The sequence below is a fragment of the Lathamus discolor genome, chromosome 1, assembly GCF_037157495.1.
Source record: "Lathamus discolor isolate bLatDis1 chromosome 1, bLatDis1.hap1, whole genome shotgun sequence".
NCBI lineage: Eukaryota > Metazoa > Chordata > Aves > Psittaciformes > Psittacidae > Lathamus > Lathamus discolor.
This window is the reverse complement of record NC_088884.1, coordinates 160,202,485-160,346,663: the sequence shown is the minus strand read 5'-3', so window position 1 is coordinate 160,346,663 and position 144,179 is coordinate 160,202,485. Positions and strand designations below refer to the sequence as shown.

At 40.5% G+C, this 144,179-nt stretch overlaps 1 long non-coding RNA gene across 2 annotated transcripts; it reads right to left on the bottom strand.

Annotated features, from left to right (window-relative positions):
* Nucleotides 1–49,558: 49,558 nt before the first annotated feature.
* On the bottom strand, nt 49,559–110,198 carry LOC136007440 (uncharacterized). 2 transcript variants are annotated; one of them, XR_010609710.1, is made up of 5 exons: nt 109,906–110,198; nt 96,774–96,888; nt 69,784–69,852; nt 68,915–69,114; nt 49,559–49,781 (listed from the first exon to the last, which is right to left on the bottom strand). It is a non-coding gene; the product is annotated as an uncharacterized LOC136007440 (long non-coding RNA). The 2 variants fall into 2 exon arrangements; XR_010609711.1 differs by having other exon boundaries at nt 49,559–49,744.
* Nucleotides 110,199–144,179: the final 33,981 nt, after the last annotated feature.

Genomic DNA, 144,179 nt, shown 5'->3' with positions numbered 1-144,179 from the left:
GGAACAGAAAAAAAACACTCTGACAGCTGTAACCAGAATTTAGAATACTTGTAAAAACCTTCCCATCTACTGAAGTGCTGAATCAGTCCCTCCCTTCCCAGCTTCAAGGGGTAAGCATGCCCAGCAATTACAGCAGGGTCTCTACATGTTTCTGGACAATCTAGCCGGGGATGTAAGGTTGCAAGCAGCCTCCTGACCTGCTGAGATACATCTATATGTATTGTTGGTGCTATAAAGCACACTACCTTGCATAAGCATGTTGAGCTCTTCCTTAAAATCAAGCTCTGTTTGTCATTCCTATTATTTCATTTTTAAACCAGGTCCAGAACTTCCTTCCTCTATCTGTTGGAAACCTTTTACTAAAGACTGCAGTGTACTACAGTCCTAACAGGTCCTAACATGCACCTTCAGTTTAAATAACCTTCTCCTGCTGAAAGAATAAAGAATGATGCTGCAAACAGGTTATAGTTTTAGGATGCTGGTCTGGGATAAAGTTTTAAAGGACAGTTTGAGGAAAGTTGTTGGGTTGTAAAATCCACATCATTTGCCATAACCTACTCTTAGTGGGTAAAGCTGTAATATCAGCTATACAAAAATTGATGAAAAACTGACTCCCTGTCTGAAGTTCCATTGTATAAGGACACACAAAGACACATGGTCACGTATATATATATATATATATATATATATATATATATGAGACTAATATAATGTATATAGATGAGACCAAGACTACACATATAGATGATTCTTTGCAAACAGTGGCAAACAGGTGGGGGAATGGAATGTCGGATTTTATCTGGGGGTTGAATTCACCTCTCAGGTATCTCAGGAATTTAATAGAAGGTTCATAATCAATAAAATACTTCGAAAATTTGGTACAAATTAGTATTAACAATATAGGTATTGTGAGAAGGGAAGACAGGTTACAAAGACATCAGGTAAATAAGCTACCTGCAGCAACAAGCACTACAGAATCTTCTGGGACTGAAATTCCCCGGCTAAACATGGACAGTATCACCTTAGGGCTATATTAGCAACAGGATTATGGCAGTGACAGTGAAAGGCTTAGTGAGATTAGAAGGATAGAGCAGACAGAAAACTCAGTGCCTTGCTGACCCCTTCAGGTAGTAAATTGAAGCCTTGAAACATGAAATTTAGAATCATAGAGAAACTGTCCTGTTAATGCTGATTTGTAGGTGCCATAAATATACTGAAAGCAATTCACAGATTCCAAGTTTCCAAGCTTGGAAAGGACTGCTGTGCTAAAGCAGTCTGGCCCCTTGTCTCTCTGAAATCCAGCATGTCTTGCAAGAACAAACCGAATGCTCATATTTGACAATATAATCCTGTCTGAAGGGATCCCAGCAATTCTGAGACCAGAATCTCAGTGAGCTTTTCCAGAGTTCAGTCTCAGAACTGTATTCTTTTTATCCCCTACTGATAAATAACTGGATATTTGGGATTTCTTGTGTCCCAAACCTTTGTTTTTTATTGTTACTTAATCTGTAAACCTGAACAGATGAAATCTGTTCTTGTCTTTATTCATTAGCAGACCCACTTTCTACAAACAGATACCAGCCTTCAATGATAAAGTCATTTCTCAGTTAACATTTCAGAGAGGTGATCTTTGCACCTATGCATCAAAAGGTTTACTGTCACAGTCCTTCAGCATTTATGGAACATCCCCTCTAATGCAGGCTGAGACCTTTATGCAGCATTACTGCCTGCAGTACTACACCTAAAAGAAAGATCACTTCCATGTGTGGATTTCGGTATTTTTTATATATCTCAGGACTAGGCTAACATTTTACTTCTCTCTTTAAATAACTTGTAGTTCATACTGAGAGATTTTTCCACCACAGTCCATAAGCTTTTCTCCAAATTAATGGGGTTGAAAGGTGCCGTTATAGGGGTCATGTGTATGGCTGGTGTCAGAGCAGGGAAATCAATAAATTCTTTTCATATATCTGTTATGGGATCAGACCACTGGTTCTGTCAGAACTGACAAGTCTGTGTCTTCCTTTGTGGAGTTTATTTTAGCTAGGGTTTTTCCCTCCATGGATTTTTGTCCCAAAGGGCACAGACATATTGCTGCTTCTATTACAGCTTATAAAAATCAAAATAAATAAATCATAGGCCTCATTCGTCTTTAATTTCTGTTCTTTTGTCATTTACAGTCATTAGTGACATGATGGATGGAATCACTGTTGGAAAATGGCAGGGAAAACTTCTACTTCTGTTTAGCTGCTTGGATACCTCATTAAACTCAAGAGAATTGCAACAAAACTGATTTCTTGATGAGAAAACTTTTTTATGCAGTAGGGATTTTTTTAAACTTGCATGTGTAAAATACCCTTAAATCCAGCTCAGATTTTATGGATGAAACCAGAAAGAGGCCTTCCTGAGATTTCAAAAGCCCAGAGTGAAAACTGCACAGACAGGAGACTTGCACTTGCACCTCTTACATCTCTGATGCATAACGTACCATCATGACATAGAAGAAACAAGACTTTGAACTGATTTGAACTTTGGAAGGGCAAAGATAAAGAGAGAGGCATTCCTAACAGTCTTGTTTTCATTCCCATGCAAAAGAAGGGGGGAAAAAAGGGTTAGAACTTTCTTACTGTGCTGGAAAAGAAATTGCTAGTGACTTTGACTCAAGAAGCAGGTAGCCCTCAGGGACAACTTCCTGAGCAAGTCCTCCTGACATAGTGACAGGGCTGCACAAACTTTATTAATCCTGTCTTGTGAATTCAGGGCTACTAAAGTTAATAGACACTGTTTTACAAGATATGCTTTGCATCTGCACAAGTCTGCATGCACAAGTATGTGAGGGAGAAAGAAAAACAAGAATCCTCTACCTCAAGGAATGTAGCAATAGGACAAGGGGTGATGGGTTGAAACTGAAACAGGGGAAGCTCAGGTTAGATATAAGGAGGAAGTTCTTTATTGTGAGGGTGGTGAGGCATTGGCACAGGATGCCCAAACAAGTGGTGAATGCTCCATCCCTGGCAGTGTTCAAGGCTAGGTTGGACAGAGCCTTGGGTGACATGGTTTAGTGTGAGGTGTCCCTGCCCATGGCAGGAGATTGGAACTGGATGATGTTAAATTCCTTTCCAACCCAAACCACTCTATGACTCTATGAAGAAAGTAGTCCTGATTTCCACCCCCTGCAACTTTGTAATCTCTGGAATTTATAAGAAAAAAAAACTGAAAGAAACCTTTTAACCAATAAATAATACTGGATAAATGCCACATGGTAATTTGCAGTCAATGCCTAATGTTCAAAATCCATCAGGAGGAAAGGTTGTTTCAACAAACTAATTTTTCAAGTTCATCAATGTGAATAAACAAGTTACTACTGCTTTCTGTCAGGGTAAATACAAACCTGTCAAAACAACACAATCTTTTCTTGATGGTAAATAATGAAAGTAAAATGATAAACTGGCTAAAGCTTGATAGACTTCCCCAGAATTTTTCCCTGAGAAAGTTAAAGGAATGGAAAAAATACAGCTAAAATGTAATTCTCCAATTGTGCTGTGGGCTAGGAGTGATGGAGACATCAAAATAAGATCTTACTGAACAGCCTGACAGTACCAGAATGTGTGCCTTGATGTCTGTGACACCTCTTGGTCTGATTTCTGTCACAAAGGCTACATACAAACTGGATGCGACAGAGGAGATTTTAAATGTGAAACTTGCATTATAGCAGCAAGGGTAAGGATGGAAATGCCATGATGGATGTTTTAATGCAGTTTAAACCAGGTCTGAGAAAAAGCAGTGGTTAATATGGATCTTCATTGGGCATTGAAGATGCAACAGAATGCATAAGGTGCTGCTACAGAGCTTAAAAAGTGGCAAAAAGCCAGTAGTTCTGCTTTGTACTCTTTGATGGGTTATGTTTGCATGTTTTACATTTCTTAGGCATTGGCAGTGATCTGTGCAAGACACATGTTTCACCATGAAAATGAAAATATCAGCTATTTCAAACTTTTATCAGCTGTCCCAGCAGCTTGTAAAAGAGATCAGACATGCAGCTTGCTGGCGGTGTTGCATGCTGATGAGAGAGAAGGGGGCCTACAAGGATGCTGGAGAGGGACTCTTCATCAGGGACTGTGGAGAGGGACTCTTCATCAGGCACTGTATCAATAGGACAAGGGTGATGGGTTTAAACTTAACAGGATAAATTCAGGTTAGATATAAGGAAGAGGTTCTTTATTGTGAGGGTGCTGAGGCGCTGGCACAGGGTGCCCAGAGAAGCTGTGGCTGCCCCATCCCTGGCAGTGTTCAAGGCCAGGTTGGACACAGGGGCTTGGGGCAAACTGCTCTAGTGGAAGGTGTCCCTGCTCATGGCAGGGGGTTGGGACTGGATGATCTTAGGGTCCTTTCCAACCCTGATTATTCTACGACTCTCTGATTCCCTGTCCAGTTTCTGCAAGATGAACAGCTGAATCTGTGTTTGTTTTCTCATTTTTGTCAGCACATTATTCCATGCTATCCAGGGGTTTCGCTTCTCATAAGAACACAAACACGTGCACACAGATGTTTGCATTCATGTGCCTGTGTGTGTTTGCATCTGTGGCATCTTTCTTTTTTGAGATTCTCGGATTAATATTCTTCCATTTTCCAACACACAATGGCATTTTAATTTTAAAATTGGCAAATTAACAGAAAGAGAAAGGGATTAAATAATAAAAAATAAACACTTGAATTAAATAATAGAAGGATTGAACACTTGAAGTAAATCAGATCCCTTCAACGTTACTCCAAATGTCCCCTGTAATGTTGATATAGTCACTTTTTGCAGTACCCATTCCATCCTTCCTACTCCCAGCATAGAATCATAGAATGGTTAGTGTTGGAAAGGACCTTAAGATCACGCAGTTCCAACCCCCTGCCATGGGCATGGATGCCTCACACTAGACCATGTCACCCAAGGCTCTGTCCAGCATGGCCTTGAACACTGCCAGAGATGGAGCATTTACCACTTTGGGCAACCTGTGCCAGTGCCTCACCACCCTCACAGTAAAGAGCTTCTTCAACTAGATCAGGTTGCACTATCAGTTCCAGTTATATCCAGATCATGTTCATATCTCTTCTCACTGATTCTTATTTTTCATCCTGGTGATGTAATCAGAAGCTGGTTTTTAGACCCAGATCTAGAATGGATTATGCCTATTGTTAAGTCTCAAAATTAAGTAGCCTCCTGTGGTATACCATTTCTGAGACTGCCTCTGAGAAAACCTGTGAGAATCAAAAGCACAGCCATTCAAAACTGATATTTTTCCAGGCAAAATTTAGCATTGTTCAATAAATTATACTAGCACTTAGTTTTTAGCTTTTTAAGATGATTGTTTTCTATTGCTTTTTTAGATGAGTGGTCAGTAACTAGAAATTATCCTTATTTGTTAAAAAAAGCTCCTTTGTGCTGGAGAGATCTCTTTACCCCAGCATGAACAGGCAATTCAGATTGTTCAGAGTAGCATTAATACACTCGCTTGTGGATTAAGTGGCTCTTGTAAAGTTTCAGATTGAATTAGTTTTTAAAGAGGAGATCAGGATGCAGATTAAGAAGTTTCTGAAGTAAGAGAAATAAGCTGAAATTTCAACCTATGGAAATACAGCACAAAAATATGGTTGATTTGCAATCTGAATCCAAATTAAAATACATAACTGCAGTTCCCTGAATTGCAAATACAAACTTCTTCCATTTTACCGGGCATTTATGAGATAGAAGAATATATTGAAGGTGCTGCAAAATAGAGCTCAGGTAATTTAAGTGATAAGCCCCAGACATAAATGCAAGGAACTGATTTCTGTGGTGTTTTGGAAGATGTAGTTCATCTTCTTCACAGCACACCAAAATTACAGTTTGTTTCTCCTCTGCATCTTTGGATGTGATGCTGCATTGTTACTTCCATGACTGGGATTAAAAGAAAAACCCAAAACCGAAACCCAACAACACGTACCTCTTAAGAAAATAGTACCATTTCATTGCTGTTAAATACTTTTTCCTTTATTAGGGCAAAAACCTTAGCAAAATGATTATAAAGCCCTAGTTCTTATCGGTACATTGGCTTTGTGCTCATTACGTGCTGATTTATACTTCAAATCCTATTCTAGTATTTCCTGATATCAGCTCACCTCTTTCAGTAAACAAAAAAGGAAGTGAAATTAACATTTTTAGCATTGATTACTATCACTAGCAAATAATAGACCCAGCTCAGGCACAGAGTTAGAGGCAAATTTTGTCCCAGAGAATTTGCCATCTGTTCAGGCAAGTCTGGCAAAACAAAGGAGGAATGGGGCACTGATCTCCTGGTTTTATAAGGAAAACAGATGAGGGTAAAAGAAGCTCGGAGAAGACAAACAGGGCAAAGAAAGGAGCTGAACTGTCTTCCAGAATCAGAATTTAAAATATTCTCTCTGCCTGTCTTAGCATTTATGAGGAGGCTGTAGGGAGCATTTATGAAAACAAGTCTGAATAAATATGAGGGTAAAATGTTTCCTAATCTAACTGCTGCAGGGGCGCATGCTGCCAGTGCTAAAAGGGAAACTAAAGTCCCCATTATTCCTTTCTACTCCTTTCTACACACTCCCGGTGTTTGCCTATCTGGAAGGATTACTGAGGTATCTAAGCAGTGAAATAGATTTTAAATATTAAATAGATTTTACATACAACTTCTTCCTTTACACTCACAGAACTACTTCTTAGATCTCGGAGAACTTCAAGGATATGGGGATGTAAAGCATATAAAGTGGAGGGAATGCAGGCTCTGGGGATGTCCAAGACAACTCCTGACTTCACTCTAGGCAGAGACCTGCGGAAATACCAGTCTCCTTCCCTAGTTCTACTGTATCTCCCAAAGAAACCTTGGGGTACTGAAGGAATTGCAGTACCCTGAACGCTTATCATGCTCTTGCTGGTCAGTTCGGCTGCCTCTGAGACACAGCTGAATGTGTCAAAACTCTACCCTTTTGCTTTTCAACTCCTATTCCCACAGCAGATGCTGGCCCCCATCCCTCATTTCTAGTTAACAGGGTGCCACTTTGCATGACATGTCGGGCAGTCTCAGCTCATCTCCAAAAGCAACTGTTTTCAGTCATAACTTACTGAATTATGTTATATATTTATATACAACATATATAACCATTTATATGTTTATGGTTATATCTATAACTGCTTATATATTTCTTTCTTTCATCTCCACTCAGGAGCTACTCGTCAGTAGAATTAATGACACTGTTGAGATTTGTCTGAATTAGATCGGTCTCACTTTGCTGATGATGTGAACAGTTTGTTACAAGGATATAAATGACAAGGGTTGAAATCTGGGGTTAAAGGTAGAATGGTTGAAGGAGAAGAAAGTTTGGAATAGATTTTACCTATGGTTGTAAGCAAATCTCAGCTAGGAGAGGCTTAACTAAGTTTCAGAATGTGATGGGACTGACAGATGTGACCATTAGCTTTCCAAAACAATCTAACAAATCTGGACACTGGCTGCAGATTAGCAAGCACAGTATTTCCCCTTACTAGAAGGAAGAAAAAGGAATTCAACAAGCATAGCCCAATTAAGCTGACCTCAGTAATCCGTTAAGGATGTAGAACATATTTTCAAGTGAAAAATTAATAAAAGACATGAAGCTAAATGGATTATGGGATAAAATAAAACATGAATTTACCGACTGTAGACTAAGCCAAACTAACTCAGTGTGCTTTGAGTCTTGTAACAGAAATTATTTTCAGCAGACAGGCAGTGCTCAGGCTTTCATCTCTTTGGACTTGAGGAAAGCATTTCATGTAATAAGCCTCATGGAGAATTTTTACAGAAAGAGAGTAAGATGGGATTGCTAAAAAGCTGTCAAGTCCATAAGATTCTCTTAATAAGCATATGGAAATGGATCATGTGATACAAAATCACATCAGCGTCTGTAGCTCTCCATCAGGGACTGTAGTGATAGGGCAAGGGGGAGTGGGTTCAAACTTAAACAGGGGAAGTTCAGGTTAGATATAAGGAAGTCCTTTACTGTGAGGGTGGTGAATGTGGTAAATGCTCTGTCCCTGGCAGTGTTCAAGGCCAGGCTGGGCAGAGCCTTGGGTGACATGGTCTAGTTTGGGGTGTCCCTGCCCATGGCAGGGGGTTGGAACTGGGTGATCTTAAGGTCCTTTGCAACCCAAACCATTCTAGGAGTCTATGATTCTAAAAGCTTCCTATCTGGATGCTCAGATGCGTTTCCTGAGGATCATCGTTGGGACTAATTTTACTTGATATTTTCATCAGTGACCCTGGCACAAAAAGTAAGGAATTGATCACTTGGTTTGGCTTCAAGTAAGGAAGCACTGTCAATAAAATGAGGAGAAAAATGTCAGACAGGAAGTAACTGGGATAACAGGAATGAAAAAAAGTGCAATGGTGCAAAGTGCCAAGACACGTATATCTACTAAGAAAAAATGCTGCTATATCCTTTTATTAATGGGAAATGATAGAAGATGAGAAAGAACAGGAAGCTATAAAAAAGCTAAAATAATCCTAGATTTCTACTTTTTTTACTGTTGAGATGAGGAATTATTAATTTTGCTCTACATGACTGTGGTGAAGTGTTAATAAGCACACAACATACGGTTCTGGTCAAGTTGTTGGTAAAAGGAAGCACAAAGATAACAAAGGAGCAAGAAAAGGATAACTGGGAATGGAAGACTTACTGCGCAACATAAAATGGAGAAATACTTTCTTGTCATGCCAATGTCTTAACCAAAATGAAGATGGAGAGGGGTACATGATTGCCATTTGCAGGTGATCTATGAGGACAGACAGGAAGTGACACATAGGAAAAAAGTGAAGGTAAATGACCGAAATAAATTCAGTCTAGAGATTAAGAAAATGCTTCTGATAATCCAAAGTGAGATCATGAGATGGTTTTGCAGAAGCAGTGGGAGGATTTACACACTGTAAATCAATGATTGATAACGCCATGTCAGGGGTTATGTGACACACAAAACTGTTATAGCAAAGAACTGGATTCAGTCCTGAAAACATAAGAAAGCTAATCAGTAGGAAACAAACCGGCAAACAGAACAAGTTTTCAGCTATTTAGTCCACCCCTTAGTCTCAGTCACTATTATGCAGTGATGGTTTCAGTGTGCCTCATCTCAGCAACAGAGAAACTATTGCAAGGTTATGAGGAACACAAACAAAATGTGTCCCAGATCCTCAGGAAAAGTACAATCTCACTTTGGGAAGAAAACTTTAGGGAACTAGGAGGGAAGGCGAGGGAATCTTTCTCTTTGAAACACAAACCTGAGTTAGGCTGGTAAACACAATGCCAGGGTTGGCCCTAGGTATGGACAGAGAAGGTGTCAGTGCAACAAAATCTCCATAGCCATTTCACCTGCATCAGAGGCATGTTAGTCACTGCTTCCGTGGCTGCAAAAATAGGGTGAGGGGAGAAGGCAAAAAAATCCAGTTAAAGCCTGATGAGAACCCTTGAGACGTCTCCACTAGTACTCAACAGAGCAAGTGCTTCCCACTACTGCCCTGTCCTTTGAAAGGGATGCTAACATCCTTGCAGGAAGGGAAGCTCAGTGCTATGTCTGGGGGTGAGGGACTCCGCAGGGTTTATGACTATTCAGACCATTACCTTTTCTCTTTTCACTCTGCAATGTCTATTCTGCTATACTCACTCCTTCAGCTGAATTGGGCACATTTCACTTTAGGATCCAGTGAAGGACAGAACAGGCCATGTTTAAGTCTTTTATGATGCCTTCTGAAAGCACAGGCTCTGATTTCTTGAACAAGAGTTTAAATGGAAAAAGACCAATCGAATTTAAGTTGAATCCCCTCATAGGAAACGAGCTTATTATTCCTGCTATTTTTTCTCAGTATCATTTTGTTTAAAATAAAATCCATATATAAGAAAACAGCCAAATCCCAAAATAAACAGCCCTGTGAAAATGCTTCCCTGACATATTTAACATCTCTCTAATATTATTTTTCATAATTGTTTCAGAACGAAAATGTCTAACATAACAACCTGCAAATGGTTCATGCATATTCATGCCTTCCATGTGTTAACTGCTGGGGAATGTTCTCAGACTGCTTCATATTAGAAATTGTTACTTATTTACCGTGCCAGTTGGTGACTCTGAGGTAGCATATGTGAAATGAATTTGCAGTTTCTATTACAGCGGGTTGAAATCTTCCAGCAAAACACTTTTTCAGTTAAAACAGAAAAAAGGTTAAAAGGAGACCTCAGAGCAGCTTCTAGTATCTGAAATGGGCTACAAGGATGCTGGGGAGGGACTCTTCATCAGGGCCTGTAGTGATAGGATAAGGGGTGATGGGTTGAAACTGAAACAGAGGAAGCTCAGGTTAGATATAAGGAAGAAGTTCTTTACTGTGAGGGTGGTGAGGCAGTGGCACAGGGTGCCCAAATAAGTGGTAAATGCTCTATCCTTGATAGTGTTCAAGGCCAGATCGGACAGAGCCTTGGGTGATATGGTCTAGTGTGAGGTGCTCCTGCCTACGGCAGGGGAATGGAACTGAATGATCTTAAGGTCCTTTCCAATCCAAACCACTCTGATTCTATGAAATATGGAATCACCCCTACCCAGTCAGGAGGGTAATGCTTTGTCAAAAAGTATTTGTTCAGATGATCTGACCAAACATGGATAGGATTTTATGAGAAGCGTTTTCCAAATATCCAGATGATCACATGCGTTATTTCTGGGCGCTCCAGAACAGCTCCACCATGGGAGTTGTTCCCACATGGCTCTCATCTGGCAAAATCTTATTGCGGGATGCTTTCCAGAACCAGGGTCTCGGTAAAGACTGTGAGAATGAAGACCTTGGGCCCACTGCAGGAGAGGATCTGGTTTGAGACCATCTTAAAAACCTGAATGTGCACAAGTCCATGGGACCTGACCAAGGCCAGGTTGGACGAAGCCTTGGGTGAGATGTTTTAGTGTGAGGTGTCCCTGCCCATGGCAGGGGAGTTGGAACTGGATGATTTTGAGGTCCTTTCCAACCCTAAGCATTCTATGATTCTATGATTCTACTGTCAGGGCAGGCAGCTCATGCTCAGCTCTGAAACAGCCACCTCTGCACTGATGTTTCCAACAACCCTGCTGTGGAACAAGAAATTCAGATGTTTGGGAAATACCTCTCTTACCACAGGTCCCCTCCAGCAACAGCTTCCTGACATTGGTCTGTAGCTTGAATCCCAAAACTTCCGAAGTCTGCGTTACTGAACTGACAGCCAGGACCTTGCATCCCTAGCTTCCAATGTGTCAAGATGTCCCCAGATCCTCCTCACATAAAACATGATATGCCACACTAATAATGACATATACATATTATGAGACAAAACAAAGGGGATGTTTTTCAACCAGGAATAAAAATATTTTGCCTCAGCTTTATTGTATTTATTTTGTTCTCAAATAGTTACAAATCCTTAAAATTTTTCAAAAACAGACTCTGAAATTTTAAAACAAAAACATAAGAAGGCTTCTGGCATGTTTTTAGGAGGCTGAAAATGTGAAATATGAAATCACAAAGGATCAGACCCCTTGGTTCCTACTTTGTCTGTGTAGTGTATAACTGAATTCATGGCAGGAAAGGCAGATTAGTTTGAGGATCCAAACCCTTCGAAAACAATGGAAAAGCTTACATGTTATGAATAAAGACCTCAATTAGCAGAGATGATATTGCATATATATGTGGACACGGGCAAAGACCAACTGAACACAGATTTAATGGGATGGACTATGGAGTAGATGGTGTTTAAAGTACCTCCTGTGCAGTTTCTGAATGTGCTGTCTCTCTTGCTGGGCAGAATATTCAGCACATAAAATTGAACTTTCTCTCCCTTTTTGTTCATGTATTGCAGGTCACCTTTCCACTCATGGGGAGAACTGAAACTTTCTTCTTTTCTCCATCCATGTTCCATCGCTCATACTGTACATTTAGAGAGGAGGGAGCAGACATGTCAGACACAGAAAATGAGAGACAGTACAAAGAGAAATAGGCCCCTGAAGGAAAGAAAGAGGTTCTGAAAGCAGAAACAGAAGGAGTGAGAGAGATAATGGACCCTAAAATAGAAATAAATCAACAGAGAATCAAGTCACTTGAAACAGAAGATGAAAGATTTTCCTAAAGAGGAAAAGAGAGCAATGGACATCTGGTCATCACAAGAACCTACAAGCTTCCAAGAATTTTAATATCATATTGTTATTTCAGCCACAAGATGAAAATTCATCTGTATCATTAATGGATATCTCACTAATCAGCCATTTCAACTCTAATGTTTAACACAGATACAAGATTAGCAGTCGATCTCCTCCATCTTCTCAGCCATACAGTGCTCTACCTGCTTGGGAAAAGAGAAAGAAGTAATGAATATGAAATGCATAAAGATCTAGTAATCAGTTGATAGTGAGAGAAGGTCCTGGTTAGAAAAATATTAGCTTTAGAGTGTAAAACTGTCTTAGCACAGCATTTCATATTCAGATATTCTGCAGTCCACTATACTTTCATCTATGGTAGATTGCAAGGTTTCCCATAAAATGAAGGGGAGCAGTTTGGGACTAAATGAAGTAATACTCCAAATCAGCTGAATGGGTCAGCTAAAGCAGCTGGAAGTGAGAAGAATAAGGGAAGAATATCTATGCAATCAAACAGATATTCTTTTATCAGATATCTAAGATCATCTGTTATTTAACCATTCTCAGAGCTGAGGCTTGAAGGTGCGGTATGCATTGGGCGAGTCCAATTTCATCAGAGAATCATGGCATAGTTTGAGTTGGAAGGGACCTTAAAGCTCATCTAGCTCCAGGTTGTTCCAAGCCCTGTGCAGCCTGGCCTCGAACACTGCCAGGGATGGGGCAGCCACAGCTTCTCTGAGCACCCTGTGCCAGCGCCTCAGCACCCTCACAATAAAGAACCTCTTCCTTATATCTAATATCAATCTCCCATCTGTCAGGTTAAAGCCATTTGCCCTTGTCCAGTCCCTACATGCCCTTGTCAAAAGTCCATCTCCAGATTTCTTGTATCCCCTTCAGGCACTGGGAGCTGCTCTAAGGTCTCCCTGGAGCCTTCTCTTGTCCAGGCTGAACAAACCCAGCTCTCCCAGCCTGTCCCTCGGCCTGCTGCTATGCTCCTTTTGATGCAACCTACTATACAGTTGCTTTCTTTGTTCGAAACCTATTTAATCTAAAAAGACTGTCCCCAATGTTTGTCAGGTCTCTGAGACAGATAGACATGTTTCTCCCTGTCCTTCTACCATGGTTTTTCATTTAGCATTAACTATTCCCTGGTTGGGTTTTATTGCACCTACCTACACCATTTACTTATGTAGCTACTTCTAAAACAAGCAGAGGATGGGGAGGGGAAATGACCAGGTTATTCTTAAATATAGAACATTACTTGTCTGCAGGAGATGAGCATTTCAAACAGCTCACACAGGGCATCGAAGTTCACCTGCATTCAGAATAAGCTCTCTTGTTCTTGCACTGGTGTCCAGTTGAGAATACCCATGCTCAGCCTCCTCATGTGAACACTTAGTTTAGAAAACTAAGGGAACAATCATGAGTTTAGGAAAACTAATTTATTTTATGGCTTAATGCATAGAAATGTTTCCTGAGAGGAGTTAAAACTCTGTTCAAGTTTGTACTGTAATGAATATGCAAGTATTCATCTCTGCTTTCAGACAGGTGATGGAAGATTTACTGTTCTAGCACAGCCAAAAGCCTGATCAGTAGGGTGCCTGTTTGAAATGTGAAAGACCTGTGCTGCAATCATGGCTATAATGCAAGCAGAGCATGGATTGCCTATATCCCAGTTAACTGCCTGAATACTGTATATTCAGGCATGTATATATGTATATATGTGAATATCTGTAAAATATTTTCTTTACTATTATTACACTTACATGTGAGCTGTCTGTGACTTATCCTGTCCCTGGGCCCTTCTTATCACTCATATTCAGGTAAGGCTTTTCTGCTGCATACTATGAGGATTTGTGCTGTTTGGGAGCACCTGGAACTAACCTGACCTATGATTTAGTTTAATTTTGTTTAATTTTAGGTGACATTAAAAATGAGAAGGCTTGCTAAATGACAGCTGACAGAAAATACATCAGCTATGAGTCTATGATTCTATGAAACTCAGCACCTGGAGGATAAAGATGTGTCATTAGGAAATGCTGCGCAAAGAAGCAGATGCAGGAGAAAAACTGGACCTGAATCTTTTGAGGGTTTTTTTTTTAACCCAATCTTCCTTCTTTAGAAAGCATCTTCACATTCTGCATGTTACAACACAAAATTCATTCTTGGCAGAGGTTGGGAACTGTAGACAGTCAACAGTTACTGAAATAACCCACATGGTAGGGGTTGGAACTGGATAACCTAAAGGTCCTTTCCAGTCCTAGCTAGTCTATGATTCTAGACTAGCTGAAATAATGGCTCAAGCAATGATTGGCAGCACTGATACACAATTCTAGGTAAATCCATCTGTGTCTCTACTAAAAGCCAACAATCAGCAGACTGAAAATCATGGAAATAATGAAAGAATTAACTTTGAAACAGAAGTGGAATTTTTGGTTGGGTTTTATTATTATTTATTTACCAATGCTGGCAAATTCCTGAATGTCCTTGAAAGAACAAAAGCCTGGACTTCATATTCTCCCACATGTTACATGCTAGGCTTTGGTAGAACAAGGAGGAGAGAGAACAAAGTTCACTTTCAATCTGTTTTTTATTCATAATGTTCAGATTGAAGAAAGACTTGGCCAACTTGGCTATGATGGGCTGTTAAATGGATTGGCCTAGGGCAAGAAAATGAAACTAAGTATACTGTAAAAGTTTAGGGAATTTGGATCAGGGACTATTCCATCTGTTTAACTGCAGGACAGACACGATGTGGTTGATGTATGATGGAAATGCTTTTTATCACTATGGTGTTAATGACATAATGAAGGTCTTCTAAGAGTATAAATGTGGTGTCTTATAAATCTTCTTCTATACATTTTCCTTCATTTATCAAATATTAAGGAGATTTTCACCTTCTGTTCTAGAAATCGCTGCAGAACTACTACATTGATTTAGGAGGGCTTTTAGCTGCTCTGATGTCTATTATATTTTACCATATTAGTGAGCAGGGTTTATTTCATCACATATTCTGTTTAAAAGCTTTCAATATTGATAAAATCTGGGACGATAGCTAGGTAATAATTTTCCTTATTTTAATAGGGCTATTTCAGAGAGCAAACTGTAAGGAAAGACTTGTACTAGGCTTATACTTAACAACCAGTTTAAACCTTTTGAAGATACACCTCCTGGTAATCTATTTATCAGACACATGTGAGGGAAGACCCATATCCCCACATCCTTCAAAACTTATAGAATCACAGGATGGTTTGGGTTGGAAAGGACTTTACAATCATCCAGTTCCAACCCCCTGCCATAGGCAGGGAAACCTCAAACTAGACCAGGTCACCCAAGTCTCTGTCCAATCTTCTCTTGAACACTGCCAGGGATGGAGCATTTACCACTTCTTTGGGCAACCTGTTCCAGAGCCTCATCACCCTCAGAGATGTAGGGCATCTCAAGAGCACTGGAAAGGTCTGTCTGGGGAAGTGAACTGAGCCCAAAGGTGGGATTTTATTCCAAGTTAGGAACAACACATAAATGTTTACAAATAGACTGGGTTTCTAATCTCTCATTACAGTTGGTAGAGACCTTGTAGGAGCAGAGAATCCTTAGTCTGGAGTCTAAGGAGCTGTTCAGGTACATGTTAACTCAGGCTAAGCTAAACATCTTGACGACTTCATTAATTTTACTCCTTAAATCCCACTGACAACAAAAGGAACTTAGACATCCACCTTTCAATGAAGGTACTGTCATTTAAGTGACTACAGTCTCAAATCGAATGCCAGCCACAACATCTCACAGGTATGAACTATGGTATGAAGCAAGGTATGAACTATTTAAGCAGCAGTGTAGGTGACAAACAAAAGTTCTCATTATGAGGTCTACAGAATTCGGACCAACATACTTTCAGTGCCTTTGCTGTTTAATCTGCGTTGTTCTCTACAAGCATTGATATAAGAGGGCACCCAAATAGCCACAGATTAAGGATGAAAATGTCATTTAGATTAAATGGCATTGACATGCTTTGTACAATTGACTGAATTACGGCATGTCCCCCTTCCAGGCAAAAGTGGATCAACTGCTTGTCCTCAGAAAGACTGATCTTCTGACTCTGAGGTATCATAATGTGTGTTCTTGCTTCACCTAAGTCTCAACCAGAACATTTTGTCTTGTACTATATAACAAAGATGGTATTTTTTCATGTTTCCCCTTTCCAAGATTAAAATGGATATGGATGCAAACCTTGCTTAGCCAGCAGACACTGACATTTTGAACAATACAGCTTTAGAACTGAGATAAAGCCTACCTGAGGAGAAAGAAATACTGTAGGTTGCAAAAGATGTTTTGTGTTGTTTTTCACACAAGAAGGGCATAAGAAAGGAAATGGAGAATAAAATGTTACATGACTTTGTTTCTCTCCTTATGCATATGACCTCCCTTTTCCTTCAGGCAATGTGAAGACCTCCTGTTTATATGTGAAGGCCTCTTCTCTATGACTCCTAAACTTGATACTATCAAAATTACAGCTCTTCTCATCCTATAAGAATCTCACTGAACATAAATAAACAACATGTCAGGTTACACTGGGAAAAACAAAGAAAAAAACAGCCAAATACTCCCCCCAAAACACCCACAAAGCACTTTCAGGTCACTTCTTGTACTCCACAGAGCAAGACAATAAATTATTTACAAACCACTCAGAAACTTGCATCAGGAACTTAAGTGGATGTCACAGCTAAAAGAAATACAAAATAAAAAGAGATTGAGTCTTCTAGTATAGAAGCAGACCCAAAGTGGTGATACTGTCCAGCTGAATCATGGAAAGAACAGAGAAAAGAGAAGAAAACAGGAAATCCGTGAATGTCTAGAGCCATAAAAGGTTCTAGATTCTTAGTAAATAGAGCCTAAGCACAACTCTGGCACTTAAAACTTTAAGAACATTATTCTAGATTCTGAAATTTTTCAAGCACACGGTATCATTCCTAGAAAAGCACCCTAGAATTGCCTGCATCTATTCCCAGATTTCAGTAAATCTAAATTTTCTGAATGAAATCAAATCCATGGGAATTCTTGACTTCGTCATTGTAACGGTCGACATTTTAGAGATACAGTCAGAGAGAGAAAGAGCTTTCCCTTATAGGTAATGTTCTCCTAGTCAGAGCACTCCTCTGAGACAGGCAAGAGGAAGTTCAATACCCTTCCCAGCCACAGGGAGTTTCAACACAAACTACTTCCAGGAATATCCCGATCTTAAGGAACTCTCTTTTTCTGTTCAGATGGAAAACACAAGATACGCAGTACTGCAGAGAGCACAGCATGCAAGCCTATGCACAGAAAGCAGATTTAGATTAAAGAGTGTTAAACAAAAATCCACTTCAACTTAATAATGCACAGTCATTGCTTTAAAACAGTTTTTAAGCCATACTTTTTATTGTCTTTCAGAAGTATCTGTTACTGTGTACATGCAAAGGAAATAGTGCAGAAAATACAAGAAAAGTCATCCTTACAAAAGCCATTCCATTTCTGACTAGTTTTCTACCAACTACTCAGTGGAGCAAAGGCTAAGTTCTGTTCCCAGACCTGACATTTTCTACAATGGCCTTTTTTCAGCCAAAATCCAGCAGCTGTATTTATCACTGAAAAATCAGAGCATGGGTCAGACACTGTAATCATGCAGCTGTGCTAATGATCCTGCTGCATACAAATGGTTATGGGTAATGTATTAATGAGACGCTATGGGTTTGTGATAAGAAGTTAGATGAGATTGTTCAAATCAAATCATAGCAAAAAAAAACCTTGTCAATTCATTCACATCTTTCCAAGCTTCAAATATTTTCCTGCAACTCATTTCCCTATTGAGTTTTTGAAGCCTTCACATATCAATCCTTCCTGCAAATATCAAATCCTTCCTACAAATAGAAACCATTTGATTTTCTCACCTTAGTCTCATTGAGACCACTGTCAGACATGTAGCCCAAAAGGACTGAGGCCCCCAAAACAGACATATGAAAATAATGGAAAAGTTCTTTTCATAGTATTACTAGTAGAGTGGAAAGGAGGCAAATTGCAGTGCAGAGAGAAGTTCTGCTGTGATTTTCAGTTGAGTTTTGCAGATTGGGTTCATACGCTCTGGGAAAGCTTCATACATAGTTACACTTTTGAAAGATTATCTGAAATGAGCATGGGTATCTAAGGTTTGGTCCCTAGTGCTAATTGAGATGACACAAGACCAGTCTTTCAGTTCTTGTGTCTCAGCACACTGGAGCAATTTCACATGCAGGCCACAGGAGCGTGAACCTTCATTAACTGTGTCCTGACCCGCTAATGTACTTCACTGACGTCAGTTTGAAAAGGCAAAGATGACACCATTAAGACTGGCTTTCTTCAAAGAGATTACACATTGCAGAGCAGAGCACAGGGGTTAAGTGAACTAGCAAATTTGTCACCCAGAGATGCCTCGTTCTTGCTCTGGTTATCATGGGTAAACATGTTCTGCACGATGAGTAAGAGGAGGAAGACTGAAGTCAATAAAGCACTCTCTCTTTAGCAAATGCCAATGGGTCTCACATTCAATTTGTTCAAGTTTGCTGATTTATTAATTGTTTCCTTTAGTGAGGATAAGACACTACCAAAAAACCCAGTACAAACGCTGAATGATGGCTCCTGGGTAAAAGCAACTGGCATGTAACAAGTGGCTAAATACTCACTTTCCATAATGAATAATTTAGGGAAGAAGTCTCCTCATGATTCTCAGGCGGGGCAAAAGTCCTGGGTTACAATTTCTATGCTTCAAGGCATTTAAATAGGATACACTAGTAAGGCTCTATCTACAGAAAGATGGGAGGGTATGCTGGCCTGGGGCAAGAAATGAAGTTCATTTTCTTCCAAGGGTTTTTTGCACACACAGGGATATGCATTCAGCTTTTACCTCTAAGACCATAATTTTCCTGCAAACCCTTTTCCTAATTTATTTTTTATTGAAAAGCTGGAAAATTGCTAGGTAATTGGGCACCAGAATATAGGCTGTTATTTTAAGAGGCTCAAGTATAAGACAGTGATTGTGGGAATTCTGACTGATGTGCCACATCAATAATATGGGTAGGACAGAGCGTAAGGAGGTGACAGAGATAAGCAAACGTCACTGTAGAGAGAAGAGATTTCAAATAACGTCCTATAATTACTTCATGGGATTGGAGGATTTTGGAGCAAAGGATAGGAAAAGCACTCCAAGCTAGTAAAAATAAATTAAAAGTAAGAACATGTGTTATCTTCTCAGTGAACCCAAGTACCTACTGGGAGAAGGAGAGTAGAGTTATTAGCATTATTTGTTCATCATTATCACTTACGGGGAGGTACATCAATGTATGTCTATATATTTAGGCCCCGTGGTTTTAGTGCTTGAAAACAGCTGCAAAACACAACTGAGTTTCCTAACAGACCCCAGGAAAAGATGAGCTCCTGACAGTAGAATGAGCTGCTTCTAAGAGGAGTTCAAAGAGGCAGTCATTAAGAAAACTGTCAGTTCTAAATTTTTTTCACTGTTTCTTTCTTCTTTGTCATCTGCTATGAATTGGTCTCCGGTGGCTTTGCCATTTTGATTTAAGCTGGACTCATGCATAAGTTCTTCACAGTACTCCCATGGCAAGACCTTCTGCCCATTCAGGAATGGGTAAGAAATACTAAATCATTCCAGGATCTATGTGTTTTATCAAGGTGTTTTCTTTCTAGAAAGATTACAGCACATAAAGAAATCAATCAAATGTGATGGTACATATCACTGAAGTCAGTGATTGAAGTGGAAAAAACACTGGAGAGGGCATGTGTCTTTAATTCACAAATATCAGAAGGAAGAAGTCACCACCTTGAGATTAGACTGGTCTCAAGATACCTCAGTTCAATGATGTTTACTTGCATGGACTTTCAGGCAATGGTACCCAGACTACAGCTGGTCATGACTTAAGTCATACTTCCAGTCAGTAGAGCTTAAGTCCTAATCTAATTATTAAACACCTTCAGGAATGCAGTTCTTAGCCTCCCTTTGTCTCCAATGAGACTAGTGCATTATTAATCTGTCCCATTATGAGAAAGGAGCCTTAAGCAGCAAACTAGAGCAGCAAAAGGACAAAGCTCAAGAGCCCCTTTGTTTTGGGATGTTCACACCTAAAAGTTCATCCTAATGTTCTCAATTTACCACATTAAAACTGTGAGTTAATCCAAATGTGCCCAAATTTAGACATCTTCCATTCCTATTTATAATTTGCATTTTAGAAAAAGGCAACAAAATATGACAAAAAAAAGCAATCATAACAAATAACTACACATCTAACTTTGATTTTAGATGACATTAATTCCACTCTTAGTAACATACCTCCTCATGTTTGCTGTGATTTACATAAGTGTCAATCATTAGGCTGGTTATTATCTATCACATCAACAAAGCAGATGCTGAAGACTCATTTATTACTCAGAATTAAGTTCCTGAGGGTCTTACATTATAAGTGCTCTTACAGCCACCAAACAAAGTAAGTTACTGACCAGAACAGGACTCAGTTAAAATCCATTGTTACAGGCTACTGTAAAGATTGATTCCACCCAGAAAGCTGTTTCCTCACAGTTTTGAAGCAGCTTAATACAGGGTTTAGAGATCACACTTAAATTCTCCTAATAAGGATGAACAGTGAAGTGAGAAAGCAAAATCATCCCGTAACAGTTTCATGAGAAGGGTCTGTTAAGAAGCAAAAAAGTTTTGCAGATGTTTTCCTCAGCCCCTCATGCATTTCTAATGCAACAAGCTGAAAAGGGCTGATAATCACGAAACTGCAGTAAATGTGCCATGAGATAAGTCAAATAGCTTTCAGAAATTCTAATAAATTCTTTACATAATGCATTAGCATATTCTGCCCTGTGGATCTCATTTTTACCTATTAGAGGTCTTGTCTGAGATCAGACAAAAGAACTTTTCTGGTCTCCTGGCATGCTGAGTGGAATTCATTATTAAACATTGTGCTAGGTTAATCTGATTTGAGCAAAAATAAGCCTAAAGATGCAGGGGATCCTTTTATTGCGATAACATTTTCTGAGTTAAATGAGATAACTGAAAGAAAACGCCCATCAGAAGAAAACAGAAGCTTGTGGTTAATTATTTTTACTGTTCTCCCCAAAATTCCTCCTCACAAAGAAAGAAGCACAGATTTGGTTGGCTGAACTGTCCAAGTGACAGCACTGAACTATGTAGTATGCAATGCCCAATACATTTCTTCACCTTCCTTAAGGAAATTCAGAAGTCTTAAGGAGCTCTTTTCAGAGCAGACCTTTGAAGCTCTTGGTAAGGATTCTCAGGCAGAAGAATGTTCATAAGAATTAATATGTCTTTGTTCCGAATGCTCAAGGATACTGCTCTTACAGCTGTCTGCGATTTAGAGCCTTGTATTAAGGGGACCAGCTAAGCTATACAGCTCCCAGTGCTGCAATCACTGCTCAGACCTTCAGTTTGTGAAATATTTTGGAACACTTATTATAAGATAGATTCCAGACCCACTGAAATTTGACTTTTTCCTCCAGCCTCCTAACTCCATCATCAACCTAAATTATGGAGTTTAGGTAAAGAGGGTGCAAGCTAAATCCAAAATCAGCTACCCACATTCAAACTGACCAGATGCATATTTCCCTAGGGAGACACACAGGCTTGCATTTACATGGTACTTAGAAATCTTATTACAGGGAAAAGAAGGGTGGACTTCCCTTAATGCTTTGGAACCAAAATCTTGCAAGATTATGTGACCAAAGTCCTATAAAGGAAATGGTGTCTAAAGTTCTCTTTTCAGCACCAGTGTTTAAGTCTCACGCTGCTGTTGTCACTCTTATCCAGAAGTCAGGGCCACAATGGCATATAAAAATGGTTCTTCATTGGGAAGCTGCTGGAAAGACCTTAAAGATGAGGAGATAGACTATTTGAGAACAGTGATAGTGCTCACGGGCTCATCTGTGGGATTTCTACCCTACTAAGTGCAAACTTGAAGATCTCTCCGATGGCAATTTATGCTCCAAACCTCACGCTCGATTTAACTGAATTTTCTCCCCTGTGAGACTTAAAATCTTGCTAGATTGGCTTCACTGTAAGTATTACAGACAGAGCTCCATGCTTTGCTCTATGACTTTGTCCCTTTTCCAAGTGCCACTTGAAGTTCTCTTATATTCTTGGGTCAGGGAGGTGACATCCTGACTTAATTCCATGCAAGGCTGTCTGCACGAAAGGGTAGCTCTGTGTATTAGCTTTGAAGATGGAGAGGAAGATCTCACATTCAGGAACGATTGACAAACAGGACTTGAATTCTTTACTATGGCACAGAGGGAACAAAATTCAGGCATTAAAGCCTGCTAGCTAGTTCTCTTCATAGTACAAAAGGTCAGTTTTCCAAATGCTTAAACTGTACCCTCAGGCTTTCAGGATTATGTGCTGTGTTGTTATTAAGCAAAATCTCATTGCATTAAGCAGCAGCCACTGCTTTCAAAAAGGCAGAGACATTCATTCTGCCAGGCACAGTGTGGCTGTTGAGAACACAACAAACCAAGAACGCCTTATCACATAAACAGAACTGCATCTGAAAGTGAAGTCTGTAATTAAAATTGACATTTCTCTGCCTCCTGCTTCCACTGACAGCCACCTCACTGAGGTCTGATGGGGTTTGCAGAATTGCCAAGCCCTTAGGTTAATTCTGTGCATGAGGAACAGTGAGAACAAATTATTGCTGTAGAGTGGAATTCTGAAAACTTAACTGAAAAGGTGGACTTCTCCCCCAAAATAAAAGTATAGAAAAGCGTGCCAAAGGCATCCTTCAGTGTGGGTAACTGGTCAGAGAATGCCCTAAGCCTCAGCTTAATGTTAACTGGAATATCAGAGGCTTCACCAAAGGCAAAGTCAAAGGGAGGATCTACGATGGGGGTCATGTACTATTCAGCACTGAGTTGTAAATAAACATTTCATTGCAGGGCATATCAGCAGCTCTGCTCAGTATAACAGTACATCCAGGCAGCCATAAGTGAACAAGCTATCATGGTTTAGCATAGCAATTTACCAGATTTGTTCAAGCTTAGCAACTGCAGCATCTAGATGTTGAGGTTTCCTTGCAGGTCACCTCCATCCTCTTTCCACAGCAGTTGTCAGATGTTTTTCTAACTCCACAGACAAGGGACGGACAGATTTTACTTTATATTTACAATGGGATAGCATGCCCAGAATATCAGTGCCACATCTGAGAAGAAGCAACTTGATCATCTGTGATAGTCTGTTTAGAACCTGATTTGGACGCAGCAATACTATTGCAGAGCTAGTTGCAAGCATAACCCCACAAAGTGCAGACACTGTCTCCTCTGCACCAACTGTTTAATTCTGCAGATCTGTTCCCACTGCAGCACTTGCTTATTTACAGACAACCTCAGTCTCAAGCAGAGAGATTTCATCTCCTGTGTGTTCCTGACTGCACTCACAGCACAAAGCAGAGTCATCCACAGAGGATACAACTGGACACTGGCAGCAGCATTCCCAGACCTGCTCGCTACTCGAGATGTTGTGTCCTGGGTACCGACCTGAAAGCATTCCAAGTCTGACAAACTAAAGGGATTTTTATTCTATTAGCAAAGACTTTGTACCTGCAGGGGACCTTTCAGTTTACAATCACACCCTCTCTCCTTATGTAAGCTGCATGTCTCTAGGTACTGTGAATATTGTTATCTCCAGGCTGAGCCTGATAAATTCATATTCATTTGCATGTCTCTTTGCCTGAGCCAGTTCTTTTTAACTAAAAACTATCAGCAAACCCAGGAACTTCTACTAATCCCATCTCTGTGGGACCACTGAAACCCTATGATGTGTGTCTATAAGATGTATTGTACACCTGGCCAAGGCAATTCAAAGCGATTCTGATTCACTAAAGTAAGACCTCCTGCTGGACCTGCTCTGTTCCATTAGCTGGGGTCTGCAAATGACCTCTTCCTTAAAGGTGACCTCCCAAAAGAGCAAGATAATCCTGTAAGCCTGCTTAGGTCTCCTACAGACACTCCTTTTGACAGCATGCCACACAGCCAAGTGGGCACAGCCTGTGTCCCACTCCTTATCCCAGTTGGGATAATCCTAAACCCTGCTCCTCTGTAGTGTGTCTGCTTGTGCTCCAGCCCAGCCTGTTCCTAGTTCTGGATCCTCCAGTGAAGGTCCCAGCTTTTTTCTTTGTTTTAACTGTGGTTGTTATTCACCAAATTAAGGTCTTATTGATCATTCTCTTTTCCTCTCCCCATCTACCTTCCATAGATCAGACCTCTAAACAGATCTTAATGGCTAGAGACCAACTGGTTCTTAAGTCTCTCTGAACTTTCTCCTGCCTCTTTCTTTTTCACCTCCTCCTCACTTAGTGACTACTGCTCTAGCTCTAAGTGTCATGTAAACTACACTGAGCTCATGGTTGAGCTGTGCATCACATCTCCACATCCCACAGTATCACTAATACATTGTCTTAGCCTTACACAAAGATTTTCCTTCTAGGAAGCTCAGCATTAGTAACAAAGATAACAGGCAAGTCAGTGTCTCTAACATTTGTCGATTCTTATTAGATATTGCAGACACACACACTGAATTTTAGCCTCAATAAGCCCAGGATCAACTTAATCAAAGTTCAGCACAATCTCAAGGCTCAGCTGTTTTTTTGATTCTGCCAGTCAGTGAAATCCTTCTACATTTGGTGTTCTCAGCTCCTTGCTCAGTCCCATAAGTAAAAGGCATCCTTCAGCTATAACTTAGTACCTTGCTGTCTTTACCAGCCTGATGCTCAGGGCCACTTTAGGAGCTGCCTCCTGCTCTTTCCTAGGATACATATTTATGTGTCCCAAGCTCTGGCTACCCACACACTCGGCCAACTAAACACCTTACATGTTGTGACTCCCTCTTCCTCTTCCTCAGCTCTACCTAACCTCAGCCCTCACCTACTCCTGACCATATAGCTTCAGCTTTCAGCCATTTGTGCCTCTAGCACTTGTCAGACCTTTTCCTGAACTAAAGTAACTTAATAAAAAGGCAGAAAAATATCGAGTATTTATCTAAGCTTTTATTTCTCCAGGCTTTTATTTCTCCATTTCAGTGAGGTATACTAGTGCACAGAGAAGTCTCTTCAGTGGGCTCGGTGGGAGAGCAGGTGAGGAGGGGGACAAGGAAGATGGGAGCATGCAGTAAGACCTTGCCTTCTGGAAATAAGGACAGCTTCAATTTGTCTCACCATGTCTCAATAAACCATGGGTTTAGGCTCAGTCTGTCCTTGACAGTACAAAGGAAGCAGCAGAGGTGAAGAGCCAGGACCAGGGGAGGGGAGAAAGGAGCCAGTCTTCATGCTGGCACATGGTTTGCAAAGCACAGCTCAGAGGTACAAAAATGGCTGGGCAGAGTGAAACAAATCTCTTTTGTCATACCCGAGCTATCCGTACAGTGTTTCTGGCTCCCTGATTTACACAGCAGTCTCTGAACATGCTCTCACCTCATTTTTTTGGTTTTGGTTCACCTCTTGACTGCATGATTCCCTTTGGTCCAAATACTTCTTGCTTAGACCTACCAGCACTTACAGCAGGACAATCACAGCATTTTCTTGCTTAATTCCAGCCACAGCTTCAGTTAATGTACTTAATTTCAGCTGGGTCCTAGCCAGACAGTCCGTTTACCCCCAGCAACGAATGTCACCACTTCTGAATGGGTCCCAAGCAGGGTTTGAATGTGGCACCCTGGGAGCTAATGTACCACCTCAGTTAAGATACCCTCAACTATATATTCAACTTGAAACATAGTGGGATCCAGCCACCAAAGGGAACAGAGACCCCTAATCTCTGAGCGCAATTAGTCCTCCTGTGCCTCATGGGTACTTTAGAAAGTGCATCATCTTTCTCATATCTATTTTCTCATCCACCCAAAATATTATTTACCTTTCCCTGCTGAGTTTCCTGCCACTTTATTTTCTGTTAGCCTTTTTAATGATGGACTTTACTTTTCCTCTGTTTCCCTTCAAAGTGATTCACAATGGGTTCTTAGAGCACTTCACTATAAGAGATGTCAGACAGTGGCTTTTTTCTCTAAAACTGCCTTAAGACTTGGAACTCTGTCCAAAGCAGGTAAATATTCTACAGGGAAGTGAGTTTCCTCGTATTCTGTATTCTGACTCACACAGAAATTGTATGACATGCTGTATTTTAAAGCAAGCTTTTTCTCCCTCCTGCTGTGATATAAGAAGCTGTTTTGTGAACCTCGTTGCTTACACTGAAAAGATCAGGGCAAAGAAAAAAGTGAAGAAGCAAGTTTCCTGGCTGCAGCATCAGTCCTCCAGTAAAATGAGTTTTCAACTAAAAATACCTGTGATATTTTGAACTAGGAGGAGGACTCTGTGTGTGAAGAAAGCTTGAAATCACTATTCTCACCTCTTCTGCTAGGTGTTTGCTGCTCAGTAGAGATTTCTTATATGAGATCATCACCATGGTACTTCTAACACCCTGGCCAGCAGAGACTGTGAGGTTAATACTCAAAAAGAGCACATTTTTTTCTGTAATATCTACCCTGCAACTATTTAAGGTGTCCCTCAAAGAATTAGGGGATGGTGCTGTGTGGCACAGTTGCCTACATTGTTAGGGGAGATCTGATGTCCCCAGGAATACCTTCCAAATTTCTTGTGTCAGAGGAAGATGGGTCATGATGTATTTTTGGTAAATACAGAGCTATGAGACTCTGGACCTGTTGGAGCAAGCCCAGGGGAGGTCACAAAGATGATCAGAGGGCTAGAGCACCTCTCCTATGAAGACAGGCTGAGAGAGCTGGGCTGGTTCTGCCTGGAGAAGAGAAGGCTCCTTAAGGGGAGACCTTAGAGCAGCTCCAGTGTCTAAAGAGGCTACAAGAAACCTGGAGAGAGGGCCTGTAGGGACAGGCCAAGGGGAATGGCTTTAACCTGCCCGAGGGGAGACTGAGATGAGCTCTTAGGCAGAAGCTCTTCCCTGTGAGGGTGCTGAGGCGCTGGCACAGGGTGCCCAGAGAAGCTGTGGCTGCCCCATCCCTGGCAGTGCTCAAGGCCAGGTTGGACACAGGGGCTTGGAGCAAGCTGCTCCAGTGGAAGGGGTCCCTGCCCATGGCAGGGGGTTGGAACTGGGTGAGCTTTAAGGTCCCTTCCATCACAAAACACTCTATGATTCTATGATACATCTGTATACTTCTTCCTTCCTCTAACAAGGAACAACAGCAGAGGCTTCAATATTTGCTGTCTTCCTCTGTGACAAAGTTTCTGTGCCATCCTTAAGCTGGATCTGGGCTTAGTCAGCTTGTGAGTCCACAAAGACAAGAGGGAGCAGAAGGGGTGAAAGGAAGCAAATCCCTCTGCCTCAAAACTTGCACAAGCATTCATCAGCACATTGCTGCAAAACAGAACAAATGAGAGCGTCATGTTCTTTTGAAACACCAGTTTCAGGGGTTTTGAACTGACTCAGACAAACATTTTCCTCAGGGACATCTTTGATTTCTGCATTGTTCCCCTGATCACACAGTGTGTTGCCAGAATGAGATTTTTCACTGTTTGTCTTCTTTTCTCTTATCGGGCACAGTATTTAGGCAGAAAATCTGTCAGAAAGGGATGGCTGCATATAAATGTTATTCTTAGTAAGGCTTCTGATATTATAGCTCAGCATGTTTGGAATATTGATCGTAGCACTTCAATTTGCAATTAAAATGATCATTTCTTTTTCCACTGATTTTTGGACTAATGTTATGCAAAATACAGCCTAGGATTGACATAAGGGCAATAAAAATTGCACAGAAAAATCTGTACTGAGCTAATTGTTAAGCATATGGTCTTATGCCATGGAAGAGAGCAGGCAAGATGAACCAAGAAGTGAATGGGGACACTAAGTATCAGTTCTTCTTGTCTTAATTTCCCCCATAATCTCTTTTTGGTTTTCCACGTTAAAGATGATCAGCATCTACATTAGCCAACAGTGATGAAGAGAACTGCTGACTTCAGGATAGTGAAAATTAAGGTGAAGGGAGTTAAAAGTAGGATTCTGGAGCATCATTTTTATGACACACCAACAAAAATAAGGATGCTAACTTCAAAGAGATCACTTGCCATACTGGAATGATTAGGGGTATGATATGATCATCATTAATGCTTTTTTAGCTGGTTAAAAGTTGGATTTATGCATGGTTCTCTTCAGGCTATTAACTGGAATGTTTTCTTAATGTCTACAAATTTATTCTTTTGCAACCAAAGATCTTAGGTGCACAGAACAATTTTATCTATTGCTATAAAGCATAAATCAAACTCACAGTCAGTGCAGTTTATTTTTCACTACTACATTCTACCAAATGTTCTTCATCCTTGGCCAAACAAATCGATGCGACAAGGGGTGGTGGGTTCAAACTTAAACAAGGGAAGTTCATGTTAGATATAAGGAAGAAGTTATTTACTGTGAGGGTGGTGAGGCTCTGGAACAGGTTGCCCAGAGAATCGTAGAATCATAGAATAGTTAGGGTTAGAAAGGACCTTAAGATCATCTAGTTCCAACCCCCCTGCCATGGGCAGGGGCACCTCACACTAAACCATGTCACCCAAGGCTCTGTCCAACCTGGCCTTGAACACTGCCAGGGATCGAGCGTTCACAACTTCCCTGGGCAACCCATCCCAGTGCCTCACCACCCTCACAGGAAAGAATTTCCTCCTTATATCCAATCTAAACTTCCCCTGTTTGTTTTAACCCATTACCCCTTGTCCTGTCACTACAGTCCCTGATAAAGAGACCCTCCCCAGCATCCCTGTAGGCCCCCTTCAAATACTGGAAGCTGCTATGAGGTCTCCACGCAGCCTTCTCTTCTCCAGGCTGAACAACCCCAACTTTCTCAGCCTATCTTCATATGGGAGCTGCTCCAGTAGCCTGATCATCCTCGTGGCCTCCTCTGGACTTGTTCCAACAGTTCCATGTTCTTTTAAGTGGTAAATGCTTCATCCCTGGCAGTGTTCAAGGGCAGCTTAAACAAAGCCTTGGGTGACATAGTCTGCTGTGAGGTGTCCCTGCCCATGGCAGGGGGTTGGGACTGAATGCTCTTAAGGTCCTTTCTAGCCCGAACCATTCTATGATTCTATGAAATCTGAAAAAGCAACACTTTCTGACTTTAATACTCAGTGACGACACATATCACTGATCAATGTGCTCCACTTTTCTCCAGTCAATATCTGAGTTATAGATCACTCTTTAAGAACCTTTTCATCATTCTTCACAAAATAAGTTTTTCTCAGATTGTCTTCCCCATTCTACTCCTTAGTTTCTTTAGTCCATCACATCATTAGCCAATAGTCTTATTTACTGCACTGATCCACACATCAGTCTTTTAGTACCCCTCAAAACTGCTTATCTCTGTCCCTCTATTTTGCCTTTTTAATATTGATTTTGGCACCTGCATCGATAATTGATTTTCCCCATTTTGTGTAGGAAAGGATATTTGAAATGTTCTTCACTGAAATGTCATCTGATTTTTTAGTCTGATCAAATAAAGCTAATTAATAAATGACTCTGTATTACTACTGAAACATGACTGTATGCTTATACTTGGTCAACATTTAATTTGACTCAGTAACAAGCATTTTTAGTCTTTGTTTTCTTCTATTTTCTTAAAAACCCCAAACCTTACAATTGTCAAATATAGCCAATGGTTCCTTATCAAGCAGAAAGGAAAAAACCAGAACACCTCTTTTTAAAAAAAAACTTCTATATTTTTATAATGACTAAAATAGTACATGAGAATTAATTATGACGATATGTTGCCTTCAATATTTTCCAGTACCTTTCATTAACAGGAGACCTCATTATGTTATTTAGATTATCACAGTGTACACTGGAAGCGCATTTACTCATTATTGATGTTCAAGTCCTAGCTGTCAAATGACTGGAATTTCATTACGTTCTTCATTTTTCTTAACTACCTTAATCTTGTGTTTAGCTCCATTGTTCCCCCAAGTGATCTCACTGTGGGAAGCATCAAGGAACATGAGAACACCACCAGAATGATCTCCTATGAACTTTAATTGATCCTACGTTTTGACAGCACAAACCTTCACCAATAAAAACACTAATTATCAGTCTTGCATTGTAGGGGGCCTGAATGAAGTTGGGAGCATGAATGAGTGGCAGGGGGAAGTGCCAGTAAAGTAAATAACTGGATAAACTTAAATCATTCCCTATTGTCTAAGTCTTTATCTTGGACCAAAAACTACTGATGGAAACCAACTTCTACCTGCCAGGTCTGTCAAGATTATAATATGGGATAGAGTGCAATCATTTAATGATTTAAATTTAGTTTACTGAAGCCAAAACCATCTGGTACAAAAGACACTTTGGCAGAGTGAGTAGAGTGAGAATACTGTTCTTGTTGCTGTTATGGTCTGATAACAAAGGAAAAATACACATCCAAAGCCATTAAAAAATCATTTGCAGTCTATCTCACAACCAAGTTAGAATAATAAGAAGCAGAGCACTAATTATAATTGTATGGAGTTTCCCAACAGAGACATTGCAAACCAATTGCCACTTGTCTGTTCTCAAATATTTTCAGCATGCAAATAATCTGTAAATGCATTCATTTGTGGCATCTTTTCATTTATGTGACAATATTATTACTTTTCTGTTTTCCCTGGCAATTGTTTTATTGCCATCTGGGAGTGATTAGTGAAACACTTCAGAGAAAGTAAGAACATCTCTGAATCTGCCCCTGATTTTAGGTCTGGGTTAAAATGGACTCTTAATAAAAGAAAATCATGCATTTTTGGAAGATGGGTGATCTTAAGATGCTCATTTAACAGCTAGGAATGGAACAGAAAATGAGATAAGACCACACACATACACAGAGAATACAACAGTATTAGAACTGGATGCAATATTCCATTTTCATTTTCAGCTGTGCTGTTTAAAAAGGTAAGCTGTGCTATTTAAAAAGGTAAATCTACTTCTTGCATGCTTCTGTTTTTACAGAGCCAAGGATTTTTCATGGTACTTTTTTGCCACACCATTCAAGACATCTTATTCATAGAATGATTTGGGTTAGAAAGGAACTTAAGATCATCCAGTTTCAACCCCCTGCCATGGGCAGGGACACCTCACACTAGACCATGTCACCCAAGGCTCTGTCCAACCTGGCCTTGAACACTGCCAGGGATGGAGCATTTACCACTTCTTTGGGCAACCTGTTCCAATGCCTCCTCACCCTTACAGTAAAGAACTTCATCTCCTAAGCTACTCATTAATCTGCCTGACCTCCTGAAAACAGTCCCCCACTAAGGCAGTATCCTTTTCATTCCTCCTTCCGAATGACATGGCTTTGCATTGGTATTAAAACTCATTTTCTTTGAACAGGCACCTCTTCTGAGGTGTCTGAAGGCTATGTCACTTTGCCACCCACATAACTCATTATCAAATCACTGATGAAAAAACTTGCATTCTGTCAAGCTAATAACCACTCTTCATTATAATCCCAGACAAACACTCCAACAATAAAAATTACACTTCTTCTTTAGCTATTCATTAATTAGTTGGCAAACATGATCTCTATCAAGAGTTTCAAATGCTAAGGAGAACACAGAGCACTGAGTCTGAAGAGCAGCAGAAGCCCAATACATCTATGCGATATCTCTCTGGAAAGCTGATTCCATCTCAAAAGCTGAGCAATGACTAACATGAAAACATTATTGCTTGTACAGAGGTGACAGCAAGTGTCAGTCATTTCCTCACATACCTGTCCTGATTCCTTTAGACTCTGCAGTGTTTCAGCTCCTCTAAGACTTACTTTGTTTCATTCTTTCTCAGTATTATTTGATAGGATACTGAGAAAGAATGAAACAAATACTCTTAGAAGAGTTTTCTAAGTCTTGAAGCTGGAAAACTTCTACGACCTAACCTGAACAGATGTGATTAGCAGAGAATACAGAGGAAATGAGATAGAACTAAGGAAAGAAGAGTACAATATGACCTTACATGGTTTAGTGGCCCTTACTGACATGATTTAGTGGTGGACTTGGCAGCCCTGGAGTAAAGGTTGGACTTGATGATCTTAGACATCTTTTACAACCTAAGTGATTCTATGAGGAGAGGAGAATCAAGCGGAAAAACACAGGGACAGAAAATGTAAGATAGAATTTGTCAACATTGGACCTGACAACATGCATGTTAATCTTTCTTGAGGCTAATCTTGCTCTTCATCTTGCACTGAGCTCCTCCCATCCCCTTGTTTTCAAGGAAAAGCTTGCCCAAGAATGCTGGGATAATCTGTAGCAGTTCAAGAATCCATTCATCTCTGTATTCTCCTGCAGCTGAGGTGGCCTTCCCACCCACCAACATGTTATGGCCTGCATCTTGAGTACTTGGATCTAAATCACTTGATTTGGACCATTAGCCCCACTGAAAGCAGGCATATGTGTGACAACTCATAAGCCTAAATTATTCACTGCATTTTGTAGGTTGGGCTCTGCCGTGGAAGAAGGACTAAATGGATGATGTATAGACTGCTGATTTCATAACTGGTCCTTTAACAGAATTTAAATCAAATCAATAATGAGACAAAAATGCAATAGAAAAAACAATAAACCAACCCCCTCCTGGTGCAAACTCTTTTACATCAGTGATTTAATATTATTTTTATAATTCATCTCTAGAAAGAATAAAAGAACACAACTGCAAGGTAATGTCAGCCTGATTCGTATGACTGAAAATAATAACAGCATAAATGAAGTAAAATAAACTGTGCAATAATGAAGCTGAAAGGTCATCCATATTCTATATCTCACAAAAGTTCATGCATCCCCCATCACTCAATAATGATAAATATCTGTATACGGATGTGTGAGAGATGAGAAAGACAAGCAAAATGTTATCCTGTTTTGCTTTTTCTCTTTACTAAAAATAGTTGTCTTGAATATTGTCAGATGAAAATAACAATTTGCATAAGGGCATCATAAAGCATATGGTTTGCAGATAAGATTTGCTTTTAGAATTCTAATAAAGCATGTGTTACTTTATGGTACGATTATAGAGGGAGACAAATGAATATGTTCTACATTTCGGTACAAATTTATCCAACAAGAATTAACTTTGCTGCACTCTTTTACCTTTTTCTAAAATAGAAATTACTCCATTTCCAGGCATGAATAAACAAACAACTTTTATATATTTGGAGGTAGTTAAAAAAGGGATAAATTAGGCCCTCCAATTATAGAGCTGAAAACATTTTCTTCATGTGATGAATATACAAGGATGCAAAATACCTGTGTGAGCAAATAAACATTACCTGTGTTCAATTAAACCATTGCTTCCTTCATGTTTTAATTACATAATTAATGTGATAAATTAAACTGTTTCGCAGAGAACCATTCAGTCTAAGCTTAGAATTGGTATCAATGTACTCTGCTATTTGTGTACAAAAAGTAATTTGGATCATGAAATTACCTCCAAGGTACTTCCCTATTTTCACTTCCATTTTAAAGAAAAGAAACTTTAGATGATAAAGTGTAAGTTTTATAAAGCTGTGCTTTATGGCAGTGGAATAAAAAGAAGAGTCAAAACTTTTTTAGCATATCTGACCCATTCATTTTCCTCATAAACTTTGGGTTAATGCACAAAGGGGATCTGAATAGAGAGGGACCCTTCAACAGGGACTGTAGTGATATGACAAGGGGTAATGGGCATAAACTTAAACAGGGGAAGTTCCGGTTAGATATAAGGAAGAAGTCCTTTACTGTGAGGGTGAGGCACTGGACCAGGCTTCTCAAAGAACTGGTAAATGCTCTTCCCCTGGTGGTGCTCAAGGCCAGGTTGGACAGAGCCTTGGGTGACGTGGTTTAGTGTGAGATGTCCCTGCAAATAGCAGGGGATTGGAACTGGATGATCATAGAATCATAGAATAGTTAGGGTTGGAAAGAACCTTAAGATCATCCAGTTCCAACCCCCCTGCCATGGGCAGAGACACCTCACACTAAACCATGTCACCCAAGGCTCTGTCCAACCTGGCCTTGAACACTGCCAGGGATGGAGCATTCACAACTTCCTTGGGCAACCCGTTCCAGTGCCTCACCACCCTCACAGGAAAGAACTTCCTCGTTATATCTAATCTAAACTTCCCCTGTTTAAGTTTTAACCCATTACCCCATGTCTTATCACTACAGTCTCTGATGAAGAGTCCCTCCCCAGCATCCCTATAGGCCCCCTTCAGACACTGGAAGGCTACTATGAGGTCTCCACGCAGCCTTCTCTTCTCCAGGCTGAACAGCCCCAACTTCCTCAGCCTATCTTCATACGGGAGGTGCTCCAGTCCCCTGATCATCCTCGTGGCCTCCTCTGGACTTGTTCCAACAGTTCCATGTCCTTTTTATGTTGAGGACACCAGAACTGCACACAGTACTCTAGGTGAGGTCTCACGAGAGCAGAGTAGAGGGGCAGGATCACCTCCTTCGACCTGCTGGTCACGTTCCTTTTGATGCAGCCGAGGATACGGTTGGCTTTCTGGGCTGCGAGCGCACACTCTGCTGGCTCATGTTCATTTTCTCCTTGACCAGCACCCCCAAGTCCTTCTCCTCAGGGCCGCTCTGAATCTCTTCTTTGCCCAGTCTGTAGCTGTGCCTGGGATTGCTCCGACCCAGGTGTAGGACCTTGCACTTGTCATGGTTGAACTTCATAAGGCTGGTATCAGCCCACCTCACAAGCACATTGAGGTCCCTCTGGATGTCATCCCTTCCCTCCAGTGTATCAACTGGACCACATAGCTTGGTGTCAACAGCAAACTTGCTGAGGGCGCACTCAATCCCACTGTCCATGTCAGCGACAAAGATGTTGAACAAGACCAGTCCCAACACCGATCCCTGAGGGACACCACTCGTTACTGGTCTCCAGCTGGAAGACAAATATGCTTTGTTGGTTTTTTTTATGATCCAGCTGGATTGTAAAGTCCTTACCAATCCAAATCATTGTATGATTTTATGATTCTGAGAATATGATATCCTAACAGTGCTGAATCCCATCCTTTTCCATATACAGCTCCATTTAGCATCACTGAGTATGTGTCGTCATCAAGGGCATCAAAAGTATTTGCCTGCAGGATTCTTTGCCATATACTTCGGCACACAATGTGCTCTGGTGTTTCAACTTATTTCTGTGTCATTCCGCTAAACTGTGAAACTCACTGCTTCTGGAGGAGAGCCTGATGGAGAAAGTTAGACATATCCATGCAAGAAAAATTCATTCAGGACCAAGCTGCAGGCTTTTGAAAGCTGGGAGAATGCACAAAGGAAAAGCTGTTGCGTGCTCCTTTTTCTTTAATCTGCCCAGATTTCTGCATCTGACTCTTAGAGAAAGGGTGTTACTCCCAGTTGGGAGATACATAGCACACTTTTAGCTCCAACAGAGAGAGAATTACAAGCCTGACTCTCAGGGCAGATACATTATTTAACACAACAAGCATAGGCTTTGGGCAACAAAAATCAATCACAGTCATCTGAAAGATTATCCTACTTGATTGAAAGTCCCCTCAGACAGACCTGGTCTCTCTCTGGGCTTCAGAACCTCAGCAAATGTAAAGCTTCTGCTTTATTTATGAAGTTTATTGCTGGTATGAACATTAACTGTTTGTTAGACATCCATCTGGAAATTCATTTCTGCTAATGTTCCACTTCTTTGCTCAGAAATAAGGTGTTATTAGTAGTATCTGCTAAATGTATGGTTGGCCAAAAGACGAGATCACAAGTCAATATCTTATTGTACACTTGAAGATGGGCTTCTGGTCTGACTTATCATCATAGCTATTTTGACGTTCTTACAAGGGTCTCATGTGAAGCCACGTTCTGTTATGCTGTCAATGAAGAATAATTCTTTGCTCTTGTCTAAACTGTGTTTCTGTCTGGGACCATGTCACTGCCTTGACTTAGGGTAAGAATGAACTGTGGTGCAGGTTACAGGACTCTAGACCTGGCAGACATTAATGCTTCTACTAACATCTTTTGGTCCACAAGATCTTATTGTCTCATACATCAGATCCTTTTGCCAGTCTGCAGTGAAGGAAGGAGAGGTGGTAAAACAGAGGACTGCACATGTCCTTATCCTTACTCTCCTTATTGGCAGATGAGGATAAAATAGGAAAGAAAATCCTAGTAAGTACAGCAACAGTAAGCTGAAGAATGTGCTTTCCCCAGCTTATCACAACTATGAATCACATTTGTCCATCTCACATTTCCTGCCATTTAACAGAATATATGAAAATCCCAGGGCGGATTTTCATATATGACAAGGCTCAGCTGGATGGGTGCAGATATGACATATGGATGCTGACAGAGCAGGTACAGCTGCAGAAGGGGCAAGGGGCTGAATAAAGCTATGCATGAGTATGCTACAGGATCATTCACACTCCTGGAGTACCAGCTGTTGATCCCTCCCACCCAGTGAAATTACCACCTTATGCGTTGTGTCCCAGATGTTAGATTACAACAAGTCACAGTTTCTGGAATCTCAGGAGGAAGCACCACCCCAGATGTTCATTAGGACTAAACAAATATTCAGTTATTTTGATTGCATTTGAAAATACAGTGATTCATACAGAGTCTCAGTACTGCACAAAATAGTAGCTAAAGGGCTCTTCCTACTTAGTGTGGCAGTAAGATGGGACAATACCAATGCTGTTTCTGCTAATAAAACTGAACCCAGATGAAATATGGAATGAGAAAGATGCAGTGAGGCATTAAAAGTTTTTACTGGCTCTCTGGTGCATTTGGTAAACCAATGCAATCTGTTTTAAAGCCAAGGAGCTGTCTCCGTGCAGCACTTCCCAAAACCATCACAGATAACATTTCAACAATTTGCAATGAATTATTAACTTTACACAACAAAACATGGGAAAGAAATGCAGGGCAGGGGGGAAACAAACAACCATTATCAAGAGCAAAAGTTGCAGAATCTTTTGAGACGTTGAAGTCTCGGTTCCTCTGAAGCTAAGTGCGCATTAAGGACAGGTTGGTAGATTCCATTAACCATGAAGTTAGGGTGAATTCATAGAAGACTCACTTTTTTAGGGAAAGGTAAAGGTACCAAAGAGGTGGACAGCAGTCTGTCCCTATCTGCAGCAGACTTGCAAGCTGAAGAGATTACTAAAGGCCTCTAAAGTAGCAGTACATATAATCTTAGAAGGTTTAGGGAAAAAAAGTGCCATTTCAGAGACTGTCAGTGTAAGTAAGTCAAATGAAACACCTGAAATGGTTACAGGAGTACCAGAGGTCTGCTGAAAGAAAGAAAAAAATAGACAAAATACACATTCTCTGTTGCTAGAAACACATTTGCCTTCATAAATAGGAGGAATAAACTAAGGTTGGACAGAGTCTTGGGAGATACGGTCTAGTGTGACGCGTCCCTGCCCAAGGCAGGGGGTTGGAACTAGACAATCTTAAGGTCCTTTCCAACTCAAACCATTCTATGATTCTATGTAAGAGTAGAAGAGAAGCTTCACTCCATATTCAAACTTTAAATGTCCCGACAAAATTTAACACAGTCTGATGTTGTATTTTTAACTCATGGCTCAAGACCATCTTGGCAAGTATTTTTTGGGTGCTAAAACATTTTCCTTCCTCATAGGATAGTTCACCGATGATAACCTTATGAAAGTACACATCACTCTCTCATAATGCCTCCAGCACCACCAAAGCTTTGTCTAAATAACCCAAAGTTAGGACAAATAGGATTTTAGTAACACCATTTCTTTTAACTCTGAAGCAGCACAAATATATGAAAATATTGAAGTAGTTCTTTCAGAATTCTTAAGCCTAGTTGGAATAACCAGTTAGGCTCGTTTAACCTTATTCATATCCTTCAGCTGCTGCAGTACTTTCAATGGTAGTTGAACGCAGTGTGGGGTACTCATGCTCTCTGCCTTCAAGCATCTAGCCTCAATGGCTGAATGGGTTTCTGAAAGCTTAACTGACTGTATATACTACTCCTAATTCTGTAGCCAAGGTTAGGTACCTCAAGTTAGTCAATGTGATCCACTTTATTGTTCCTCAAAGAGTGCCATAAATGTACTTATGTCAAGCACTTTGTGCACATAATGTAAGGGTTTTCTTTCCATGTGCGTGTTTTTGATCCTTCAGTTAAGAGCATTTCTTTTATTTCTTTTCTATTCAGCTATTACCAGGCAAGAAGAAATACTTTACACTGACTGAAAGCTTTTTATTTGCATTCCTGTGTAACCCTCTCTTTTATCAATTTGTCATTTTGCTGATATGCCTCTCAAGCACTACAGCATTTATTAGAGTCCTTATCAGAAAGCTCTCAGATTACTTTGTTGTCATGACAAACTGAGTTTTGCTATGCCCAGCTTGATGGATGGGCTGGACATTTCTACACTCTTCTGGAAGCCAGATCCTCCTATTTTTGACACTTACAGTCCTTCCTTGGTGTGTAAAGTCAAGGCCAAGCATGAGTACATTAAAAGAAACAGTGACTTCAATGTCATCAAAGAAAACCCCCAAGCTCCCAGAACTGAAATATGAACCACTGAAAATAGATCTAAACCTGGGATTTTTTAAACATCTCATCAGCCTGTTTATGGCAAGATAAATAACTCCTAAATTTAACCACCCAATAGCTTGATATTTCTTCCCTCCAAAGCAAGACACATCTCATACTAACACATGCATCGAAGACTCTAGAGAGAACCCAAAGAGCTTAAATTTCAGGCCAAGGCTTAGCTTCATCCTGATAAATGTAAAAACAATGCCTGAGGAATTCACCTTGAACTCCCTTTAAATTCCATGAAGATTTTATTAGCACACTCAATAAAATCAAGCAAGTAACTCACCTCATCCTCAGTCAGACACATGCTTTTATTTGATCAGATGAATCTCACCCCAGACTCTACATGGAAGGTTCAGCTACACTGATTCTTGAATGGAATGATGCAAGAAGCAAGGACCTGTCTACATCATGTTTTTCTTCATATATCTGCCTGTGACAGAACAACTCTTAATAGTTTGCTCTGGCATCTACACTGCAAAGACAGCAGTCCATGGAGGAATAAACATTATCTTCCTCCCTCCACTTTTCAAAGGAGCTTAAAGAATACCTTAAGCTCTTCTTTTGTAGAAATGGAAACTTTTCATTCTCCTTCTTATTCTCAATCAAGTATTTTGTAGCTCAGAGAAAGAAAACATCTGAGTGGTTCTGCTTTTCTTATCTTGGTGAGAGGCACCATGTTAGGAATATCTGGATATGAGCAGTGATGCTACGTTCTTTTTAAGTTATCTTAATCGCTCTGAGGTTCTTTTTGTACCTCTGTAAAGCTGCAAACTGATGGGTATGTACCGGATTTATGCCTCTGCCAGCATTTCATTGGTTTAGGAGCTATTCAGATCATAAGCCTATACATTTAAATTACAAAGCAGTTGGGCCAAATTCTATAAAAGACAGGTCATAAAAAGAATTCTTTGCTTCAGGGTAGCTATTGCTGTCTGTAAAGTTATAGCCAGTGTTGGACAGGCGTCAGTATCTACTTTCAATTTCCACTCAAGTCCCTGTAACGCTGCTCTGCAGATGCTAAAAGAAGCAGTCAGCAAATACAAGCTGACTTGCAGCTGTCATTGTATGATGGCTCCCTTTTCTAGAAGTGATTCTGACAAGCTGGACAAAATGATTCCATTTCTGCTGGATCCATTTGCAGAATTCAAGTCTGAAAAAGCACAGCAAAGCTTTGTGGGGAAAAGTGATTCAAGTAGAAACCTGTCCCAAAAAGTCTGTGACTGTCAGCTACATAATAAAAGATACCATACATAAGAAACAACGTGAATAATTATGATACCTCAGTTGTGTCCATAACCCCACACCATTTCTGGACACACATGTCCCTGTTTTAAGAGAAGGGGTTCATAACAACTGTTTTTCAAGCTACAGTAGTTTTTCATTCAAACTAAAATAATCAGATGCTGCTATCAAAAATTGGCAAGCCTATGCTCAAGCTTATGCCAAAATACTGTTATAATAAATGTAGAGTATCTCGTATTCCTCTCTCTCTTCACTGTTTCCTCTGTTTAGCTCACTTGTTCTTTGGGACCAGGTTCCGATATTTACCATGTTTATATGAGTGATACTTAGCAAATAAATGTAACGAGCACAGTAACATATTGAATAACTACTGCTCAATAACAGCATCTGTTATATTATTTAATGTAAAATACGAAAGCTTTCCCTGATGTACTGAACATTACCCAACTTTTGTCTCTTGTGTATGTTTTTATACATTAACCATGAAGCTTTATACACGTGATTTTTCCCCATGTGACATGTTCACTCTTGACTTGCTTAAACCTGAAAGATGCTGTGTTTCTAAAATATAGATTAAAAGCATGTAGCTTTCCTTGTATTATTTACAAAATCATTAGTATCTGAAGATATAGAAATGACCTTACAAGTGATCAATGAAGAATGCAGCTACATGCACATAGTTTATCCATCCTGTATACTAAGAAAAACAACCCCCCTGGCACATAACACTTTCAACTTTAAGTAATTCAACTCTCCTTTAAACTATGGTAAACAACACAGAGGTTTATTTACAGATATTATTAAGCGTAAACCATTTGAATAGCACGATTTCTGATAAGCATCAAGCTCATTGATTTAGTCTTACAGATAAACATCAGTGCAGCTAATGGATTACCCATTACTGAAATATGGAGGCACTCTGTGTTTACTGATGAGCTGAGTCCATTAATCCTAAACAAATTACAGTGGATCAAATGCATAGAGATAATTACTCATGCTACAATATATTTATAGCATATAGAAAAAGCTCATGATGACAGTCCTTAGTGACTATTACTAAACACATTTCTAATTTAGGTTAGAAAACTTATGGGGGTCAAATCAATATAGAGGAATTATTGCAGATATATTTGCATCATTACCAGATAATATTATTTACAATTTGAGCTATGGTTGCAACCAAGGGACTCTGACAGGATGTCACAATTCTGGGCAATAGATGAATGTGCAGGATGCAGTCTCAGGAGTTTACCAATGAATATCATAAAACTTGAAAACATTTCTTTTCAGTCCCCATAAGAATCAGGAATTCCTGTTAAAGTACAAAGGATGCTGCAATTATTCTAAATTAGAGCTCATTTTCAGTAAGAAAAGTAGTACTCATCACTAAAATTGTTTCTATTGTCAGTAACGACAATACTTGCATGGCTGCTTTGAGCCTCAAAGTGCTTTATAAACATTAGGTTATAAACCTCCTAACACATCACAAGATTACTTTTAGGCAGGTGAACATGTTTTTTACTCATTACTTATGGATATACAGAAATTCATAAGTTTGTGTAGGAGGAAATCATTACAAAAATTACAATCAAAAAAAGTGATTATTAACCCTACATTAACCATCACATATAACCTCACAACATCAGGACACAACTGTATTACAGTGAGAGAAGTGAGATTTGAATATGCAGCCCATCAACTGCTCTGTACTAACAGGCAGCTTTCTGAGAAAGAGTTTGTGTGTTAGAAGGCTTTTCTGGTTGAGTTTGGTTGTGGTCTTGATTTTCTCTACTACATGACTTGATCTAGCAAGGTTTATTACTTCTTCTTACAGTATGGTTCTATAAGAAATTAAAAGGTCTTTTTACTTCAAAATTCTATTAATGAGAAATGTTAAGTTTGCATTAGATTTATGAAAAAGACTGAAATCAGACAGAAACTCAAAGTCGTTTTTTGAGATACCATTAACCTACGTTATATTGGCTAATTTAAACTAATACATGTAGCTATTGGTTAAAAATTCCTAAGAAGGTATAAATATTTTCAAGAAATGATTTTCCTTGAGTTTTCTCTTAAAATGCACAGCAAAATCTAATACAAGAGATGCAGGAAAGCAATTACATTTCATTTGGCACATAACAAATTAAATGGCTTTGGGTTCTTTTGGCCTTAACTTTCATTTATGCAAACTGTCTGCCACTGAAGAATGATTTTGAAAGACCACATTGATCATCTTGTGATCTGGCTAGGAAGCTGTTTGTAAAAAAGTCTGAGAAAGCAAATAGTTAGCAAAAGCAATTTTTTACCTTACTGAAGTCCTATTTTTCATAAGGAAAATGTTTGAAGATATATGGCATCCTTACTTTCACTGCATCGGAACAGGGAATGAAGCACAGTAAGCCTCCTGATGCTCAAAAAGAGGAATATATTTGAGGGAGAAATATACCTTCTTTGCTATATGTTGGTACAAGAAAGAGTTAAGAAGGTCCCTTCCAACCAAAATCATTCAATGACGACTCCTTAGGACTTCAGCAACACATTGCTTTCTCAGTGTTAATTGAGAAATTTCACAAGTTCCATCTCTCTGTTCTGTTAAGGAAATCTATTGCTGACTTGGCAAGCCAAACCTGACTGTTGAAAGGTCAGGACAGATTAACTAATATGCATCTTGATTTAACAGAGATGCTGAGGATTTACATGTAAAGGGATATAAAAGGTACCATTTGCTCTGAGCAAATGACTAATGATGCCAGCTTGCCATATGCTCCACGTGGAAAGCTGAATGTTCCCATTACCTTTCCTTACCAGTGACAAACTATGATATCACTCTGCGCAAAGCCTTATGCCATACCTAACATACAGTTGCTTGTTTGGATGTTGGATTTAGTTTCTTGTCCCCTTTTCTGCTCAGTAGTTAAAGTACCTTTATTCACAGGCAATACTGAGCTTGTAAGACATAGAATGCAAAAGGGAGGGGTTTAGATATGTAACATATATCCAATGATTTCAGATTTCCCAAGCAAATTGCAAGAAATAGGGAAGTAAAATCACTTTAAAAACTTGGTCTTGTAATGAACATGCACTGGATTTAGTAAATTAATTTAACTGGAAAAATGTGTGAAAACACTGTTTATTTGAAAGTGGCAATAAAGTTTTTCTGAAGTAAAACTTTCTGCTTTATAGATGCTGAAACAAAACTTTTCACTTTAGAAAGGCTGAAATGTTTTGCATTAACATTTCCAAAATGAGCCTTCTGAGTTCCCAGTTTACTGTGGGATTTTTTCATTTAAAGTAGATGCCTGATTTTATTTCCTTATGGAAGTTATGGGAGTTCAAGTAAGAAGCTAAAGAAGGGTAAGCCCTGAAAAGATATAGATTGCTTCAGGTTGAACAATCTTGATGAAGAAATCCATTATTTGTTTAATGCAGCCAGAGGACCATTTTATAGTCTCTGAATTATAAAACAAGCTCTGAATCATCTGTGGGATAATAAGAGCAACTTTACCTGGAGGGATTTTTCTGGGAAAAGAAGGAAAAAAAAATAGGGTTTTCCAGATTCATCACATCCTGGAACTTTTAAGCATTGAAAAGATGAATGGAAGGATCATAGGCACAGGTAATTTATGTCTCCTTAAGGGCCTCAGTAACATGAAAGGATAAATATGGATATTTTTAAGAGAGCAAAAGTCTATTGGGAATTTTAAGTAGATCTAAGAATCTTTCTCAGCACAAGTTCACCTACTGAGCAGAACGGTAGAAGGGGAGACTGGCTAAAGCAAATGAGCTGGCACAACTTTCTTCTTCTGGAGGAGTCTGGCCTGAGTTCAAGAGCAGCCTTTCTATGTTCTTAGAGGAAGCTAATGAGAGCATGAAAGACCCCTGGCTCTTCTCTGAAAACTGCTTGGTACATGTGGAATTAACTAGCCCAGGTAGGAGGTGTAAAAGCTGTTAGAGGAGTAACAGCAGTAGTAGCTGTGATAGCAATAGTAAGACTGGTCCGCCAGTACACCTACTATTCATCAGCTTGGCTCACTGACAGAAGCAAGAGGTTGTTCACTATGGGTATGTGTACAAGGCAAAGCACAGAACTGTGCGAGATGCTTCTAATCCTGGCAGGGAATTCACTGATGTGATTATACAGCTTTCAGTACTTGAGCTTACTTAGTTCAGTCGGTTTTGCATCTCTACCTCTCACTGTGCAGCTGTGTCCTTGGTAAAGGATGGAACATCAGATTGCAGCATACCTTCATGCTCATCCACAACATAGGTGATGGCAGTGCCTAAAAACATAGGGGAGCATGAGAGGAAATTGATGTCTTATCGCTTAGACTGAAGTTTTCTGTCACACAACCTAATGCGATCACTGAACCTGATAGAAAGATTCCCACCTGTGTCACTTCAGAACACTCCAAAACAAAGAACAGATGTAAAGAGGCTGTTACAGATGAGAGGAAAAAGTGAGGACTGTGGTGCTCCAAAATGGAGGCAAACACTGTGAAGTTCAAATACATTAATAGATAAACTCACTGTCTTTATCAAGAGTGTACAGTATTTTCAGGGCTCTTTTGCTCTCAGAAATCTCATGGTTTAGCTGTCAGAGGAAAAGCAAATCAATGTGCAAAAGAAGAACATATGCTACCTTGTCCAATATTATATCTGAAATACTGGAGAGCGAGACAAAAAGAGTATCTAAAAATGGTTAGGACTTCTCATGCACAAAAAAGGAGAGCCCCACATACTGCTGCTAGTAAGAGCACAGAAGATTTTCTGTTAAGAAAATGCTTAAATAAATGTTACCTAGTAAAGCTCATGTTTGGTGAGTTATATATTGTTGGAGGATGCAGAGGGTTTATAGATGTTGCTGCAACTCTTAGTACCTTCCATCAAAGTGAGCTTCACTCCTTAAAATTACTAGAATTCAATCTGTCACTGTCCAGCTAACCAGATTTCCCACCTTCAGAGCCTGTGGCTGGGCTGTGAGTGTTGGCTGGCAGCGGCACTGTTGCAGAAATCATTCTCTTTCATTAGCATCTCCACAGGTTTCTCTTGATATCTCACACAGCCTTTCCTGGCCCTTGCCTTTCCTTGCCTGCTACCACTGAGGTGACAGAAGCATCTTAGATGCAGTTCCCAAGTCCTGTGAAGCACCAGTTTTCTTCCCACAATGCTTGCACCCAATTGGATGACAGAAGAATCAGGGCAAGGTAACTCTGAGTAAAAGCAAGTTTTGCTCATCTCCTACAATATATACACTGCCTGCATTTTTCATTTCAGCTTGTTCTAGGTATGTGTGGAATCCAGGTACAAGAGAGACTGTACTCACCAAGGGCTGTGGATTACCAGGGAATGACAAAGTGGGCATAGCTGTCTGCCTGTGCAGTGCATGCTGGCAGTGGTTTCTTTTGCTGATGCTATAAGGGAGAACCCCACAGGGATTCCATATCTAGCTGCAACACTGAGATCTTCCACCCAAGTGGGAACCAAATCCTATAGTCACAAGATCTGACTATCTTCAGTGACACATTTGTATTAGAGCTCCTATGGACGACGTGTGGAGCTAGTTGGTGCAGTACAAGGAATAGATCTGTCGACTTATGACACTGGTGCTGATGCCCCTATCTCTTCTATGTAGTTCATGAGAACTATTTCAGATAAATTTAATCCTATCCCATGGAAAAAAAGTCTCCACTATGGCCCTGGCACAAAGACTGAGCTTTCGGTGGCCCAACAGTAGTCAGAATGCTTGTGCTTCCAGTGGTGCTGACAGTTTAGTTGTGTCTACACAACTAAATCATCACTCAGGAAACCAAGCCACCACATGACAAGTAGTGACAATCTGGGGACTCTCTTCACAACTGAATCAACATGTCAATGTAGGTGCAATCTGAATGACCTTTTAGTTCTTAGCTGTGATCCAGCACCATGAACGCCCCTGGACTGGCAGAAGTGAAGTCAGTACAGTCACCACTCTACCCTAAGGGCTGGGATGAATTGCTGCACTAATACAGTTTGCACTAATACAAATTGTTTTGCTGCACTAATACAATTTCCTCATTGCCTACCTCTTCCTTTGATTCTCAGAAGATTCCCCGCCTTTTTACATTGTTTTACAACCCGAATTTTATATAACAAGAAAATGCCATTAGAATATCTCCTCTTTCTCCCCACAACACAAAATATATCTATTCAAGTCTGTTCCAATTCCAGTATAATCACTGATCCAATAAGTTCAAAGTCTGACTTTTCTTTTTTCTTAAGCAGATATGCTCAATGTAATGAAATATCTTATTCTGTAATAACCAGCTGTTATCTTAGTCTTCCTCCCAGTAGAGGTTGTTTCTAATATCAACAAGGGATTTTCCACCAGCATAATTATTTGATCTCATGGCTCTGAAAGTGCTTGGAAGAAAAGCAGAGGGAAACGAAAGCTGGTTTGTTTATTTTAATGGAAGAAGGAATGGTTTAGAAAACTAAGATCTGGTGAATTTCTAATTCATTTAATTTTCTGGCTGACAGGGTCTCTTTAATTTGACCATCTGTTTATTAGTGTTTGAATATGGATGAAGATGGGAAGGATATGCCTTTTCACACAAGGACATAGATGTGAGCAAAACCTCTGATGGAAGCTTAAGTCACATCCTGAAAAAACAAGAACAAGTAACCCATGAAAAAACTTAGCTTTGTTTACTGCCTTTTCTGCGAGTTCTAAGACTTGATCAACCTTGTTGACTGAACAACATTCACATTGAGCAACATTCAACCTCACAAACCTCATTTTTTTCTCTGAGATTTAAACATATGCCTTCCTGTGTTAGGTGTTTTGTTCCAGACTCTACATAGGATTAAAACTGAATGGATAATGAAGTAACTCATTTCAGAAGAAGGAAGTATAGCTTTAGACAGGTAAATGCCAGTGCTTTGCCATCAGGACCACATGAACAACCTTGCTCCAGCACAAAAACTTCCAGTGAAGTCGTAGGAAAATTCAGAGCCCTGCTCTGAATCACAGAAGTTGAGATCTGCTTGTGTTTCCTCCTGTTGTTCATGATTATCTTCTCACCCAGAAAGAAGAATGAATCTCTTCTCTTAAAGTCTATAGGTTTGAATTATTTATCAGCAAGTTTATTACATAGCAAATATGCTTAAAAGAGAGCAGGGAGATGCAATTATCTATGCCTGGTGCATGAATTTAAGTGCTGCTTTTCTCCACTGATTACAGATGGAGCTTATAGAACCTTCTTACAGCAAATGCTTAGTTCAGAGTTTTGTTAAATTTAGGAAGAAAAGCTCATCACATCACTTGCACTTAAACCAATGATAAATCTCTTTCAGATATATTAATTCTAGCCTACTTTCTTCTCTTTTGCCATAATTCATATTCTAGCACATCAACCAAATAGCTAACATGAGTCTATGAAGCCTCAAGGAAATCAATCAAATCCTGCCAACACATTTTAAGTAAGTCAGACCCAGTATTTTGAGTCAGAGCACCACAAAGTATGAAGAGGTACCTTTAAAAGGCTAAGAAGATCGGAAAGGTTTCTCAAAGTCTTCTGCTCTCAGTGTCCTCTTTTTTCTAGTTCAAGCACGAAGGTAGAATATAAAAAAGGTATGAAGAAACATAATGAAACACCTAACTGATGAGGAAGGCTTTCAATAGGAGACATGAGTACACAAAAATAACCTTATTTTAAAATACAGCATAATATTATGTGATGTAGTAACAGGGACTTTCAGGAGACTGCAAGACTGGCTTGGCCTTCCATTTTTATAAGTAATTTAAGATAATTAAGAATACACAATATTTCTAAGGTATCACTAGAAACTTTCATTCTTTAACTTAGAATCATAGAATGATTAGGGTTGGAAAGGACCTTAAGATCATCCAGTTCCAACCCCCCTGACATGGGCATGGATGCCTCACACTAGACCATGTTGCCCAAGGCTCTGCCCAACCTGGCCTAGAACACTGCCAGGGATGGAGCAATTACCACTTCTTTGGGCACCCTGTGCCAGTGCCTCACCACCCTCACAGTAAAGAACTTCTTCCTTATATCTAACCTGAACTTCCCACGTCTCAGTTTGAACCCATCATCCCTTGTCCTATCGCTACAGTCCCTGATGAAGAATCCCTTTCCAACATCCCTGTAGCCCCCTTCAGGTACTGGAAGGTTGCTCTGAGGTCTCCACGCAGCCTTCTCTTCTCCAGGCTGAACAGTCCCAACTTCCTCAGCCTGTCTTCCAATGGGAAGTTGTTTTGTAGGGAACTGGGAGGGTGTTCTTACAAAAACAAGGTTCCAAGACAAAATAACTGAACCATTATTCCCATTCCCTCTATGCATCCCCCCTTATGTGCTTTCATTGTATAACTACAATGGTTTTCAAACAGCGGTTGCTATCCAATTGCAAATATTCCGAAATGAGTTTCAAGGGCAATAAATCTTTCCCACCATGAAAACAGGTTTTTCAGTATTAGCCACCTGCTCCACATAAAAGAAAAACCTGCTATTGCTATGCAGCACAGAGCATATGAACTCCATGAAAAGAAACCCATTTGATTTTCTAGTAAAAAGGTAAACAAGAGTGTAAATGTATTTGGTTTTACAGGTTGTATCCACAGGATTATTGGGTATCCAGCTATAGCGTATGGAACATCAACCTGTCACAAAGCTTTATCCAATACTAGAGGTTTGGGATTGTCTTCCATGATTATACCTTTGCACAGAGATCACTAATATATACAGACATGGAGTGTGTCAAACTGAACACAGAAAATGCCCCAGAAAAAAAACAAAATAACACAATATCCAAATGACATCCTTGTTTTCAAATGAAGCATGTTCTCAAACAGTAGTTCTAGTGAGCATCTAGTTTGATGCTCAACTCATGTTATTTCAGAGCCTTTTGAGCTGAAAGATGAATCAAACACCTCAAAAGGTGTCCTGGAAGCAATTAGTTCTTGCATCAAACTGATTTTCTGATGAATGAGAGACAAAATAATGCTCTAATGTTTTTAACTAGATCCTGTCTCTAAGCAGCTACAGGTAAAGGTTACAATATGAGCTGGAGTGATAAATTACAGAAATAAGTAGTCATATTTTTCTCATTTTAATGACAATAAATTGGCTGTTATGAACTATCCATTGATTTGTAAAATTAAACAAAGAGCAACTTAATACAAAGACATAGATTAGATTAATAGTTTAACCACTTTAATGAATTAAGGATTAGCAACTATGTAAGAAAATTCTTGCAGTTGGACGAAAAGTTTGAACAGGCAAAACAATTTTGTTTCCATTTTTTCTTTAGTTTTATTAATACCCACAATTATGAAGTTCTGTAAAGGGAAGAAAAAGAAGTATTTTTATAAAACGCCTTTTTTTAACTTGAACTCTGTTTCTCAACTTGTTTGATTTCTCAACATGAGTACAGGAATCCTCCATAAAAACAAGCAGTGCTTCATTCTATGTTCACATACACTGAGCTGCTCACAGCTTATTCCAATCTTAATGCCTTAAGAACAAAGCCCTTACGCTTGTTTTTATTGTCTTAGATCCAGATGGTCTTAGGAGCTTAAATAAATATGACAGAATGAGAAAAAAAATAAAAGGTGTAAAGGACTTAAAAGCTTTATTTTGAGTTTATTGAGAATTCATAATATGAAGTATTGAGCCAGCTGCAGTCGTTTAACATATTTCCAGCCTTTTATTGTTCCAGGAGTTCTTCGCTTCCTGTCTACCTTCCTTTTTGGCAAACCTGAAGAGAGTTTCAATTTCCATATTATCTGCAACATCTGATTTTATTTACAAAGGAAAAAGTAAAGGAAAGATGTTAATTTTGGCAGGTATCAAGAGAACCTGTCACCAAATACATTTCTGACATAAGGTCCTGTAAGATTTAATACTTGAAAGTGCTAAGAAGTTAAGTCCTTCTGTGTCTAAATCCCTTAATGAAACCATGTAGCTTGACATTGTCCCAGTATGGCACACAGTTTGTTCAGATAGGCAGAGCTGGGCTACATCCAGATATTGAAAGACATCTACCCAGAAAGTAACCTCTGCATCCCAGGCCAGTCCTGGTGCAGAAGAGCCCACATTGCATTTTCAGGTCTTGCCCTCTCTAGCATAGACTGGACACATGCAGGAGATACAGAGGTTCAGCTGGGTTTCCTCTCGTCCCCAGTATTGCACCCCTGTGCTTGTAAGGTAACCTTACCCTGTGCCTGTATCATTTTCAGGTCCCTGTGTCTGGAGCAACGTGAGGGCTTTGTCACATCCCACTGAAGGGGCATTTAGTACTATGTTTCTGAAGGTACGTGTTGTGAGCCTCAATGCATGCATGGCAGTAGGTGCAAACTCAACAGGGTAATAGAACTCTGCAGGATACAAGGAACCAAGCTTGCAATTTCACTATATTGCCTACAAAAAAGGCATCTCTGGAATGAACTAGATTCCAAATTGTACCTAAGCTTCTTTTTGGAAGGGATTAATTGCTTCTCCCCAGCTGATATTCTGGGAGTGAACAAAGGGTACATTTAGCACCCCAGTAAGGGTGAAACGTTAGTGCTAAGGTCAGTGTATCACAACACTGTTTACATTCCAAAGCATTTCCATTCACACCTGGTCTCCAGCCTCGTCCCGTGTACTGGATCCACCTTTGGAGAGCATCAGATTCTACAAATGCATTTCTAGTTTAGTTTCACACACACTGGCTGAAGTAACATTAAAGCACAGCTTTAGAACCAAAGATGCATTCTAGCCTGATCCAGGATACGGTAAATTTATTTGCATCTGCTAGAAGCAGACAAAGTTGTAGTAAAACAGGATAGATCAGATTTTGCACTTTCCTGATGGAGAGTCCAGTTATTTGTGTTGCCTCTGGTACTCAGCAGGCTTTTATTGCTAAGCATGATGTTATATGGTCTGGAATATGCCTTGGGTCAGCTGGGATCAGCTGTCCCAGTTGCGTCCCCTCCAACTCCTTGCCCACTCTCAGCCTCATCACTGGCAGGGCAATGCGTGAAGCAGAAAATGTCTTGGCACCATGTAAGCACTGCTCAGCAATAAATAAAACATCCCTATGTTATCAACACTGTGTTCAGCACAAATCCAGAACACAGCACAGCACAAGCTAGTAAGAAGAAAATTAACTCTACCCCAGTCAAAACTGTTCTGGTTTTGACTTTACATGCTTTCGTACCTTAATATTTCTTCCTTTACATACTTTCTAATGTAAGGAAATTTGGAATGGCAATGGAAATATTTGTAATAATTAAAAACTGATCAGTTTTAATTTGTAAAGTATCTGTGGTCATTACTTTTCTCTTTACACATCCTAATTATTGTTCCCTATCACCTTCAGACTGTGAACAAGTGCCTCATTTCTCAGGATAATGATAGCTCTGTATATGCTCTCCAGAATTATGTGGGAGTCAGTTCAGCAGCTAGGCACTAGTTTTTCTTACATTTGCAACATGCTTGTCAGAATTCAGCCTTGTTTTTAAAGGCTGAATTAGGAATTAGAGAAGGAACAGGAAGAGAAATGGTCATTATGGGTCCTATGGAATAAAACATCCCTGTTCTTCTAGAGAAGGACTTTTTACAAGGGCATGTAATGCCAGGACAAAGGGAATGGCTTTAAACTGACAGAGGGGAGATTTAGATTGGATATTAGGAAAAAAAGACTGCGATTGTCTTTCATTCCACGGTGCCTTTTACACCTTAGGTCGACTCTCATAGATTTTTTGCTAGGTGTGTCTGAGTGCCTTCCAGTGCTGCATTAGGCAACAGAATTAAGATCTATCCAGGTTGGTTCCTTCATCCTCTACCCATGGTGAAAACTCTCAGCAGTGGAGAATTTCAGATGGAATATGTATAAGAAATGCAAATATCACTTGAAGCAGATAGTGAGGAATGCAATGGTTTGTGAATTCTCAGAGAATTTACTGCACGTTCTCATCACACTGCTAAGTAAGCCCAGTAAAGAGAACAGTCTACAATCAAACGAATTAACAGATAACTCTTTAGGTATCTGTTTAGGTATCTGCTGAACCCAGGACATCCTAACAGCTATAAAATCTGTTTCAATACATCCGTCACCACCTGAAATCTTTAAGGCTCTTATTGTGCCATACAGATTAGCCATATGCAACCTCAAAGCAGAAAAAGAAAAGATGTAGTCTGAAAGAAACAATTTTTCATTGACCTCCCATAGCATAGCGCTGGTGATCCACTATGGTTTCTCAATCCACTGCTGGCTATTGGCATTTTATATCAGCACAGATGAACTAGATATAGCCAGTATGGACAGTCACATCTATTAGCTCAGGAAAAGAAAAATGTGGCAACTCTATAGTATTTGTATTATTTAGAATCATAGAATCATAGAATGGCTTGGGTTAGAAAGGACCTCCAATCCCCGTGCCATGGGCAGGGACACCTCACACTAAACCATCCCACACAAGGCTTCATCCAACCTGGCCTTGAACACTCCCAGGGATGGAGCACTCACAACCTCCCTGGGCAACTGATTCCAGTGCCTCACCACCCTAACAGGAAAGAATTTCCTCCTTATATCCAGTCTAAACTTCCCCTGTTTAAGTTTTAACCCATTACCCCTTGTCACTGCAGTCCCTGATGAAGAGTCCATCCCCAGCATCCCTATAGGCCCCCTTCAGATACTGGAAGGCTGCTCTGAGGTCTCCACGCAGCCTTCTCTTCTCCAGGCTACTGGAGAATACTGGAAATTACTTCACTTTCACACCTAATCCTACATTGTTTTGCTTTTTTTTTCAACAAGCCAGGACTGTAAATCTACCATCCTCATGGAATGGTTTGGAAAGGACCTTAAGATCAGCTAGATCCAACCCTCCTGCCATGGGCAGGGACACAGAATCACAGAATCACAGAATCACAGAATCCCAAGGGTTGGAAGGGACCTCAAAAGATCATCTAGTCCAACCCCCCTGCAAGAGCAGGGTAACCTACAGTACATCATACAGGAACTTGTCCAGGCGGGCCTTGAATATCTCCAGTGTAGGAGACTCCACAACCCCCCTGGGCAACCTGTTCCAGTGCTCTGTCACTCTTACAGTAAAGAAGTTCTTCATGATGTTAACGTGGAACTTCCTATGTTCCAGTTTACACCCATTGCCCCTTGTCCTATCACTGGATATCACTGAAAAAAGCCTAGCTCCATCATCCTGACACCTACCCTTTACATATTTGTAAACATTGATGAGGTCACCCCTCAGTCTCCTCTTTTGCAAGCTAAAGAGACCCAGCTCCCTCAGCCTCTCCTCATAAGGGAGATGTTCCACTCCCTTAATCATCTTTGTGGCTCTGCGCTGGACTCCTTCAAGCAATTCCCTGTCCTTCTTGAACAGAGGGGCCCAGAACTGGACGCAATATTCCAGATGTGGCCTCACCAAGGCTGAGTAGAGGGGGAGGAGAACCTCTCTTGACCTACTAACCACTCCCTTTCTAATGCACCCTAAGATGCCATTTGCCTTCTTGGCCACAAGAGCACATTGCTGGCTCATGGTCATCCTCCTATCCACCAGGACCCCCAGGTCCCTTTCCCCTTCACTACTTTCCAGCAGGTCACCCCCCAACCTGTACTGGTACATGGGGTTGTTCTTCCCCAGATGCAAGACTCTACACTTGCCCTTGTTGAATTTCATCAAGTTTCTCCCCGCCCAACTCTCCAGCCTGTCCAGGTCACGCTGAATGGCAGCACAGTCCTCTGGTGTGTCAGCCACTCCTCCCAGTTTTGTGTCATCAGCAAACTTGCTGAGGGTGCACTCAGTTCCCTCATCCAGGTCATTGATGAAAATATTAAACAGCACCGGTCCCAGCACCGACCCCTGAGGAACTCCACTAGTCACAGACCTCCAGCTAGATTCTGCGCCATTGACCACAACTCTCTGCCTTCTTCCTTTCAACCAGTTCTCGATCCACCTCACTACTTGATCGTCAAGCCCACACTTCCTTAGCTTATCTATGAGGATGCTGTGGGAGACAGTATCAAATGCCTTACTGAAATCAAGAAAAACTACATCTACCGCTCTACCATCATCCCTCCACCTAGTCACTTCCTCATAGAAGGCTATAAGGTTGGTCATACATGACTTCCCCCTCATAAAACCATGTTGGCTGTTCTTAATGACCCCCTCATCCTTGATATGCCTAGTGATGGAGTCAAGAATAAGTTGTTCCATCATCTTTCCAGGGATGGAGGTAAGGCTGACCGGTCTATAATTACCCGGGTCCTCCTTCTTGCCCTTCTTATAGATTGGTGTGACCTTTGCCATCCGCCAATCCTCAGGCACCTCGCCCGTTTCCCACGACTTACCAAAGATGATGGAAAGTGGCCTAGCAATGACCTCCGCCAGCTCCCTCAGCACCCGTGGGTGCATTCCATCCGGACCCATCGATTTACAGATGTCCAGTTTGCATAGCTGATCCCTAACCCAATCCTCATCTACCAAAGCAAACTCCTCCTTTGTCCTGACTCCTTCTGGGGCTATAGAAATCCGGGGCCCTCGGGGAGAGTCTGCAGGAGTAAAGACAGAGGCAAAGAAGGCATTTAGCACCTCTGCCTTCTTTATATCCTCTGTCTCCAGGGTACCCACTTCGTTCAGCAGTGGGCCTATATTGCCTCTTGTTTTAGTTTTATTTGCTATGTGTTTGAAGAAGCCCTTTCTATTGTCTTTAACCCGACTAGCAAGATTGAGTTCCAAGGAGGCCTTAGCTGTCCTAATTGCCTCCCTACATCCTCTAACAACTGTCCGATATTCCTCCCAATATCGGAGGACCCTGGACCACGTTGCCCAAGGCTCTGTCCAACCTAGCCTTGAACACTGCCAGGGATGGAGAATTCACCACTTCTTTGGGAAGCCTGTGCCAGTGCCTCACCACCCTCACAGTAAAGAACTTCTTCCTTGTATCTAGTCTGAACTTCCCTTGTTTCAGTCTGAACCCATCACCCCTTGCCCTATCACTACAGTCCCTAATGATGAGTCCCTCTCGAGCATCCTTGTAGGCTCCCTTCAGATACTTGAAGGCTGCTATCTGAAGAAACAGGCCTTTATATTTGCACACCCCCCCCCTTTTTTTTTCCCTCAAACTGGCATGACATCTGATTTTATGAACTAATTTTTCAGCATTAGCATACAATACTGAAAACCAATTTGGAATAAATGTGAAATTTAACTCTCAGAAATTCAAACTACATAGAAACAGCCTTATCTTCATGGAAAGAAAAAAAAAAAACAAAAGAAGGTAAATAACCATCATAAGGATATTCTTCCAAAAAAATAAAAAATAAAAGCAGTAGGGAAGTTATTTAGGAATTTATTTTTGCTGTCTTGTTTTGTCAGGAAAATGACAAGTTTTCCCTTCACATTTCCTGCAGTCTCTGCCAGTTCCACATCCCTGTATTTCATTCAGAGCCAGTGATTGTGTTACATGGTCTTTAGTGTCGTGACTGAAGTCTGAGCCAGCCATGCAGTTAATTTAAAAACTGACAGATTGTGCAAACTTTATTAAACAAAAATGAGGTTTACAACAGCAATGTGGAAGACTGTCACTATGAGCAAGTCCTGCTGAAATACACGGGAATTTGGTGTTCTATCAATGCAGTCTTTATTTCTTCAGCATTTTCTTGCTTTCCCTCCCTGCTTTTTTCTTCACAAATGGTTAACACTAAACTCAAACCAGATTAACAGTTAAAAACCAAGAGCATAGAAGCCTGATTCAGTCAGATTTTACTGCAAAATTCCTTTTCCTCCAACTGTTTTTTGCCATATGCCTGCTTGAGGTGCAAAACTGTTCTAATACACTAACAGTTCGGAATTAGAAATCCTTTAGCACTCAAGACTGTTCTATGGCTATTTCTCAGTTACAAGCAGACTGTCTTGGAAATGTAGGTAACCTGCATTGCAGCAATGACCTAGCCACTAGATTTTGCATCAGTTTAGGTAAATCACTTCTGAGTCTGGTTTCTCCATCTGTCTTTTGTGATACATTCAAGCTATTTTGCCATTTAACAGGTTTGCTTTAAGACATAATATAGGAGTGAGTATACGCATCTGTGCACTACACTCCTTTTCATCTGGAGAGTCTTACATAGCTTTTGTTCAATCTGTCATGATATCTTTACATGGCATGAAATTTGACTGCTCTCCAGTAAAATGAAATTGAATACACAGGTCCCAACACATTTGGGTTTTTATGCACACAAACATTTGTGTATATAAACATACAAATATACACACATATATACAAACCAGGATTTAGCAGCATTTAGGCTCTTCCCCACCTTGTCCAAAAGCCAGAATGTAATTGAAAATGCATTGTGCTTTGTGTCTGTGCTGCTGTCATGCATCACAATGCGATAAGCACAGGCTGTAATAGGAAGCAGGCATAAACGAAACCCAAGTCTAATGATATTCTGGCAGCATACTACAAGGCACTGCACCATTTGAAGACATCTATGCTAGAGGAAGACCACCAGAATTGTCTTTCATTGTGGACTAAGTTTAGTTTCATTAAGGGCAGAGTCAAATCATCTTGCTTATGGTGAGAGTGGAGAGTATAGAAATGGACAATTACCATTGAGAAGCAATTGGTTAGTATTTAACTCACAAAGAATCACTTGTAAAACACCCCAAAGACCAGGGTTGCTTTTGAGATGGGCATTATCCATATCCAAATATACAAGAAGATGCATTCCATACCTCCTACAAGTACCTAAATCTGGATAATACATTATAAAGAGAAAAGAGGACAAGTAACATGGAAGAAGCTGTTAACAGTCATGGGAACAAAAAGTTATCCAGGCAAAAATTATAATGTCAATGTATGCTTCTCTGAGCAAAACCAGAACTTCCAAAAATGCTGCTGCAAACACAATCCTCCTCTTATTGTTGCATGTTTTCTAAGCAATACACCACTATAATGCTCAACATCATAAACATTTTTATTGCTCAGAGTCCTGGTGAAATCTATGATGCCAAAGCCCTGTTTATTGCCCTTGGACCTTGTGCATTATGAAATCGCTGCTTCTGTTGGTCATAAAACAGTGTTCTGGTCACAGAATATATATTAACAGGGTTCTGGTCACAGAATATATATTAACAGTGTTCTGGTCACAGAATATATATTAACAGCCATTTTAGTCTTAGTCTGCTGTACCTTCTTACGCAGCATCATGCAATATTGCCACAGTTTGTCGTTCCTGTGCAAAATTCTATTAAAATCAATAAGTACTTCACCCACAAAGTGGTGTCTGTATCATAAAGATAGCCTGGAAAAACCTTCTATATATTACTCAGTAAGTTGTCTTTATGAAATATACATGTCAGCAACTCACAGGCTTAATGGTTCATGTGTCTTTTATCTTCTTTCCATCAAAAGCAGGGAATATTGGTGCCTATGAGTAGGCCTCCTGCTTACCTACCAAAAGCTGTAAATAGAGAACATTTATAAGACCATCAAGAAAGCTGATAGGGGTATATCAGGGAAAAAGCCTGTATGGATGGGTCCAGTCTTTGCACCACATTTTTGGTGAGCAAACAGAATTTAGGATGAAGAGACTCTGAGAACCCATCCAGATCATCTATGCACATGCACACATGTTCTCCAGAACAGATTATGCTTTATGTTATAATTTACAGTTTTTCTCATCTATGCTTAAAAATCACTGTTGATATAGTCCCTCAAATCTAGTCCAATGCTTCATTAGCCTTACAGTTATAAAGGACTTTATTAATGTTCAGACTAAATATCCCTTGCTTTAACTTAAGCTTGTTAAAACTTGCGTTATGTGGAGTGGACACGGAGAATTTATTGCCTCCCACTTCACAGCAACCTCTAACGTACTGGAAGATTATTACCAAATCTCCCTTTGGATTTCACTACCTAAGACTAAGCAAATCCAAATGTTTCAGGCTAGCAATGAGGCACTTACGATTTCATACGGCTGAGAGAACTCTTCACACAAGTGTCTGAATATTTGGTTATGATAATATTGCAAAAGGAAAATTCTTTTGGAAAACTAAGAGTGACAGTGTGAACATCAGTCCTGGAGGATGATCACTGGTAGAACTGTTTTGAAAGATCTGAAAACAATACATAGTATACAGCAAAGACTGAAGAGATTGACACTGCTGTTGTCATACAAATAAGAAGTCTCCTAATGAATCACAGAATAGTTTGGGTTGGAAGGGACCTTCAAAGCTCATCTAGTCCAAACCCTTTGCAATGAGCAGGGACATCTTCAACCAGATTAGGTTGTCTTGATGGTGCATCCACCACCTCTTCGGAAAACCTGTGCCAGTGTTTTACCACCCTCATTGTAAAATATTTCTTCCTCACATCCAGCCTGAATGTCCCCTTTTAGTTTAAAACCATCACCCCTTCTCTGTCACAACAGGCCCTGCTAAAAAGTCTCTCCCCATCTTTCTTTTAGGCCCCTTTCAAATAAAGAAAGGCCACAATAAGGTCTTCTCAGAGTTTTCTCCCAGTTAAACAACCGCAGCTCCCTCAGCCTTTCCTTATAGGAGAAGCCTTCCATTCCTATGATCATTTCCGTGGCTCTTCTCTGGATCCTTTCCAAAAGGTCAATATCCTTCCTGTACTGTAGCTCTGAAGAAGGGAGCACTGTGATCTTTGGATGCAGTTTGCCCTTCTCCCTAATCTTTCCTCCACACTGATTTTCTCTCCAGAGCAGTGAATATTCCTGGCAACATGAGTTCACAGAAAGAGCTTACAGAACTCCCCAGCAACCTCTCAGCTCCCACTCCTCAAATATTCCAAATATTGCAGACCTGTTGGGTGGGAAGCCAAAGAACTACAGGACTTACCTGCTAAGCGTAGATGCAAAATACAGCCAAATAAAGACACTTGCAGTGCTTAGCAACACGATTCCTTCCTCCCTAAAACCAAGAAGCTGGCTTTGCATCCTTGAGCACCATCTACTGGCTTCTCATCTGCTGTTTTTTATCTAAACAACTAGAGTTCGTTATTTGTCCCACCAGCAGATAACAGGAGCTCAGGGTGGTGAATAACAGACAGCTTGAGACCAGCCCATAAGTTGGACTCTGTTTCTATGAAATGTTTGTCAAACAATTTTGAGTAATTAACAATTTCATAATAATCAAAGTCTGTTTCTGGACAATTTTCAAAGAGATAATAAGGCTTAACTGAGCCAGTAAATTATTTGCTGTGAACAGTTCAACCAGCTGTACGCTCTATATTGCAGATTCTATCCTTTCTGTTTCTTCAATTCAAGCAACAGTTGTTATGTTAAAATGATGAAATAAAGCCTAAATCCCTAAGAATAATAATTAAGCAGTAGGGAGCAGTAAACAAGCATAATAAAGTTATTAGTAAATAGTTAGTTTCTAGTGCTGGGAAAAAAAAGGGTGCAGCTTATTTTTCAAGTCTTCTTTTCCATAATTTGTTTTCATTGGATAGTTTCCAGCTTGTGTTCTTCTCCCAGATAATCACTGACAAGCTAGACAATCACTTTTACTGAGCCTCTTCTACAGACTCCACAAGTAAAGGATCATGTAGGAATTACACAGATGAAGACCCACAATATAAGATAACTGAACGAGCTCTGAGACTTTTGCATCTAGAGTCTCTCATCCTCAAAGCTACAACCACCAGGTTTTTCCCAAGTGTCTGATCTTCCATTTCCAGGTATGATCCTGTTGACTTCAGTATGGAGCCCATCACAGCAATGAGCAAGACTTCTAAATTACATGGAAAGGCGAGGCAGAAATAATACCTGTGAATTTTGTCTGTAGTGACACTTGCACATTCTTACTCTACAGCCTAGACTGGACAGGACCTTAAGCAACCTAGCCTAGTGGGAGGTGTCCCTGCCTATGGCATGGATCTTAAGGTCCTTTCTAATCAAAACCATTCCATGATTCAGATGCAAATTCTGCATTCTGCGTGCAAAGTGCTTCAGGTTCTCCTTATGCCCTTACTAATTTCTAGTGCTTAAATTCACTTGCAAATCACAGCTCTAAGGAGGCAAAAAAGACCACAAAACACTCATATCTGTCATTTTTATACTTTTGGGAAGGGAAATTATCATAAGATATATGAATAAAGTTAAGCAATCAATCCATTCCTAAAATCTGGTTTGGCAGCTTGGCTCAGGAAATTTGCACAAAGCTGATTATTTTTACACAGCCATGTTCAGGCAGGTGCTTTGTCAAAGGATCTGCACAACATAGAGAAACACTGAATTAATTTTGCTGTGATAAAATTACATACACAGTCATAATGGGAAGCTAGTGAGTTTAAGTGCTTGTCAGAACTCAAGTGTTGAACTATTCAACATTGAATTGCTTAGAATTTATACATACTTATATATGAGACTCTGGTACAGGGTGCCCAGAGAAGCTGTGGCTGCTCCATCCCTGCCAGTGTTCAAGGTCAGGCTGGACAAAGGGGCTTGGAGCAAGCTGCTCTAGTGGAAGGTGTCCCTGCCCATGGCAGGGGGTTGAAACTGGATGAGCTTTAAGGTTCCTTGCAACCCAAACCATTCTGTGATTCTATATACTCAAAGCTCAAGGTTTCATTCTACTTAACATTATGAGAAATGAGTAGAGGACAGCAGAGTACCCTTCTGGGACACCACATATTTTGTTTATTGAAAGCTTGACAAAAGGTTTCTAAAGTGTAAATAAACTCCTTTTCTAATACTGATGGGTCTTAGGCCTTGAAAGAGATGATTAATTTAATGCTAATAAACACAACTGGGCACAGTCTCATTTAGTTCACATGGTTGTGTCTCACCAACCTGACAGTGGGGCATTACAAGCTGAACTGCCCTTGTCTGCACAACAAAGACAGGGTCTTTCAGCTAATAAGGGCTGATAGAAGCCTCTATACATTTCACTCCCCTTTCAACTTCATAAGCCTGAAAATTCAATTAGAATCTGCACTCGTGCTACACTGCTCTTACTTGTCACAAACAGGACCTCTATGAGATCTTTTAATTAAGCAGCAAATGAAGCCTGACGTAACCTTTGACTCAGCTATGGAACAAGATGCAAAGAGATGGCTGCGTCACTGGTAATGCATTTTGATTTCTCCCCACTGTCCCCTGCTCATCCCCTATACATGGCTTATGTGTTAATGCTGGAGGGTCTGAACAAGCCCTGGGAAGGCCAAAAGAGCACCAATGTCATACCAGAAGTTTTAGCAGGGTATTCTGACACACTGAAATTGCAGAGCCTCTCCAGCAATCAGTGCCAGTAACTAAAGCTGGTTAAGTGTCTCCAGCTGTGAACTGACTCTTATGAAGAGAAGAACCATAAAAGCCTTATCTAGGGCAGCTAAGTATAAGAAAGTCACAGAGCCTGAAAGTCCTCCTATCATTTCTCTTTACCAGCAGTCACGACTACTTTTCAGATAACTCAGTCCACTTTATTTTACACTACTTGCCAGCTGAAACTTGAATACACAGGTCTGCAAACTCATCCCAGAAGGGCTTATAGTTAGCCCACTTTTGAAGGGAGGAAATGTATCAGATAACTTGTTTTTAAAGGTCAGAGAGGAACTGGCAGTGATAAGAAACGGCTTCTCCTTCCCCTCCTCTAAACAAAAGGAAGATTAGACTCACACTTACCAAGATCAACAATGAGCGGCAGAAATACAGATAAAAATGCTTTGTACCATTTTTCCCAGCATCAACCAAATGATTAGACTTGAATTCTCCCTGCCTCCATCCCCCCCAAAAATATATATATAAAATCACTGTTCACTACAAAAGGTTGCTAAAATTAAAAGTGGGAAATTGATATCTTGTTTGACCCTTTTCTTCACAGAACTAATTCCATGCAAAGCAATCAATCCATGAAACATAAGGCTGGGGTGCAAATATGGCTTTTACTGGACAATTTTTGGCACTTTTTCCCAACCCACTAGAAACAATGCCTAAACCATCATTTCATATTCCATTGCAACAGTATTTTTTCTTTTTTCTTTCTGTAGCTTACTCAGGTAATCCTTGCTAAGCACTTGGAAATTCTTTGCTGTTTTGCATCTCCACTAAGACCGAGCAGAAATTTATCTTAGTGGGTTAGTCAGTGAAACGAATACTGAAGAATTGCTACTTTGAGCTAAAAACAAGTTTAGAGTTTGGTTGGGTTCCCTCCCCTTCTCAAATTATTTTGGAAGAGAACCAAAAGCAATGGGTTTGAACAATCCTAGTCCAGAAAATTAACAGTTTATGTGACAGTTTATAGCAAACCTCTAAAACTAGTTTTTTCTACACTCCAGAATAGGACACATATGAGTAGTTCAAACAAATGATGGCATGAAAGACTAACCCCAAACTTTCTTTATTGGACAAATAACAGAATCATAGAACTCCAGACTAGCGTGGGTTGAAGAGACCTTAAAGCTCATCCAGTCCCAGCCCCTGCCACGGGCAGGGACACCTTCCACTAGAGCAGCTTGCTCCAAGCCCCTGTGTCCAACCTGGCCTTGAGCACTGCCAGGGATGGGGCAGCCACAGCTTCTCCGGGCACCCTGTGCCAGCGCCTCAGCACCCCCACAGGGAAGAGCTTCTGCCTAATAACATGCTAGAAAGGAGTCATCCAATAGGAAGAAAGAGAATGGAACCTTTTGCTGTCTCACTGAAAATGAATCTTCTCCAGGTATGATTAAAATCCCAACCTTTTTTTCCCTGGATTCCTCACTAAAGTTGGATGAATACAGCCATAAAAGTCACAAAGACCACCATCATAGAAGGCATGGCAAACATCCATAACAGGATCTGTTCTCTGACTCAGAGAGGAGGGGGAGCTAAGTATGTATCATAGAAGGCATGGCAAACATCCATAACAGGATCTGTTCTCTGACTCAGAGAGGAGGGGGAGCTAAGTATGTAATGGGTATTAATGGGTATTGTCATCTCAGCCAGTACCTCAGGTTGTCTTTAGACTCAAAATGCCATTCTCCTGTCTTATTTTAGAGGATTCACACACATAGGAAGAGATGAATCTCCATGAATGCCTCCCCACAACTATAAAAAGAGTTTAAGATAATTAGCTAAGATCCAGATAATAAAATGTGGTCAGACAAATTCCCTCCAAAGGGCCTATCATATATATGAATGGCAAAGAAACCCAAACAAAATCACAGCATGTATAGGTGAGTGTCAGTCCTTACAGTATCATCTGGGTCTCCTGGCTCACAGACCAAAATCTGAGCCACCACACTGCCTTTCCCTACTCCGCCTTGGGATTCTATTCTCTTTGTGTAATACCTCAACAGTTGTATCTCTTTAACCATTCACGTACTGCTAGGGATATCTGGCAGAAGTCTCCCAGCCTTTGTATGTACTCGAACAAGCTCACTTATTACAGAGGAAGTGTTGGATTTTTAAAGACCTTTTTTTCCTGTGTTACACACTGAAAAGAAGTCAAAAGCCACTACAAAATACTCCAGTTTACATTTGCGCCCAGGAATAGGTGGGCAGGGAGGGACTAACAATAGTCACATGCCTCTTCTTCTTTTGTGCCTATCTGTAATAGTCCACTTACAGAAAAAGGCAAACAACATTTCCAACAGTTGAGGGAAAGGTAAAAGAACACAAAACAGAGAGGGCTAGGAGATGAGAGCAAAATGTTTTCCTCACAATAACAGCTTATCAGGTGTTCTGAACTTCCATTACAGCCTCTCTATCATTTTTGCTTTTCCCTCCTCAAGTACCTGGGCAAAAAGAACAGGCTTTGACAGTTGTAACAATAAAACCTACCTTCCCAAGGGGAAAAGAGAAAACAACAAGGAAAAAAAATTGATACTCTTGAAAAATGTGTTGTCAAAATCCATAGCAGAGATTTAAGATACAAAAAGGAAGGCACATCCCTTTGTGAGCGGTATTTTCTATACAAAGATATACGTCACTTCTTTGGAGTGTAAAGAGGCTGCTTTTTTAACCCCCAATATGACAGGAAAATAAAGGTATGCAGGGAACTAGGTCAGGGTTAGCTCTTGATATACTCCTCACCTGGAGCATTGTGTGCAGTTCTGGTGTCCTCAACATAAAAAGGACATGGAACTGCTGGAACAAGTCCAGAGGAGGCCACGAGGATGATCAGGGGACTGGAGCACCTCCCGTAGGAAGACAGGCTGAGGAAGCTGGGGCTGTTCAGCCTGGAGAAGAGAAGGCTGCATGGAGATTTCATAGCAACCTTCCAGTGTCTGAAGGGGACCTATAGGGATGCTGGGGAAGGACTCTTCATCAGGGACTGTACTGACAGGACAGGGGGTAATGGGTTCAGACTTAAACAGGGGAAGTTTAGATTGGATATAAGGAAGAAGTTCTTTACTGTGAGGGTGGTGAGGCACTGGAATGGGCTGCCCAGGGAGGTTGTGAATGCTCCATCCTTGGCAGTGTTCAAGGCCAGGTTGGACAGAGCCTTGGGTGACATGGTTTAGTGTGAGGTGTTGCAACCAGATGATCTTAAGGTATTTGATATTAAGGTATTTCCAACCCTAACTATTCTATGATTCTCTGATACACTTGCCAGAGGTCACAACCAAAGGCAAGGCTTGCCTTTCATCACCTTGCTTTCATTCACTGTGTTATCCAAGGAGAATTGTACAGAGTGCAATGCACAGTGAATGGATGTATGTGCTCATTGTTCACAACAGAGTCTAACTGCCCATCAGCTTGCACCCCCACTGGTACGTTACCATGTCCTCAAGCTGCATCTCCTCCTTACATGGCCTGTAAATTTCAACTTATCTTTATTTCATTAAGTTTCCAGTGCTTATACAAGCCTGTTGCTGACTTGCAAAGCATCAACATACTGAGATTCACCACTGTAATATTGTGACTGAAATAATCAGTGCACCTAGAGAGAAATTCTATCCCACAGTAAATTGAGGCTGGATTCAGCTTCACACACTCTGGTATCTAATGATCTACAGTATTTGCACAAGTCTGAAACATACAACATCAACAGTAAGGGATCCCATGCACTCCTGAGTGACAACTGGAGGGGAGCCAAGATGCCCTCTGGCATCTCAAACTTGCCAAAACTTATCACTGCAGCTCTGAGAAGGTCAAGAGAGATAAGCAGTGGCAGCAGTCACCCTTGGTCAGAACTTTGATGGATACTCAATGGACCTCTCACAGGAGCAGCTTTCCTGACTCCTCTTAGAAGCCAACAATCAAATCCCAACAGTCCTTCCCTTTCAGATAGTTTATCAGTTTATCTCCTGATAAACACCGAACCTAGTGTAAGACCTGGAGTACATACAACACCAAATTGCAGTGCTCCATTGCAAGCAGAGCGTGTAAGGCGTGCCTATAGAGCCAGAAGACACAATGTGTTTGCTTTCTGCTATTTTATAGATAGAATTCCCTTCTCTAAACTCCCATTTTCTGAGACACAACTCTAACACTTAATAGTCACACCAAAAATTAGCTGCTCTACAAAATTACTCTGTGGTATTGTGATGTCAATAAAAAAAAAAAAAAGTTCGATTTTACCAGAATTCCCTAGAAAACAAAATCAAACCAAAACACAGAAGCATTCTGCCTGGCTCAGAAATTATAGAGTGGAATATTGCTTTCACTGGTACTTCTCGTACAAAATTATTTGACTATGACATACAATGATCTTTCATTCCATGGCTTAGTGGTTTCTGTCCCTTATAGGAGTCTCTGACCATAAACATCAGCTATTGAGCCAGTGTCTGAACTGTACAATGGGAAATACTCTGCCTTGTAGCCAGGAATCAGCTGAGAGAAAGAAAGCAGAGAGATCTCCAAACCACAATGTAAGCATCTTATAAATTTAGTGTCAAGCCAATGAAAGGCTTTTAGACACTTCTGAACCATAACTAATTCAAGTTTTTAATTTTATTAAACTGGTATTTTTACTTCTCTTTAAAATTCAGGATAGAAAAAACCCTGCAATGGGACTTCCAGCTTTTGTTAGCATAGAAATATATTTTCAATCACAGCTAACAAGAAGCATCTGTACCTTGGACTGACTGTAGGGGATGAATGTTTTGAAAAGTGGACTCAAACTCACATTGCTAAAGTTGGTTAAGGTCGAAAACCTTAAAAGTTGCTTCAGATCTAAAACACTGAAGTTAGATGACGCAGTCTTTTTATAGCAAAGGGCTTATGAGATGGAGCACTTTCTTGGCTTGGACTTAGACTCAATATACGATTAACTCTCAGCTTGCTTCCTGAGATACTTAGTGTTGCACACAATCTGTTATCAATTAAGGTCATTATGCTTCCACATTACAGCATTTGCTCATTATGGACCACCAGATAGACATGTTTGCAATAATACAAATGTATTGAACTCAAAGAGGAAAAAAAATCTGTGAGGCTCTTTACAAAGGGATTATATCTTTGAATTTCACATCCAGTTACACTATTCATACAGCAAGTCCGTAAATCATTCTGCATTATTTCCACCCACCAAAAAGCATGACATAGGAAGGAAAATCACCTCTGGAAATAGAACATGTTGTAGTTAGGTTAGCCAATGTCTCTATCAATTTGTGGCTTAATTTAGGAATGTTAGTAGTTAAAAGTTTGGCAGGAGAATCCCTTGACAAATCTATTTCAAATAGTATTCCAGGTTAATGTTTCCTTCAAAATGAATTGTATTTTTTCATGAAAGCTAGAAAAAGTGATTAAACCTTAACTGCAGCGTTTCAGTTCAGCTTTCATAGATACAGAAGCAATGGTATTCAGCAAAAAGCAAAAGGGATGTGTAAAAGTAAATTAGATTAATGAATAAATATATTTCTCTTCTGATGTTTTCTTTTTAATTTTCAGTGAATAATGGCAGCAGAGTCACTTTATTTGCCCAAATTCATAGGGGAGAGCAGCTCCTTTTAAACCTGAAAAGAAGTCCAGTTGTGCCACTGCACTTTGTCTGCTGAAAGTTCTATTAAGCATTCTGAACAGCAGTTATCACAATGTGACTGCCATAAATCCATCTGCTATTTGTACAGAGGAGTGCAGCGTAGCCATCACCTCCAACCTGAGAAGTCCAGTTTGCAGCGGCTTGATGTCCCTCACAGACTAATAGGGCCCAGTAAATCTTGATATGAGACCACAGAGAGGTATTTACGCTTGGCTTTGAGTTAAAAGAAGTTCAAGAACTTAGACCAAGCAGAGTGCTTTATAATAAATACATGTTGCTTGCAAGACTATGCCTTTTAGTTTTTAAATCCATCATGGTATTTTGCTCCTATTTCTCCCACACCTTCCCCTGTTTATGTATTTCTGTTCATAGAGTACCACCTCCCTTTCTACCCTTCCACATTAAAATATATCCTTCTTCATGCATCTTTAGCTTCACACAGGTGACCAGACTCTTCTTACCCTAAAGAGCACAAACTAAGCCCAGGCATTAGGGTTCACAGTACAGGGACTCAGTAGGGAACTTCCACCCTCCCAGGACTGGTTTTCCAGAACAGCTTCCTGAAATAACATCCATCCAGGCAAAACAAATCTGTTTAGCCATAGTTTTCCTTTGCCTATTGGTGTCTCCTCCTTTTCATCCCTCCTTTCAATGCCTACATTTAATGTCAGGATTTTTTTGAAGCTGACATATATATATATAAGGTCTTTATATACTCAAAAGATAGCAATTACTTAGTCTTCTCCAAATACGAGCCATAAAGCTCTTCTAAGGTATGGAATTAAAGCCTATCTTTTGGAAAGGTATTAAATCTTGTGCTGAAAAGTACACACACAACACTTGAGGACCTTCTTGCCTCCCATAGTCGTTTTCATGTTTAATTTCCCTCAGCTCTAGGAAACCAAATTTTATTTCTAGGCTGACCTCATCTTCCTTCAGGTACACCTACACATGTATATCACTTCTCCTTTTGAAAGAGAAGAGGCCTCCTACTATCAGATTTCTTTCCTATGTGTTAGTACTTAAACCATAACCTTGGCTTTTACACTAGGAAAACTATTAAGAATACAGTTTGCATTAGTAAACATACTGACTTTCCATGCTGGGCTTAGGAAGGGTTGTGAGCAGTAACTGAATGCTTACATTTCTCCGTGCTTTCAGGTATCACCAAACTGATGAGGAGGTTATATTAACACTATGTGAAGACCTGTCCTGGGTTTGGCAGCAACAGTCAGTTTTTCTCCTTCTTAGTAGCTGGTGCAAGCTCTGTGTTTTGACTTCCAGCCTGGGAAGAGAGCTGATAACACCGATTGTTTTTAATTGTTGCTAAGTAATGTTTATTCTGGCCAAGGACTTTGTGAGCCTCATGCTCTGCCGGGGACGAGGGGAGGCCGGGAGGAAGCAGAGACAGGAAGCCTGACCAAAACTAGCTGAAGAGGTATTCCATACCACAGTACATCATGCCCAGGGAGGTAACTGGGAGTTACCTGGAAGGGCACAGGCTCTCTTCTAGGGGTTGGACTCATTCGGCGGATGGTATTGTATTTTCTTCCCTTGTTATTTTCTCTTATCATCATTGGTGGTAGCAGTAGTGATTTGCGTTATACCTTAGTTACTGGGCTGCTCTTATCTCAACCTGTGGGAGTTACATTCTCTCGATTCTCCTCCTCATCCCTCCAGGGGGGGGTTGGTGGGGGGGGGCGCAGCAGGTAAGGAAAGAAAGAGGGAGAAAGTGGGGGGAAGTGAGTGAACGAGCTGTGTGGCTGAGTTTAAACCACAACAAGACCATATTGCTTGCACTTGTTTAAAAGCGAGGTGAGGTTTGGGGTGAAGCCACTTCCCTCACGTGAATGCTTTTTGTTCCACCATGCTCATTACTGCCTGCAACTGAACTAGCTCTGTTAGATGCATATTAGATGACCATAAGCCAGTAAAGCATCTCGGGGTTGGCATTGTGTAATTGTAGTATCAATGATATGTCTGTAATTACTTACCAGGCACATAATAGGGAAAAACACTTCTTGCTTAAAAAACAGCAGGCTTATCTTTCTATTCAGTTCTGCATTATGTGTACACAATACTCCTTGATCTCAGGATCCATGGCTAACTGCACATGCACTCAGTTGAAATACAGTCATTAAAGCTGTCTTCACTCTTTTGACATTAATTTTTCATAATAGGGAGTTCAATGTCTCTGGGTGAGAAAGCAAAACAAAACAAGATGAAAACCTCCTCATAGAAAATTAAATGCAACTGTACACACAGTACAAAACTGATCTATTGCAACAGAACATGTGGCCCATTTGCACACCATTTTGCTCTATGACACCTCCACACTGCAGCTTCAAAACTCACAAACAACCTGTCAATCACGCTCCCTTTCTGTGACAAGGTGAAAATGGACCCCTGGGACGCTTTGGAGAACAGTGTGACAGATTCAAAGGTGATCCAGCAGATTTTAAGTTTGCTGGCAGATTTGAACTAAGAAAACACTATGATGGAAGCTGTATACAGTGATTGTGTAGAAGTGGTGAAAATTAGGAAAGGTATTAAGAAAATAGGGCACTATTCCAAGGTGAATGCAAATAAGTGAAAATTAGTTGCTGGTTGACATCTGAAAAGCAGGCCACATCTTTAATCATGGCAATAAAGCAAAAGATCCTTTACCTATAATCATCAGCACAAAACATGATAGGTACATGACAATGCAATAGAAATAACAGAAATCATACATGAAATCAGTACACAATAAACACGTACCTATTAAACATAAAAGGAAATAAACACTAGTAATCACTACTATGCATTTCACATTGAAGATCAAAAGCAGATGATCACTCTAGTGAGAAAAAATTCCACCTACCTCATCTGTGTTCAGATACTGGTTTGCAAAGGTCTGAGGGATGCTCAGGCCATGGCTTCAGGAACAAAACTAGGGACAGAAAACATCTTCATCAAGGAACCATCCTTTATCATTTTATCAATCCAAAATTGTTCTAATGTGTGCCAGATACTACTAAAAAAGTTACCTTAATCTGTGTAAATATCTAAATATTCTATAAACCATATGTGCATGATTGAATAAACACATATATATTTGCACACTTATATGTATGAATGTATGTCACCATTGCTGATTCGTGGTTAAGCTTATTTTTCCACTCAGGAAAAGTCATGCTTTATTTTCACTTCTTCTCACTGATACCCAATTTGCTTGTGCTCTAATTCAGCTATGTTTTTTTCCATAAAATCAAATGAATTAAGGTTAGATGACAGGTTTGTACTCTAGTTCTAGAGCTTGTGGCCATCAGTACCTTGCAAATCTCTGTACCATCTTTAATCCTTCAGGCCAGTTACAAAAGAGTCATTCGCTGGTGTGTATTCAATGCCAACTATGCGAACATCAACATGTGAGCCACAGTTGTGTGAGCTAAAGAGCCCAGCTCCATTAATCAGCAGTTCAACAGTATCAGCATTTGCTATCACTATTTACTCTTAACACCACACATCAAACTATAGAAAACAGACCTGGCTGGTTGAAACAGTACTATGACTGTGTCCACTCAGCCACTTTAGGAAGGGAAATACAACAAGAGTCTTTCTGTGCATTCAAATTGGTTGCAACATCTATTGGTTTGTTTTCATTTTCAAAGGTATTGCTCAAATCAGCAAGTACATTTTTGCCAAAGGCTTCCCATTTGTCAGGGATTTGGTGGCCTTTTTGTTTTCAAATTAAGTCTCCTTGTAGCTCTTTCCCAGTTACGATGGCATTCAGCTTAAATAAAGCAAAACAGTTTGCAAAATATCAGTTTCCATCTCACAAGCCTCTGTGCCCTCCATCGTGACAAGTTAACTGATCTGGCAGTCTCAAATTTCATAAAAGTGGAGATTTATATGGATGATTTGAGGTGCTTGTGGCCTTTAGTTTAATAATGGCCAATAGAAAGAGACATTTTCTTGAGATGTAATAAAACGTATGCTTTGGTTTGGAACCCAGAGATAGCTCCTTATAAATGACAAACCCAAATTACTTCATTTATAAAGGCTATAGGAGCTATGTCAGAATGGACAGCTTTACAGCTTTTCTGATTGGCTGTACTGTCCCTTCACAAGGTATATAGTCAACATCTATGACATGGGCTTTGTTTTATTTTTGCTCTTACTTATATGCTGTAGTTTCTTAATGTGAAACAATTGCTAATATGAGAAAAATAGAGACATGGCTAAGGCAAGCGTAGGGACTTCTGTGAGGATGAATGCAACCTGTGGGAGACTTCTGCTGTGGCAGTTACACTCCCAAAAGAAACTAGACGCCAATGCCTAAAGGGGCTACAAGAAATCTGGAGAGGGGCTTTGAACAAGGGCCTGTAGGGACAGGACAAAGGGAATGGCTTTAACCTGCCCAAGGGTAGACTGAGATGAGCTCTTAGGCAGAAGCTCTTCCCTGTGAGGGTGCTGAGGCGCTGGCACAGGGTGCCCAGAGAGCTGTGGCTGCCCCATCCCTGGCAGTGTTCAAGGCCAGGTTGGACACAAGGGCTTGGAGCAAGCTGCTCTAGTGGAAGGTGTCCCTGCCTATGGCAGGGGTTGGAACTGGATGAGCTTTAAGGTCTCTTCCAACACAAACCATTCTATGAATCTATAAAGACTGGCTGATGTGCCACAAATTCAGTCCCAGTAACTTTCTCCTCTGCTTATACGTTCAGTACTATTATCTCCTCCTGAAAGTTTACAAACTAAATGATGGAACAGCGCATGGTATGCAGCCAGTAGTGTTGCAATCCCCATTTTTGTGGATGTGGCTCTGTCTCTCAACAGAAAATGTGTAAAACATTAAGGATTGTGCCACATCTTCTGAATTCTGTATCTCTACATACAATTTAGAGGTTTGAATTCCTCTGAAGGGGGCAAATCATACATACCTTGGCAGACCAAAGAATCTTTCTGTGATCTCTTGGCTTCTGTCAATGCACTGCTTCTCAGTACTGATAGTAGCATGCATTTCCACACTAAAGACATATACTTCCATAAGGCTTGCAAATTTATACTCTTGTATCAGAGATTAAAACTATTATAATAAAATATATATTGCCACAGAATCATAGAATAGTTAGGGATGGAAAGGACCATAAAATCATTAAATTCCAACCCCCCTGCCATAGGCAGGGACACCTCACACTAAACCATCCCACACAAGGCTCTTTCCAACCTGGCCTTGAACACTGCCAGGGATGAAGCATCCACAACTTCCCTGGGCAACCCATTCCAGTGCCTCACCACCCTCACAGTAAAGAACTTCCTCCTTATATCCAATCTAAACTTCCCCTGTTTCAGTTTTAACCCATTACCCCTTGTCCTGTCACTACAGCTCCCTACAGAGCTCCCTTTCAGATACTGGAAGGCTGCTCTGAGGTCTCCACACAGCCTTCTCTTCTCCAGGCTGAACAGCCCCAACTTCCTCAGCCTATCTTCATACGGGAGGTGCTCCTGTCCCCTGATCATCCTCGTGGCCTCCTCTGGACTTGTTCCAGCAGTTCCATGTCCTTTTTATGTTGAGGACACCAGAACTGCACACAATGCTCCAGGTGAGGTCTCACAAGAGCAGAGTAGAGGGGCAGGATCACGGCCTTCGACCTGCTGGTCACGCTCCTTTTGATGCAGCCCAGGATACGGTTGGCTTTCTGGGCTGCGAGCGCACACTGAAGCCAGCTCATGTTCATTTTCTCATCGACCAACACCCCCAAGTCCTTCTCTGCAGGGCCGCTCTGAATCTCTTCTTTGCCCAGTCTGTAGCCGTGCCTGGGATTGCTCCGACCCAGGTGTAGGACCTTGCACTTGCCATGGTTGAATTTCATAATGTTGGCAGCAGCTCACCTCACAAGCATGTCTGGTCCCTCTGGATGGCATCCCTTCCCTCCAGTGTATCAACCGGACCACACAGCTTGGTGTCATTGGCAAGCTTGTTTATAATACATGGAAACATCAGCCATCTTGTTTATAATCCGTTTAGACCTTGAAAATCAGCCTAACATTAAATACTCAGATGCAGTCCTTTCTGAGATGAGCCTAGCAGAAACACTCCAGGAGCATGAACCCCAAAACTGCTGTATTAAAGCACAGGAACCAAGTCACTCTGGCAGCATCATGTCCAGCCTCACCCAGAGAGAAGCAGCAGGAAAAGCACAGAACATCATTATGTGGCTGCTGTGTTTTCCTATTGGTCCTAAGGGCTGTCTGAAGCCACTCTACCAGCACAGGCTTCATTCATGCTTCGTCCATTCTGCTTAACAATAGAAACCATCAATAGAGATACAAATGATGCTGCACTCTTGAGGAGTACATGGGTGGATGCCCTTCCCCTCAGGTAGGGTATAAATTGCCTGCTCTGAAGAAAGGTGTTTAAGGTGAACTGGTTTCATTGTTTCTAAACACTTGCTATTATCACACACTTCTTTTCATTTGAAAGCTATAAAAACATCCTGTTTTTCATACATTTCAGACAAAACACCTTTCTGACAGAGCTCGCTGAAAGGAGCCATCTTTCAGCATGACAGTGTAATAGTGTCTTTTCATCTCAAACAGCTTCTGCTGCAGAAGAGTTGTGAATTCATAATAACTTCTCTGTACAAGAGTAGAGTCCTTTCAATTCTGCACATCACCGTTGCTTGAACAGTGGATTCTTCAGTGTCAGAATTCAGAAAGTAACTCAGATACAGTTGTCCAATAAATGTGATGCATTCAGTTCTTCTGTACATTATCCCCCTGAGATTAACAATAATCAATCATTGTTTTAAAACAAGCTGGATGGCTGAGTTGGCAGAAACACACATGCCAATTTTAATATCTTACACAAATAAATACTGTCAGATATGGAGATTTCTAATAGCAAATGTATACATCAGTGACAACACGCAACACGTCAAATGTCTGGTATAACGAAATAGGACTTGAAGCAAGATTCTCTATAGTTAATTTACAAATGCAGTGCATATCAAATACAGTGAGTCCAGTTCTCCTGATTTCAGTAGATGTTCAGTTAAAACCCAAATTATGAGATCATACCCTTGCCACTATTTGCAGAAAAAGCAGAGATATTGAAGACGTCTATCCTTAAGGTCTTACGCCTCTGTGGCAGAAAGAGTGGTTTCATGATGGTTAACACAGACCTGTTCCCTACTGAATTACCCAACAGAACAGATTTTGTCTGAGGACAAGATTTTCTGCTTCTGCCAAATTGGTAAGAACATACATTACCATGTATTCACCCACCCTTATTTTCATTATAAATCACAGAAATGCAGAATGGTTGAGGTTGGAAGGGACATCACGCTCACTGGTCCAACCTCCTTGTTCAAACAAGGCCACCTAAAGCCAGCTGCTCAGGACTTTGACTTTGAAAGCCACATGCAAGGTTAAACATACCCATAAACATTTTCAGGAATATAGGATCTGAAAGATCATGTAGCAAATTTTCCAGTTACGTGTAAATACCTGCAAACGTTTTATGTGCATCTGAACAAGGATGCATTTTGTAAGGGTTGAATTACCCAGTACCTTTCAGTTAAAGCAAAACATTGCCCTCACTACTCTAAGTGGGAGACTTGTAATTAAAGGGGTCAGAACATATTTCTTGTTAAATTATTGCATTTCTGAGTATCCCGCTCACACTATAAACATGAACTAGAAAAAGCACTTTACATACTCAGGAAGAGCAACATGAAATGGACATCCTGGTGAAAGTGAAACAGCCAAATTGTACTAACCTAATTGTAATTATTTGCATGCAGCTGGGATACCTTATCTCTACTCTCCTCATTTTCAGCCACTTCTGTTTGGTTTATCTCCTGATTGTATACACCAGCTCTACTCCTTCCTAATGTACGGATGATCAGTTGTTTCAGTGGATCAGCAAATTTCTCATTGCTTTCCTTTATGTGGCAGGTCAACAAACTTAAGACTCAGACACAGAAAGGAAATATTAATGTTGGTTTGGAATGGGTCCGTGTTGTGTAGAAACAGTCTCAAACTCATATTTTGCCTGGAGTAGTGATCTTACTTAAACTATGCTGTTCAACATGGCAAGATACTACTGCAAATAGGAGATGGAGAAGATTCAGAAATAGTCAATCTAAGCAATTCTATCACCTTTTAATCAAAAAACAGAATGATGAGAGTAATGAATTTAAAGCAATTGACAATAATGACCTAAACATTAAATTCCCCGACTCGCTGCACTGAACTCTCCCCTCCAACATGTATCTTGAAGCTCAGATCTTTCCTCTGTGGTCTGCTCCACTGCCTCCATTTCCTTGTTTCCATGAGGGGAATGTGCTTTAAAAATAGCATTGTTTAGCCTTTAGCTAAGACAGCCTCAGATCACCACAACAGATGCTTTCCTGAGCCAATGAGGTGAATTCCCATCCCATTTTTCAGCTGTTGGCATTGTATTTCAGCTTCATTAAATTAAGTTTAAGTAACATGAGAAAAGCCATTCCTGAGCTATTTCATGCTCCATATAATCTTCAGTGTGCTGTTTTTCACCAGCATTGAGAGAGAAGGCAAGGGAGAAAGGAACCTGCCGCTACCACAGGTAGTAGGGAATGGGAGTGCAGTCTACCAAGTCACATGTAGCAGTGCTAATAAGCCTGCAGGAGAGAAATCCAAGCCCATATAAATAGATGAATAATGTGGAACAATGACTTAAACAGCAAAAGTGACTGTGTGTAGCAGAGAGGTTACAGTACAGTGGCAGCTACTTTGAACAGGCATAGAGAACGCAGAAACTATTTAGAGAAAAAACAGATTTGTGATGAGATGTTTAGAGAGAAGGTAAAAAAATAAGATGTTAACCCTTTAATAATAATTTCAAATTATTAAATAAAATCACATAATTATTTAAAACTATTACAAATAATCCCAGAGCCCATCTAATGCTGTTGCTGTCGATACTGCTTTAGTTTTCCTTGTGATATATGGAACATTGAACTTCCTAGGCCTTACAAGTAATTTAGTAGCAACTTCTTCTGAGATGAAACTGCAGGCTAAATAAATGCAAGTATTTTTTAAAATAGAAAGTATCTTGCATGACTGGTTCAAATCATAGGGAATATTAAGAAAGAACAGACAAAAGTGATCAAAACCAACCCTGCTTCCCTCTGTAAAGACATCGGAACTATGCAACACTCAATGCTGTTTTCTTCAAGATTCTAACTGTTGAATTTTTAACCCTTCTGAGATGAGGATGTCAGGCAGTGGGCAGTAACTGTCCAGTATTACATACCATAGCTACTTGACAACACATTCATCTCAAAGATGAGCTTTCATTCTTTTGCCTAACGGCTGCTTAGCACAATGCATTCATAATTCATATGCTTATCCACAATGCATATGAGGTGTTAAGAGCACTTAAAACACTGGCAATAAAACCATTAAGACTTTTATTCTACATTACATGTTCTCATGTAAAAAATACCTGTGCTCCAAATCAGAACATATCTGTGAAATGGAATTGATGTACATTTTTTCTCTGGAAACACAGTATCCTCAAAATCTTAACATTTCATTTGCAGAGTGGAATGATTTCACTTCATGTTTTCATTTCACTTATGTGATTTAATAACATTGTGGCTTTGAATAGGGATTAATATTGACTATTACTACTATCTCATTACATTTTCTTGTCTTTGTGAAATGGTTAACGTCTTGCTACTTAGCAGAACACTGACTGTCGTTAAAAAACAATCTTACATAGCAGTAAACTAAGGTGTGCATTCAGCAAGCTATGTCAATAACAAGAGTGCCAGTCAGGCAGAAGTTTATGTTGAGTCTTAGACTTAGAAGTCGAAATTTAGGGGTTGAAAGCCCTATTTTGGGTACACATGAAACAGTGCACAGTATTGAAGACAGTTCACTAGACAATCAAACCTATGCTAATTGTCTTGTCCGGCAATGTTGGAAGGCTGCGTTGAACCATTCCATTTTTCACAGTATAAAAACCAGTGTTAAGTATCGTGTTAAGTATCAGTTTTAAGTTTGAAATGTGGAAAAAAAAAAAATGTAATTCAGTTGTGGAGTCATTGGAGTAGAGTGCTCTGGAAGCCAAAGGATTCAGATCATGGGTTAGACATATTCATGAAGGATAATTTATTAAGGTTATTAGACAGAAATTAAAGAAAAATAAAATTATGCAGGATTTCTTCTGACTGCTGGAGGTCAGGAAACTTAACGCAGAAGCCCTATGTATGTACTTCTTAAAGTTCTTCCATAATTCACCACAACGGGCAATGATGAGAATTAAGACCTTTGACTACCTGGATCCTTTTTGTTTGGCTTACAATACAGTCTCAAATGCATAATTCCTCTCCATCCCCAGAATCCATCTGCACACTCACATCACCACAATAGCTACATCCAACTCTCTAGGTGACCCAAACATTCCTTTTGCATATCAAGTTCAGAATTGATAGATCTGTCAGAACTGGTAGTCAGTGCTCAGAGAAGCTTTACACTATATGTGGTATGAAGACAATACCCAGATTCTTTTCAGCAGCCAACCAGTTTCTAAATAAATAAGCATTAAATTGGAGTAGACACTTCTATCCCACTGAGGAATAAACATATAAATCACAACTTTTATTTTGAATTTTAATGGGATCTCTTTTTAGAAATTAGGAGACATACTTTCCTGTTAACTTATAGGATATCACACACATTCACAACTTTTCCACCTAAGATCATATATGGCAAGTGGCAGAATTTTATAGCAAGGATAAATTAGGGAAAGCTGGAGCAGGTAAGGAAAGGAAATGCGAGTTCTGCTCACACAGAAAAAACAATGTGAATTCAAGCAGACGTAAAATGAGGAATCTAAGAGAATATCCTTTGGGTACATGACTGAAAGGATTGCCATGGAAGTTTGACAGGAATTAGAGTTTCAACCACTAGTCAACACATATTTGACATTTTTCTGGCTCTTTATATGCTTTGACCTAACAGGAAAGCAAGCAAGCTGTGTCAATCTCTTGTCATTAAAAAAATCTGCCCTGGGCAACTTTCTGATTGTCTATTTAATTAGAACTTCGTTTACATACAGACTTCACATATAACTCAGGAAACAATGATCTAATATTAACACAAAGTTTCTGCCTGAGTTTGTCTCAGCCAGCATGTCACAGCTCCCTGCAATGCAACTACCTTTCTCCAGGGCTATTACCAGAAAGAACCTGTCTCCTAACCTGTTCACATAAATCACTCAGCAATGGGGCATGTGCTATAGCAGTTTCTTCTCATTAATTTTAGAGAGAGAATTAACACCATTATCTTGTGAAAGAAATTTAAATGCATAGCTCCAGATACCTGCTTTTGCAAAGTGAAATGATAGCAGCCATTAGCCTTAGGAAAAGAAAAGCAGCTCATCTAGCTATATGGTTTCAAACACGAGGACACAACATACAGCTCAGGAAACCTATGGGAGAGGTTTGTGGATGTTGAAGAACACAGCAGAACAACCTGCTTGTGCATTTACCTTGTTCCTGTGTACTCTTTCCTAGATATGCATTACTGATCACTCTCAGATAAGCTGTTGGGCTACATGGGCCTTGTATGTCACCTAGCACAGTAGCTCTTAAGTTCTTAGTATAATCTTGACTTTAAGCAAAGTCTTTGTCTATATCCCTCATAGCATGCTCATAGACACTAATGAAAGAGTCGGTGAGGTGGACTGAAAACTCGCACCAAGTGCTGTGTTCAGAGGATTGTGATCGGTGACATGAAAACCAGCTCATCACTAGCAATGTATGCCAGGAGTACAAATATATATGTAAATCAATGCTGAAGTCACTGACACAATCAGTACTAATCCCTCCATTCCCTTCACAGTTAACTTCCACAGTCTAGAACAGTGCAGCTAACTTGCAACTGTACTTCCATGCCGAAAAGTCATATCTCCTACTGCTTCCAGTAAATTATCCCCAAAAACCAAACTTCAGTATGCGGCACAAATTCAAAGCATGAATGTGGATAGCAAGGATTGTGAAGGGTTTGAAGCAAGCACTTGAAACTGGTAAGATAAGAGCAAGAGCCTAGACAACCATATCTTGATTGCTTTTCCTATGACATAGAAGCAACATATTACACAAAGGCTACTGAGAGTTCCCTGTTTCTCAAATGCAGCTCCTGCATTTGAGAACAGTTCTTTAATTCATTCTTTCAGAAAATAAAATTTCTACACAGATTTGCTACAGTTTGGCCTGTAATAACTCATGCTTTAAGCAAGAGGTGTTAATATACCTAATACATCATTCATTATCGTCCAGTCACTGCCACACTTGAGCTGTCTACTCCAATATGCTCTTTTTTGATATGCACCTGTAAATTTTAAAGTTCCAGCTTTCATTACAGCTGCTTCTCCCATGCGGATCCATGTCATACAAAAACCTCTTGCCTTCACATTTTACACCATCTTAACAAGAATAATTTATCTTTTCTGCTGCTACAATTCCTCTTCTCACGTTAAGTCTGATTTCACTCTTGTGCAGATCGTTTGAAGTGGTATCCTTCATAACATAGCAAGTAGTACTTTTTCATTGCTATCAGCACAAATAAATACTAATGCAAGTTTCCCTATTTCTACCAGTACAACTTTCTCATCTTGCTTTTACCTTATTGCCTTCAGTTATTGTTTTTAAAGATCTGGTTATGCCATAACATTTCAGCAAATCATAGCCTTTATTTAGCAGTCTCAAGGGAGATTTAAAATCCTTACCCTGACATCAAATTATAAAGTAGGAAAGAAAACTGTAGTCAATTGATAATGAAGCAGGAAATTGAGGGCACCGGGCAGTTTTACCTTAGGAGCAAGGAGTGCACATTCTGCCACAAAAGGTGGTTTCTGGTATCTATAATGTTGTAGGTATTTATACAGTATAAGTTACAAACAACTGAAGATACAGTGTGGGCTCACAAATACTGAAACAATGAAACTTTGAAGCCCATTGAAATCATGAGCAGCCCCAGCAGAATACAGTAGTATTCTCAGTGTCAAGAAAATTAAACCTGATTAAATTCCTGTCTCTACCTTTTTATCGCACAGCAGAAAAGCCCAATTACATGAGCATCTCCTAATCCCTATGATCCTTCTTAATCTAATCCAGTATTTAATGAACAGGATAGACTACCAAAAAAATAAATCTTTGAAAAGTAGGCTTGGTGCCAACTGCGATAAAAGCTTTTTACGTGTTCCCTTCTAGTATTCTTTTTCTTACAAATCATTAGTATTATGGTAGTGCTATAGATATCCAGGCTTCTAAAAGCTTCCTAAAGTTCATGGTGCTATAAAATACAGAAGAGAGACAACTTGTCCCTGCCCATGGGAAGGGGGTTGGAACTAGATGATCCTAAGGTCCTTTCCAACCCTAACTATTCTAGGACTCTATGATTTTAACTTCTCCATTTCATTCCATTTTATCAGTTCTAATGACAATGGAATTGTCGCTACAAGTCTAATCCCAGTTTGTTCCATATATCCCATTATTTACTTCCACTGAAGCAGCTGTAAAAAGAAGTTTCAGATCATGATAATATTTTAAAATCAGTTACATTTATTTCAAAATCTAACTTCAAAACAGGCGGAAAAATCAAAAAAGGATTTATATTTTCATCAAAACCTAATGAGTTTCATCAAATGCTTAGGAAAAAAACAACTGGCATCTACCTGAAATTATATAGGAATTAATAGAACTAACTTGTCTTGGAGAAACTGAAGGGTTGACTTTCTCAAAGTTGTATATTTTGCCTTTTCTGACTGAATCTCTCCTTCCACCCTCTTAAAGATTCATCAAGATCTGAAAAATTGCTTCAGCTGTATCTCTGTATGAGTCCCTTTTTACTGTGATTTCCCTCTGAAACCACCAAACTATATGCAAAAGTGTTCATGATTCCTGGCACTGCTTCCTATCAGAAAGTCAAGTCCTATTCCTTCTTATGGGTACATCATCATCAGTAACAAATATTCTTCTAGACAAATTTCATTCTTGCTTTCATTCACACAGCCATCCTGCCTACAACAGATTTAAAAGGGAGCAACACAAATCGAAATTTGTCTATCAGGTTGGAATTGTGAGTCCTGCAGGTATTTTGTGAGGAAGAAAATTATTTCACTTCAGTCTCATTGTTGTGATTCTCAGATAGGTCTGACAAGAGAAAGAGATAAAACTGATTTTTCCCACCAGTGTAAGCAGATAAAAAGTTATTTCCCAAGTCACTAGCATCTGTCAATCTGGGCCAGATTATCACATTTGTATGGAGTTATGTGTGCAGTACATTGTGTGTAACAACTAAATGCTTCCTTGCATGAAAATATTTCAAGTAAAGATAAAATCAGCAAGAATTACTCGTATTTGTACTGATTTACATAATAACTTCTTTTAAACAAAACAATCAATTGTTTGGAATGCCTAATAAACATGCATATAAAGCTTTTTAGAACTGTTAAGAAAATAGTACAATTCTTTGGGCAGACAAAGTTTTTAATCAAAAATTTTGATTAAAAGTTTTTGATTGATAAACTGTTAATTGATTAAGACGCCAATTTAAAAGTGTTAAGAATTATTAAAATTATTATTATAGAGTGGTTTGGGTAGGAAAGGACCTTAATATCATCTAGTTCCAACCCCCAGACATGGGCAGGGACACTTCATACTGGACCTTATTGCCCAAGGCTCTATCAAGCCTGGACCTGAACACTGCTAGTGATGGAGCATTTACCACTATTTACAATAATCAACCACTTGAAATGGTCAATGGGGAAGAAGGGAGTAAATCAAAACTACCTTGAATCCTTCAATCAAGTTCAAGGCCAGGTTGGACAAAGCTTTGGGTGACACGGTTTAGTATGAGGTGTCCCTGCCCACAGCAGGGGGCTGGAACTAAATGATCTTAAGGTCCTTTCCAACCCTAACTATTCTATGATCCTAAGTTGTAGATCCTTTCAAAATAATTTACTTCTGCTTATTCTTTAAGCTCTTGGATGGGATGCAGAAATGCCTGAGGAGAAAGCTCTGGATTTTAATAGTCTAGATCAATAGAATTATGACTGTCCTCCTTTCTGGCCTTAAAAATTTGTGATATTTCACTTAAAAGTAAAATATCTTTCTTTTCACTGTGTCCTATTATAAGGAGATCTAAATAGTTTCTGTCCTCGTGAAGTTTGACCCAGCTCAGCGTTATTGCAGCTCAAGGTGAGGCAGCCTGAAGTAGTTCTCATGAAGAACAGATAATGTAATTCTCTGAACAGAGCCCAAAGGCAGATTTTCAGGACTGCTCAGTGTGATTACTTCAGGTATAACTCATGTACAGCACCAGACCACAATGAAAATGTGTGGTAATAAAGCTAGAATCTGTGCATTAAAGCCCTCTGGCTTATAAAACAGATATTTCTCATTCATTAAGAACTGGGTCTAAACTCCACTTACATTTCAGGAGTTGGTCCTGCAGAAAAGCCATCAGTTGAGCCAGCAACCTCAATTCATTCCCATCTTATAAGCCCAGTATCTAGAACGCAGAATTAGGGCTCACTGGGTGTTGAACTGTGAGCTGGTACAAGTATCACTACTAAAATGAAAAGAGAAGAATGTGTGTAGCCATAAAGCACACCCAACTCCCTCAAGCTTTAGTCCAAGGACTCAACAACTACAGAATTTCACCAGGAGACCCTGAGAGATCAAAGATCACCAATAACATCATGTAAATAGGCTGAGAAAGTTGGGGCTCTTCAGCCCGGAAAAGAGAAGGCTGCTTGGAGACCTCATAGCAGCCTTCCAGTATCTGAAGGGGGGGTATAGGAATGCTGGGGATGGACTATTCATTAGGGACTGTAGTGACAGGACAAGGGGTAATGGGTTCAGACTTAAACAGGGGAAGTTTAGATTGGATATAAGGAAGAAGCTCTTTACTGCGAGGGTGGTGAGGCACTGGAATGGGCTTCCCAAGAAAGCTGTGAATACTCCATCCCTGGTGGTGCTCAAGGCCAGGTTACACAGAGCAGGGTGACATGGTTTAGTGTGAGGTGCCCCTGCCCATGGCAGGGGTGTTAGAAGTGGATGATCTTAAGGCCCTTTCCAACCCTAACTATTCTATGATTCTATGAAGTTCTAAACGAGATAGAAAGTGATAATGCCCCATGCTGAAACTCATCTCTAAAAGTTCCAGCTTTCATGGAAAAAAAAATTAATTTAAAACAATATGAATGCTTTATCTAGCCTAAGAAATACTGATTCAAAACCACAGTACTTACTTTGAATTATATGAGAGCTCCTGAATCTTACATTCTCTTAATAGTACTCAAATTGCCATCAGAAGTATTTTATACTGTTTGATTTCAAAATACCAACCCGAGATAGGAAATTCCCAATCTACAACATATTGAAGAATCAGGACATCAGCTTTTCCATTATATCTCCCATAAGTGAGACTCTTCAAATGAAGTATGGGGATTATACAACACTGCAGCTCCTACACCTCGGCTATCAAGAGAGCCTTGATACACACAGGTGGAAGAAACAGTTAATACAAACATATTGGCTGTGACCCATTGATGAAAGACAATGCTTCTATGCACAGGCAACCAAAGGTAAGATAGACTCAAAACTCAGCTGGTGCAAATGTTAGCCAGCCCAGCATTTCAGCACAAACTCACTTGATTCAGTCATTTATGCTCACTCTGAGGCGCTTATGCAGAAGTGAAGGCATATATATTCCCAGTCGCCAGCTTAGTGGGAGGACAACCTGACAACACTGGCTGCTTCAAGGTTCTCTAGAGCCTCTTTGAACCTTCAATAAAAAAAGCAAACATCTGTATTCTTTACTCATGTACTACCACTTTTGGAGCAAAGTAAAGTGGTCTTATTGTGCTTCAGCCCTATTCAGTGCAAATGAGGATGGGTCAATGCAATTTTGATTACTGCACTTTAGTGTGACACATATATGTCCCTAGTTTCTCCATCCAAGGAGAAATAAGCTAGAAGCAGCACTCCCCACTTTTTCTCTCTTCCAGGCACAATGAGTGTAGGTAAGTCCAAGTTTTCCCTGCTGCGTTGGACACTCAGCTATTGCTAATCATAGTTCCTTCCTCCAAACAAGCAAACATCTCTATAGCTTGTGTGCAACAAAGTCAATTTTCCTGTGCTTTTCCACTTCTGCAGGGCCACTAAAATGTTTAAAGGAAGAAACAGCACAAGAATCTTTTCCATATTCTCCCTACAGCCAGAGATGAGTGCCTCCTCTCCTGCTACATACAACTACAATAACACTCTCCCCTTTCTGTGTACATCAGAGAATTTAAATGGACAATCACATATGACAAAGCAGTTAAGCTGCCTATAATCTCCGCAAAGATTTAACAAATGGATCACATGTAGAGAGGCTTACTAGTACATTTTAAAGAGACTTAGGTGACAGAATCTCATGTAATGTTGTTTGTGAAGGAAAAGAACAACAAAAAAGCAACAAAACCTTCCCGCCCCACTGCAATAACTAGTCCTACAAGATGAAATAAACCCCTTTGAATAGACTGCACAGAATTCGGAGCTCGAAAAGGAAGTTCCTCAACTCAAATAAATAAGGAGCATCCCCACATTTTCCAGAGACTGTAACAAACCTTTTCAAGAGTACCTAATGGTCTTTGGCCAGGACTTCATTCAGTAACATTGGAGGCCTGAGGGGAATTCCTACTGCTAGCAAATTGGGATCTTGGTATTTGGCAGTGGCTGGGCAAATCACCCTCTGTGATCACTGAAAACACCTCCTACAATATCCCAGTCCTTGCCAATGAGCAATGAAAGAAGAAGATATGGTTAAATAGGATCATGTCACTGAATTGCTTTGTAACGAAGGTCTTGAGAAGTCCCTAAACATATGGCTCATCCTTGCTCACAGTTTCATTTCCCCTTCTTACCCAGTTCCTTGGTAACTGCTGCTGTCAAGCTGGCCTGAGGCCAGTAAGTCCAGAGCAGTCTTTTCCCAGGCTGAATCAATTATAAGGTTCATAGTGAAGTCCTAGCACTGAACATTATCTCCAGCCGGTGTCCTCCTTTTCTTCTGGAATGTTCTTAGACAATTCTTGCTGCTATTTAAGCAGCAATGTCAGTATAGGTGGGAACAGCTGGACTTCTCTAGCTTTTCTGCCTGTAGTCAGGGCTAGAGATAAAGCAGCTAATAAAAACACACCAGATGAATCTGTCTCTGTGATAACCTTGCCAGATATACCACTGAAGTAAAACTGAAGCTCCTGCTTTCCTGTACAGAATGCAGGGATAATGGGACCTTAAAGACTTACATTATGACATCTGCTTTGTAAAAAAGAAATTCCCAAGTGTTTCCCATTAATCCCCCACAGTAAAATTCATAATTAATGGACCCTGAACAATGTGAAAAATCTTTATCAGACAAATGGAACTTTAAACCTGCAAAACATTAGTAAATAAAGTCAATTTAATTCAAAATACACTTCCTCTGGATAAACATAAATCACATTTCAACCAGTCACAAAGTAACTGCAGGAAGGTGTTTTCTTCAGTGTAAATTGAAAACCTTGTCACTTCTGTATTACCTCCTCCCCAGTCCAAAGCAGTGTTTCATGCATGAAATATACTTTATATCTATGTAAGATAAATACATTTATGTATATATACATAAAATATATTTTTATATTGTGTACATCTGAATGCCTACTGATCTACTTATCTGCCTATTAAAACAGTTTCATTTACACTATTAGCTCCTGGTTCCCCATTTTTATCTTATTTCTAGGGAAATTTTATAGGGAAATAATCAAAACTAGATATCCAAGGAAACAGTGCAACATCTTAGTCTCACACATTCCTTCTCAGGACTTATAAGACTCCTCTTTGACACACAAAAGTGTAGGCTTTGTTCTGGCATAGAACTTCGGGTCAGGACGCCTACGTACAATTCTTTGCACTGCATCTTTCAATCACTCCCTGTAAATCCCTCAGGATGATTGGTTTGAGTTGTACACTCGAGTACTCTTTGAGACACACAAGTGTTGCTGTATTCACAAGGTTATAACCCATATTGTGGCAGGGCCCCATCTGTAAAGCATGGAATAAAATACTTGGTGTATTGTGTAACCAAACTGCAAACATTTTATGGTAAATATCAGGGACATTATGAACAACAAACAATTGTCAATATGAGCATTTTTTAACCATTTTTGCCTTCTCCTTAGGCACCTCTGGTATTGAGTCTCATATTGAATGGCCCTGGTTGGTTTTCTTGTATCAAAAGTAAAACTATTTTTAAAAAGTCTTGCATAAAGTTCAAAAGCAATACTTGAAACAGCCTGTTAAAATGAATGACTTGAGCTAAACAGAAGAATGGGACAAATGAACCATTTTATCAGCTTCCCATGTAGTCAAGCCTACTACAATCTCCAAAGGCATTCAGAAGAATTGTTCACTGCTGTATGAAATTTCTCTAATGAGTTAACTTACATATTGTCTGCCCTCATGCAAAGTGTTATCCCACACAGTCCATCAAAATACATGAATTCTGGAAATGAGCAAGATGAGTTCTGTGTGGTCTCATAAGTTAAATGAGAGTTTCACTTGCATCAATATGCAAGCAGACAAAAACGGCCACTGGTCCTATGAGGCCCTTCATGCATGGGCCAGATTTTCAAGCAAGAATTAATACAGTGATACAGAAAGTGGTAGAGGATTGCATTTTAATCATAAAAAACCATTGTGCTTCCTTACACTGAAAACTGGATGTACTGTTATACATAAAATTCAGAGTAACACATTTGTTATAGCTGCTCTCTTTTAACCTGAGGGAGAAATAGCATTTATCTCACCTAAAAGACTCAACTTCAAATTTAGTATCTGTTCCAAACCATTATCTAGACATCCACACACACTTGGTCTACACGTTTCTTCACAGGGAAGCGCGCACCTTGAAGATCTCTACCTAAATGCAATGCTATGATTTATCACTGCAGAGGGAACTAGGGTGATAAACATTAGATCAGACACTGATTTTATAGTTAACACTGAAGTGGGATTATCCCTATCCAACATTTACCACCCACAGAGTAGTCCACATCTGACCTGGCACACTTAGGCCCACACTGTCGTCAGCAGGACACCTCTGGTTCCTCCAGCCCACCTCAAAGCAGACAGAATTACACAGATGACTCACCCTAATGCTGTCTAGTACTTTCCACTGATAAGAAGCAGAGGTGAGGGTGATTAACACAGATGTAGACCTTGTTGGTTTAAAGAACTGGTGATAAATCTGAATCCTGTTGACCAGAAATAAATCTCTGAAATATTCATCACATCTCCTACAATAAAATCCAGGGATCTGTGTCTGGCCACAGAATGGCTTTATGAAGCAGAAGCAAAATGTGGTGATGCATACATTCAGCATTTCATTAATGCCTTTCTCCATCAGTTTAATGACTGCTCTGAACTAAAGGACTTCACAAAGATTGCAAATGCAATGAAGCAATTAATACTTTACACTGAAAAACAGTCTGTGGAATTGGATTCATTCTGAATCCTTTCTAACTGGACCTGTAGTTGCAATTGCACTTTCTGAGTCCAAAGAGAATTCTGGGCCTTCTGAAGAAAGGCACCAATGCCGCTGACCTCACTGAGTAAATACACAGAAGTTTTGATTTCCCCAATTTGCTGATGCATAGTCCAAACTTCAGTAAAGCACTAAGCAATGGTAAAATAAGACACAAAACCAGACATTAAATCAGTCATTCTATTTGTATTTATAAGGTTTTCAGTGTTTCGCGTTGCTGCTATGCCCTTGTACTGGGTCTGGCTGAGATAGAGTTAATTTTCCTCATGGCAGCCCATATGGTGCTGTGTTTTGGATTTGTGACTAAAACAGTGCCGATATCACACCTACATTTTAGCTATGGTCAAACAGTGCTCACACAGCTTCAAAATCTTCTTTGATGCTCTCTCTATCCCCTCCGTAAGTAGGCTGGGAGTGGGCAAGAGGCTGGGAAAGGATGCAGAAGAGACAGTTGACCTGAACTGACTGTAGGGATATTGTCCCTTGCCAATTTAACATCATGCTGAGCAATAAAACTGGAGGGAAGTCTTTCCAAAATAGCCACTGTTCAGAGACCAGCTGGGCACCAGTCTGCTGGTGGGAGGTGGTGTGTGCCTTCGCATCACTTTCTTTTTCCTTCCTCACTTATTAAACTGTCTTTCAACCCCCAAGTTTATTCTGACTTTTGCTCTTCTGGGTCTCTCCCCCATCTGCTGCAGGGGTGAATGAGCAAGCAGCTGGTGAATGCTTAGTTGTGGGGCTGGGCCAACCCACCACACTTCTGCAATCCTCTAGAATCTCAAACATAGTTCCTCTAATATCATATCACTGCAAGAATAATAAGAATAGATCAGTTTATCATAGGCAATTCATACACCAAAGTGACCACTGACAGAACAAGTAACAAAGCTTGATCAATTATAGAAAGCCCATTTTAAAGGGGAAGTGCATCTCTGTGTATGATGGGTGCTACATTCTTCAACATGGCATCCCAGTGAGTGCAGATAACAGGACGGAAGAAACCCGTGGATAGGTGGGACAGTGTCAAAAATATCCTCTTTAAAATGTCTACTCAAAGAACAGAAAGTCAATACAAGGAACAACGCATTTTTGTTCCCCTTCCAACAGAAGTTAAAACACAGCCTGCAAAATCCTGAAGTGTCAATACAATCTTTATATTTGTTCACAAGTACTTTGGAGAGTGATTTTTAAAAGTATATAATGGATGTAGGTGCACAGTTCTTGACAGATTCTGCCCCTCAGTGCTCTGAAGGCAGCACTCACAAGATGCGCTCAATAAGCATCATCACTAAATAACTGTTACTGTGTCTCATAGAAGTGTGCTCTCTTACAACCAGACTGTTCTTTGTGGCAGCTGGATGAGACAGGGAGGAAATAATTTTGGATTTCAACGATTTTCTTTCTTTATGTCAGAAATACACCCAAAAAAAAATCATCTCTGGGTTTTAGAGCAGCTCTGCAGAACACAACTGTACCAAGAAAAGCTGGTAACATAGCAGCTAGTTCACTGTGCCAAAGGATGAAAAGATGCAAACTAGTGCTCTGCCTCAGAAACCACAGCATCTTTAGCTGGGGCTCTCTGAATCTCAGTGAGCAGCATCTCCTTCCCCAGCTGCCTGTACAAGTGCTGGAATACAAAGCCCACCTCCCTAGCCCATGGGGCATCTATCTGACTGTTGTCACAGCACTATAGATCCTCAGATTACATCTCTCTGATTACAGCCAGACCTGTTAGCTTGCCTCACACACCATTAAAGTCAGGCATTACTCAGGGCAATGTGAACAGCAGTGCTGGGACCGGTGAGCACAAAAGCATCAAAAGCACTGCAGGCACAGGCAGTTGTCCTGCTACCTACAGGCTGTTCACACAAATGCTGATGCCAAAGACCATTCATTCACCCATAATACAAATATCAGGCAGTTGAGAAAACAACAGAAATTTAACTGCTTTTGATCAACAGCACAAGACTGAGTCCACAAAACTGAGTTAAGCTAAGCTTGTACCTTACAGTTTTTAATCACTATCTTACAATCCCAGCATAGCCCTCTTCTAGCAATGATTCTGGTTGCTTTTGGATTTTTCTTCTTTTTCAATAACAAATACTGATGAGTCCTTTTACAGTGACTGGCTCTATAATCCTCTTCCCCATCTCTCATCGTGAGTTCTTCCCTTATCAACTTCCCTGGCATTTACTTACATGGTAAAAATCACATCCTATATGAAAAGCACACTTCATTTATGACAGCTTTGAATGTGCTGGATTTCAGTTTCATTCAACATGACCTGTCTCATGTTATGAATCACAAAGAACTTAAATTCCAAATTTCTTTCATTGGTTATTCATTATTTTAAATAATTTTAACAGGTCCCTTCTTATTCCATCTTGATAACAAATAAATCCCATCTGTTCTGTTCCACTTCATATTAGTTGCTTTAGGGTTTGTGCTTTTTGACTGTCTAGGAACAAAAGGTTTGCTTTCTTGCTGTCTTGAAGAAGAATCACACTAAGACATTCAGCTGTGAAGAAATATCCAAAGAAATACCTTTTAGAACTGTATTTTATCATGGAATGGTTTGGGTTGGAAAGGACCTTAAGATCATCCAGTTCCAACCCCCTTGCCATGGTCAGGGACACCTCACACTAAACCATGTCACCCAAGGCTTTGTCCAACCTGGCCATGAACACTGCCAGGGATGAGGCATTCACCACTTCTTTGGGCAACCTGTGCCAGTGCCTCACCACCCTCACAGTAAAGAACTTCTTCCTTATATCTAACCTGAACTTCCCCTGTCTCAGTTTAAACCCATTGCCCCTTGTACTATCACTACAGTCCCTGATGACTGAAGAGATGCCATTAACCTCTTGTGATCTGGCTGACTCAGTATGCACACTGCCTCTGTCAGACTGCTCACAGAAGTCTTCTGATTGTAAAAAATTCATTTCCTGGAGGAAGTAATTTGTTTCCATTGGGTTTTATTTTGTTGGCAGAGGTTTTGGCTTACTTTTGGTCATTTTTTAAACCCTTTCTCAGCTCTCCCAAACTCTCCTCCTTATATGGCTTCTATAGTAATGAGTCAGCTGACGAAGGCAAGACAACATGCAGTACCTTATTCTGCATCATCTGCGAATTGTGATCCATACCAAAGTCCCAATTCTACAGCAGTAGTCCTCAGAAAATGGTGACTTTTGTACCCAGATTAGACCAAACCTTGGCAAACTGGGATAAAACTGTTTCAAATTCAGATTTCAAAGTTTTCACTATCAGAGCAAGACTCAATTTTTAATTACAAAACAGACAAAAAGGCATCTGCTGAAACTAAAGCTACGTACATTGTTTTCTTCATGTGAGGATTCTGGTTGACTAAGAAGCACAGGACTCTTGCTCCAGATGCCCATATTTCAGTTAAACTAGAACCTTGACTCCAAGTATCTTTGTCTCTTATATTTGAGATGATTTACACTTGGGTTGAAATATGATTCTTTTATCAGCTCTCCAAAAGCACATGAGAGTCATCTAAAGAGTCATTAGACAGTGACAGCAGCATTAACAACAGAGTTGAGGAGACAAGAAGCTCTGGGAGTCTGGGGAGGACAGTAGCCTCCCAAGAGTCCCTCAGCAGCACTTTGGAGGGGGCACATGGCTAGGCATGCAATTAGATTCTTCAGCTATTGCAGTCACGGTTGTCTTGTCAGCTCCTCTCAGCTCACCTCCTGCCAGAAACCTGGATGGTGGTTAAACAGTGGCTCAGGAGTCACAGGCTGACAACTCCATATTGTATGACTGAGGACTAATTATACTGATACCTGAAAATTAAAGGTTAATTCAGAGTGAAGAACACTAGAGGAGCTAGAAAGACGCCTGTATGAACTGAAATCTGGACTAGGCTTGAATCCAAACACATTAAAAATGCTCTGAATGGAGCTGGAATATTTTGTGCCACGGTTAAAAACATAAAACCTTCTTCCTAAGCCCGTGGACACATATGTGTATATATGTAAGATGAACCAAAATTGTTTTTACCTTCATGTAACTGTGCATTTAGAGTTTCTAATGCACTAATATATGGGGAGAGAACATGGCTTTCACCAAAAAATAGCAGAAGAGAAAACCTGCTATGGAATACTCTCCACCTAATGAGAAAATCCCTTCACTCCAAGAAGTGGTATAAACATAACGTTTACTAGTTAATGTGCCTATTTTTGCTATGTGTGCACATACATAATTTTAACTAATAAATTTGATATATCTAAGTACAAAGTGCAACTAGTTTGATCAAAGATGAGACACTCATTGCTGAGTAATGGAAACCAGGCTAATAAAAATTCCACAGCTTCTGGAAGAAGCGGGGGGGCACAGATGATAATGTCCCCAGAGATCAACTTTTTCCAGTCTTTTGTAGGGCCATTTATATGTAAATGAAGTATTTATAAGTTCACAAAGATGTTGGGAGAATCTGAATTTGGAATATTGTTCTCAAATAAATAGTAATATTGGTGCCTCTGCATTGAGTTTTGCAGACTGTTTAGTTACTACTGTTACTATTTGCATAGCAGCTCCTGCTGAGATTGATACCTTGATGTGCTTAGACACTGTACTACTGTTTGAATGAAGATGACTTGATTGCACAGTATTTATAATCTAAATAGCAAACCTCTACACCATTATTAGGTAATGTGGAAAAGGCCAAAACTATTCCTGCTCCCCAGGGATTTACTAAAAGAATCAGATTCATCCATTTGCCAGATTTTAAAAGGAATGTTAATGACTTCTGGTCTGGCTCTGCTGTTGCTAGTAGAGAGAGATGCTTACTTTGCTTATCCATAAAGTTGTCACTTCATAAAAACAAAAAGAATTTGAGGGGAAACAGAGGAAAAATCTTGGTTCAAATGGATTTAGCAGAAAAGTGGGAGAAAGCAGGAAAAGAAGGATTTCTGCTACAGATTCCTAACCAGCAATGCATCCAGAATAATTTTGATGAGTTTTTATCTGGTTCCTATACTACCTTCTCCCAGCCAGGTAAAAGTCTTGTATGATACAAAAAACACTAACAGATTAGACAGCATTCTTTGGATGGAACTCTAATACCTGACAGGACCTAAAAAGAGCTCTTTTTTTATACCTGCAAGAGTTAACCCCTACAAGACCTTGTTATGTTAGGAGGATTTCATTAAATGGAATAAAATCAGATAGAAATGAATTTGACATCATCTGATGCTCCAGCAATGAAAAGTAATACTGAGAGGTTTCTGACAAGTCCAACATAAAGCCTGTAGGTGCTCTCAGCCACCTTCCTCTTAGAGGACCTCTTGCCTATGTTCTAAGCAAATCCACTGCTAGATCACGGCCACAACCCCCGAAAATGGCACTAAATTCAAAGTAATCACAAGCCCAAGAACACCATTAAACTTAGAATTTAACACATCTGTTAAAAATAAAACAATCATTCTCAGTGCTTTGCTTGCTTGCTTGCTGCCCACTTTATTTTTCACCCACAAGCACCTAAACCAACTTTTAGCTAGTTTAAATGTACCGAAAACACTAAGTTTCCAGATCATATTACAAGTGTGACTAACACAGGGAACATAAAAGCAATCTCAAGCTTTTCTTTACTTTTTCTTTTTTTTCATTTATTTATCCCATCCAGATAATAGATAGTGTGGCTTTCTAAACTAATTTCATTAACATCACAGTAAAACCAGCCAATGATCCCACTAAAGGCTTTATTACCAGCACACAGTTCATTCTACCCCAAGCCCATGAGGAAAAGGATGTAAACCTCTTGCCTACCCTTTTTCATGTGGGCACGAGTGCTGATGGGCAATAAATCAATGTGCCAAAGACAAGGTTCTTGAAATTCCTTAGAATTTCAAAGCCTTAGAAGCAGATTCTTGTCAAAATGCAAAACTTAAGCTACCTGCACTTCCTCAGTCCACCAAATGAAGCAGAGAGCATGGGAAAAGGTTTCTCAGGAAAACAACAGTACAAAAGCTATATGCTCTCATAGAATCATAGAATAGGTAGAGTTCGAAAGGACCTCAAGATCACCCAGTTCCAACACCCCTGCCAGGGGCAGGGGCACCTCACACTAAACCATGTCACCTAAGGCTCTGTCCAACCTGGCCTTGAACACTGACAGGGATGGAGCACTCACAGCTTCCCTGGGCAACACATTCCAGTGCCTCACCACCCTCACAGGAAAGAATTTCCTCCTTATATCCAATCTAAACTTCCCCTGTTTAAGTTTTAACCCATTACCCCTTGTCCTGTCACTACAGTCCCTGATGAAGAGTCCATCCCCAGCATCCCTATAGGCCCCCTTCAGGTACTGGAAGGCTGCTCTGAGGTCTCCACGCAGCCTTCTCTTCTCCAGGCTGAACAGCCCCAACTTCCTCAGCCTGTCTTCATACGGGAGGTGCTCCAGTCCCCTGATCATCCTCGTGGCCTCCTCTGGACTTGTTCCAACAGTTCCATGTCCTTTTTATGTTGAGGACACCAGAACTGCACACAATGCTCCAGGTGAGGTCTCACAAGAGCAGAGTAGAGGGGCAGGATCACCTCCTTCGACCTGCTGGTCACGCTTCTTTTGATGCAGCCCAGGATACGGTTGGTTTCTGGGCTGCGAGCGCACACTGCAGCCGGCTCGTGTTCATTTTCTCATCGACCAGCACCCCCAAGTCCTTCTCTGCAGGGCCGCTCTGAATCTCTTCTCTTCCCAATCTGTAGCTGTGCCTGGGATTGCTCTGACCCAGGTGTAGGACCTTGCACTTGTCATGCTTGGACTTCATAAGGCTGGTATCAGCCTACCTCCCAAGCGTGTCAAGGTCCCTCTGGATGGCATCCCTTCCCTCCAGCATGTCAACCGGACCACACAGCTTGGTGTCATCGGCAAACTACTTTCTCCTTGGATTAAAAATATCCACTGTTAACGAGTAAGGTTTCTCACAGTACTTACTTTCAATGTGTTGCTATTCAGCTGCTGTCCATGTTACCTCTTGCCAGCATCCCTGTCTTCATAACTCGATTCATAACCATCTGTAGGCTTTATTTCATCTTGATAGACCCTTTCTGAGACATCACTTCCACTTCACCCACAGCATCTCTCACCTGTGCTGAATTAACTAGCATAAAGCACCCTTATTCTCCTTGCTCCCAGGGAGAAGAGTTAAAGCCACACTCAAAATGATGCATTTGGCTTTCAATCATACCTTTAAGTTTATTGTTTGAACAATGCTTTTATGAGGATTTCAATTGCACCAAGCTTCCAAAAACCTGAGTTGGCTTCTTGTCCCTAATCCACCTTTGAGCAAGTTAGTTGAGCACAGATTTGTGAAAGTCTTTGAAAGACATTTAAGTTCCTAAATCCACTTGGAATCAGAAGAAACAGGGAGCTAAATATGTTTTAAGGTTCCGAGTCCAAACTATACAGACAATACAAGGGGTTTAGAGGTGGTTCGTAGGAGCAACATTTCTCAGTTTCTTTTGAAGGAGGGAGTTATTTGTCTCTCTTACTTATGTGCGAATCTTTACCAGGATTTAGGCACAGAATACTCAGGATTTCAAGAGGAATTCGATATTGGACTTGCTAATCAACACTTGTATATCTAGGAGTCAGCTTCTCTGATCTTGCTTTGCATCAGTAAAACAGGATAATCCTGTTTTATCCGTTTGCTTTATGTAGCATGACAGTTCTTTGAGACAAGGAACCTTACTGCACATGCTTACCATGCAATTTACCACAGAATCAAGTTGATATGCTGGGTGTTGCACATTTATGCATGCATATCCTACCTTTGGTAATTTATAGCTGTATCATGAATTCTGGTTTTTGTGTTCTGATACTGGTGGTTAAAATGTCAGCTGGGTAATTCAGAACCTTACAAGATGTACAAGTTTTCACTCACCACTGGGTTTAAAAAGGGGTGAAAGAGTTTCACTAAACATATATTTGCCACCAAGCAGGTGATTACGGTATAACACACTGCAGTCTGACTTCTCTCATACCTGTCCCCACCTGCTTTCCAAGATGAAATACAGCCTTGAGAAACTTCCACCCTGTGTATTTACAGCACAAATTTTCAGCTCAGAAATCAAGTTTCTAAGTTATCAACGCTAAACAGAGACTTCAAAAACTTGGGAGCCTCTGCTTTTTGAAACAGCTCTTAAGACTAAAGTTTTCTCTTCATGGAAGAATCAATAAGGGGAGATGGAGAAAGAAAGGCATTTCACAACTCTGAATGTGTTTGTCAGGTATGCCAGAACTGGAATAGAAAGCCTGTTTTTCAGTACAGTAATAAGTACCTTAGAAGCAGCACCAGCCTCCTATGATGTTTTCTCTTCTGCTTTGTCTGTTAAATGACAAGGATATCTTAGAGGAGAGAAGTCAGGGGAAGAGAGGAGAGAAGGGGAGTTGAGGGTTTTGTTTGGGGGGTTACTTTGGGGCTTTGTGGGTGTTTGGTTGGTTTGGGTTTCTTTCTTTCCCCAAAGGCACACACTAGAGCACGACTGAGAAGTGTATCAAATTGCAAATGGGACCTGGGAATCAACTGCAAGTCTCAGAGCTTACCATTGCAGAAGAACATAGAGGGAAACAGAATTCACCAACACCCTAGCGCATAAAAACCAGCACCACATTTCCATCCAGAAGGGGACCAAGTTCCCAGTTCTTTCTGCTTCATCTTCTCCAAACACTGGATTCAGAATGTTTAAATACCAATGAGTGAGGAAACTTCAGCAGAGCAAATCATTTGAGCCACAGACTTTCAATTTGAGTCTTAGCTGAGTTTTGGCAGCTTCTGCTTTGGCAGAGCTTGCAAATGAAGCACGCAGCCAAGCACAGGCACCACTGCGACTAACTCTAGGCATCAGTTTAGCACTGATTTTCATTGTTCTTTGTTGTTCAAGTTACTCTCCTTCTTTACACTTTGGTTTTAACCTGTTTTCTTCCCAAACTGTGTTTGGAAGGAAATTAACACAGTATAAATCCCCTCCCATAAACACAAAGGAATATCCAGACAGAAGCACTTCAAGGATACGGCAATTATGAAACTCTTCATAATTCCATTTGCCTTCTTTTCAAGGCAGTGTCTGCCAAAAGCACTGATGTCTTTTTATAATGCATTTATAAAGCAGAGCATACAAAATGCTCAGAACATTTCTACAGGTGTGCAGGATGAGGCAGGAGGGCTAAAATCCCAAAAGGCCACATTTCCTCAGTTCACTGCCTACTCTTTGCACAGCAACGCTAACCTTTCTGAGACTGAAGTGTTCGCAGCCATCTCACACCCTGCTTTTGGAGTTGTCGATAGTCCCATCTGCACCTTTGCAGAAGGAAAGCCAAGTGCAGCTGATGCAATACATGAGCCTGGAAAATTATAGGAAGAAAGAAAGAACAACATTAATCTTTACTCTAAAAAAAAAGTCTTTAAGAACTGTTCTGAAAAATAACTAATTGACCTGGAATGGGTTATCAAGGTGATTTACAGTAGCTGGAGGCTATGTCATTTAAGCAACTAAGCTGTGAGAAAGCTTAACAAGAGGATTACTCTTATCAATGCTTTCACATGCCCTCTAATTCTAGTTTTTCTCTAGCATCTCCCCAGTATATGGCTGTGTTCAGGTGAAAGGCCTATCTAACTCAGCCTGTCTCACATAGGCTTTTCTCATTGGTCACTGGGAGGGTGGGGGGGGAGAATATACACACAACAAGCACAAAAGATGTTGCCCCCCATCACTATTACTGTCTCAGCCCTCAAATATTCATAGCTCAAAGCCAGGGCTGCATCTTAGACATGTAATAAATAATTCCTGATGGATTCCATTTTAATTTATGTAGTTTCCTCTTGAACTTTTCAGTTTGTAACCTAGAGGACCCACATTTGCTGGTAAGGAGTTCTACATCCTATCTTCTCAATGTAGCTGAAGAATTCCTTCCTCACATCTTACTGCTATACAGTCCTCTGTCAGCATCAGCCTCCCAAACTAATTTGAATTTAGCTGTCATGTTCCTCCAGTGGAGCACACACCATTGCCACTCACAAAAGAGAAAGATAATCTTTCTGCTTCAAAGTTTTTGATATATGGGAATGAATAGCTGCTTTTAAAAGGAGAAATAGTTTCTTTTCAGGAATTATCTGAGCCTTCACACAACCAGCAAAGTAGAAGCTTAGAAACTAATTTCAGCCTGCCTTCCTGTCTCACAGGAGGACTAAGCACTGCCAAATTATCCTTAACCTTCTCTCAGATCTCCGCTGACAGAGATCCCACACCCTCCTCACCATATCCCAGGACTTCTCTCTCCTCATGGCTGCAAAGATTGTTCTAACATTGGCTGCTGTTGGAATTCAGGCACAGCTGAAAGCAAGTCCAGCCTTCTGCTTGAGAACAATGTCTGGCTGGAGACCAGTAATGAATGGTGTCCCTCAGGGATCGGTCTTGTTTAACATCTTCGTCGCTGACATGGACAGTGGGATTGAGTGCACCCTCAGCAAGTTTGCTGATGACACCAAGCTGTGTGGTCCGGTTGATACACTGGAGGGAAGGGATGCCATCCGGAGGGACCTTGACATGCTTGTGAGGTGGGCTGATGCCAACCTTATGAAGTTCAACCATGACAAGTGCAAGGTCCTACACCTGGGTCAGAGCAATCCCAGGCACGGCTGCAGACTGGGCAAAGAAGAGATTCAGAGCGGCCCTGAGGAGAAGGACTTGAGGGTGTTGGTCAATGAGAAAATGACCATGAGCCGGCTGCAGTGTGCGCTCGCAGCCCAGAAACCAACCGTATCCTGGGCTGCATCAAAAGAAGCGTGACCAGCAGGTCGAAGGAGGTGATCCTGCCCCTCTACTCTGCTCTTGTGAGACCTCACCTGGAGCATTGTGTGCAGTTCTGGTGTCCTCAGCATAAAAAGGACATGGAACTGTTGGAACAAGACCAGAAGAGGCCACGAGGATGATCAGGGGACTGGAGCACCTCCCGTATGAAGACAGGCTGAGAAAGCTGGGGCTGTTCAGGCTGGAGAAGAGAAGGCTGCGTGGAGACCTCATAGCAGCCTTCCAGTATCTGAAGGGGAGCTCTAAGGATCCTGGGGAGGGACTCTCCATTAGAGACTGTCGTGACAGGAGAAGGGGTGATGGGTTCAAACTGAAACAGGGGAAGTTTAGATTGGATATAAGGAAGTAGTTCTTTCCTGGGAGGGTGATGAGGCACTGGAATGGGTTGCCCAGGGAAGCTGTGAGTGCTCCATCCCTGGGGTGTTCCAGGCCAGGTTGGAAAGAGCCTCAGGTGACATAGTTTAGTGTGAGGTGTCCCTGCCCATGGCAGGGGGTGGAACTGGATGATCTTAAAGTCCTTTCCAACCCAAACCATTCTATAATTCTATGAAATGAAATCCATCCTGCTCCAAAAGAAAATGAGAGGCATAAAAGCTCCAAGGAATTATGCCAGGGTTATCACATAGCAGGAGCAAGTCTGACAGGCTATTAAAGAGAAAATTATTTTACTGGGGGTCCTCTTCCAGGAAAGCAGACATGCTTTCTCTTATCTCCAGAATATCCTTCTGAAAATGTACATGGTCTGAATCCATGCCGGAATGATTATGTAGGTCACTGTGGCTGCAAAAATCTACTATCAGCCATACTAACAGCTGTGGTTTTGATCTTGGCAGGGATTACTTGGCTTTGGAATGGAGCACACACCCTCTAGAATAAGGAGGGCCTCAATGAGAGTGACAGACATCACTAGAACCACAAGAGTTTGATAATTCAGTAATAACTTATAATGAAAAGGAAAATAAGAGAAAACCAAGAATCACAAGTGATGTAACTGAAAGCAACTGCTCACCACCAACCAACTGATGCCCAGCCAGTGGCCCCTGGCCAACCTTCCACTCATTTTATTGCTGAGCACAACCCCCTATGATCTGGGATATCCTTTGGGTCACTTGGGTTCATCTGTCCCTTCCAACTCCTTGTGCACCCCCAGCCTGCTCACTGGTGGGGTGAGTAGCAGAAGAGGCTTTGGCTCTTTGTAAGCACTGCTCAGCAGAAACTAAAGCATCCCTGTGTTATCAGCACTGTTTTCAGTGCAGAACCAAAACACAGCCCCCTACTAGCTACTACGAAGAACATTAATTTTACTCCAGCCAAAAATCATCACAGGGCTACAAATGTAAAATTCAGGAGAGAAGAGCACTGCAGAGAAAATAATTATTTTCATTAATATTCACTGTAGAACAAGGTAGAACAAAAAAATGGAAGTGACTTCAAGACATAATGGACAGATTGGCAAAACGAATGGTAACACATCTCAACAATTGCTAGAGGTAACCACCATAAAACATCACAAATAACTACAGCTATTCGCTAAGAAAACCTAAGAAAACTCAAGGGTGAAAAGTGATTTGCTATAGACATTACTGGTGTGTTATGCCCTGCTTTTAAATTACTAGAAAATAGCAAAAGTGACATTAAATAAAACCAGATCTGAAAAAAGTTTAAGGGACCCTGAAGGAACAGCCCAAATTACTGGAGACTGTAAGTAAGGAATAGGTCAAGTGGGTATTTGGCTAAATTCGATCTACTTCCTAACAGCCACTGTGGCATTTGCTAATGAAAGTTTTGTTTTAAAAACTTTTGAGAAAGTCTCCTATCAAATGCTTTTAATGAAACAAAGCCACCAGGACTAAAAGAAGAGGTCCCAGTATGGATAAATAACTGAATAAAAGACAAACACAGCAGGTGGGAGTAAGTGGCCAGTTCCTTCAGTAGTGACATCTCAGTGGAGTTCTGCAGAGTCAGTTTTGGAGAAATGTTATTTAGCTTATTCAGAGTTATAGCAACATGCTAAAGTTTGCTAATAACAGTTATTTAGCAAAATAATGATGGGAGCAGCTATAGAATCATAGAATAGTTTGGGTTGGAAAGGACCTTAAGACCATCCAGTTCTAACACCCATGCCATGGGCAGGGACACCTCACATAAAACCATGTCACCCAAGACTCTGTCCAGCCTGGCCTTGAACACTGCCAGGGATGGAGCATTCACAACTTCCCCGGGCAACCTATTCCAGTGCCTCACCACCCCCACAGTAAAGGACTTCTTCCTTATACCCAATCTAAACTTCCCCTGTTTAAGTCTGAACCCATTACCCCTTGTCCTGTCACTACAGTCCCTAATGACTAGTCCATCCCCAGCATTCCTATAGCCCCCCTTCAGATACTGGAAGGCTGCTATGATGTCTCCACACAGCCTTCTCTTCTCCAGGCTGAACAGCCAGGATTCCAAAAGAGCTTCACAAGACAAAGTATCTCAAAAACAGAACGGCAGGTGAAATCCAAGCGGATAAACTCAAAGTGGTGCTCAGGGAGGAAAACCAGACTTGGCTTTACAAAACTATCACAGCTTTCCTTGAAAACATCACCTTAGTATATAGCAGAACTTAGGAAATCAAGTCTAATGAAGGGAGGAGAGTGGATACAAGTGGAGGGGGGATTCTGTTTCATGTCTAGGAAACTTCATACTGCTCTGATTCCCTCAACTTGTGAAGAATATAACAGAACCGCAAAGAGCGCAGAGAAGGGCAAGTATGATTACAGGTCTGAAGTGATTTTCATCCAGGAATTAAGATTTGTAAAGAATAAGACAGCATTCTTCAACAATAAAAATTAAGTGAAAAATAAAACAAATATTCAAGGTTGGTTGAATTGACTTCCATAGACCATTCGTGCCTTTCTGTAGGTATCCCCTTGTTGAGGGATACCTGGGGCCACTGTCAGGTTTGTTCGACCAGATGAGCCTTCATTCATATATAACATGCAAGTACCCAAGTTAAACCCCTACTTCATATTGTCACCAACGGCTGACATCAGTCGATTACCAGTATCTTGTGATTTTAGGTTTATTACTCAAACTAGAAAAGAAGATTGAGGTGAGATTATTACAATGTTATTGCAGGTTAAAAATAAACAGTAAACATGGGATTGAACTCTGGAAGTATTAGATCCCATATAACACATGGTCCTGTTTAGAGCACTATGTTAGCAGGCAGCAGCATTTCACAGAATCCCAGACTGCTTTGGGTTGGAAGGGACCTTAGAGCTCATTCAGTTCCACTCCCCTCCCATGGGCAGGGATACCTTCCACTAGAGCAGCTTGCTCCAAGCTCCATCCTGGCTTAACTGCAAGCACAGTGTTTTCAAAGCAGTGCTGCTTGGTATAATACAAGTTTTGTGTTTGTTCTGTATCAGCCACCCTTACAGCCGTGTTTTGTAAGAACTAAGGTGTTGGAATTTGCAGTTTGCCAAAAAGGGGAGGGGAGAGTGGGGGGTAAGGCTCTTTCTGCAACACCAGCAGCTTTAGGAATGACTCCGGGGTCTAGACTGCACTCAGAATTGTATTAATACTCACCTTACAAATTTCATATTGTGGCCCTTTCTTTTAAGCAGCAGTAATGGCTTTGCCTGTCATTGACATAAAGATGCAAGCCACCTCTCCACTCACTATGAAATTGATGGGGGAGAAGGAGCACTGCGTTATTTTCCCACATAGACCTTTAAAAAGCCATGTTGTACCTGCAGAACAGCGGCATCTCCAACCTTGAACAGGGTACAAATTTGTTTCAAAGGTGTCAGGCATTAGCCTGTGTGTCAGTGAAGGAAATATGACAGCCTAGGATGCACACCACCAGGGCAGTAAGCACGGAATCAGAAAAATAAAGGACAGTTTCTTGTGCCTTTGTGACCCTTCACACAAAGTTCAGCCACGATTCAGCTCCCTATTGAGAATCTGCTCATCCATTTGACATCATGGTAAGAACATGTGCCAGCAAGCATGGGATCTGTATCCGACTGCATCTTCCTCCTTGCTACCCACCTCCACAGCCTGTGTGCAATTTTAAGTTGCCACAGGTTTGCTCCAGGCTTTGCAGATTTCACAGCTCATGCAAGTACCTCCAGTGCTCACACAGCTCTTTCTCCAAGGCACTACTGTTGATCTGCACTGTTGGTACAGGATGAGAACAATAAGAACTATTTCCCTTCCTACTAGTGCATATTAAAACTCCTTTTTAAATACTTTTCCTATTTCTCTCCTCCTTTAAAGCCCTTCTACAGATGTGATAGCAAAGCAGAATAGTACCTGGAAGCCTTTGAACGACTTACAAGCCCCATTTACCCATAAGACATTCTTTGCTGATGACAATGCCGTTTTTATTAATACATTAGAGTGCTGCCAGTACTGATGTTACATTAACTATTAGTCATAAAAGTGTTGTATGTATGTTCTTTCCACCCACTGGACAAGATCAACAAAGTCAGCCTGACCTATTACAGAAAAGAGACTCTTGAACTGAATAATCTCAAGGTATGCATAACAGATTGCTCTTCTAGATGAAACTCATACCCATAAACAGCAGCAAACACAGATCTTTCACATGGCTTTGAAAGTCCTTCAGTGCCCAAGAGCAGACTAACTGTGCCAGGCAACAAGACTGTCACCTGAGCAAACTGTTCACATTGGTGAAGAAAGGAAAAGGTAGGGTTCCTTCCTCAAGCAGATGTGCATCTGCAAGAACAAGCTGTAACCCTGTGAATGGTCCAGGCTCAGCTCAACATAGCTTGAGATATCCTGGGGGAAAGACTTTATGAACAGTGCAGATCATTAATAACTATTCCCTGGCAGCAGACAGGTTGCAAGGAATTAATGGCAATTGTATCCCTTGTGTGGCTGCACACTAATTGCCTGGTTCACACGCTCCTTGGGCAGCCTTTATTTAGTACTGCCTTCAAGAAGTAAACCTGCATCCCTCCACCTTTACTCAGGCTGAGTAGAATCCAACTCTGTAAATCACCTTGTGAACAACTCATGGAATAAAGGGGTCAACAAATCACTCTGCCTCTGGTTCTCTAGTGAGCATCTTTATGTCTTTGTCCAGGCTTCATGAATAATGAGCAACACCAGAGCCACAGCTGGGCTCATTGGAGGGAAATGTTTTACAAGAGCGCAGGTAACCATATCTAAATCCTCTCGGTGCTGCTGCCCAGCCACTGCATAGAGCAGGCAGGAAGAGATGCTTTAGTAAGTGAGAGAAGTGGTGGGAACAGCTTCTTTACCACCTTAGGAAGAGAAAATCAACAGGATTATATTAAAGTAATGGAATATGAGTTTGCTCAAGGCCGCAGACTTCTAAACCAGCTCAACATAGCAGTTTTAGAGCCACCATAGGTTTTGATGGGATTTAAGGATTGGGCCCTTTTCCAGATCTCAAAGAAAAGTTAAAAATCAGGGAGAGGAGCAAAGATACTTAGCTCCTACATTACAAAACCTGTTTCTGGCATTGGGGTTACTGAAGGCCTACAGTGGCAAGCTCTGTGCTTTATTCATGCTACCACATTAATGGACATACAGAACAAACAAAAACTTAAGACTTTCAGGTGTTGATGGTATTTATTTTGCACTTGCATAAGCAAATGGCTGTTTCCACCTTCAGATCAAAAGAAGGAAATGCTGAAAAACAACAAAACCCAACTAAACCCTCTAAACAATCCATCCCCTTTGGCTCAGGGACAAAACTGCCGCAAAGGAACCAAGGAATGAAGGAGCTGTTTTAATCTGGAATTTGCACACATTTTCAGACAAAGGAATAATGGGTAAATGGCACTGATGAGGAAATTGTAAGTTTGTCTCCTGATTCATTCTTCAGCTACAACTGTGAATTATATACACCTGGGATGGGAAGTCTAAAAACTCTAACAAATGGCCCAACACGTCCGCCACTGAAATCAGTAGGGAAAATCCAAGCAGAGATGAAATCTAATTCTAAGTTCTGTTGAAATAAAGGATTTATGCTTCAGTTTCACCCTGTCAAAAATAGAAACTAATCTACTTTGGCTAATGTTTTGCCTTTGCACTTTCAGGGCTCAGTTAATGGATTAAGAGTAGTAAAAAGACTAAAAATAACATTTTATATCTGCTTGCTATTCATTACAGCAATAATACTCTCTGACCTATAAGCAGGAATAGTAAGGAACTCTGAATAGGAGACATCCTGCAATATTTAGGTTTAGTTTTAGTCTTTATTTAGGCACACAAAACCAGCAGGTGTTCCATACAAATATGCTATTTAAATAATTCTAATGTTAAGAACTGGTTCTATAGCCCCTATCTGCTTGTCTGCTTGGGAGGAGTTACAGGCATTTGGTCTTATTTTCCTTCTTAGATAGTAATATATAGTATATCTAATATTACTATTACATATATATTAGATAGTAATAATATGATTATACTTTAACTTAATGAATAGTAATTTACAGTCATTGTTTGGGAGACTCTGAAGAGCCCAACTGTTTAGTACCTTAATCTATTTTACACACACAACTTTCTAAAAATGAACTGGTTTCTGGCACTATTGCGATCATTTAGGCTGGGGTAGATTTCCATCATAGCACTTAGGACGGGGTATGGTTTGGATTTGTGCTAGGAACACTGTTGGTAAGACAGGGAGGTTTTAGTCACTACAGAGCAGTGCTTACAGAGCCAAAGCCCTTTCTGCTCTGCATCCCATGCCACCATCGAGGATGCTGGGGATGTACAAGGAGCTGAGAGGGGACACAGGCAGCAGAGCTTACCCCAGCGGGCCCAAGGGATATCCCAGACCACAGGACATGATGCTCAGCAATAAAATTATGAAGAATGTTGGCTGGGAGGGCCTGCTCAGTGACTGGCTGGTCACTTGGTAGTGAGCAACAGTTTCCATTTGTGCCACTTCTTGGGTTTTACTGCTCTTTGTTACTTTCTCATTGACCATGGCAGGGAGCTGGAACTGAATGATCTTTAAGGTTCTTTCCAACCCAAACCATTCCATGATTCTATGATTTGTTCATTACTATTAGTTTAATTATGAAACTGTTCTTATCTCAACCCCACCCAGATTGAGTGTTTTCTCACTTTTACTCTTCCAATTCTCTTCCCACCATCCTGCTGGGGGGGGAAGAATGAGCAAGTGGCCATGTGGGGCTTAGTTGCCAGCTGGGGTTGAACCATGACAGTAGGATATAAATCCATGGAAGCCAGTAGAGAAAACAGACATTCTAAGGCCTTTCAACAAGCGTCTGGACAGCAGCAGTCCACGCCTTACAGGCTCATGTATTGTTAATAATTCTGCACTGATCTAAAGCTCAAAAGATAACCACACACACACACCCCCAAGAAGTTCTCACAACTGAAGAAAACACAACAGGCATCATAAATTTAGATATATACACACATGTGCAGATCATGTAGTCATGCATGTTTGCACACACATCTTGCCTCAAAATTGAATCCTGCCTTGGCTTACAGTTTAAAGTCACTCAGAAATTCCTTCTTTTCTGAGCAAGACATATTTAAATACTAGGTTTAATTTTTACTTCAAGCCTATCAAATAGGCTGGTCTGTATTAAGGTCTATAACGACTATGGGATCTACACAAGACTTCTAAAGGAAGTGGGTTCTTTTGTCTTTGGAAAGGATTAGTGTAAGCTATTGGTAACTAAAAAGTTTCTTAGAGTCTGTTCACTTCAGTGAATATTTAAGATGAGGCAAAAGTACTTTATTAAAACCAGCCCCAAAGCTTTCCCTTCGCAGTCAGAAATAATTACGGCAAAAAGAAGACTGGGCTCAAAGAGAACATAATCAACAAAACACTGCAGGTAGTTTTAATGACAGCCTAAAAGTCACTAATCAGGCTAAAAGTGTGGTGACTAAAAGTCACGACAATCAGGCTAAAAGAGAACGAACAAAGTTGTTTGCCCTCAGGTCAACATAATCTCCCCAAAATGAAACATTTTCTTTACACCTTCCAAACAAGTATCTAATAAAGACAAGCTGTAAAGTGCATGATAGGGGAGTGTTATAAAACACTTCCATTATGTGTGAACAGCACCAATGTATATTAATAGATGCCTGCAGCCCTGTAATCAGGATTGAAAGCAAAAGCTGTAACTGATCTTGTTCAATTTCAGACAAAGCCAGAATTGAGTAGCCTTTAAATATCACTGCCTTTCTCAATAATTGCCCCACAAGAAAGTGTATTTTTCCTTAACTTATATTACATGAACACTGATGAGAATAACGTCCTATTTAGTACCTTTGAGACTTTGGAAAGATGATTCCTTACACAAATCTCAGTAACATTAGAAAAGCAGAGACAATTGAAAAGTAACAGCAGAATAATTCCTTTGACTCTCTGATCCTTAGGAAGTCACAACCTCCTTTGTTACTGCAGAAGGAGTACTGAACTCATAAGGAGGTTGATCATATAGCAAGAGACATAGAGGGGACCCATGCATAGCCAGGGGGCATCTCAATTCCTTTTCTTTCTACAAGGGTAATAGATTAACACCTTACTCCTTTAAATGTAACCTTCACACTAAGGAAGCTGCAGCAATGCTGTTTTCTACCCAATTTCACCTACATGGAACCCTGACAGCTCTTAATGATGATTAAGATACATCTGTAAATAGCTGCAAAGTAAACCACCACTAAGTATAGAATGTAAAGAGTTATTTAATTTCCCCTTAAATATCTGCTATTACAAATCTGTGTGGTCTTCAGAGCACATTAAAAGTAAGCTCTAAGCAATTAAAAAAATGCTACACATTGCAAAACTTAGCGGTCCTAAAGAAATATCCCAGATTTCAATGAAAAAGTGTTTTAGGATCCCTACACATTGCTTTACTTTACTTACATTACATTACCTTAGCTCTCTTGATTTCCAAAGGATGGAAATGTATAGTATGCCAGAATTTCAGGGCATGAAGAATCATCATTTTTTCATCCTCTGATTAATGTCTTCACTATAAAACTTACCTGGGCAAATACACTTAAAACCTGATTGCATGTGCAGGATCACATATAAAATGCTCCTTGGAAAACATAGGCTTTATGAATACAGGAGTTAGGAAGAGACAAATAGGGGAGGGAGAAGCAAGTGTGTACTCACAGGAAAAGCCAGCAAACTTATGCAACAAAGACATTCGAGATACAGATTTGATACTGTACGATAGTAACAGCAAGACTCTACAGTTGCTAATTCATTTGTGGCAAATTATTTATCCACCCTTGAATTTAATCATAATGGGTTTGACACAATTCTCTCCTTTAATGACAGATTAACAAATTTAGTCAAAAACAATGCGCTGCCACAAAATCTTCAAAGAAGAGCAAAGAACATGGATATTTGCAATAAGCCATCACCTGCAAATCAAGATATTCCTTCTCAGAGAAATACACCAACTAAACTTAAATCTGAGCTTCAATCACTGTGTAAAAATTCTGTTTTCGGACATGAGATGAAGAAACCCAAAATAAAGGTTGTCTTTTCCTCTGGGTACTACTTACCTGCAAGCAGTAAAGTAGTATTTTTTATATTGAAAAAGGACAGCTTCTACTAATAGCTCTGTGCCTGAAGAAGGCCTGGCAGAAGCAAATCATCATCATGGAAACTCATCTCTTTAAAACCTCAGCTCAACTGTAGCCTTAAGTGAGAATGGAATGATGCAGCAAAGCCAGACCTTGAAACTCCACGAAACTGATGTTTTCCACCAGTAGCTTCTCTAAAATAATCAGGTTTCTGCTGATGGCCATCATGTTTGTTAAGCAATTGATAAAACCAACATAAATCAACTAAAATGCTACTTCATACTGCAGAGAAAACATTTTCACATTTGAAATGTCAGAGTGAAGCCAGTTCAGCACAGACATTGGTGGCACTTGTTCCTCCCAGCGTCTATGAATGTAGTATCTTACTTGCCTTTTACTCCATCACAGAACCAAATGAGATATTTTCAGGCAAAGTTCGGCATTTTCAGAGCTCATGAATTTCTTGCTACTATACCAACAAATGCTCCAGCACCAGCTCACCTTTTCTATAAGTACTAACTTCTCTAATGCCAATAAAGATGCTGTTAATTGCTCCAGTACACTTTTTGTTCATCTCTGCATTACATCATTTTAGACAGCATTTCAATTTATTTATATTTACCCCATGTGCTTATACTTTTGCAACATCTTCCTTTAGGAAATAGGAAATGCTTTGAAAGTCATTAAATTACACCTACAACAATTCAGAGTTGATAAATATAACAAAAGGGGGTTGATTTGTCCAGGATGAGTCAGTGAACACAGAAGTAGACAAGCCCTGGAGAGTTAACGTTTTCTTCTCTCTAACTACAAGATGAAAACACTTATCTCACTACCCTGTTCTTACCCTTTAGAATGGGATTTATTCCATCATTTATTTCGTGGCCTCTGAAGTCTCATTTCTGTGATAATGCATAGGTTTTTTCACTAGCTCTGGATAAAATGTTTAATACTACTGCTTATTTTATCCCACCCCAGCCAAAATAACCTAGAAGGAATAGTAACTGGATCTGAACAGCTCTGAATCTTTGACATGCCCTTCTTCTAGAACAATATAAGAAAATCAATATTTAGGCTGAGATTTTTCCAAAGGCTCTTTAAACTTCCAGAAGGTAAAATATCATCTAAGACAAAATCCTAGGACCCCAGTCTTACAAAAATGTCTTCATATATGAACTGTCTTTAATAGAAAAATAATCTCTATCCCTCTCATTCTGGATGCAGAGCAATGTTTCTCTTTTCTAACACTACAACAGGATAAGTTTCTGTTTCCTTACACATATGAACTGCGCTCTCCACACATCAGTTCTTCACTTACAATCACATGGTGCCCCTTGTTTAGAAGCTTGCCTGAAAGAATCAGCTATTTCTGTTGTCAAGATGAATGTTTCCAATATTAAAATATCAAAATGCTTTTGACTCAGAGGTAAAGAGAATTAACATGGACTTAAAATGAGGACTTCTACGCAGATTTCTACCCCACATCACTCTGTGTTCAAATGCCAAACAGTTGAAACCGTCAGTTCCACTTCATTTCTGCCAGATGAAGAACAGCATCTGACTACCAGCAGCATAGAAATTAAATCCTTGCTCTCACGTAACAGCTTTACTGCTTCTGTGCTGTGCTAATATGACAAACATAGCTGAAGTATCATAATGAATTGTGTGAGTTTGTATTAGTTTGAAAGCATTTTTTACCAAGTTTGTAACCACATCATTTGCAAGTCAATACAAATAGGAATGTAACAAGAAAACTATCGTGGTGCATGTTGTATTAATTTCTTTCTCATTAAGGTCAGAAATGAATTGCAACATGCACAAACAACTCAGGACAGTTCTATTTTACCCCTATGGTTAGTGAAGGAAGAAATACTCAAAACACGGCCTGCAAGGGACTCTGCCTCACCAAAGGTCTCAGACACAGATGAGATTAATTCCTAAATACAAGCTAGTGGAAAACAATGCAGTTCAGTTCACAGACCCTTACCTGTAACCGCTGAAGGAAGTTTATGCTGAAAAAAAGTTGAAGTGGAAATCCAGTTTTGAGCACCACAACTAGTGAAGCCTTTTGCCTAAGCATTAAAGACTCAGAAGTATCACAAGGTGAACTTTCTGTCTAAAGCAGCCTCAGGGAGATCTGTTGTTACTGCGATGTTGCTTCTCCAGTGTCCAAAGAGTAACACTGTTTTATACTCCTGCCAGTGGAGTTTCTAATAACCTCATCCCTCTAACCAAGGTATCCACTTTTAGACAACTTTCAGAAACAGAACCTTTTAAATAACTACCATTGACTTCAGATTTGTTTTCAGCTGGCTAAAAGGTTCTGAAATTACTAAATGGTTGAGATGGGCAGTCTTATAGCCATGTGGGTATAACGTGTTCACCTGAGCTTAATTCCCTTAGGAGGCCAAGTGGTAAAATGCTTTAGTTGCATCACCTGGTCCTCTGTGGAAGTGTAACATAGAATCTGCCACACCAGCCTGGGAAGATCAATGCACTACATCCTTCATGAACAACAGCACAGCTTGCTTTCCCCTGTGGTTAACGATACAGCACTTCCCACTTGCCATTTGAAGGACTAAGTGTTTTCATTCATGTTCTCAAACCTAGAACCTGTTACTCAGGAATACTGCTTTCCATTTCATGCCTGAACCCACAGACATGAAGAACCATCCCTGCAGGTGTTTTTAATCTCATTCAGTAGAATGCCACTTTGCACACCATACTTGAACCTCATGTAACCAGATCAACAATAACTGCATTCATTTTCAAAGGAGAAAAGTGGAAGCTGTTTGCTAACACATCAAGCTTCTGATGTGGACTGCTAGATAAAAAGGGGTAGAACAATCCGTAGGAAAAGTGAAAATAAATCAAACAAGCAAGTGAAGTCTTTTGCTAGAAAGGTTCACATGTTCAGCAGAGCTCTCTAAAGCAACAACTACAACCTACATGCATCATCTGAAGGCCTATCTCACCTACATTCTTCAGCCACTTCTAAGAGGCTTAGAAGTGGCTTCTCCACTTTATATCAACTAGATGCTTATTTAATTTCCTCTCAAGCATAAAAATGCTGAGCAAGTAGAAATACCTTAGCTGAAAGAGTTAAATATATGAAAGTTTGAGGGGGAGGAAGGTTATTATGTGAAATTATCAGGTCAGTTTCATTGTAACACATAGCTGAGATGAGTTACAATGATTCATATGAATACCTGGAAGTGGCAAAAGGCACAAATTAAGATACAGTAGATAAGGGGTATTACAAGTAACTATTGCTTGGGATAGATGGGAGGATGGTAAACACAATCACTCAGAAAACCAATTGTTGGGTACATTATCCTGCCTTGGATATATTTTCCTGCTCCTATAAAATGTAAGTTTCCTTAACTTACACAGATACAGGTTTGAATGGGGGCAGAGAAGACACCTGGGAGGAGAAAGTGAGCAGCTGTGATTACAACATATTCCAAAGGCCTTTACTGATCCCCCATCTTACCCTGTTTCTAACCTTTAATTCGTTTCCTTCTAAAAAGCTACAACTTCGTTTTTATGCTCCACCAGCAACACTAGTAGATCAATCGATTTAAAAAGATATCTATCTGCTCTGTACCTGGACACTAATAAGATAATATGCACAGAACCATCAAATTTTATACTGAATAATAAATCCAATGGTCTTGGTCAATAATGCAAACCCATCACAACATGGGGTGATGGATTTGAAGACAAAAGCATCAGCCAACATAGTTGGTTTGTGTTACAATGATTCATATGAATACCTATACAAGGCAAAATGCAAAAAACTAAGATACAGTAAATGAGGGGCACTACAAGTAGCTGTTGTTTGGGATAAGTGGGAGGAGGGTAAACACAAATAATCACCCAGAAAAACAATTATTTATATGGATTAAACCCCTAATTAATTAAAACAACTCTAACCTAATACTTCCCTTTCAATTCCTCAGCACCCCAAAAAGTTACCATTGTCTTTAATTAATTACAACAATTTCCACCCCCCTCCCATGGGCAGGGACACCTTCCACTAGAGCAGGTTGCTCCAAGCCCCTGTGTCCAACCTGGCCTGGAGCACTGCCAGGGATGGGGCAGCCACAGCTTCTCTGGGCACCCTGTTCTAGGGCCTCAGCATCCTAACAGGGAAGAATTTTTTCCTAAGATCTCATCTAAATTCATGCTCTTCTAGTTTAAAACCATTATTCTTTGTCCTATCACTCCATGTCCTTTTCCAAAGCCCTTCTCCAGCTTTCTCATAATCCGTTTTAGGCACTGGAAGCTGCTTTAAGTTTTCCCTGGAGTTTTTTTTTTTTTTCTCCAGGCTGAACAAGCCTGGAGAGTTATACTTCATTTATCATGTCTGTAATACGGGAAGGGGGGACAGATATCTTTTAATCAGAGGGTAAGAACAAAGCGCCCCCACTACAGAACATGCCACTGGCCTAACGGAACAAACCATGTCCAGCACCAGAGAACACGACCTGAAGTTATTAAAACAAAGCAAGCTTCTTCTATGAGAAGAATGAAACACGTTTCACCATTCAACTGTGGAACCTCTCACCACAGCCCGCTACTATTGCTATGGCTTTTACATCAGGTCAAGGTTAACAAAAGAACCACGGGGCGAGGTGGGGGCAGCGTTCAGCTCTTCCAGAGCACTCGGTATTTGGCAGCACTGCGGGCAGTGCCGCTGGACCGGGCCACCCTCCCGCCTCCCCCGGCACTACTCACCCACCGGGTCGGGCTGAAGCAGCGGTGGGGACGCCACCCGAGCACCCAAGCGAGCTCCATGAGGGCGGTGGGAGCAGACCTCAGGCGCGGTGCCGTCGGACCTGGGCACCACGCTGGCTCACTTCCGAAGTGATAGATGGAGGTAGAGCCGCATCCTACCAGTGGCAAACCGCGGATCACAGAATCACAGAATCCCAAGGGTTGGAAGGGACCTAAAAAGATCATCTAGTCCAACCCCCCTGCAAGAGCAGGGTAACCTACAGTACATCACACAGGAACTTGTCCAGGCGGGCCTTGAATATCTCCAGTGTAGGAGACTCCACAACCCCCCTGGGCAGCCTGTTCCAGTGCTCTGTCACTCTTACAGTAAAGAAGTTCTTCCTGATGCTAACGTGGAACTTCCTATGCTCCAGTTTACACCCATTGCCCCTTGTCCTATCACTGGATATCACTGAAAAAAGCCTAGCTCCATCATCCTGACACCTACCCTTCACATATTTGTAAACATTGATGAGGTCACCCCTCAGTCTCCTCTTTTGCAAGCTAAAGAGACCCAGCTCCCTCAGCCTCTCCTCATAAGGGAGATGTTCCACTCCCTTAATCATCTTTGTGGCTCTGCGCTGGACTCCTTCAAGCAATTCCCTGTCCTTCTTGAACAGAGGGGCCCAGAACTGGACGCAATATTCCAGATGCGGCCTCACCAAGGCTGAGTAGAGGGGGAGGAGAACCTCTCTTGACCTACTAACCACTCCCTTTCTAATGCACCCTAAGATGCCATTTGCCTTCTTGGCCACAAGAGCACATTGCTGGCTCATGGTCATCCTCCTATCCACCAGGACCCCCAGGTCCCTTTCCCCTTCACTACTTTCCAGCAGGTCAACCCCCAACCTGTACTGGTACATGGGGTTGTTCTTCCCCAGATGCAAGACTCTACACTTGCCCTTGTTAAATTTCATCAAGTTTCTCCCCGCCCAACTCTCCAGCCTGTCCAGGTCTCGCTGAATGGCAGCACAGTCCTCTGGTGTGTCAGCCACTCCTCCCAGTTTTGTGTCATCAGCAAACTTGCTGAGGGTGCACTCAGTTCCCTCATCCAGGTCATTGATGAAAATATTAAACAGCACCGGTCCCAGCACCGACCCCTGAGGAACTCCACTAGTCACAGACCTCCAGCTAGATTCTGCGCCATTGACCACAACTCTCTGCCTTCTTCCTTTCAACCAGTTCTCGATCCACCTCACTACTTGATCGTCAAGCCCATACTTCCTCAGCTTATCTATGAGAATGCTGTGGGAGACAGTATCAAATGCCTTACTGAAATCAAGAAAAACCACATCTACCGCTCTACCATCATCCCTCCACCTAGTCACTTCCTCATAGAAGGCTATAAGGTTGGTCATACATGACTTCCCCCTCATAAAACCATGTTGGCTGTTCTTAATGACGCCCTCATCCTTGATATGCCTAGTGATGGAGTCAAGAATAAGTTGTTCCATCACCTTTCCAGGGATGGAGGTAAGGCTGACCGGTCTATAATTACCCGGGTCCTCCTTCTTGCCCTTCCTATAGATTGGTGTGACCTTTGCCATCCGCCAATCCTCAGGCACCTCGCCCATTTCCCACGACTTACCAAAGATGATGGAAAGTGGCCTAGCAATGACCTCCGCCAGCTCCCTCAGCACCCGTGGGTGCATTCCATCCGGACCCATCGATTTACGTATGTCCAGTTTGCATAGCTGATCCCTAACCCAATCCTCATCTACCAAAGCAAACTCCTCCTTTGTCCTGACTCCTTCTGGGGCTATAGAAATCCGGGGCCCTCGGGGAGAGTCTGCAGGAGTAAAGACAGAGGCAAAGAAGGCATTCAGCACCTCTGCCTTCTTTATATCCTCTGTCTCCAGGGTACCCACTTCGTTCAGCAGTGGGCCTATATTGCCTCTTGTTTTAGTTTTATTTGCTATGTATTTGAAGAAGCCCTTTCTATTGTCTTTAACCCGACTAGCAAGATTGAGTTCCAAGGAGGCCTTAGCTGTCCTAATTGCCTCCCTACATCCTCTAACAACTGTCCTATATTCCTCCCAAGCGGCCAGCCCCTCCTTCCATAATCCATAGATTCTCCTTTTCCACTTGAGTTTGCCCAGCAGCTCCTTGTTTAACCACGCCGGTCTCCTAGATCCCTTACTTGACTTCCTACTCATTGGGACGCTCCGATCCTGAGCTTGGAAGAAGCGGTCCTTGAATGCTAACCAACTATCTTGAGCCCCTTTACCGCCTAGTACACTTTCCCATGAGACTTCCCTTAGCAGTTGACTGAAGAGGCCAAAGTTGGCCCTTCGGAAATCCAGAACTGTGGCTTTGCTAGGTATTCTATTCCTCCCACACAGGATCCTAAACTCCACCATCTCATGGTCACTGCAGCCAAGGCTGCCATTGAGGATGGGGCAAGTCAAACAGGGAGGAGCTGTTAACTGGGCAATTCAAGCAGAAAGGGGTTCTCGACGGGGTAGTTCGAAGCGGGAGGGCCCATGGGTAGGGTAGTATTTAGTCTTCGGTTTAATATGGTGAGTTAAAGTAGAGACCAGTGGAATCATTTACTGATATTGAGTAGTATGGTGCTGTCTCAAAAATGAGCATCATTATATTTGGTCACAGGGTTAAGAAAAAGATCTGCTTGACTTTTCAATGTGTTCATTCAGGAGAAGCTTTAGGTTTGCTACAGATTGCAATGTAACACATGCATCTTTTAGTTCTTTTCCTAGAAATGCAGAGATTTAGGTTCCAGTCATAGAATCACAGAATGGTTTGGGTTGGAAGGGACCTTAAATCACATCCAGTTCCAACCCCCTGCTACAGGCAGGGACACCTTCCAATAGAGCAGGTTGCTCCAAGCTCCATCCAACCTGGCCTTGAACACTGACAGGGATGCTCAATATTTGTTTGATATTTCCCACAGTTTTGGCACAGTCTCTGAACCAAGATAAACCAAAGTTCCAATGGGTACAATGGTCTTTCTGTGACAAGAATCACAAAGTTATTATATGAGCCTTATCTTCAGAGCCTTTTCTTTGGCTCCTGATGTATTTCACAATTCCACCTGAAAATACTCTCAGCCCATACATTTACTTCAGTTCATCATACACTGAGAAAAAGTCTTTTTTTTCCCCTCTTTTTCCCCTTTTTTTCATTGTTCCAACTTTTCTCTGAAAACTAGAAGCAGAGTGTGTAGAGGTTGCGATGGCACATCAAAGCTCTTGAAGCAGAACTGGAATATAAGAGGGAAGAAGCCTGGAAACAGACTGCATGTGAGAAACAGCATTATTGTGGTTTTCAGATATGAAAGCCAAACTGGCATGTTCAAAGTATTCCAGTCTCCATCGATCTCTCTGTGTTAAAAGGAACTAGGATTGCAAGGCTCTCTTTTATGGGCCTTTTCTTTTGGAGGTGTGGGTAAGCTTCCATTTGGAGTAATTGCTTTCACAAGTGGGTTGTGAAGTTACCTCACTTAATCTCAGTGATTGTTCCCTTCTTTATTACTGTAACAATAGAAAAGGGAAACTGAGAAAGCTCATATTTCATACTTATTAGAATCATAGTATCATAGAATAGTTAGGGTTGGAAAGGACCTTAAGATCATCTAGTTCCAACCCCCCTGCCGTGGGCAGGGACACCTCACACTAAACCATCCCACACAAGGCTTCATCCAACCTGGCCTTGAACACCGCCAGGGATGGAGCACTCACAACCTCCCTGGGCAACCCATTCCAGTGCCTCACCACCCTAACAGGAAAGAATTTCCTCCTTAGATCCAATCTAAACTTCCCCTGTTTAAGTTTTAACTCGTTACCCCTTGTCCTGTCACTACAGTCCCTGATGAAGAGTCCATCCCCAGCATCCCTATAGGCCCCCTTCAGATACTGGAAGGCTGCTCTGAGGTCTCCATGCAGCCTTCTCTTCTCCAGCCTGAACAGACCCAACTTTCTCAGCCTTCTTAAGTAAAAAGAAATCATTGTGGATGATAGAAAGTCTCCTGTTGCTATGGACAGTGTAAAAGCAGACCATCAAAATGGTTTTGTTTTATTAAATCAGGAAAATCTTTGGAGGAAGTGATAAGATAAAAAAATCACAGGGTGGGGAGTACACAATCATTCTGTGCCACCTCTGAAATAACCTTGCTTTACTGCTGATAGAAGAGAAGCTTTAGCAAAAATCTAGTAACTGAGGAATGAGCTTTCATTGGCACTAATCTAGGAAAGACACCAAGACAGATGCTTTCCTGAACTACATGCTTGTTAGTATTAAAGATATTCCCTAGCATAGTGTTTTTGCTGTGTACACACAACTGTGCAGGATCTCTATCTGCAACAGAGGCAGAAATAAATATTAAGTACAAACATACTTCACAGTCAGACACAGCTAGTTTTATATATTAGCTGCATTTGCTATATTAGTCTGCTGTCAGACCAATGGTCAAGAGTAATGCCTTCTGATGATTCTAAGGATGCTGATTCTTAACGAATTGCTCATACCTAGACTAGCTATAGATCTGCACCACAGAGGTTAGGACAATGTGAAAACATTCCTCTGTGAAAGGTTTGCCATTGCAACACAAAAAGATTCCTAGAGAGGCAGTGGGAACTCCATCCTTGGAGATTATAGGACTGTAAGGATTGATTAGAGACGTGACTTCTTATTTTGTGGAAGACTGCAGCAAAACCAAGCAGTTGTGTTGGCATCCTCCTTCCTAATCAGCCATGCAGAACTGATCACAATAGTAGTCTATATTATTATTTTAATACTATTAAATGAAAATAGAGCTCTACTTTTTTCTTTTTGGCCTAATATTTCTTTTACTTAGCTTTTAGTTGTTACAGTTCTCTTCTCGCTTCTTTGCAACTTGTGTGCAACAAGTACCACGAAGCTACTATAAATTCTAAAAGAAAAAAATACTTTTTATATTAAATACGCTTTGTTATATATGCTGCTCACAACTAATATATTCATATGATTGTCCTGTAAAATGTGAAGAGATTTCTAATTACTCAACTTGTTTTGAACAGGGGATTCCCTTACTCTACATCTTCATATGTTTCTGAATCAGACCTAACCACACTAAAGTTGTGTTCTGGAAGAAATTAACTATTTGCACCCAGCTTATTTTTGCAGCTATTTCCTTAGTCTCCAATTAATGTGTGCTTAATGGTATAAGCTATAAGCAATACATTGTCACTTGTATTGGTTGGACAACAGCTAACATAATGATTGATCTTTTTCTTAATGTCCCAGTTATTTTTCTTACATGGGAAAAAGTGCCCAATTCCAAATAAATTTTAAAAGCTTTACTTCTTTCTCAATGCTTTCTCTTGATGCTCCTTCCATTCCTAGGGAGTAACAGCTCTCCATTTAATTGTGTTAGTTTCAATTGCATAAGTTGTCCCCAAAGGCTTCATTCTTTATTCAGAGTATTATCCTTCTGTCAGATGATCTAAATTTAATTCAGATTTCCATGGGAAGTGTGCTGTTTTCTCTTCAGAGGGCATGATCCAGCATCCATGAACAATAGCTGATCTACTTCCATGAACAGGGTAGTTCAGAGAATCATAGACTAGTAGGATTGGAAAGGACCTTAAGATCATCTAGTTCCAAACCCCCCTGCCATGGGCAGGGACACCTCACACTTAACCATGACACCCAAGTTGTTTCAAAGGCTTTAAGGACAAAAGAACTCATTTGCTAAACTAATCTGGTTTATTGTATAGTGCATAATGGGTTTTATACCTGTCTTGGTCTTTGATGCTCTCTGTATTGCCTTCTAAATTCAGCTCTCTGAATTGCCTGGTTTTTCCATCCATTGTGTGGGCACCAGAGGCTCTTTAAGTTGGTTAAATGTTGAAAACAAATCATCTGACAACTCCATAATGATATCACCAGGACGTAATAGCTTTGAAGGTGCATGCTTTAGTAGTTTGTACTCCGTGGTCTTTTCTTCCACATGAATTCTCAAACATTCTGCTTCTTCAAGAAGCTGCTTTGTCCAGCCTGTAAATTCACACCAGTCCTACCAAAGGGCTGACCAGAGGTAGTGCCTCTATTTGCCAAACATTCATCTCTAAATCCCAGCATATTTACTGTGTATATTGGTCTGGGACTGGTTCCTGTCTGGAATGCTTATCTCTACGTGGTTACAGAGCTGCCTGACAGAAACAAACGGCTTTGGAGACTTCATCCTCTCAGGTGGAAACAGAACAACACCAAGAGTGTCAGGAAAGAGGAATAAAAGAAAAAAAAACCCAAGCAAACAGAACAAATGAAAAAGGAATGAATCAATGAAAGTACAGAAGGGGAAAATGACTTTGAAAACCATCAGGCTTCTTTTATCATTTGGGCTTTTTGCTGTTGACACCAATCAATTTTTTACACATATTTACTCCAAAAGAAAGTGTTGTGTTGTGTTCTTTGTTGTTCTGCTTATTTGTATAGAAGACATGGGAATTCTCGATTCAACTGAATAGAATAAAACACCAATCAACAAGTTAAAAAACTTGTAGTTGAAGAGCAATAGTAGAAAAACAGGGAGTACGTGATGGGTAGTGGATAAGCAGAGAATTGAGGAAAGAAAGAGAAGTAGTTTCAAAGATTAGGAATAAACCTGGGGAAAAAGGTGTCATATAAGAATATAGATCTTTAAGTACTTTCTCTGACTTTTATGGAGTTCACTATATATGTATTCAAAAGTTTCCTGCAATTCCTCAGAGAATTACTGTTCTTAAAACAAGGTAATCAAGTGTCTAATTCAGTAAATGAAGCTATCCAGGACACAAATGTTCGGCCATTCTTCTGATTGGCTTTACCAATTTCTATTTTTTTGATGGAAAAAACAACACACAAAAAAGAATTTAAAACAAACAAAAACCCCAACAAAATATGGTAAGAGGAAAAATATTCCACAATTGTACAGGAAGAAGTAGGGAAGTACTGAGCTAAGCAGTTAGGAAAAGACCAGAGAGAAAAGTATAGCCTTATTCAATGAGATCTACGGTCCATCAAGTCAGCACCCTGTCCCCAAGATTGTCTGTAGTGCATATCTACAAAAGGGCATATGAAAATGAAAACATTATATTTTCTTCTAGAGCTGTACTATTTATCAATCATTTTCAGCTCAGGGACTTCTTAACTAAGATGTATTTTCCATATATAGAATATCCCTCTAAATTTCTATATAATTTTTTCACTTTATTTAATGAATGGATACCTCTAATATTCAGGACATCCTCTAGTGTGGGCAACAATGACAACCAGAGTATCATAATGATTTTATAGAGAGGAAACTCAATAGTAAAAGAATACCCACCATAGAATGCATCACCTAAGATAAGCTGTAGCTGAGTTCTATGAATTAAGGAAGAAATTGAGAATGTGAGTAAAGAGTAATTATTCTCAAATCTCAAAAACATGAGACCTCTTAGAACAGCTAGGGTTGGAAAGGACCTTGAGAGCATCTAGTTCCAACCCCCCTGCTGTGGGCAGGGACCCCATTTTCAAGAAGGGGAAAATGGAAGACCTGGGAAATTACAGACCAATCAGTCTCACCTCTGTGCCTGGTAAAGTCTTGGAGCACATTCTCCTGGACAGCATGCTAAGGCACATGAAGAACAACAAGGTGCTTGGTGACAGCCAGCATGGCTTCACTAAGAGGAAATCCTGCCTGACCAATTTGGTGGCCTTCTATGATGGGGCTACGGAACTGATGGACAAGGATAGAGCAGTTGATGTCATCTACCTGGACTTGTGCAAAGCGTTTGACACTGTCCCACACGACATCCTTGTCTCTAAATTGGAGAGATATCAATTTGATGGATGGACCACTCAGTGGATAAAGAACTGGCTGGACGGCCGCACACAAAGGGTTGTGGTCAATGGCTCAATGTCCGGCTGGAGACCGGTATCAAGTGGTGTCCCTCAGGGATCGGTGTTGGGACCAGTCTTGTTTAACATCTTCATCCCTGACATGGACAGTGGGATTGAGTGCGCCCTCAGCAAGTTTGCCGATGACACCAAGCTGTGTGGTCCGGTTGATACGCTGGAGGGAAGGGATGCCATCCAGAGGGACCTTGACACGCTTGTGAGGTGAGCTGATGCCAACCTTATGAAGTTCAACTATGACAAGTTGTCGTGGTTGAAACCAAACCACAAACCTCGTTCACTCACTCCCCCCCTTCTTGCCCTCCCCCTGCTCCTGGAGGGATGGAGAGGAGAATCGAAAAGAATGCAACTCCCACAGGTTGAAATAAGAACAGTTTAGTAACTAAGGTATAACACAAATCACTACTGCTACCACCAATAATAATAATGATAAAGGAAATGACAAGGGAAGATAATACAACACCTCAATACCAGCCGACCAATAACTCACCTCACTCCCCCCAGCCAAACACCGACCGATACCTCGTCCAACCCTGCCGTCCCTCTAGCCCTTCTGGGTAACTCCCAGTTACATTCTGGGCATGATGTGCTGTGGTATGGAATACCTCTTTGGTCAGTTTGGGTCAGGTGTCCTGTCTCTGCTTCCTCCCAGCCTCTCCTCCTCCCTGGCAGAGCATGAGGCTCAGAAAGTCCCTGGCCAGGCCAAACATTCGAGCAGCAACTGAAAGCATCGGCGTTATCAGCGCTGTTCCCAGGCCAAAAGATCAAAACACAGCACTGTACTAGCTCCTAAGAAGGAGAAAAATGACTGCTGCTGCTTAACCCAGGACACAAGTGCAAGGTCCTACACCTGGGTAAGAGCAATCCCAGGCACAGCTACAGATTGGGCAAAGAAGAGATTCAGAGCGGCCCTGCAGAGAAGGACTTGGGGGTGCTGGTCGATGAGAAAATGAACATGGGCCAGCAGTGTGCTCTCGCAACCCAGAAAGCCAACCATATCAAAAGGAGCGTGACCAACAGGTCGAAGGAGGTGATCCTGCCCCTCTACTCTGCTCTTGTGAGACCTCACCTGGAGCATTGTGTGCAGTTCTGGTGTCCTCAGCATAAAAAGGACATGGAACTGCTGGAACAAGTGCAGAGGAGGCCACAAGGATGATCAGGGGACTGGAGCACCTCCCGTATGAAGACAGGCTGAGGAAGTTGGAACAGGTTGCCCAGGGGGGTTGTGGAGTCTCCTACACTAGAGATATTCAAGGCCCGCCTGGACAAGTTCCTGTGTGATGTACTGTAGGTTACCCTGCTCTTGCAGGGGGGTTGGACTAGATGATCTTTTTAGGTCCCTTCCAACCCTTGGGATTCTGTGATTCTGTGATTCTGTGAAGTTGGGGCTGTTCAGCCTGGAGAAGAGAAGGCTGCGTGGGGACCTCATAGCAGCCTTCCAGTATCTGAAGGGGGCCTATAGGGATGCTGGGGAGGGACTCTTCGTCAGGGACTGTAGTGACAGGACAAGGGGTAATGGGTTAAAACTTAAACAGGGGAAGTTTAGATTGGATATAAGGAGGAAATTCTTTCCTGTGAGTGTGGTGAGGCACTGGAATCAGTTGCCCAAGGAAGTTGTGAGTGTTCCACCCCTGGCAGTGTTCAAGGCCAGGTTGGATGAAGCCTTGCGTGGGATGTTTAGTGTGAGGTGTCCCTGCCTATGGCAGTGGGTTTGGAACTAGATGATCTTAAAGTCCTTTCCAACCCTAACTATTCTATGATTCTATGATTCTGTGACACCTCACACTAAACTATGTCACCCAAGGTTCCATCCAGCCTGGCCTTGAACACCACCAGGAATGGCGCATTCACAACTTCCCTGGGCAACCCATTCCAGTAAAGAACTTCCTCCTTATATCCAATCTAAACTTCCCCTGTTTGAGTTTTAACCCATTACCCGTTGTCCTATCACTACAGACCCTAATGAAGATCCCTCCGCAGCCCTCATAGGCCCCCTTCAGATACTGGAAGGCTGCTATTATAAAAACTAACAAAAAAAATTAATTTTGTGTCCCCCCCATAGTTCATATTCAGAGCATTCCTACCTCCATTCATAGTGGCCAACAATATGACAGGATTCATGAAGTGATTATTAAAAAGAATGGAAGTTGGGCAACTTAAATACCACAGAGGCTCTATTGCAACCTCCAGCCAAACTGATCCTTAAACAGTAAGTGAGAAGGTATCAAGAAGAAACCACATACCTTGGTTTTAATATTAATTTCATATGCATCTTAAACTGTATATGTAAGTAGATCTGAAAATTATTTCTGACACCTTTGGTCATAACACAGTATGTTAGAACTCCCACATAGAACAGAGTAGGAGAAAGAGGAAGAGAGGAAGAACATTAGAAGTAACTAATACTACCTTCCTCAAGAATGTTCACCATGTGTCAGTTAGTGCTAGTAAAGTATCTATGTAATATTTGCATTACATATGCAAACATATGTGTGATCATTGAGATATATCTACTGCTTGAAAAGCCCTATGGATTACTCAACAATAGGGATATTCTAATGAGTTCTCTGAATAGCCATTTTAAACATTGGAGTTTAAAATGTCAGAATTACAGCATGGCCTGAGAATTAAGTCACACCAAAACCTCTCAGAGGATTCATATATGACTGATACAGCCCTTATTTCCATGGTGTAACTGAACACTGCATGTTGCCTTTCATGTTCACATTTCTGTTAGAATAGACACACATGGAGACTATGTGACTTACTTGAGAATCATCCAGGGAGGCTTTCAAAGACTAAATTAATTTGGAACACAGTAGCACACTAGCATCTTAACCACTGAACTTTTCTGCTTTTATAAATAGAGCTTTTGGGAAAGTAAAATAAAGAGCCTTCTGGAGCCCGTATCAGAGCTCTCTCCAGCATGAAAGCAAGGTACAGCTGCAAACCAATTAGGCTGAAAAATTCCCATATGTTAACCAAAAAGAACTCACTCCAGTCACTAAAGAAATCCGATGACTTTAAAACCCTCAGGATCTTAACTTGGACGCATCTATATCTAGGGATCTCTTAAAGCACATTAAATCCAAGATCTTTAAACACTGCACATCACTTGCAAATGTCAGCCACTTTTCTGCAAGCAGTAAATACTTCAGCTGAAGTTCAACTGCCCAAATTCACCAGCAGCTGCCTCCACTCAGCCATAATGTAAATGAGGTTTAAATCTCACATGCCTGGATAGTTATTCTACATAGATACCACCAAAGCAGCTGAAGGCAGCTCAGTAAATTTATCCCAGGTATTCCAAGTAACTTAATGCCTTAGCACATTTTCATTGCCTTTCAACAGCAGCAGAGGTAAAATGAATTGCATTTAATTTACAAACTCAGTTTTTGTGGCCTGAAACTGAGGATTGAAATACAACGAGTCTGACTGCTTTATGTCTTTTTTCTGCCACACTTGCCAATATTTTGAGGCCAAATGTGTGGAGCTGTGCTGGAATGGAAAGAAATACTCTCGATTGCCCTGATAACTCCAAGCTGGGTGTTGAAGGAAAGCAGTGAACTAGAATGTTCACCACCACTGTGTACAGAAAGCTGTATCAGGTTAGAAAGTAGCTGCATGAATCCCATTGCCCCTCAAAAGGTAGCGTGTGATTACATGTACCAGTAGCACTAAGGCCAGAATTTGGGACTCAAAGCTTATAACAGCCCTGGCATCTTAGAGTAGAAGCCAACAGGATATATAACTGTGATTTGGTTCTTGTGCTCAGGTCTCTCAGTTTTTTCTTTCAAAAAGAAACTCTGCATAGTTTGTAGCTGTGTTTGGCTGAGCCGGTGATTGCATTTATGAAGCAAAACCTGCATTCATGAAGTCTGGGATTCTAGGAAACTATTGCTTTTTTTTTATCCAAAACTCCTTAAACCAAGGGAGAATGCAATTTATGTTATAGTGGTACTTTATATATGGAAACAGTAGAGCTTCTTGGCCTTTTTTTACCCAAAACAGCTGGGGAAACTTGATCTTGTTGAAGCATTGTTCCCAAATGAAAGTATCTGTGATGAGCAATTTAAAGAGCTTAGCCTGAATAACCTTTCAAAATTGCTGGTGGAACTAAGCTGAATTTTTATTTAATTCCATATTTGCTAAAACACATCTGATATTAAATAGAAAGACAGGAAAGTGTAAGACACATGGACTATACTACACTTCCTTTTCACTGGTTAGTTCCTGCAAGGGTTTTTTTGCAGGAGGGCAAGGAAGAGTCAGAAAAGTCTATGATTTCTAAACAGAATAAACTAGAAAACTAATAAAACGTGAAAGAAACAGGCTGATCGATATCAACAGGGCAGAATCTAGGTGAGTTATACTGGCTTACTGTGTAGGCTTTGTGTGATGAGTTCCACTAGAAAACCACCTTAATGGGAATTGGTAGACTTGAATTCTAACCATCACTTCTGCTGCTCATCCTTAGGGACTGAGTCAAACCCTCAAGTCTCTCTGCCTCTTTTTCTTTCTTTCTTTATAGTTCAGGGTCTCTAATGAAGGGATTGCCTTTGGTTGTTCTCCTTCCTTCTAGCCATTTAAATGTTTGTCACTGGAATTCCCTTTCTAGGTAATAGAGGAAGTTTTTTCCAAGGATGGATAGTCATGCCTTACTTTGACTCATAAGGCAGGATTAATTGCTCTCAAGTGACTACAGAGAGACCCTAGGAGAAAAGAACAGTCTATAAACTCACACGCTTAATAGCTAAAAAGAAAAGAATCATACTCTCAGAGTGTACAGTGTTTTCCGAGTGGGGAACCCTGTCTAGAACAAATCAGTGCACTAATACAAGTTCACAATATTACACAATATACCACTGCCCCTGAGGGCTTGAATGGGTCAGTCAATGAACAGAAGAATACCTGCTATTTGATCAGAACATATAACAGCTGGAGAAATGGAGGTACTATGCTGCTTCCTTTGGCTAAAGTGCTGTTCCACTGACTCTGATTTAATTTGTCAAAGAGTACTTATGCCTATTGGATTCCCTGTATGACCCAGATGTCCTTTCTCTACAGACATGGGTGACACACAGCTTTCCTGGCTTCCTGTGACTCATCCTCAGTCACCCTGCATGGAGCACAACCAATAAGGCACAATGGCTCTGAAATCCACTGTAACAGTCATTCAAAAAGGTTTATTCTCATTTTCAGTACACTAGGCTTTAACAAACAGCAAGGCAATTATGGGGGGGGGGGGGGGGGGGGGGAGGAAGCAGCCCACCAATACACCCAGGCAGAAAATAATAATGAGTCTCCTTTCTCTCTCATTATTGTTCACACAGGAAATCAATCCTTCTTTCTTACTTGCCCTTGGAGTGATGGGAAATATGCTGAAGCAATTGTACAGTAGCCTAATTACTTATCACAAATCTTTTAAATGAGTTTACACTCATTAATCTGGCATCTGGGAATTGGGCATTAAACCATCAACGACCTTTTTGCTAATCAGAGGCCTCAAAGCTTGTTATTTGGAGGGTACTTCTCTTACAGGGCTTTACCTTCACATCAGATTAATTGAACAGATCAGTTTTGCTTCATGAATTAGAAAATGCTGGCAGGCTAGCATTAATATCTCCAACTGTTTCTTCTAGTTTTTATTTGCTTCTTCTTAGCCTTAGAGTGGAAAGAGACAGAAGAGAAACTGAGTCATATTTTAGCTTGGTAAAGAGATTATTGTGTGTTTGGGTGTGTAAGTATCCATGTGAATTTCTTTTTCATCATGTTTATGTTGCTTTGCTCCTTGCTTTACAACTGTTATGAAGCACATGGTATGGAAAGCAACAGTGGGCTTCTGATGTACTCCAGAGGTAACCAAGCCTTCAGTTGCAAGCCCAATTCTTGTGATTTATTTCAGAATACCAAGACATCATTTGTGTTAGTCTGAGGCCCAATTTTATGCTTCATGGCACTGATGATATCAGGTTGAAGAGCGTGTTGATGACTTGAAAGCCAGGTATCAGGAATGGGATTAATCTGACCAAATGCAGGCATTCCTTCTGTAGATAACCACACTGTACCTTGTTGTCCTGGACTCCCTTATAGTCAATGGAGAGGATCTGACAGCACAGTTCATCTTGTGCTAAAACAGACATCTAAAACAGAACAGATAAATCACATTTTAGAGGTGCTTCTTTTCCACACTGAAGGCAAAGGTAACTCAGGTTGACTAGTTACAGTGCAGTGAAAATACCTAGACACGTTAAAAGGACGTTAGCCCTGGAGTGCAGTTGGTACTTCTTCTAAGCCAGCATTGTTTCCACTCAGTTGCCTATTTCTTCAAACAGCCCATCCTCCTTCCTGTGTAATGAGGGTTGTGGGACAGGTAATAAGACTGTTTAGGGACATCTGTAGCAGAGCAGAACAAGTATGATCTTGTTACTCCAGATCTTTGAAGACAGTGCTGGATGAATCAGACTTATGATGAACACATTGCCATAGCACTTTTTCCTGTCATATAGTAGGAAAGTTCAGTAAAAAATTGTAAGTAAAATTATTATTTGTAAGTCAAAGCTGCCTTCAGGCAATGCATTCTTGTCTATCTGTGTAGTGATTTCATCTTTCCTCCCATTACCCAATCATTCCCATTATTCAAAAGCTACAGTTAAGATTAGAGATGTCCTAAAATCTCTAGAACATTCCTTTGATGACGCCAGAGGGGAACAAAGATTAGAATTGAACTGTGTGCTCGTGTTGTGGCTGCTATCGAGGGTGTGCTTAACAAAAAGATTGACTGGCATCAAAAAGTTAGACTTCCAACTGAAACTTACAATTCCTTCTGCAAAATAAGGCTGTCTAGGAAGTCCCAGTAGTCTCAGGCTGGCTAAGGAAAGGAGCCTGTATGACAGACAAATTTAGATGGCTAAACTGAAAGAAAATGTTATGAAACAAGAGTTTAATAAAAATACACTTGTAGGTTTTTTAATTCCCTGGGAGAATTTATTTTAATGGCTTTGGACAACCCTGATAGTCTTGAAGGTAAAGTAGCTTTATACAGAAGGAGGAAAGGACTATTAGCGTTTACCAAAATATTAAAATGCGTGATTGTTGTTACTGGTGCAATATATGTACACTATGGGAGTTAAGTGTAATGAAAATATCAGCTAACGAGGAAGCACATTCTTAATGAGGTGTTGACAGTGTCCTAAGTAGCCCCCAAACATTTATTCTTTGCCATGAATACATAAACCTCCAGTGACATTTTGACGTAACTGGTTTCCCCTGGTTGAGATATGCAGCATACCCAGAATGGCATTATCATCTCAAAGAATGAGGCACAAGTCCATTTAAATGCAAGTGGTGGAAAAGAGCCTGTGTCTGAGTCACAGTTAGAAAAAGTACTAACCAAGGGTAAAGAATTACTGTATTGCAATTCTTATGCCGAGGGTTCTCCTTTTTTTCCCTCAGTGTGCAGTCTGTGTCTTAATCTAACACCACCAAATCAGCAAACAGACTAAACACAGTGCTTACATTAACACATGGCGCCAGTAATGGTTTTATTTTGACAATATTTAATTAAGTATCAAGCTAGAAGTAAACATCAAACCCAGGAAAAGGAACGTATAGCTTAATCTGAGCAATAACTGGGGCTTATTTGTAACAACACAGTATAACAAATCCGCAGCTGCCAAGTTGTTGCACACCTCTTATTTTGCTGCAGGCCATTATATTTAGGAATTTTCTGGGCCTAAGCTACAGAAGAATTACTATTAGTTGTTTTGTAGCCAAAAGCTCTTGGTGAATACTAAGCAATTCCAATAGTTACTGCAGGGAACATGTTGATCCCCCAAGTAATTTCTTTTACTGACCCTCTAGATTTGCAGATGCTTTATAATAGGTACCCACTGTGAGCCTTGAGCTCACAAGTCTGGGACGGTTTGTGTTCATGCTGCCTGAAGGGTGGAATGAGATGTTTGCTGCTCTCATCGGGTCATGACACCTTCACCGTTGCTTCATCCATTTTGGATCTGGAGCATGAACCGGCCCAACCCCCTTCGACTAGAGTGCCAGTTTAGCACTGAAAAACTGAAGTTTTCAGTTTTTTTGGGGGCAAAAGAAGAAACAAAGAACAGGACATTATATATTAATGTGTTATAACAAAAAGAATCCATAATCATAGAATTCTAGAATGATTTGTGTTGGAAAGGACCTTAAAGCTCATCCAGTTCCAACCCCCTGCCACGGGCAGGGACACCTTCCACTGGAGCAGCTTGCTCCAAGCCCCTGTGTCCAACCTGGCTTTGAACACTGCCACGGTTGGGGCAGCCACAGCTTCTCTGGGCACCCTGTGCCAGCGCCTCAGCACCCTCACAGGGAAGAGCTTCTGCCTAAGAGTTCATCTCAATCTCCCCTCTGTCATCTTAAAGATCCGGTAGTGGATTGACAATCAGGAACAGCTGAAAAGGTGTTGGAACAGCACCTGAACTGTTTGCAAGACTGTCTTATTAATGCAAATCAGCACTGAGTTTAGTGTGCAGTGATGTGCAGACTTGTGTGGATAAGGATGAATGTTGTGCTCATCTGTCTCAGCTAAAAAGATTGCGGGCTTTCAAGGGTGTGTGGGTAGCTGGGGACAGTAACTGGTGAAAGCCATCCGTCATACCCAAACCTGCTGCTGAATGCACCGTCAGGAGTGGGAGCGCTGGCGGAAAGCAGGTTAAATCATGACAGAAGTGGAAGTCCCATATTAGGAAACTGCAAATACTCTTCCAGATCTAATTCCAAACCAAATCTGAGTGCAGTGTAAAGCACATCATCTTAAACTCCACCTCTTGCAACAATTAAGGAATTTTGATTCTTTGTAAAAGGTTTTCTGCTGCTCTTTCTCCTTATTCTCATCAGAGAAACCAAATAAGGAGAAGGATAATACTTAAGATGAAAGACTGGAAAATTGTCAGACCATGGGCCTCATAGATGAATTCCACATCTTAGAGGAGCACACATAGTATATTGTACTGGCCAGAGTAGCACTGAAAGATCATTTCCTTCTCGTCTTTGACCTTAGATATTTCGTTTCTTAAGACACAATGGCCACACTGTCAGTAGGTGTCATGTTATTCCTCTACACCCAAGTACAGAAACTTGCTTTATCCTTTAACCTACCCCAGCCCCTAGATGTCTGTGAAGTTACTGAATACGGAACAGTTTCATAGTGGGAACTTTGTGGGATTGCATAATCCTGTTTATATTCCCAATGTATGGTGCTTTTTTGGTCTCTTTTTTGAGAGCTGGATGTCACATTCATTGATTTCAATTACTATGTGTCTTGCAGCTTTCCTAGGCCCAGGAACCTCTGTGTTCTCTGCCATCAGCTAAAGGGTTTATTTTTGTCTGGGTACTTTAATATGCATGTTTTGATTACACTGAATTTCCTTATTTGATTACCTTATACAGTGATCTCTCTGACTTCAGATTTTTAATCAATTTTTTTTTGTGCCTTTACCTCTTTCTCTTGTTTTTTGGTGATTATGTGGTGTAGGGACTGTATAACTGCCATGTTCTCTAACAGATCTTCCTCAGTATGGATTATCTTCTGAGAGGGTAGAAGTAACTATTCCAAAAAATGAAAAGAAATGAAAGCAAGCTGTATTGCATACCATTTTGGCTATATAAACATTGATAGATCAATGACACATACATATGCATATACATTTGTATTATTTTATAACATTAAACCAGGTTTTAAAGAGTTGCTGCACCCACTTTAGTTACCTGCAGTTGCAGGGTGAATTAGTGTTCCCTGTGTACGGTTTATGCATTTGTTTTATACTGCACATCAATAAAAGCACATCAAATTCCAAACCATTCTCATTTATGGATGGAAACTTCAAGGCAAAACAGTGCAGCAGCCACCTTGTTATGAGTTATAGGTCAATCATTTGTTCAAGAGAAAATGTTGCTGTACTTTCACCTAAGCAAGATAAGTACAGAATGTGACTACACACTGCACCAGCCTCCTGGCCTAAAAGTAGACAGTAAATGTCCATCCATTGATGGAATTATCCATCCTTTGGAGGGCAATCTGAAAAGACAGCAAACCTTTACATCTGGTGTGACACACCAGCCCTGGTACAGAGAGAGCACTGTTAATGGGAGATAGAAATCCGAAGCACATTTACATTGTATTGACTGACCAAGACAGACATGTGGTGCTGTCAGAGATAGGTGAAAACACAGCAGAAAGCTTTCTGCAGTGCAACGTGCTTTACAGGGGCAGGGGGGAAAGAAGGTTACTGTCTCTCCTCTCCCTTGCTCTCCTCAAATCATAACGTTGACATTCTCTTGACAAAATAAGGGATTTCAGACTTGTGTTCAGCACATTGAAATTTTGTGCACTGCCCTGCAGGCTGACTTAATTGTACCTAACATTTAAAGGAAGGCCATTCATGGGCAGTAGGTACGTTCTGGAGCACAGTGTAGAGGGCACAGGAAAGGAAAAGGTTTTGCAGTAACTTTTTCCCCATTTCTGATCTTTCAGTATAGACATATAGGTACACTGCCACATAGGCATCTTCTGGGACCTCTCACTTTCATTGCTACAAGGAGGTAACAGACAGCAGTTGTGTCTTACCCAGTCTATATACACAGTGTATAGGCATGGTGACCCTGCATGATGTTTGTCACACACAGAGTGTCAGCAAGGTGGGCAGATGGAGAAAGAATGGAGTTTCTGCTGATATCTCTGTCTGCTGTCCTCCCTGCTCCACTCCTGAGGCCCTTTGGGCCATAGCAAGTAGGGGAGCAGCAAAACCAGGAATAGGGTAGGTGAAGTGACAGAGTAAGGACAGATGGCAATTACAACTCTTAAGTCCTGTAGGAGGCTTTGAGAAGCATGGGAAAAGGTTGGTTAGGGACAGAAAACCACCCTCCTCCCTTTTTTCACTGCTAGGTATTCCACAAAAGCTGGAGTAATTTCCCTGTCCCATAGTCTGAACTTCATTTTGAGGCAGAGTCCTTCAGAAAGTCACTCTGCATATGACAAAGCCTTCTGCCATCTCTGGCTTGAAGCAGGTGAACTGTGTTTCTTTGAGACCTGCTTTGTGCATGAGTTCCCAGGAAGATCAAAAGATACTGTCTTTGTTCTTGGAAGCTCAGGAGCATTTGCAGGATTGATCTAGCTTAGTGTTGCACAAAGAGAAGTGGTTTGGTATGGCCAGTGAATAGATAGAGCCATGAAGGGGTGTCTGTAGTCTAGTCACCATTATTGGAAAGAGAAATATGGAGTGGGAGTAGAGAAGAACTGGGAGAAAAGCAAGGAAAGTCCAGTGGCATGGAAGGAAAGAAGTAATACAGGGGGAAGACAGAAGGTAAGGACAAAGAAGGAAGGCCAAATCAGTGAAATGGAAAAATTTAGAAGCTTCTGATGAAAACAAAAAGTTGGGCTTTTTTTCCACCCAATTTTTTCCCCTTATGTTCTCAAACAGTAGATGGAGAAAAAAATATAGAGTTTGTGAACCTAAAATTCATCAAGATTCAACTCTACTGGCTCCTATTTATTCTTCCCAACTATCTGACTTCATTATTTGCAACAAAGATAATTTATATAAATATATTTTCAAATGCATTTTGTTTTACAGAAGTTTTAACTGTGTTTGCTGGACAAAACTCAGTCCAAAAGTAAAACAACTGCAGAGTAAAATTATCTTTCTTAATACATCTTGACCTCAAACACAAGCTCTTCTCTTGGTCCTATTAACCCCTGGGACTGACTTTTCATTGGTTTTCTGCAATCAGGGTCAAGCTCAAATAACCTTCCTGGTGTGAGCAACCTGAATAAAAGCAACAGAGTTTAGCAGGAGTTGTGACTACAACCGCATATAAAGCCTGATTTGTTCTGTCTTACACAGAGGTTAATTAATGTTGGTTAGTTCATTTAAAGTCTAATGACTCTGTATCTTCCAGCACAGAAGATATGGAGCACTGGAAGCAAAGCACAACGCTATGGGTGTAATACGGGTCTTGTTATGTATCTGGTCACAGGAGAATTGCTGAGTGGTATATTCCTTGTTTAGTCTATGAGATTGCCAGGGAAAGTCTGCTGCAAAGAACGGGCTTAGCAAAAACCTAACATAGATGTATATAGTAACCCCTGTGGAAGCTATCACCCTGTTCCTTTATTTACAGAGATTTGAGGGAGACTTTTGCTGAAGATCCAAAGGCAAGAGTTGGATTTCAGCAACAATTTTTCTGTGAATTGACTGAAATACCAGCAACGCTTCTGCAACTTGTGTTTCTAGTCCTTGGAGGACTCTGTCCTCATGGTCTTGGGCCATGTTGTCTTGCGAAAATAAGATCCTGTAGAGCTTTTAATTCCGTTGCCTAACACCCCATCCACCAGATGTGCTTTGTGGAACGAAATCAAATTAAATGAATACAGAAAAATTTTGAAAAGCAATTGGAATAGCAGTAATGACTACAAGGAAATGGAGCCCTTCAAGGCTTCAAAACACTTTACAAATGTTATCTCATTAAGTAAGGTAAATGCACAGTGTTTTTAGGTTTATTTAATGGATTTAGAGGGGGTGGGGCGGTCTTCTTCCCCCCGGGTCTAGCAATTAACATGATTTTACAAATGCACTTTAATTATACATAAAAAGATAATAAATATTTTTGCGACATTTTGATTTAAACAAGCATTTAATTAAGGCCTATTGAGACCTACCATATGCTGTACATATGAGAAGCTATTAGAAGTGCGTCTCCTCTGGAGGTTTCAACATTCAAGAAAATGACATTGTTTGACATGGGTAGCCTGGTATGTAATTGACTCAAAATAACATATGCAATAAATAATTATTATTACAAGCTCATTAACACTCTAGTAACTAGATATCCATTTGGATGGCTCTTAATAAGCCACCACAGCTGAAAGCGCATCAAACGGCACTTGTAAAGTGCTGAGGATCTGGCAGATAAGATAAATAAGATACAATCTTATAGTTTGCTTCAAACCCTACAACCGTAAACCTTTATAAGTTAAAGAACCAAACAGTCCAATAGCTGAAAAAGGTTTTATTCCTTCCCCGTAATTTTCCCAGTTTCTCTGAGTTTTAATCCAGTACTTCATGCTTGACTTTGTGCTTGAATGAAACTTGGTTTTGGCAGAGTACATAGAAGGAAATCTAGATTTCCTCTAAAAGGAACTGTAGATACTGCTCTTCCTAAGAGAGAATGAATTAAGTTGATTTTTTGGCACTGTTTTATATCATTAATTAGTATTATTTTTCCCCTTATCTTTCTTTTTTCTTTCCTTTCTATGACCTTTTACTTTATTTCCTTTTGCCTTCTATTACAGGGAAAAATGAATTTAAAACCAGTCCCTTTTATTTGTACTGAGATATTAACCCCAGTTTAAAAGCCTGTGTTTAAACACACATTTCTGCCAACATCCCAAGTTCCTTGTGCCAGTATAGATCATATATCTGTTGAAACAAGTCCAGAGGAGGCCACGAGGATGATCAGGGGACTGGAGCACCTCCCGTATGAAGACAGGCTGAGGAAGTTGGGGCTGTTCAGCCTGGAGAAGAGAAGGCTGCGTGGGGACCTCAGAGCAGCCTTCCAGTACTTGTAGGGGGCCTATAGGGATGCTGGGGATGGACTCTTCATTAGGGACTGTAGTGACAGGACAAGGGGTAACGGGTTAAAACTTAAACAGGGGAAGTTTAGATTGGATATAAGGAGGAAATTCTTTCCTGTGAGGGTGGTGAGGCGCTGGAATGGGTTGCCCAGGGAGGTTGTGAGTGCTCCATCCCTGTCAGTGTTCAAGGCCAGGTTGGACAGAGCCTTAGGCGACATGGTTTAGTGTGAGGTGTCCCTGGCCATGGCAGGGGGGTTGGAACTGGATGATCTTGAGGTCCTTTCCAACCCTAACTGTTCTATGATTCTATGATTCTATATCTCCTTTCATAAAGGCATAGCTGCGAACACTTACAGTGCTGCGTCCACCTCTACCACAGTAGAGGTGCTGTTAGAACTTTACCTTCTTTTCCCTGAAGACGAAGGCACTATACAAACTTAGCATTTCAGGTCCAGCAGTGACATTAAAAGGGGTAATTCCCCCTGTGTATCAATGAGTGTTAAACTCTGTGGGATGATTCAGTTACCACTCTGTATGAGTTACCTATACCCAAACTAAATGAAGCAAATGCAGTAGGATTAGGTTAAACAGTTCAAATACTTTTCCTGGCAAACTGATTGATTTATCTGTGGGATTATAGGTCCGTGATCAGAACTGGCTGTCAGTAGATGTATGAAGAAGTAGGTAGGAGTAGTAACCTTTCCTTCTGGTACCTCTGGAGTATGTTGGTTTACATCTTGAATCCTTTACTTCCTATAACTGAACTTGAATGCCTACCTTCGGTATTGAACTTCTGGCATTAAGCTTCTTGCATTAAACTTCTTTAGCAAATACAACTGCTCCACATAGTGGTGCCTGTCCCTGGAGTTCAAAGATGCTGGGGCCCGTGCAGAATAAGCTGCAACTTTTCACTGACTACAGGAATGTGTCTTCAAGTTTGTATAGCTTGCTAGGAGGCAAATTAATGTTGCCTCAGCACTATTTGCAGGGTGAGGTTTACAACTTGACTCGATCTTAAAGGTCTTTTCCAGCCTAAAAGATTCTATGATTCTATTTCCGTATTGCTGCATGATTCCCAGTTGCAATACTCAGAGGAAAAATTGAGCTTAATGAGCACTAATGAATCACAAACCCTCATGTTACACAGAACAGAAAGCTGACCTAGCAGCTTCTTATTTATTTGAAAGACAAGATAATAAATACTTGATGGTCATGTGTGAGCAAACTAAATTATACATGGCTGGCAAACGAAATCTTTTGCTATTAGATGCATTGCTGCAGTGTTCTTCCTATATCCAGAGAAATCTTCCCCTTCATCTCTTCCCTTACGATGGTGACTATCTCTTGACCCTCAGGATTGCAAAATATGGCCACAAATCTGATACCTTTACCTGAAACTAGAAAAATTGACTTCTGGATACAGCTAATCTCTTCTTATCTGACCTACATGGAAAGCTGGATTTATGATAAACTCATTTTCTAGGTTTCTTCTGTAACTCCAAGAGAGATGCAGGTCACCTGAGGCGGTGACAGGTACCACCATCTGTAAAGAGCTGCCTTAACTAAGGTAACCTCCACTGTGGAGACACTTGTCACTTTTCCAGGGGATGTGTACAGGAACCCAGACAATTTGCTGAAATGGAGAATGGATTTTTAAATGTCTAGAAATAGCTTAACACAATCCTCCCTCCTGCATTTATAAGACCGTATCATTGCTTTTCTTGTATTTGATAGAATATCTTTGCCCATATTCCAGTAAAAAGATGATACTCTTAGCCTAAAATATAAATCAAAACTTATTTTTAATTCCAAAACTGATTTTTCTTTTTTCTCTCTTGCTTTTTAATATCAGTCTTCTTTCTTTTCCAGCTGGATATCAATCTTTCTTCTCACCTTTTCCTTTTTGTCCTGGCTTTTCTTCCTAAATTTGTGACTTTAAGTCAAAGAAAACCTGTATGGCCATTATATCTATCTGCCCGTAGCTTTTCTTCTGCCTCCAAATACTTGTTTCCACACTCTCTTAAGGAACAGCACTATTGTTTAAATAGGTGAAGAGACTCACCTGGCTGAAAAAGAAAAGAAGAAAGCAAATTCTTTCCAGCAGAATCAGTTTATTAGATTGGTTCATCATATATTTCAAAAACAAGGGTGGTTGTCCTGTGGAGAAGGCAAGACTTTCCTATCAAGAGTACATATTTAAGTCAAATTAATGGCACGTTGTAACCGAGCCTTAGTGATTCCGCTTTCCTGCTTCCCAATGGACTTAAATACCTTCTTTCATTTGCAAAGTTCACTTCTCTGCCAATGTCCAGATTTTGGTTTAGACAGGCTGATCAGTGATTGCATTTTGCTACAAATTTTACAGCCATTTTTACCTTGCTAATGAACTTAAATTCAACTCAAGATGCTGATAGTTTTGGCTCTATACATGAAGAGGTTGAGGGACACACATGAGATTCAATTCCTTTATGTTCACTCTCGTTCCTTGCTCTAGTTTGTCTAGGTGTATATGCTGTAAAATAACTTAGCTTACCAGTACATCTCCAGGTTATGACACTACAGTCACACAAGCTGCATGTATATAACTTCAGCAGTGAGGCTTTTTATGTGGAGAGAAGCAGCTAAAAACAAAATGCACGTGCTGTCATGGGAATCATTCATTTTCAGGACTGCTGCATGCAAATCATACAGACAAAACCATGCTATGTCTATTTTCTTATGCTTTATAAAACCTATCTCATATAACCTTGCCTTCTCAAGCAGTTCTAATTCACCTCATGTCACAAGCTACAGCATGAGATACGTATTCTGTACAAATTTTACTCTGGTAGGCTGTGCTGCAGCCTTTAAGATTATTTCCAGCCCCTGAAAATAGACACAAACATGCCCTCAAAATGTGTTTATCTACAGCAGCACCACATGAGGTTTGGAAGAAACCGTGGCCAAATGTTGTGTAATATGGATATGGACCTCATAAAGACTAGCCAAGGGCATGACCCGTGAGTCATAAGTATTCTGGAGTATCTCCCATTAGTAGAGGAGGTGTAGCAAATGTAATCTATGGAAAGGTTCATTTTTTGGTTATTTCTTCTCTAGAAGTTAAATATGCCTGTAGTGTTGGACATAGGCTGTTGAAAACAGCAAATTATAAACCTAACCATTACAACACATTTGGCAGTGCTCTCATACAGTAGGGCCAGATTCAGAGAGAAGGATGGAAGGAGCTACGGATCTCATGCAGGTAAAGAGAGCTTTTGGGTTCTCAAAGTTATCCATGTAAGTGGTTGTATTGAGAAAGAGGTTTTCTGTGATATTTATTACTTTTGAATGATGGCATGCAGTGAAATGAGAATTGCATCAGTAGTTTATATCATTAAGAAAATTAAACTGTTGACGTTTTCTTCCTCCAGTTCTTAGCTGTAACATGAACTGGTAAAATCTGATCTAGTAATTGCTGAGTGTGGGTTTGCGAGTGCACTGTTGTACTTAAACCTACCCAGAGGCATTGTGAAGAGAAGGAGCTCTCTTTGCCTTTAACTCAATGAAAGAGAATTGTATCAGTCAATGATGCATCTACTGAAGACATCCATCTCACAAAGAAAAATGAGTAGAAACAGACTAATACAACAGATGAATGCTCATTCAAACACTTATTTCCTTTACATAGAACAGTCTTGTACACACATCTACCAAGAACTCATCCTCTGGAAAATCCTTGACTTGTCAGACACTGTAAATCCTCCCATACCTTCCAAGCCCTCAGTCACTAAATGGAACCTGATAAATCACCCTCTGGGTCACATGCTTTGGTCTGACATCTCACTGATGAAAGTCTGTTCACCCATCCAGGAAAGATGCTACAGAAGTGCGTGTGGACAGACACATGGAAGAAGAATGATGTAGAGCATTTTCAAGTCAGCTTGATATAAAGGTCAAGTATTTGGCTTGTTTGCCTTTATACTGATTTATTTAGAGGGTTGATTGTCCCCTGTTGCTTACCCATGCAATATTTTGTTTTGCATTTATATATTTGCCTATAGACTACAGCTGTGTGGTGGGGAAATAGAAAACCATTATCTTTAGGGAAAAAAGAGAAAGAGAAAAACATCATCTTTAAAGCAATCAAACAGCAGACTCTGTTGAATAAGGCTTGTGTCACAAAGAGCAACTCAGTCTAATTATGAACATCTCATTTCCCATGAGCAGAAAGAAATGTTTTGCTTGGTTCAATGCCTTTGGGGACATCCAATCCATGGTGTGACTTTTGAAACAGAATCAGCTCAGTGCAGATGGTCTCTAATATGACAAAATAATGATTCACTTCGGCTAACTAGTGTGCAATTGCTCTGGATTTAACTAGAAATACAGAGATGATCACAGGATTCAAGTCCTAACCTGGCACAATGTAGCGTATAAGAGAGAGCTTCACAGAACTCAAAGCATCACATAAATGAGTAACTCATTACTGTTGTCTTATAAAGAAATAATGTAGCTTTTTGCTAGGGACAGCTTCATTAAATGCAATGGAACTTTTCTTCTCTTTAAATATAGCTGCCTTTACATAACCTCACAAATGCCACTGCGTGCAACATGGAGTGGAACATGAGTGAAATTCTGCTGTCACTGCATCAGCATAAATCAAGGAGAACTTCATTTAAGAGAGTGAAGTTTCAGCTGTTTATTTGACAACCAAGCGCTGTAGATCAAATTCTCTAAACAGCCCATTACCCCATGATGCTTAGCTAGTATAAATCAGTGTAGCTTTCTTAGCTTCAGCAGGAGACTTCCCAGTTTATATCAGATGATGTATCATGAGTAGAAGAGGTTCAAACAGTCAGCTGCACGACTTTGAGCCTGGTTCTAATCCTGACAATATTTTCAGCATTTTAACTAGTAGGTTTTTGAAGACTGAACACGCTGTGTGTTTTCCAGGAAAAAAAGGTCAGAAGACACTGTCTATAGTTTTGTTTTTATAGTATCATGGATTATTTTGATTTAGAGGAAAGAAAAATTAGAAGAAACTACTGTGTCTTCTGCAAGGGTGAAAGGGAGGGCTCTGTGAATCAGAAAACCCAGACAGAGCCTTGGGCAACATGGTCTAGTGTAAGGTGTCCCTGCCCATGGCAAGGGGCTGGACCTGGATGAGCTTAAGGTCCTTTCAAACCCAAACCATTCTATGATTCTATTCTATGACTTGCTGCAGACTGATTACTATGCCTCACAGACAAGGCATACAAAACAGAGCCATTTCTGAAGCACACTGGTATAGATTTCTGATATCGTGTCTGCAGAAGTACCACCACATCATTCATTGAACAGGAAAATTGATTTTTGCTGAAAACTTTTACATCTAAAGGAAGGAAAAGCAAAGCAGAATCTCTGAGCTTGTTGTTGTACAAGAAAACCAGGTAGAAAACAAATTCTTTTAACAGATCATGGAGATTGTTCTACAGATCAGCCAGATTGTGGTATCTGATTAGAAAGAGTAAGGGTTTGTGTTATATATTTGGCCACCGGAAGATAAAGTGATATTGCAGGGATTAATGCTCTCTGCTCACACTTTATGTGAACAAAGTCCTTTGAAAGTAGTCATGGACTGACACATGCCCTAATCTCCCTGATGTGGGAAAGGTCAGTAGTGTACTTGGTTGTGGATTGCGTGCTCATAATTGAGATGCATCAGAGCACTTGAATGTTTCCCCCAGGGGAAATTTAATGGAATCATTTCATTGTAAACTTCTCAGCAGCATCAAGCTTTGAATTCACAGTATTTCTTTTAAGTGTTTGTTTGTTAACAGCAAAGTTGCTGTTAAATCACTGTAAATCCTTGCAGATTTGAGTTATATTCTGGTTTCATTAATTTGCCGTTAGGTTTGATACCTGTGCTTGTTAAAACATTCAAGGGCCTGACTCCCCAATAATGTGCTTTTAAAAAACAGACTAATCCTCAGTGTATTGTCATATAATCCTAAGAGTATCAATGTTGCTACTTTGAATTAGCCCTTATCTGATTCTAAGACTCCTGCATATGGACTATTAATAGTCAATTCAGGTGCACATTTCATGTCAGAAACTAGTGAGAAGAGAGGTATCTTTTCTTGGTAGTGTGATCTCTTTTGCTCTACACCTCTAGTACAAGAAATAAGACTGCTGGGGAGATCGTGCTGCACAGAACTAGAAATAGGCTAAACTCAGAGCCACAGAGACAGTGGAAACAACCAATGTTTGCTGAAGGCCCCTGGTCTCTAGTAAATATACTGGATCTACTAAAGGTATTGTAAGTGCAAAGACATTTGGGAAATACACACACAGATTTGCAGTTTACACTGATATTTTTCTGCTCCAAAAGGCACTTGAAAACCCATTAGGCATTTTATGACAATGTTCTGTGCCTTCTTGTAGCTACAACGGATGAGCAATAGCAAACTATCAGTTCTTTCCAATAACATCCCCGAATTAGAAGAGAATCGGGAGGAAATTATGACACTGGACTGGACAAAAAGGTGAGGATAATGCCTGTATAAAATTAATACACTGTGTAAAAGCCTACTTTATTGTTATTAATTGAAAAGCTCCATTAAATTGAAAGGCAAAAACAACAGGTAATAAATTACTTTTTTTTTCAGAGTTAATCTTCCATTGAATGGAAAGGGCACATTATTTGCCTTCCATTAAAGTGATTTTAAAGCTATATTCACAAATGTTTATACAAAAGTGAAGTTGTGTGAAAAATGAGGTAGGAATTGATACGCTTTAACTGGGGATTTATTTTGCATAGGATTGCCAATATTCCCTCCCCAGTGTAAGGAATATTTTGAGGTACTACAAAATTGATACCATACAGATGAAAACATTATGTTTTGCAACTTCATTTCTCTTCAGCATATTATCATAGAATGATTAGGGTTGGAAAGGACCTTAATATCATCTTCGTGCAGTCTTCCTTGTCACAGAATCCTAGTATTTCATAACTATTCATAGGGTTTACCCCCATAGCAGGGAATAGCACAGAGTGAAATTATTTGCCTGAATACTTGTTACCTACGCCAAATCTGACATTGGACTCACTGCAAAAAAGGATTGGACTAAATTGTTGCCATCAGATGGCAACAGGAGCTGTTACCACCCCTCACTTAATGTATGCTAACTTCTTTGCAAGTGTCCTAGAAACCTGCTGTCCACATTGCTGGAACAAGATGTAAGGATTATTGTGACAGTTGACAGCAGACAGACTTCAAACCCCAGCTGCACAAATACTCAACAAGAGATTCTCCATGCCTGAATTCTTCATAGCTACATGGAGAAGCCACACAGAGGGAAGAGCTATCATGCAAGCAAAACTGGCAGGAGCAGGAATTTCAAATGCTACAGGACGTTGATGTTGGGAATTCAAATTTCTTTAATTTCAGTTTATTTCTTGCATTACTAGTGGTTATTTAATATGTAATTGCAATAAATGTTTTAAGTGCAGTGAGGATGTGAGAACTGGAAGAAGAGATAATGTGAAGAGAAGGATAATGATTATATTAGATGGGGCAGGTGGAGAAGAAGGAAAAAAGCAGCTGGTAAGAGAATAACGGGCATTTGAAATGAGAACAACTTGAGGACAAAGTGAAAACACGAGGACCAGAAAGCTTTCACTAACAGTCAAAAGTTACTTGTTGACACCGGTAATCAATATATAGGACACACAAAACTTTGCCTGGCCCATCTCAGATGTTCCTTCATGAAAGATGTGGCTGTCAGCAAAAGTGGAAGAGAAAACAACAATAGATGAAGAATCACTCAAGACATTAAATGTTCAGCTGGAGGTGCCTCTTGGAGACCTTGTCACTACTAAGATCTTCATATCAATGGATGAAGAGAAGCCCAAGATCTGAACACAAAAGACAATCTGATAAAACATTTCTTCATCCACTGACTGCAACAGAAAATGAGAGCAATTGTATTTCTAAGATAGATGCATGGAATAAATTCCTCAAAGTATTTGTGCAAATGCAGACTTCAGTCTTCCTGATGCACTCTTCCTCTGATCATGCATCAGAAAAGGGTATTTTTCTAAGTTAACTTCATTTTTCCCCTCAAAAATTGTTCTACCAAGTGACATGGGTGAGAATCATTGTATTACCTGGTGTTATTTATATTGCCACCTGCTGATTTTGCTGTAACCTAAGGAGAAAGAATGAAAATCCACTTCCAGGAATTTGTTTTTAAGCTGTCACTGGAAATAACAAAGAAAGAGATGCCAGGTTGCCCAGGCTTTCATTGCAAACAAACCTCTGAAGTAAAAGTTGACAGCGGCTTTCTTCTTTGCAAAAAGGAGAAGCAAAATTCTGCATTTACTACCTAGAATCAAAGGCTTTGGTGTTTTTTCCCTCTTTTTAAGATGTTGAACAAACACCTCAAAATGTGAAACCTTGTCTTTTTCTTATCTGACACACAGAAGGCAGAACAAGATACAGGGGACTTTGAAAGCAAGGTGAGAGTAGTTACTTATCCTGTAATAGCTACTCTGTCTAATGTTTGAAGGACGCTGACTTCACATCCCTTCTAGAAGACTACTTAGTTACCTCTACAACATGTATACTTCAGAAGCTGCTATAGTAGATTATACCTGAAGCTTTCTACTTTTATCAAAGTTAAGTGTAAGGTCAAAATCACTAATGTTCTCTTCCCACTAGAACAAAAAATTGCATTGCAAAGCAGAGAAACTTACCAGAACAAGAAGAAACCTTTGTTGACAGGACTAAACCAGGCCCGCATTTTTGGAGATGAAAAGAAATGAAAGAGACTGAATGATGCAGATTTCTTTAGTGCTGAAGTGCATAAATGGGAGCAGAGACTGCATTCCCAATCCAAATGCCAGGCTTTTTTTCCTGTAGGATTGTGTAACAAGCTGTTCATTTTATTTACCTACTTTGTAAAATCTACACGCTTTCCAAATTAAATCTCTTAACTTATGAACAGAAATAAATGATAGGGAAGCATTAGAGACAGAACTGCTACATCAAATAGGAAATTTATATGTATCACTTTTGCTTGGTCTGCTGCCCAAGTGTGTGGATCAGTCTTGTCTTACATTATCTGAACACATCTCCTCTATTTTATGCTCGTTTATTGGCTGCATAATTCAAAGTTGTTTCAGTAATTAAAGAAAAGCCATGTTTCTTCCTCCTGCTCTACATATTCCTTTCATATTTTAAATCAATGTGTTTTACAAAGAATTGGTTTTATTTTCCATTTGTTTAAAATCATTTGATGGAACGTAATAATATTATAATAATCTTTTCATTAAAGATCTTGATGCTTCTTTTTTGAGAAAGCAGAAGGAATCAGGTTTTTTTTTAATGGTTTTTACAAGATGCAGCTTCATAGTAGAAAGACTGAAAAAAAGATTCTGTTCTCTCAGTTCAGTTCACTCCTTCCCTCATACACTCATTTTAAAACATGCCGTGTACTGACTGATTCTGTCAGCATTCACTGTCAGCTTTGCCATCACCGTCAGTCAGGGGTGATCAAAAGGCACAAGGCAGTGATTTGCCATTTGGCTTCTGTTTGGTTAATACGAGCTATGGAGCAGCCTCTTTCTTCTGGTTCTTAGTACAAACTGCAACTGTGGAGATTTTGGTAAGGACAACTTATCCGTGCATTGAAAGTACAGCTTTGGGACAACCTAAACTATTTATGATTTAGGGCTGATATAGCCATGTCATCTTGAATGAAATAAAAATGATAGAGTATTACAGAAGAGTCAAAACAGTTCACTCACCAAATGAAAAAAGTGGGTGATTCATGCAGCTCTCATCTGTAACACCTCCAATATTTGGTGGTTTCAGTCAGCAAATTCTGACTCTTTAACAGTAAATCTAGATCACTGCACAACTACATTTATCACTCAGCAAAATGGAGTAGAGTCTTTTCTTCTTTTCCCTTTCTCTTAATGCGAGCAAGTAAAAAGAGAGAAGGAAAAGTCAAATCAT